This window comes from Aplidium turbinatum, chromosome 1, assembly GCF_918807975.1.
Source record: "Aplidium turbinatum chromosome 1, kaAplTurb1.1, whole genome shotgun sequence".
In the NCBI taxonomy this organism is placed as follows: Eukaryota; Metazoa; Chordata; class Ascidiacea; order Aplousobranchia; family Polyclinidae; genus Aplidium; species Aplidium turbinatum.
The window spans coordinates 45730051-45869010 of record NC_137472.1 but is presented as its reverse complement, the minus strand read 5'-3'; the positions used below and the strand labels follow the sequence as shown (position 1 = coordinate 45869010).

Genomic DNA, 138960 nt, shown 5'->3' with positions numbered 1-138960 from the left:
AGGATTATTTCATCATTTGGATTGGATTGTGCCTGTGACACTTATAAAATGGCTCCCATTTGTGGTATCTCATAGACAGCAGAATCTCAAAATTTGTCTTAAAGCAGTGAACCGACATGGTGTATATGTGAGAGGCATCCAAACGTTTTGGAACCTTGAGGAATCATCTTCAGAGTGGTTCACATGAGAAAAGAATGAGCAAAAATCATTGCTTTGTGCTGATGTGGAAAAAGAATTGGAAGAGAGAGAATTAATCGTTTTTCAGACATTGGGTTTCCATTAACTGCAAAAATGATTAGAAAGTTTGTTTTTTACTTTGTGAATAAAATGGCCTGGAACACTCTTTACAGGTTATTTGGCAGGTGAAAAATGGTTCCGTCTATTCATGCAGCGATGGCCAGAACTACGACAACGTAAAGCTCAGCATATGAATCCTGTCCGTGCACAAAAGTTGAATCGGTTCATTGTAAAGGACTACTATACCAAGCTAAGAAAAGGTATAAGAAAACATGGAACTTTTTGATCGACGTCACCGAATTTACAATTTGGATGAGAAAGGCTGCTGTTTGTGCTTGCATCATCAGCTGACTGTAATTGCACACAAGGGGCAGAAAAGAGTCCATCTTGTGGCACCCGAACATGGTCAAAATGTAACGGTTGTTGCTTGTGTCAATGCTGCTGGAGGAACAATTCCACCCATGTTTCTTTTTAAGGGTAATAACAGGCGAGAAAGCTTTGTTGACAATCTACCTCTTCAATCATGTTTTGAGATGGCAGAAAAAGGGGCAGCATTACGCATGAATTATTCATAAAGTGGCTGCAACATTTTGCCAAGTTTAAGCTGCCGTGGAAGATTCTGCTTGACTTTGATGGAGCCAAATGTCACCTGTCTTCAGACATTGTGAATGACGTAGACAAGTACGAAGTAGTTTTGTTTTGTGTTTTGTGTTTCATCTAACACAACTCACGAGTTTCAACCCCTGGTTGTGTCGGTATCTAGAGCCTTTGAGCACTACTGGGATGAAGAAGTTCTAAATTTCTAGAGACTGCGACCAGATAGGTCACTCGCTGCTTGTTCCAGACAATTGTTCACCTAATCAAACGTCATATAAAAACCGTTCAGGTCTACTGAATGTTAGCGTATTAGCCTACGTCATGGAATTTTTCCTAAACATGAGCAGAGATTGCACCATCGTTCGTAAGACTTGTGTCAAACCTGTTTAAAGCTAAAACCTCAATTGCTAAGGTAACAGGGATCAGTTGTCAGTAGATGTTACAGAAAATATATTTCGCACTTATTCAGTGCATCTTCAGTTCTGAACCTGTTTAAACCTGTTTAAACCTGTTTCAGTTTGAAACCTGTTTAAACATGAAACATTGGATCACCAGGTTTGAACACCTGTTTGAATTGCGTGACAATGTCTTTCACTATTGCGTCACAGTACTGCGTACGTGAGTTTGAGATATTGCTATCTATTCTGGTCATTCGTGAAATGGTTGCTTGAGAGTTAGTCGCACATTTAACTGTTTGCTTAGTGCTTGCTAGCTGGACAAAAATTCCGTCTTTATCTAAGTAGTTTGTTCTGTAGTGACAAGTTTTAGTGGTGTATCGCGTTGCACCCATTTTCGATAGCCGCGGGCTAATTTTACAGGAATACACTTTTTGAATAGACGTTTCGAAAGAGTGTTCTTTTTCGGTCATTACATCCAGAGGAACGGATCCGGGAATTTTATGTTACAATTTTCCCACGAAGAGATTATGGTTTACCGCTGTGACCATAAAGAATAAAGACGTGGACTTGTTAGCTGGTAGGCCAAGAAGCACTTGAAGCACATAAATAATAAAGACGAAGTTGTTGGTTGGTAGGCTACAGAAGCAAAGAAATAATAAAAGAAGATCTTGTTGGTTGGTAGTCTACAGAAGCAAAAGAAAATTAAAGACATTTCTTCTCAGTTGGTACTGAAGAACTTCAAGCTAAAAATTAAAGGCGTTTCTTTGTCGGTTCTGAAGAAAAAACTACATTGACATTCATTGGCAAGAAAGAAGATTTTAGACAATCGATCTGTGCTTGAAGATTCAAGTGAACGAATCCAAGCAAGTTTTGTGGAACTTTAGGACTTCATATACCCGTACAACTACGGTATTGTGCATTTAAATTCTTTTTGTATTTTTACGGTCTTTGGAGTTAAGTTTTTTATAACTTAATTTTGTGTGTTTGTGTAACTTAATTTTTTAATTGTTAAATTTAGCCCCAACAATTAATATGTCTACATTCGGTGGCGACAGGGACTCGACCGCCGTAGACTCGACTGAGTTTAAGCCTGATGATGTTCTTTGCGGTCGGGCAGGCCATTCTGGGGAGGGACCCAGTAACGATGAGGCGAAGTCAGTTCGAGAGGCCCGGCATCTTAGAAGGGATATTTTGACTCAAATTGGGGAACTTTCTGTGGCCCTAGGTTCTTTGAGTGATAAGCAGGAACTGTTAATTTTTAGATCTAAGTTCTCTACTTTGGAAGAGGATTTAGGGCATTTCCATGCTCTTTTGACTAAAAATTTTAACTCTGCAATCTTGGCAGAACTTCGTGATAGGGTAGATCCCGAATTTAACTCGTTAAAAAATAACTTTGAACAAAAAGAAAGTGAGTTCTCAAATATGTTGGATGCTGACATACATCCTGAGGATAGCGCCTCAAATGTAAGCACTAGGATGTCTAGGAGTTCGTCTCGGATAGTGGCACAAATTAACCTACAGCTAAGACGAGAGGAGCTCCAGATACAAGCTGAAGCCGAAGCGAGAGCTGCTGAGGCTGCCATGAGAGCTGAGGCCATACGAGCAGAGGCCATCGCGAGAGCTGAGGCCATACGAGCTGAGGCTGCCGCGAGAGCTGAGGCCGAAGCGAGAGCTGCTGAGGCCGCCGCGAGAGCTGAGGCCGTACGAACTGAGGCTGCCGCGAAAGCCGAAGCGAGAGCTGCTGCGTTCGCACTCAAAGACGCACAGTTGAGGGCTGAACAACGTAAGGAGGTAGCTTTAGCTGAATATCGATCAGAGGTTGGCTCCCGGCGTAGCTCTAAGAAGGGATCTTCTAGGCATTCCAGAAGTGAACATCAATCACAGTTTAATTTACATAACCTTTTCCAGACGCCTGTTCAATCTGTAAGTGGACCAGTGCAATCCACACGTTTTCCAGCTGTTTCAGGAGGTCTCGGGGCCGCGGCTAAGGGTCTTCCGAAGGACCTAGAGCCAAGGCCTGCGAATTATAGCCGAACTTCTCCCCCAGAGCGTACAGGTCACGGGGCCGCTATCACAAGTAATGTTTTGCCCCCTTCACAGTTTTCTGCGCCGTTAGTTTTTGATCGCCCAGCTATACGTAATTTGGGTGGTTGTGAGAGGCGTATCGCGTCTCCTGATTTTAATGTGTGTGAGGATCGTGATCGGGCTGTGCATGTGACTGAGCCCCCTCAGCCCCTTAAGGGATATAGCTTGTCTTCTCCCGCTAAATCGAGTTCTCAACAACAGGATAGCTTTTTTGAATACCAAAATAGTAGGACGTTTTTCGATAAGGCGGCCTTGATTGGTTACGATGGTAATAATATGCCATTTATCTTCTTTAAAAATCGTGTTACGGCCTTAATGGCAGCTTCGCCTTTTAAAGGAACTCGTTTGACTTTGTTACAAGCAGCTTGTGTTAGAACAGCTGCGCAAACGATTGCTAATTTGGTTTCCGACACTCCTGGCTTGTCAGAGGAAGACAGAATAGAAATGTCGTTAGCTCGCTTGTCCCAGCGTTTTGGGGTTCGTGGAGGTCTTTTCGCAGAACCAGAAATTAGAAAGTATCGCTATGGTAGCAAATTGACTTCTATCTCTTCCAGTGATTTGAAAGAGTTTAAAGATGAATTGTCGCAGTGTCTGCTTTACGCGCAAGCTTATGGTCAGCGTGACAAATTGGAAGGACGTTTTGTTTTGGATTTGGCTAAGCGATTCCCGTTTGACGCTAAGCAGCGTTATCTTGACTTTTTAGGTGATCAGTATGGTGGTACTGATGAGCCTACTTTTCAGAGTTTGTTTGATTTTGTAGTACGGGAGGAAACGCGCAAGTCGACTGATTTTAGCATTATGCTAATGGGCGATTCTGGTGAGTCGCAGCATTTTAAAAAGTTTGGCAAAGGAAAATTGCCTTCTTGTCCGGTTAGGCAGACGTCGGTAAAACCCCATCATAATGTGATTTCAGGGAGTTCGCAGTGCTCGACTGCTGTTGGCGCACCGTGCGGTGGTGTGGCCAGACGTGGTGACATGCCGGCATGTTTTTATTGTTCGTCACGTGGTCAAGTTGAATATCATTTTTTGTCTAATTGTAAAGAATTTTTGCGCTTGACACCTAAAGATCGGAGAGATGTCATTGTGAAAACTGGCAAATGCTTGAATTGTTTGCGCCAGCATATGGTTAGGGATTGCGTTCATGCAAACAACTGTCGTAAGTGTGTCCCTAACAACGATAGGAAACACTATTTTCTTCTGCATGATTTTTATGTGACGTCACGTGATTCTCTGGATTCGATTGGCAAAGATGATGCTGGTGCCAGAGTTCCTGTGCGTAATGTTAAGATTGGAAATGTTAAAGCAGCTTTTAACCGCGTTACTGCTGCTCGTGTTTTGAATCCAATAACTGGCAAATCGAAGTTGGTGTATTGTCAGCATGATCCTGGTTTGCAGTTGACGTTTGTTTCGAGTGATTTGGTGTGCGAACTTGGCGTTAAACCGTACGATAAAGCGTCGTTTAAAATGGACACTCTGGCTGGTCAGAAAGCTACCTGTGCTAACCTTGTTAAACTCAACATCCAGTCGTTAGAGACAGATGATCTGTTTTGTGATATAACTTCGGTGGTTAACCGTATTAAGACTGGGCTCTGAAGGGATTCCCTGAGTTGGGGGGGGGCATAAAATGCCCACGGTTTTTGAACGTTTATTACGCCTTTGATATGCATGCTGTCAGTTAGATATTTTACCAAGTGAAAGAAAATTTATCTGACTTTCCAACAAATTCAAACTTGTCTTCGAATCATGTGTATATCTATAGCTATAATAGATTTATTAGACAGGCATCAAATCGCCAAAGTTAGATGTAAATTATAACAAAGAAACAAGGCTTTATCTTGCTCGGCTTGAGATAATGAGGTCACGGTATTCCCACGGTAATAACACTTTGCGTTATGTCTCTCAAACTAACAACCGTAACTGCTCATCAACTGCTGAGAAACTATTTATTCTGTAATCATCCAGCCGGCAAAAGTGCGACATTATTATATCGACTCAACTTTTGACCACAGTGCTTAGACGTAAAAATTGTTTATTTGACTTCAGTTTGTTAGAAAAGATGCGAATATCGGAAACAAGTGTTGCTTGAGATGTAGGCAGATTTGGCTACAAGCAGCAAAAAATATATTCTTACACAGCTAACCATTCCACTCCTTTTGCGTTGATTTAACGTCTTTAGTCGTTGAATCGACGTAAAAATAACCGATTTGCCAGTGGAGAACAAGCACATGGAAACGATTTTATTTCTGTTTGTTTCAATCCCAGCAACGTTTTTACGTCGTTTGACGTTGGATCTGCGTGACAATGGTGTGACTTCATCATTGCTGTTGTTTTCCGACAAAGAAAAATAAATTGAATTGAATTGAATTGAACTATCAAATGCAAATGAAATCAAAATACGTTGATTCTATTCAATACCGTATTACAGCGAGCGAGTTATATCGATTGAACATCTGCGTTACATCAAAATCATTGAACAATAACCACGGTTTGTTTTGTAGTTGCATGATACAAGCTAATAGAGTCGGTTTACAACGTTCTTCTCCCCGTACTGTTACCTTGCCGCGGTGGGGAGGCTTGAGTATCTCAAGGATCCTGTGGGCTATACCAAAGGGGACTTGTAGCCCCTGGCAGGTTTAACCATGTCGGGCAGGTTAGAGGTGAGAGGCCAGACAAAAGACAGTACAACAGCCGGGCAGACGGAGCCCGTCAGTCTTGGACGGCAGTTCGTCTCGGGGAAGGCAAACCCTGATTCAAAAACCTTCGCTGTCTTGCGGCTATATCCAGTCCTGGGAAAGGCTACGGGAGACAACCCAGACAGAAAATCCGGAGTGGAGTACGTGAGGCGGTCGACTGTCAAACTCTGACATCCTTCCGGCAACTCCTGCAGCCAAACCGTCGCCGAGTGTCACGCTTTGCATTCCCTTGGACCACGCCGGAGAGGCAGAGAGGAGGGTCCTGTTGTGTTTTTGGGCAGCGCAAGACCTCCATACAGACGCCCAGGCCAGCACTCTGGAGAGGCCACTCCAGTCGCCCCCATCCCTGGGTGCGAAAAACAAACCGGAGGACAGCAGTCTACGGGTTATAAGTCAAACAATGATGCGTAGCGACCGCCCGCGTTGTGAAATCTTTTATTTGGCATCACAACACAACACTATAAATTAATTTTGATGGTTGTTCTCTCGCGCCAGTGTAAACCAGCTTATCCTTATGCATGGCTTGTGTACCGTAACCTCTGTTAGCTATATACTATATGCATTTCAGAGTGAAAAAAGAAACAAATCACGTTGTTACTCGATCTACACGCTGATACACAGCTCGTACAATTTGTCATATTTATGTTGATTCAACGTCTAGCAACGTAGAACTAATGCCAAACTTATCGAGTTTTCGAGCTGGGTATAAATTGCAACAGTTTGCCGATGTTTAGAACAATCCAATTAGCGAAATCAGGAATTGTTTATTTACCACGTTTCTGCAGAAACAGATGCAAAACAAAAACGTAGTGCGAAAATATAAAGTTACAGACTTTTCGCATTCTATACCCACGAGTTACGTCATTTTACATCGGTTCAACCATGATGATAATAAATCAAAACTGAAACAGCAGTGTGCTGTTCTAACGCTTATCTTTTGAAACAAAACAATAAGCGACGTCCACTTGTGCAGTCATTGGAGGCAGCCAAGTTTACGATAAATCAAACTCGTCTAACGTTGATTCGATATAAGAATCCTATAGTATAAGCGATCGTGTGCAAGCATTCTCTCATCGCAAACTTGTCGATTATTAAATCGATTCAACAGCTGATGATATTGAATCGATGAAAACATGGCACTTGCTGCCATCAGGCTTGTACGAGGTTAGAGATATATCATTCATAGCATTATATACCATTCCCCAATTAGTAAAGTGATGCACTTGACTTGTATTAGACAACTTATCTAGTTCGAAATTCCTTCATATACATATGCGAATTCATTTTTAAAATACATTTCATCAACATATTGTTATTTTTTTCTGTCGATATCTGCTTCATTTCGCCAATTTCACATTAGAGGGACATCTAAAGACTGAAAACTGATAGACAAAGCAACCAAACTTTGAAGTAGGTTATTCCATGGCCACCTGGAGATGCGGCCTGATTTGTCACATTTTGCAGATTTTGATTACAGCTACTGCTAGCGTTTGACTGACATTTTCTGAGATGCTTTTACTTTTTGCAGTTTCCTAATGACATAAAACTTTTTTGTTGACTTGGGGAAGCAATAGCAAATGAGAAAAAGTAAGTTGAAAAACGCACAATCAGACTGTTATTGAAAATTAACAGTCTGATTAAAATCTTCAAAATCAAATTTTCTTTGTTTTTCAACATGTGAAAATGTTAAAACCTATTGTGTCATCTGGGGAAAAGAATAAAGAAAGCGTAAAAATATAATTTTTAGAAAAATTTATTTAAACGTTCGCCCAGAGTTAGAAAAACCTGAAAATTTCTGCAAAATGTGACAAATCAGGCCGTATTTTTAGGTGGCCATGGTTATTCCAAGAAGAATATATCCGTTGCGTAAAATAAATGGTTTTGTTTCAGTCACAGACAGAAGTAATTGTATGCAATTTACACCAGACGCAAATCATCATGCAGTGTCTTCTTCACAACTAATCAAATTACACGCGCGATAAACTCATTAGGCGACTCGGCTTGGCGGCTTGGCGCCTTTGAATAAACGATCGATGATCTGTCACTCTTTTTATAAAAGAAACCAACCAAGCGCAATCTGCTCTCACTCCAGGAGCAAATCAATGAAATATTTCAAGGTACAAGCTAAAAACAGTAGAATATCTCCCAAACTGAATCAGGTATAGCCACGAAACTTTAAATACGTTTAGCCAAGTAATATTTAGGAAAAGTCAAGAAACTTCAGCTTATTAGCACGTATGCCCATTAAAATACATTCGTTTGAAATTGGGGTGGGCACATTATGCCCAACCCCAGTCTTAAAACGGTTAACCCAGCTTGGGCTGACGATGTTAAAACTTTACCGCACAAGCAGGATTTAAGTGGTTTCCGTCATTTTCATGACGTGAATATGTTTCATTTGAATGATTGTAGTACTGTAGATGTACTGATTGGCAACGACAACGCTTATTTGATGTGGGCCAAAGAGGAGCGTGTTGGTGAAAATCGTAGTGAACCGCATGCTTTGCTCACTCCTCTCGGTTGGTTGGCTTGTGGTGGTAAGTCACCCTTAGATGAAAGCGTTGCTAATGTGTGTAGAGTGCAGACGTCTTCAGAGTCGGATGTCATCTCTGGCTTTCAGCGTAAAATTGAGTCTCGTGATATGGAAATAGCAGACCTGAACAAAGTCATTCAGGATTTGACGTTGCAAAATGAAACCTGTGAATTGTCTCGCAATGACATTTTGGCTAGAGAACTTGTTGAACCGAATATTGAGTTGAAAGATGGTCGATTTGAGATACCTGTACCGTTGAAGGAAGATATTGATTTACCTAACAATTTTGTGTTGGCGTCAGATAGAGCTGCTGCTTTAAGAAAGAAGGCTTTAAAACAACCTGAACTTCGTGATTTCCTTACTGACACCATGAAAGATCTTAAATCTAATGGCTATATTGAGCGTGCTGGTGAAGCAGGAAATGTGAAGGGTTCTGAGTGGTATTTGCCATACTTTGTGACGTCACAATTAAAAAAGCGTATTGTTTATGATGGCAAGTCTGAATTTCGAGGAACTTGTGTTAATGATGTAATGTTTTCTTGTCATGATTTGTTAAACCTTCTGGCAGATGTCTTGGCTAGATTTCGGCTTGGTAGGTTTGGTTTCATGGCTGATGTGATTAAATACTTTTTTCACATTTTGGACTCTTCAATTCGTAAGCCCAATTTTATTGAACTGCTTACGTACACAGGCAGTGCCGTTCGGATCGTGAACGAACGCCCTTTGGTACCTTTGAGTGACGACCCTAGGGATTTTACTGTCATCACCACTACCTCACTTTTGACCCCATACTGTGCTGTTGGGCAACCACATGATCGTGACCAATTGAGAAGGGATTATCGGTTCAATTTGTCACTTTCTCAGCAGTTTTGGAGTAAATGGATCGATTTTTACTTGCCAGGTCTTCAGGGCCGGAAAAAATGGCTAAAAATGGCCGATAATTTGGAGCCTGGTCAACTTGTAGTGGTAGGTTCTCTCCAAGACATTGGTAAACGTGGGAAGTATCAACTTGGGAGGGTGCATGAGGTAGTCCCACAAATTAGGAAAGGGAAGCCTGTGGTTCGGAGAGCTAAAGTTGCCGTCTGCAACTATGATGAGAGTACGGGGAAAGTGAAAGTAGACTACGTGTTGAGGGATATTTCGTGCCTCGCCCCCGTAAAGAACACCTAAGTGTTAGGGTTTGAGCCTGGTTTTGTCTGCAGTGGCCGACACTTGTCTGAGCCCAGAACAGTCGGTTATTATCGCAACCATTGTATATAGCGTCATTTTAGTGTGTACCTATGGTACCAATTTCATGTATCGTCGTGTATTATTCGTATTGCTGTTCATTCTTTGCATGCCCTTTGTATTTGCGTATTAACTTAAACGTGAGTGATTCAAACAATTTGTGTATCATGTGTTTTTATTTATTGGCTCACAATAGACCGATCCATCGCCTAGCAACGTTCAGCCAATCAGAGCGCATGAGAGCAAGCTATCTTCGCTGGCCAATTATGTAGCATTGATTTTGTGCAGTTTCGGTCACGTTTATGCTGTTTTCGTGGTGGTAAATAAGAGATTTAGTTATGGCACTTGCAATTTTGACGACAAATATCCAGAGAAATGCAAAGATATCACTTTCATTTGCTTTCCTAAACTAAAAACAAGATTGGAAGACTGTTTACGTTGGATCAAAGCATAAATGGTCGGCTTCATGGCTGCTAAACGTGTCAAGAATTAATCTTCATTCATACGTTTGTTCAAAGGTAGGTGGTAACTACTAACTATACTATCTAGAATCTGAAATTGTTTGCGATCTTATCAAAACAGAAACCGTTTTAGAATGCTGCATCAATTGCCTGAACAATCTATTAGCTCTGCTAGGGGGTAGGCTACTGATAGACTGATTTTAATGTTTATTTGTGGTGGTGGTTTTGCAATGTATTAAAATACAATAAATACATGAAGTGTTAGCCTACCATTTTTAGCATTTTGTGGATGGAAAACCTTCTGACATAGTCTACATCCAGACCCAATTCCAGCTGATGGAATGAAAGTACGAACAACTCGAAAGAGCCGAAAAAGAGTTCTGCCAGATATGTCTCATGGCAATGATGCAATGAACAGTGAACAAGACGACCATGTACAAAAGAAGCAAAAAAGTATTTCAGAAGCACAAAACAATGATAGGTTATGGTTATCCATGACATCTCAATTAGTCATTTTGCAATAGGTTAGGCTAACTGGTTTATTTCTTGATTTGTATGAATTAATTACTGGTAGCTTACGGTAGGCTACTAGGCTATTGGTATTATAGGCTATGTTTCGGTTCCTTTTTTTTATCTTATGCAACCATTAAATTTAAACAACCATTGTTTACAGCTATTGCTATTCATTGCAGAATCATGCAAGCTGGTAACTGAAAATCAAGCTTTGAAAGAAGAACTTTGTGCTCTAAAAATGCAATATGAATCGCAATCTCTTCTTTTGCTACAATTGCAAGAAAGGTAATTTTTTAGTGTAAGTTCCATTTTAAATTCTCCTGTTAATGAGTTGTTGGCATATTGTACTGGTTTGTCACGTGCAATTTAAAACCCTGTTTGATTTTTTGACGCAAAATGCCACAAGTGCCATTAAATACAAAAAAAAATGTTTGAAATTGTCTTTGTAATATCAGCCACTTTTGACTCTTTGCAGGCTAAGAAATAGGTTTCATTTAAAAGATTTGGCCTATAGATTTAATTTTTCACTCCAGTGAATTGTAACAAATCAAACAAACAAGGTAGCAGTTGCAGCACAGCACACCATCCAGGCTATGTAACTTCTTCTATAAATATATGATCAACTATTCAAAACATTGATAACACCGCATGACTATGGCTCTAACAACCCAGTTAAATCGTGTCTTAGAAAGCACTATTTGCAGCAAGTTTCCCATTTTAAGTTTTTTAAGACATCACAAATAGGTATTTGCTGTCAAACCTGCAAGTACCGCAGAATAAAATTCTACTTCTAAAACATCACAGCATAAATGTGACAGAAACTGCACAAAATCAATGCTACATAATTGGCCAGCGAAGATAGCTTGCTCTCATACGCTCTGATTGGCTGAACGTTGCTAGGCGATGGATCAATCTATTGTCGTCAATTCTTTTTTAGTTATGCCATGTCAGACTGTCATAACTAGGGGCCGCTATGTTCCAGACAATTGTTCACCTAATCAAACGTCATATAAAAACCGTTTAGGTCTACTGAATGTTAGCGTATAACATCATGGAATTTTTCCTAAACATGAGCAGAGATTGCACCATCGTTCGTAAGACTTGTGTCAAACCTGTTTAAAGCTAAAACCTCAATTGCTAAGGTAACAGGGATCAGTTGTCAGTAGATGTTACAGAAAATATATTTCGCACTTATTCAGTGCATCTTCAGTTCTGAACCTGTTTAAACCTGTTTAAACCTGTTTCAGTTTGAAACCTGTTTAAACATGAAACATTGGATCACCAGGTTTGAACACCTGTTTGAATTGCGTGACAATGTCTTTCACTATTGCGTCACAGTACTGCGTACGTGAGTTTGAGATATTGCTATCTATTCTGGTCATTCGTGAAATGGTGGCTTGAGAGTTAGTCGCACATTTAACTGTTTGCTTAGTGCTTGCTAGCTGGACAAAAATTCCGTCTTTATCTAAGTAGTTTGTTCTGTAGTGACAAGTTTTAGTGGTGTATCGCGTTGCACCCATTTTCGATAGCCGCGGGCTAATTTTACAGGAATACACTTTTTGAATAGACGTTTCGAAAGAGTGTTCTTTTTCGGTCATTACATGCAGACGAACGGATCCGGGAATTTTATGTTACAATTTTCCCACGAAGAGATTATGGTTTACCGCTGTGACCACTGCTATCCCTGTGCTAAGCCTTTTTTAGGAAAAAATATGCATTTTGAAATGAATGTGCAAAAAGTACTACAAGAGCTTTTTTGAAAATTTCTTTTGTGTATTAGATTTTATAAAAGGTTAGACTAATAAAAACAGGGAAAATTTTAGAGTTTTGCGCAGTTAGCTTGTCACGTGACGTAATGGCAGCCATTTTGGGTTTTTTAATTTTTGTGAAATTTGTGAAGAAAACGTTTTTTTGTAATGAAATGTAGTTAGAAAGTCTTTTTGCTTACTAAATATGGATAAAGATACATAAAACGAACAAAATCAATTGCTGAATAACATTTAAAAAATGAAACTGGTAAAAAAAGTAATAAATTAAAAAAAAAAAATTTAGAAAAAAATATGCATTTCGTAATTAATGTGAAAAAAATAAACTCCTACAAGAGCTTTTTGAAAATTTCTTTTGTGTTTTAGATTTAAAAAAAAGTTGAACTAATAAAAAAAAGGAAAATTTTAAAATTTTGCACAGATAGATTGTCACGTGACTTCGTGGCAGCCATTTTAGATGCTTCAATTTTTAGAAAATTTGTAAAAAAAAGTTTTTTTCTAGTAAAATGTTGTTGGAATGTCTTGTTGTTTACTGAAAATGAATAAAAATACACAAAACGGACAAAAAGAACCATAGAATACCATGTAAAAAATGAAAGACACATTGAAAAATAGTTATAGTTTGTACATAGTGATTGTAGTCTTCTATCACATAATGCTTTTCAATAAATGTTTTTGCTTTCTTTCATAGTAGAAACTTCAGGCTGTTGAGTTTGGTGAAAGCATAATTTGGACATTTACTCGTAGGCTATACGTCTAATGAATCTCTGTTTTCTTCATCAGGTGCAGCCAGGCCCGGATTTAGGGAGGGAGCAGAGGGTGCAGATGCCCCAGGCCCCCTTTTGAAGGGCCCCCCGACATAGAAAAAATGTGATTTTGTGTTTTTTTTTTCGGCCTTTGAAGTTTCTGCGAAGTGCTGTGCAGTGTTGGATTTCTGCTACTGTACACGTAGAGGTGGTTTTTCGCGCCGACGGAGCTAAACATTTTTTTGCACGGGGGCCCCCGATCTAAAAGTGCCCCTGGTCCCCCATCAGCTAAATCCGGCCCTGGGTATCCTGGGCATCCAATTTTGTGTGGTAAACCCTAGTCACAGCGGTAAACCATAATCTCTTCGTGGGAAAATTGTAACATAAGATTCCCAGATCCGTTCGTCTGTATGTAATGACCGAAAAGAAGCACTCTTCAGGAAACGTCTATTCGAGAATTGTATTTCTGTAAAAATAGCCTCAAAGCTGTCGAAAATGGAGTGCAACGCGATACACCACTAAAAACTTGTCACTACAGAACAGATTACTTGGATAAAAGACGGAAATTTTCGTCCAGCTGACAAGCACTAAGCAAAACAGTTAAACATGCGACCAACCTCTTCAAGCAACAATTTTAAATGACTAGAATAATTTGCGATATCTCAAACTCACGTAAACAGTAACTGTGACGCAATAATGAAAGACATTGTCACGCAATTCAAACAGGTGTTCAAAGGTGGTGATGCAATGTTTCATGTTTAAACAGGTTTGACACAAGTCTTACGAAGGATGGTGCAATTTTGGCTCATTTTTAGGAAAAATTCCATGACGTAATACGCTAAGATTCAGTAGACCTGAACGGTTTTTATATGACGTTTGATTAGGTGAACAATTGTCTGGAACAAACCCTAAAACAATCTTTATCTGCATGCAGGCCTGGCTGGCTTGGACAGTCAGGGCAAACTTGGGCGGACCATAAATGCAGCTACTTGGGCGGACCATAAATGGAGTTCTGAATAGAAGTCAAGCGCCACCAGACTCTATTCGTTCAGCCCCGCTGACACACGCCCCATCGGCCTAACGCTACCCAGACAGGCATGGGTGCGCCTCAACCGTCTTCGTACGGGCGTCGGGCTTTTCCGCTCAACCATGCACTAACGGGGAATCGCCTCTTCCTCCTCCTGTGAGGCTGTGACTGTGGTGCCGAGGAACAGACCACAGACCAGATCATCAATGACTGTTCCATCTTCAAGCCATCTAATGGAGTGGAAAGTCTGCGTGTCATGGATGATGAAACCAAAGACTGGCTGCTCTCTAGTAGCCTTCCAGTGTAGTCCTGGAACATCGTGAATCTGGGGTGGTAAAAGGATAGACCCTCGGCCTCAGAGGCTCACACGACGACCACCCTCTTCATCATAATCGGGAGACACATCCATGGATCTATTGTCAAGATATAAACCATCAAAATCATTCAAATTACATTCCCAATCACTCCCCGAGCTGTCATAGTCAACATGCGGAAACGAAATATCTCTATCAGCAATATCAAAATTGTCCTCGCTGTCTGTGTCAGCAAAAATCTGACCTACCGCTTCCTCCATATTGAATCGACTACTTCGCACATTGCTCCGCGACATTTTAAAGTTTGACGTTTTTAAACAGCTACAAATAACTTCTAGTGCATAGAAACAAGCCAAGCTGGCGCGTGCAAGTCAATAACTAGCCTTAACAAGGTTTTAAGTTCTGCCAAGATTGCAGAGTTAACAATTTTACTCAAAAGAGCATGGAAATGCCTTAATTCCTCTTCTAAAGTAGAGAACTTCAAGCTAAAAATTAAAGGCGTTTCTTTGTTGGTTCTGAAGGAAAAGACGTGGCTTGTTAGCTGGTAGGCCAAGAAGCACTTGAAGCACATAAAAAATAAAAGACGTGTTTGTTGTCAGCTAGTGCAGAAGAACTACTTAGAAGTACAAGAAATAATAAAAGAAGATTTGTTGGTTGGTAGTCTACACTCTTACAGAAGCAAGGAAAAGTAAAGACATTTCTTCTCAGTTTGGTACTGAAGAAAAATAACTTTGACATTCATTGGCAAGAAAGAAGATTAAAGACAATCCATCTGTGCTTGTAGATTCAAGTGGAAGAATCGAAGCAAGTTTTGTGGACTTTAGGACTTCATACCCGTACAGCTAAACGGTATCGTGCATTTAAATTCTTTTTTGTATTTTTTACGGTCTTTACAGTTAAGTTTTTTATAACTTAAATTTGTGTGTTTGTGTAATTTAACTTTTTAATTGTTAAATTTAGCCCCAACATTTAATATGTCTACACTCGGTGGCGACAGGGACTCGACCGCCGTCGACTCGACTGAGTTTAAGCCTGATGATGTTCTTTGCGGTCGGGCAGGCCATTCTGGGGAGGGACCCAGTAACGATGAGGCTAAGTCAGTTCGAGAGGCCCGGCATCTTAGACGGGATATTTTGACTCAAATTGGGAAACTTTCTGTAGCCCTAGGTTCTTTGAGTGATAAGCAGGAACTGTTAATTTTTCGATGTAAGTTCTCTACTTTAGAAGAGGAATTAAGGCATTTCCATGCTCTTTTGAGTAAAATTGTTAACTCTGCAATCTTGGCAGAACTTCGTGATAGGGTAGATCCCGAATTTAACTAGTTAAAAAATAACTTCGAACAAAAAGAAAGTGAGTTCTCAGATAGGTTGGATGCTGACATACATCCTGAGGATAGCGCCTCAAATGTAAGCACTAGGATGTCTGAGAGCTCGTCACGGATAGTTACACAAATTAACCTACAGTTAAAACGAGAGGAGCTTCAGATACAAGCTGAGGCCGAAGCAAGAGCTGCTGAAGCCATCGCGAGAGCTGAGGCCATACGAGCTGAGGCTGCCGCGAGAGCTGAGGCCGACACGAGAGCTGCTGAGGCTGCTGCGAGAGCTGCTGAGGCCGCCGCGAAAGCTGAAGCTAGAGCTGCTGAGTTCGCACTCAAAGACGCTCAGTTGAGGGCCGAACAACGTAAAGAGGTAGTTTTAGCTGAATATCGTTCAGAGTTGGGCTCCCGGCGTAGCTCTAGGAAGGGCTCTTCTAGGCATTCCAGAAGTGAACATCAATCGCAGTTTAATTTACCTAACCTTTTCCAGACGCCTGTTCAATCTGTAAGTGGACCTGTACAATCCACATGTTTTCCAGCTGTTTCAGGAGGTCTCGGGGCCGCGGCCAAGGGTCTTCCGAAGGCTGTAGAGCCAAGGTCTGCAAATTACAACCGAACTCCTCCCCCAGAGCGTACAGGTCACGGGGCCGCCATTAGCAGTAATGCTTTGCCCCCTTCAAAGTTTTCTGCGCCGCTAGTTGTTGATCGCCCAGCTACACGTAATTTGGGTGGTTGTGAGAGGCGTATCGTGTCTCCTGATTTTAACGTGTGTGAGGATCGTGATCGGGCTGTGCATGTGACTGAGCCCACTCAGCCCCTTAAGGGATATAGCTTGTCTTCTCCCGCTAAATCGAGTTCTCAACAGCAGTATTGCTTTTTTGAATACCAAAATAGTAGGACGTTCTTCGATAAGGCGGCCTTGATTGGTTACGATGGTAACAATATGCCATTTATCTTCTTTAAAAATCGTGTTACGGCCTTAATGGCAGCTTCGCCTTTTAAAGGAACTCGTTTGACTTTGTTACAAGCAGCTTGTGTTAGAACTGCTGCGCAAACGATTGCTAATTTGGTTTCTGACACTCCTGGCTTGTCAGAGGAAGACAGGATAGAAATGTCGTTAGCTCGCTTGTCCCAACGTTTTGGAGTTCGTGGAGGTCTTTTCGCCGAACCAGAAATTAGAAAGTATCGTTATGGTAGCAAATTGAATTCAATCTCTTCCAGTGATTTGAAAGAGTTTAAAGATGAATTGTCGCAGTGTTTGCTTTACGCGCAAGCTTATGGTCAGCGTGATAAATTAGAAGGACGTTTTGTTTTGGATTTGGCTAAGCGACTCCCGTTTGACGCTAAGCAGCGTTGTCTTGACTTTTTAGGTGATCAGTATGGTAGCACTGAGGAACCTACTTTTCAGAGTTTGTTTGAATTTGTAGTTCGAGAAGAAACGCGTAAGTCGACTGATTTTAGCATTATGCTAATGGGCGATTCTGGTGAGTCGCAGCATTTTAAAAAGTTTGGCAAAGGAAAATTGCCTTCATGTCCGGTTAGGCAGACGTCCGTAAAACCCCATGATCAGTGGCGGCTCGTCTATAGAAACTGCAAAACTGCAGCACCCCCTGCACATTTCAGAATTTTATTTTTTTTATTAATTTCACTTTTTTTTTTCATTTTCTCTATAGATCCTATCGACTAGAAGTTTCATAATTTCTGGATTTTAAAAAGTATTTTGATTTTTCAAGTTTTATATTTGGAAGCTCTGAACTGCAAGCTCTGCAGTTGTGATTTTATAAAAGAAGAACAAACAGGAATCGTGACGTCACTTTTGGCTGAGGTTGCTTTAAAACTCGACGATCAGCGTTGCCAGATGGGGAAACAGGATACCAAATAAAAAAATTCTGGTGGAATTTAGAGGTCTGTGGTGCCAAGCTTTTTGACCTTGGAACCAGACAACTTTTTGGTGAAATCTGGTGAAATTTTCCCCACTCAAGTTTTACAAAATTTTTTAAATATTTCAGCCAAAACTTTCCTCGTACAGAAAACGTATTGCAAGAGATTTGCGCATGTGTGATGGCAGTGTATTGCAAGTTCAGAGTGACCAATTTGCGCTCTTCAATCAATCTTTTGAATTTGACAGCAGCACTGTACCAGCAATCGTGTAGATTTTGCCACTGGCAAGGTTGCAGGCAGTGGCGAGACACTGCTGTTTGGAGAGTTCTTTTTACCAAAAAACTGGCCCAAATCAATGACAAGTTTGAAGGAGGTTGTTTTTTGCCCAAAAACTAGAAGTTTATCAACATCAGTGACCTTATAAGTTATAGGCTACAGGCCACTTATTTCATTTCCTTGGACATCCTGAGCAGGATATGCAAAAGTCTTTCAATTTTTTTCATCGGGATGTTATTGCATCTTTGAGTGCATTTTAACGCTGGCAGTAAATGTTGCCTGTTTTGAAGTAAAAATAGCAACTTTTTTGGTAAAGAACTTTTGATGTTTACTGGTAAATATGACTGCTACAATCAATCATCAATCAATCATTTTATTTTTCGTCATTAACGCGTTCGGGACGAAAAAGATACTAACTACAAAAATCGATATAAACCTACCCAGTAGCGTAGCCAGGAATTTTGAAAGGGGGGGGTTTTGACCACCCAGCGGCGGGGGGTCTGGGGGGCCTCCCCCAGAAAATTTTGAAAAATTACTTTGAATTTGGTGCATTCTGAGAGCATTTTCAACAAAAATGTGGGTACGAATATTCCTGTAAAATGGTGCTGTCCGGTAGCATAGCAAAAGGATAAGATCAAGTTTTCTTCGGCATTTTTCGGAAATAAAGCTTAGTCTCTATGTTTTCTTGTTGCTAATTCCTGGCTGAGATGTTTGGTATTGGCAAAACTCGCTCTTTTAATGCAATTTTGTTTAAAATTAGGCAATTTTTTTTTAGACTGAAAGCATTATTCTCAATATCGTGACGTCATACGCGTGCCAAAGGGGGGGTTGTAACCCCCAAAACTCCCCCCTTGGCTACGCCACTGAACCTACCAGCACGTTAACGAACAGGAAAAGGTGGCAAAACCTTGAAAGTTTTAAAACATGCCTGAATGAAAAATTATGTAGTAGGCTATATATCAGTAGTTGGCACGGCCACAAAACCCAAAAAAAACAAATAGCAAAAAATAAAGCAAAAACAGAAAGAAGCACACATGTAGTAATGAATGACAGCCTAATGAAAAGTGTTGTGAATTGAATATGCCAATTTGCCATTGAACAGTTATAATCCGTGTATGCAATGTGTGACAAAACATGTGTTTTCCATTTTCAGTTCATTTTAGTCTTATGTCTCAAAAATAATTTGTATTTTTAGGTGAAATTGCTTTATTTAGAGTGTTTTAAATATCTGGTGAAATTGTATGCAATCTGGTGAAATTTTAGTTACTTTTTGGTGCCAAGCAGCTTCCAGCATCTGGCAACGCTGTCGACGATACCGAACTGCAAATTTTGCAGTTGCTGGTCAGGCTAACTATTGTTGCAAGTATACTTCATCGTTTTCAAGCACAATGTTAGGTGGCTGTGACTGATGCTGTTACATGGTTAGACTAATATGCTTTGCTTTCTGCACAAAAAGATAAAGCTTAGACTAGGTTATCTTGATTGAGCTTAGACTAGGACCTAGTCACTAGGTTATCATTATTGTTCTTACTTAATTAAATTTAAGCTAGGTTCTTTGTTTACTTGCGATAATAAGTTAAGGTCAAAGATCTAGGGGTGTAATTGTAAGAACAACGCAACTTCTTAATTGGCTAGATTTTTTTATCAGCATTTTGCTGAGCAGGGTCTGCCATATTTACATTAATTCCACATAGCGTTGTTATTTTCAGGCTGTGTGTTGATGGTTTATAAGTGCTAGTCTAGTTGTGCAGCAAGCTGTAGACTGGTAGAAGGATAGGTTATGACATGGGAGGCTGCAACGTGGTGCTGTCAATGTGAACTTTCATCCTACAAACAGTTAATAAAGTTCATGAACATTTGGAACCCTTAAAATCCTGCCTTGATGAAATACACTACAGTCTACATCAACTACTGATCATACCATTTCAGAAGCAACAGGTATTTTGCATTACCTTACCAACAAAAAATTCCTCTTTTGGTTGCAGCTTTTTTATCAAATAATGTCTCATGTTGAAGTGATTTTCAACCAAATGCAATCTCGAGATATTGATGTGTTCAAAGTACATGAATATATAAGCAATTTCAAAAGTGCAATTTCCGTGATAAGAAACTCAAAAGTACCGTACTGTGAGAATTCTTCAAAAACACTTATGGCTGAAGCGAAGGAGGTGTGTGACTGCATATGTGTTGACATAATGGCTAGATATTGCTTCACCAAACAATTAGTAACTGCAAAATTGTTCAACAAGAGAAGCTTCAATAGCTTTAAAAATAAACTGCCCATACATGAGGTGGCAGTAACTGTGGAAGCATATCCCATCATAGAAAAATAAAAGTTTGAAACTGAACTTGCAGTATTCTACAGCAGATTGGACATGCATGAATATTCCGCGTTATTTGAATTGTTGACATTTATTCAGAGATGCTCTCAGTGAAATTTCCAAACTGTTAAAAATCCTCCTAATTATTCCTATGACCACAGCAGAGCCTGAACGCTGCTTTTCGACATTAAAAAGAATCAAAACTTTTCTGAGTACCATCAATCAAGAAAGGCTCCAATCATTAAATGCTCTTGCCGTCATTTCAACAGAGAAAAAATTCTTTGTTACCCAGACATTAACGACAAAGTCATCATTTTGCTCAAAAGTAAACAAGAAGAATGGATTTTGTCTATAAATAAGCTTGGTTCCAGTTGACATGGAGCAGTTTATTTGTAAGTAACTTATGTTTTGTAGTTTATCCCACTGTTTACCTTTGTATGCACCCTAATTATAGCCTGCATAGTGCATGTGCAGCATGCACTGTAGGAACTTTGTGTCTTTTGTTTATTTGTTATTCATAGTAATAAAATAACCCATCATAAAATAATTTGTCAGACAAACCACAAGAAATCTTGTATTTCAGCGAAAGAAAAACTTTGCTGGATGATTCATGGACTTGACTGAGTCCCTCACTAAACGGAGTGTTCAACTCGTCAACGATGCAAAACACCAATTTGGGAAAAGAAATGTCTGAACAATCAATGGCCACAGTTTTGTATTTATTTATTCACAGACACACATAATCAAATCTTCAGAAGCCATCCTAAAGTTAAGTATCGTACTGATTAATTAATCTTTTTATGTTTTGGGTTAGGCCTATAATAGCCTATGCCTATCTAATTTGTTAAAACTGGTAACTATTTACAAAACAGTGCTTTTATGCATATTATATATATGATATTGCAAATAATTTTAACCAATGTATATTATATAGGCTAGATTGTCACTCTCCTGTTGGACACTTCCTTTTTACTTGTAAATTAGGAGAAAAAATCTGCTTTGAATTCATCGTATTTTTTGTCCCAACAATGGTAGTTGTAGCAAGATCCGATACCAATTGAGCAATTGTTCAAACTGGAAATTAGTGTTTTCGTGTTTAAATTTCACAACAATTTACTACCAGATTGCTTCTCCAACCGTTTTAAATGTGTCAAAGAGGTTCACTGCCTGTGTACAAGAAACCATGATAATGATTCTCTAAACATTCCATACTTCTCAAAAACGCTTGTAACTCAGCATTCAATAGAATTCACAGGTGCGAAAACATGGAACGAATTTCCTTCTTCATTTAGAAAGAGTGATACAAAGTCACTTTTTGTCCACAATCTAAAACAAAATTTAAGCAAACAAAACGGATACGCAATAGAAAGACAATGTAGAAAGACTTTCTTGCATTCTTGTGAAGATTTTAGTGGATATCCGAAATAATTTACAAAAGATTAGGCCTACCTAACAATAATGTCGACTGCTTGTGCTGTACTTTTATGTTTGTAGATATTAACAGCAAACGCAACACTCCATAATCAACACGACACGTCGCAAAAGGGGATGAGAGCTTCATCAACACCATCAGGACATCATCATCTTATCTACCAGCTGCTCATCCATTCCATCTTCACCCACCAGGACAAGAAACAATAACTTAAACTGGATCTAAAACCTTAATCACCATAGGTTACTGTGTGATGTGCAGTCTGACCATAGAAAGAGCTCAACACCTGCTCTCCTGGGCCACATCGAAATGAGCTTTTGCCTGAGGAGTGAGGATGGGTTTCTTTTATGTTCGGTTTTCTTTCTCCATCCTATTATTATTATGATTACTGCTCATTGCTCATCCACATCAATCTTGGAACTGACAAATTCAATCCACAACACTTTTCATTAGGTTGTTACTACATGTGTGCTTCTCTCTGTTTTTGTTTTATTTTTTACTGTTTGCTTTTTGGGTTTTGTGGCCGTGCTAACTACAGACACTACATGATTTTCTATTCAGGAACGTTTTAAACCTTTCAAGGTTTGGCCATCTTTTCCCGTTCGTTAACGTGCTGGTAGGTCTATATCGACTATTGTAGTTAGTAGTATCTTTTTCGTCCCGGACGTGTTAATGACAAAAAATAATATGATTGATTGATATTCATATTATGAGCAAAATGTTCCCATCTATTAGGCCTACTTCAGATTTCCTATTTTGTACCAACCTTTCAGAAAAAGCAATTTTTTTGTTTCAAAGTTCTAAAAGTCCACATTTTCAACTGCTCAAAATTTTTATTTTTTGTCCTGAAAACACCAGCAATGGCATTTTAGAGCATATAAAAGTGCAAAATTTTCTGGGGGGGCATGCCCCCAGACCCCCCTAGGAAGCTCGCGCCTTCGGCGCTCGACTGTTCGTGTCACATTATGACGTCATACTTACCATCAACATTTGCAGCACCCCCATCACCAAAGGCCACGAGCCGCCACTGCCCATGATGATGTGATGTCAGGGAGTTCGCAGTACTCGACTGTTGTTGGCGCACCGCGCGGTGGTGAGGCTAGACGTAAAGACCTGCCGGCATGTATTTGTTGTTCGTCACGTGGTCAAGTTGAATATCATTTTTTGTCTAATTGTAAAGAATTTTTGCCCTTGACACCTAAAGATCGGAGAGATGTCATTGTGAAAGCTGGCAAATGCTTGAATTGTTTGCGCCAGCATATGGTGAGGGATTGCGTTCATGCAAATAACTGTCGTAAGTGTGGGCCTAACAACGATAGGAAACACTATTTTCTTCTGCATGATTTTTATGTGACGTCACGTGATTCTCTGGATTCGGTTGGGAAAGATGATGCTCGTGCCAGAGCTCTTGTGCGTAATGTTAAGATTGGAAATGTTAAAGCAGCTTTTAACCGCGTTACTGCTGCTCGTGTTTTGAATCCAATGACTGGCAAATCGAAGTTGGTGTATTGTCAGCATGATCCTGGTTCGCAGTTGACGTTTGTTTCGAGTGATTTGGTGTGTGAACTTGGCCTTAAACCGTATGACAAAGCGTCGTTTAAATTGGATACTCTGGCTGGTCAGAAACCTACTTGTGCTAACCTTGTAAAACTCAGCATCCAGTCGTTAGAGACAGATGAACTGTTTTGTGATATAACTTCGGTGGTTAACCCAGCTTGGGCTGACGATGTTAAAACTTTACCGCATAAACAAGATTTAAATGGTTTCCGTCATTTTCATGACGTGAATATGTTTCATTTGAATGAATGTAGTACTGTAGATGTACTGATTGGCAACGACAACGCTTATTTGATGTGGGCCAAAGAGGAGCGTGTTGGTGAAAATCGTAGTGAACCGCATGCTTTACTCACTCCTCTCGGCTGGTTGGCTTGTGGTGGTAAGTCACCCTTAGATGAAAGCGTTGCTAACGTGTGCAGAGTGCAGACGTCTTCAGAGTCGGATGTCATCTCTGGCTTTCAGCGTAAAATTGAGTCTCGTGATATGGAAATAGCAGACCTGAATAAAGTCATTCAGGATTTGACCTTGCAAAATGAAACCTGTGAATTGTCTCGCAATGACATTTTGGCTAGAGAACTTGTTGAACCGAATATTGAGTTGAAAGATGGTCGATTTGAGATACCTGTTGCGTTGAAGGAAGATATTGATCTACCTAACAATTTTGTGTTGGCGTCAGATAGAGCTGCTGCTTTAAGGAAGAAGGCTTTAAAACAACCTGAACTTCGTGATTTCCTTACTGACACCATGAAAGATCTTAAATCTAATGGCTATATTGAGCGTGCTGGTGAAGCAGGAAATGTCAAGGGATTTGAATGATATTTACCATACTTTGTAACGTCACAATTAAAAAAGCGTATTGTTTACGATGGAAAGTCTGAATTTCGAGGAACTTGTGTTAATGATGTAATGTTTTCGTGTCCTGACTTGTTAAACCCTCTGGCAGATGTCTTGGCTAGATTTCGGCTTGAAAGATTTGGTTTCATGGCTGATGTGACCAAGTACTTTTTTCACATTCTGGACTCTTCAATACGCAAGCCCAATTTTATTGAACTGCTTACGTACACAGGCAGTGCCGTTCGGATCGTGAACGAACGCCCTTTGGTACCTTTGAGTGACGACCCTAGGGATTTTACTATCATCACCCCTGCCTCACTTTTGACCCCATACTTAGACCCATACTGTGCTGTTGGGCAACCACATGATCGTGACCAATTAAGAAGGGATTATCGGTTCAATTTGTCACTTTCTCAGCAGTTTTGGAGTAAATGGATCGATTTTTACTTGCCAGGTCTTCAGGGCCGGAAAAAATGGCTAAAAATGGCCGATAATTTGGAGCCTGGTCAACTTGTAGTGGTAGGTTCTCTTCAGGACATTGGTAAACGTGGGAAGTATCAACTTGGGAGGGTGCATGAGGTAGTTCCACAAATTAGGAAAGGGAAGCCTGTGGTTCGTAGAGCTAAAGTTGCCGTCTGCAACTATGATGAGAGTACGGGGAAAGTGAAAGTAGACTATGTGTTGAGGGATATTTCGTGCCTCGCCCCCGTAAAGAACACCTAAGTGTTAGGGTTGAGCCTGGTTTTGTCTGCGGTGGCCGACCCTTGTCTGAGCCCGGAACAGTCGGTTATTATCGCAACCATTGTATATAGCGTCATTTTAGTGTGTACCTATGGTACCAATTTCATGTATCGTCGTGTTTATTCTTATTGCTGTTCATTCTTTGCATGCCCTTTGTATTTGCGTATTAACTTAAACGTGAGTGATTCAAACAATTTGTGTATCATGTGTTTTTATTCATTGGCTCACAATTGTCGTCAATTCTTTTTTAGTTATGCCATGTCAGACTGTCATAACTAGGGGCCGCTATGTTCCAGACAATGGTTCACCTAATCAAACGTCATATAAAAAACCGTTCAAGTCTACTGAATATTACGTCATGGAAGTTGCTAGAAAATGTGCCAAAATTGCACCATCGTTCATAAGACTTGTGTCAAACCTGTTTGGGCCTGTTTCAGTTTGAAACCTGTTTAAACAGGAAATATTGCATTAGCCTCTTGAACACCTGTTTGAATGACTTCATAATTGTCTTTCATTATTGCGTCACAGTACTGCATATGTGAGTTTGAGATATTGCTATCTATTCTGGTCATTCGTAAAATGATTGTTTGAAAGTTGGCCGCACATTTAACTGTTGGCTTAGTGCTTGCTAGCTGGACAAAAGTTCCGTCTTTTATCCAAGTAATCTGTTCTGTAGTGACAGTTTTTAGTGGTGTATCGCGTTGCACCCCATTTCGACAGCTTTGAGGCTATTTTTACAGAAATACAATTCTCGAATAGACGTTTCCTGAAGAGTGTTTCTTATTCGGTCATTACATACAGACGAACGGATTCGGGAATCTTATGTTACAATTTTCCCACGAAGAAATTATGGTTTACCGCTGTGACCACTGACTACCCGGTATTACCGGGTACACGCATTTCACCGACATGTTGCTATACCCGGTAACACCGGGTACACGCACTGAAACGGTTAAAACGTTTAAAACGTACAACACTGCAAGGATTTTTGAACTTTTTAATCGATTTATTCAAATATTTATTGAATAAATGTTTTCAATTTGGAAAGTTCTTTAAAGGGGACCTAAAATGAAACATGAAAAAAAAATGTTGGTGATTCTTTGGTGTTTAAGTATTATCTTTTATGAAAAAAGTTTTTGATAAACCGTTTTGCTTGGTAAATATAACGAAAAGAAAATCGGCCACCGGATGGTGCTATGTGTCTTGTGACGTCATCGGGTGGCAGCCAAGACTGCCAAGTTAACAACTTCACGCATTTGCCTTGAAAACGTCGCATCGGTCATTGTACATTGAGTATTATAGAAGATCAGCACAAACAAGATGTCTGTAACCAGACAAGGATTTCTCTTTGAACCAAAAGACGGCGACTTGACAGCGAAGAGAATCATTCTGATTCGTGCTCTGACAACAGCAGTCGGATGGAAAATTTGCATTGGTGTAGGCCTATGTGTGGTAATTGTGTCATCATGCCGACAATAATTGAAACCGAATGTTGCCAGGAGAATGACTCTGTGGTATCCAAAGCCACCACAACCCGCCAATGCATAACCCAGGCCAGCAGCTTTGAAAAGATGTGCCTGGATATAGAAGTCTTGGAAAATCTGCTGGCTGCGCTGAAGAAAGTGGTCGGCGAGGATCTCCGAGATCCAATCTCAAACAGGTCAGTTTAGAACTTTAGATCGTTGTAAAATTTAGATAAAATAAACTACTAAAACTACCTCAACGATACTAAACTAACTCAGAAGCCATATCGTCAACTTTGATCTTACATATTTGTGATTCACATCGACTACGATTTCGTAAAAAGTCCATAGACAGGGTAAAAATTTGGCAATGAAAAAAATGTCTGTAAAAATTGATGTTTTCACACTATTCAGTAACCACATGTTCTTTCTCAGGTTGTACAGATATGTTGCTTATCGAAGCTTCACCTTTTGGGTTTAGGCCATGGCTTACGTAATACAGGCCTTGCCATCGCGCAGGCTGGAGTCCAAGCTGGAGGCGAAGCTTGCTTTTACACTGTTTGCAGCAAAGAGTTCTCTCAGATTTGATAAGATAATAAAGAGAAAGAAAAAAATTGCTCCTCCGCGATCTCGTAGTATTTCTCGCATGTATCGTCACAACGACTGATTCAGAAAATATTTTACGCGAAAATAGCCAACTAATTAGAAGGGGGCGTTTTTCTTATTTTGGTTATGAAATAGCAATGTAGTGTTGATTTTTTTTTAATTTGAACAAGTTTTTTATTTATTACTGTATGTGTAACTTTTAGAAGCATAATTTGTACAAACGTATATTAAAGTAGCCATTTGTTCGAGTTACTAATAACCATGCCACATGTTGAATCGGTCCTTGTGAAGATAATAATTGGGAAAACAATGAAATCTATGCTGCAAGCAAGAAGATGTGTATTTTTGACAGCAGCAAAGTATAGTCTACTAATAATACAAGTTATTAATGTTGGTAATGTTATAAGCTAATGTTGTAGCTGGTGAATAGTCACTAACTGTTGTATATGGATTTCTTACAATCATTAAGTTGCTAGATAGGTGTAGTTTCTTTATTATAGCTGAACCTTGAACAGTCAAAACAGCAAAGAGGACTTCCCTACTATAGGTGCAGCCAGGTTCTCAGCAATCAAGATTTGATAAAAAATTTAATAAACAAATTACAGAGTAGAAGTTACTCTTAATGCATGTTTGTTTTTGACAGAGAATTTTACCAAGAGAGTATCTTTGCGCAGGCTAGGTCAAGGCAAGAGATTAAAACTTTAGTTTTTTTATATGTTACTGATCAGGAATAGGTTAATAGCCTATAATGAGCTTAAAAGATAAGCCAATGCTTGAATAAAATCATATAATTAACTACTCGCATGTTATATTTAGGTAAGTTAATAACAATTAATTCATAATGGGGCGTAAATGTTGTGTGATGAATTGCAATTATTACTTGCTTCTTGTCAAAGATATGATAAATGTGTAGTCTCGCAAACTTTTGCAGTTGATTACTTGGTATGAATGTCTATTGTTCATTGCAAAAATTTATCAGTTTTTTCATGCAATTAACGAAATGACTTGTGAAGCATGACTAAATTTCTTAAATCAATTTAGCAATAGTTATTACGAAGGCTGTGGCTATATTTACACTATATAGTGTAATCTCAATAGTGTTGCCGGATAAGGAATTCAGCCCTAATTTGAGAAAAGATTAAAGCTGTTGAAAACCAAAACTTGTAGTTCGAAAAAATTTTTTAGTCCTGGGCAAAGATCAAAACCCTAATCTTATTCCTAACTCTAAACCTTACCTTAACCCTTCCTAACTTTATTCCTAACTCTGGCAACACCTGATTGTAACAATGGCATTAAGTGTGGAAAAATAGCCACTTCCTGTTAAGAAATACAGAAAGCTAACTAAATCATCAACAACAAAATGGCAAGGCTATTTGATTTAATTCTGGTCGTTAATGAGACTTCGACTACTAGTACTGCTACTACTGTATATGATAGTGATTGATGCTTTCAGAGTGCTCAATGTGTTGTGTGTTACCATCATGACTTTTAGGAATTTAATAGGCAAATAACTTATTGTAGAACATACTGTACAATACACAACAATTTGCTACAATTTACGTGTCGAAGTTATGAAACTGGAGAAGTGCATTATTGGAAAATTAAAGGAGTCTGATGAATGTCATAAAACGTCGTATACCAAACGACAAGAATTGTTACCCATTGAACAGTTGAAACGAAATGAACTAGAACTTGCAGAATGGAGAGCGGAAGTCAAAGTGAGAGATTGCATTTACAACTCAAGTGCAAAGATATGCCTTTATCATCATTAAGTATAGGCTACATATTGCACGATTTGAAAAGAGACAAACGAGTTGCTGCAATCTCTTACAACTCCATTATGGAGTTAAGCTTCCCAAAGCACGCCAATCAATAACATTAAATACTCATGGCAAGAAGTTTGATAAAAACCCACAATGCAATACACCCGGATTGAAATTATGCATCACTTGCCAAAGACAACCAAAAAAAGAGCTTGATATTCTAGCCAAGGGCACTGACACGGATGAGTGTGATGATGCATGCAAATCTTTAAGTACATCTGAAACTGACAGATCAGAATTTGCGATTACAGATAACGAAGGTGCACTTGATGCACATAATTTAAATCAAAATCTGTCATGCTGTGTGATGATGCTTTTTTTATTAAAAAATCAATAATCAGCAGTGCCCTATTTATGGCATATGCATTTCGCTCTACTACTGTAGAGCATCATTAGTGCCTTAATTGTATGACACTTCAAGTCTATTGATTGAAAACATTATGAATATAGCAATGAAACATTCATTGTCAATTGCAGAAGCTTGCAACAAAACGTATTTATCATACTTTTGTACATGAAGCAGGTAGCTTTTCTTGAGTTTAGCATGCATTGGTTGAGGGAAAAAATCTTTTTGCAGATTTGAGATATGGGGCATTGAAATGGAGTACCCCAAAACTTTTGTAAAATAAAATAAAAATAAAGTATTTTCCTTTGCTTTTTTCATAAATGTAATAACATATTTGAATTCCTTGCCCCAAAAACTATAAGAATACATATTTTTATTATTTCTGTATCATAAAAAATAAGAATTCTAAGCTATTTTTGTTTTTGTGATATGAAAACAGCGCCTTTAGTGGCAAAAATGTAATTGTCGATATCTTGAAAACCTCTTGATGGATTTTGACAGTGCAAATGCCAATCTTCATCTTTTCCCAATAGCTCTAACATATTACAAAATAAAGAAATTCTGAGAGGATGGGTTACAAAATTTCAAAATTTTGACTGTATTATAATAGAATGACCTGACCCATACATATTGTCTTTCATTGTGCTTTTGTGTTGTGCTTGTATTTGTGTTACTGACGTTAAATCAATAATGGCAGATTATGCTTGACAAGAAATATTGTTTTCTTGTGTGCATTTGTACTGTTTCATTTATATAACACCTTTTATTCCACTATGTGCTTTATTTAAACGTGTCATTCATTGTAAATCAAACATAGAATGCATATAACTTATCAATTAAATTTAAAAAAAAATTGATTATTATTTACTGATATGCTATCAATCGAGCAGGATTTAACAAAATGGGCAAACAGGCCTTGAAAAGTGTGTTTAGCAAGTTATAGACATGAGTTTTTGTTCGCCTCCAGCTTGGACTCCAGCTCGCACGATGGCAAGGCCTGTATTAAGTAAGCCATGGTTTAGGCCTATGGGAAATTGCGTCGAAAGAGGCAAAAGGTGATCTCTGCCTGTGCAGTCCTTGCAATCCGCAACAGACTTCCTGAAGAAGATGACCGGTACGAAGGATTTAAAGAAGCCATTGATGACCACATGCCAGATGACTTTTAATGAAAATGATTTCGTTGCTTATTTCATTATTAATAAAAATGGTTTGTAAATAATGTTTTGTAACACACGAGCAAGTCCATCACCATCATAGGCTACGCCTCAGTCTATATATAGTTCTGTTGTACTAAGTTCTATATTGCATCCGATGAAGACATGTCCACCCTAGTCAGGGGCGCGGGAAGTAGGGGTGCTCAAGGGGCTGCAGCAGTGCCGGTCTTTGGGGTGTGCAAACCGTGCAATCGCACAGGGCCCGCAAATTAGGGGGCCCGCAATTTACTCAGGAAATGCAGTAATTTTTGTCGTTTCCAATGGAAAAAATTCAATTCGATTCACAAGCAAGTACCGTTATCCTTGAAGTCAGTTGCGGCTTTAGGAATTAGCAACAAGAAAACATGGAGACTTAGCTTTATTTCCAAAAAATGCCAGAGAAAACATGATCTTATCCTTTTGCTATGCCACCGGACAGCACCATTTTACAGTTAATATTCATACTCAAATTTTTGTTGAACATGCGCTCAGAATGCACCAAATTCAAAGTAATTTTTCAAAATTGTCTGGGGGAGACCCCACACCGCTGGGTGTCGCCTTCGGCGATTACGCCGTCAGGCTTTGCCCACCGGCCGTCAACCCTCCCTCCCCTTTCAAAATACTTAGCTACGCTACTGAATTGGATCACTGTCATTGGGGCCCGCAAAGCACATTCCGCACAGGGCCCGAAATACCCTAAGACCGGCACTGGCTGCAGCCCCCCTAGTGTAAATTTAGCCCCCCTGGAATTTTTAATAATTGTTTCCGCCCCCCTTAGAAAATTCTGACAATTTAAAGGAGGCCTACATAACATAATTTCAGAAATTTTTTGAACAATAATTGCTACGATGAATCGAGTTCCTGTTACGTGTCGCGCTTATCATTTGCAATAAAAAGTCGTCAATCACAGGTAGCTTTACCTCTCAGTAGCGGTGCTAGCGGCGGTCCATCGTTTATTGGACATCATTCTGCAATATTTACATTTCATGCGTACTTCTGAACATTACAATAATACAAGATATTGCTTTGTCTGACCGACATGACAGAAGATACCGTAGTGCAATGAGAGGAGACGCACGTGCAAACATATTCGGCTTGGTAAAACAAGCACGCACGACGCGGCTTTATTTTGCGATTACCTGCAGCGTTGAAGTTTTTTAGCCTGCAGAAGCCGTCGCAAAACAGCTCCAAAGATCTTTGCTTCTTCAGCTTTGGAATCAATCACCATTCTCCACGAACGGATCAAAAATCTCAGAAAAAATGAATCCGTTTCCAAGCTTATGGAAGCAGTGAACGTCTTTGCGTCTGTCAATAACCTAAAGACGCCAAAGGATCCCCGAGTGAGCAAAACTCCAGCAAGATTTCGAAACACAGAGGAATCGGATGGTTTGTCGTCTGCGGGAGAAGGAGCGTGGAAACGGCAATACATCGAATCCATTGATTTGGTTCAAGCTGAGCTTGATTGAAGATTCGACCAGGCGGATCTGCTTACAGCCAGAGATGTACGTATACACCGCAAATTCTACGCCGCATACTTGCGGCGTAGACTTTTTGTTTGCGCTAACGCTTGCGGCCACATTTTTTAGGATAGTTTGCGCTTGAGGCTACGCCGTAAAGTTTTCGCGGTTTTTTAGCGCATAGCGTCAACGCATACTTTTTAATGTATTTTTTTCGCTACAACACGCCAATACCTTCCAGCGCTGCAGTTGAAAGAATGTTTTCAATGGGCAAAGACATATTGAAACCAAAACACAGCAAAATGTCAGATGAACACTTTCAGATGCTTGTGTTCTGTCGTGGAAATTCAAAATAAAACTTGTTTGTTTATACCGTGTGAATGTTTGGCACCTAGCAAACAAAATGAGTTTACGCTAGTGTATGCGCTGACGCTGACGCCGCCAACTTTTTTTACAAGTTACGTTGACGCATACGGCGTATGGTTTTTCGAACGTTTGCGTTTAGGCTGACGGCGTCAATATTTTTTGTATGCGCGTACATTACTGCTTACAGCAGCCAACAGAGAGAAGGCCCTTTTGAGCTTTGCAAACGGTGAGGAAAGATCTGATACTGAGATCAGCTTACCCAATGCCACTAGGAAAGATCACCTAAAACGGAACTTACTTTGCTCAGCGTTGTTGTAAGTGGAAAAACCGCGAACTTCGTTCAAAAGGTTGCTGAGATATTATCGCAACTAAACCCTCAAACACTAGATCTTTTCAAAGAAACGTGAAAATTCGGTGAGCTCTGCTTTTGCCTCTCGGTATCAGCTGCATCATCACAACGTTCTTTTTCTGCTCTCTAAAAATGTGGTTGAGAAGCTCAATGACACAATAACGACTTACGGTACTCATCTTGAGTTGATGCATGTCCACCAAAACATTTTGGACACTGTCGATGTCAAAGAACTCATGACACAGTTTATAGAGAAAACACCTGAGCGAAAATCAATCTTCGGAAGCGTGTGAAAGCTCATTCCTACAAACTGCGGTTTTCATAACTTATAACTTTCTAATTTGTTCGTTTTTATTTTAATTTTCTGAACAGCTGCTTTGTTGTTTGCCGTTCTTCATTTGTTACAATTTACAATGTGTGTGTTTTGGCGCTGTTTTTTTACACAGGAGGTGACCGAATGCCCACTACCAGTTTTAAATGTTCCCCCACATAAGGGGGTCTGGGGGCGAAGCCCCCCAGAAGCTGACAACACTACGGCAGCTTCAGCCCCCCCCTAGAGAAAAATAGTTCCCGCGCCACTGACCCTAGTAGCCTACTTCTAAAGCGTGATACGTGTCGTTAGATAGCATCCAACTTAGATGGCTTATCCCCCTTGGCAATAGAGACCTTAGCACTTTGTGTAACTTCAATTGCATCTACTTCTTCAGCCACATCTGAAAGCACGAAACAAATGCATCATTATTTTTATTTATTTATTTGGTTCAGACCAGAAGATAGAGGTCCATAGAAACACGCCAGCACACACATACAAATAAAATAATTGAAAATCAAACAACAAGCATTGTACGGTTATAATGTTGTAAATACATTGAACGAGCGAAACACTCAGAGGTCATTAACGCTTTGATATAGGAGAAATGTTATTGTGTCCCATGCAATTGCTATGTAGCCTAATATTCTCAAAAGTTTCAAAGCTATCAACATCAAAATAGACTTAGGCTACTGTTTTCAAGACGATGTATAGTTACGTTTATCAGCTCTTCTCAGAAGACAAAGTCCTTTAGTTTGTTCACTTTTTTCACTACAAATGTCTGCCTTCCCTTAGATTAGACCAGTGGCGTAGCTAGGGAATGTGCCGCCCGGGGCGGATTCAGATTTTACCGCCCCTTCAAGAAAAAGCATGTGAAAATGAAATGCGTTTTTTTATCAGATTATAATCAAAATCAAAAATCGTAGTCTGAAAGTGCCGCCCCCAGACGTGCTGCCCGGTGCGGTCCGCCCCCCTAGCTACGCCACTGGATTAGACCATTGCAGTTTCCAACACTTATGCCACCTTTGGTCTCTGCTTGGTGTCGACCAACATTGCAGTTGTTTTCTATCGCAGCTAAATTTGTACGTGCAACCATTCCCTCATAACTGAATGCTAGCCTCTTTGGTACATAGTTCAGGAGTAGGCTACATTGTGAACAGTTCAAGGTCATCAGTGTGAACAATTTCAGATTTTTTACTGTCCTACTGACCTGTTTCAAACTCTTGTTGTCTTCTCGCTTTGCTATTCGATCCAAACGCCCGATCGTACTCACAGATTTGTACCTAGGTCGATCGAATTTTGTGGGCACTGCATTTGACAGTGGCTTTCACATATCTTGAAAAATCAAAGACAGAAGGAACAGCTTCAGGGATAAGCAGGTGTCTGGGGTTGGTGCCCTGTAGCTCTGCCTGTAGATCACGTTGGTAATCGCTGGCCAGAAAATGATCGCTGCACACACGGCAGTGCTTGTTTACAGGTGGGTCTTTGAGTTTCATCGCAGAGATGTACGTATACGCCGCAAATTCTACGCCGTAGACTTGCGGCATAGACTTTTTGTTTGCGCTAACGCTTGCGGCCACATTTTTTTGGATAGTTGTCGCTTGAGGCTACGCCCTAAAGTTTTCACGGTTTTTTAGCGCATAGCGTCAACGCATACTTTTTAATGTATTTTTTTCGCTACAACACGCCAATACCTTCCAGCGCTGCAGTTGAAAGAATGTTTTCAATGGGCAAAGACATATTGAAACCAAAACGCAGCAAAATGTCAGATGAACGCTTTCAGATGCTTGTGTTTCTTTGTAGAAATTCAAAATAAAACTTGTTTGTTTCGAGTGGTTTATTTCGTGTGAATGTTTGGCACCGAGCAAACAAAATTAGTTTACGCTAGTGTATGCGCTGACGCTGACGCCGCCAACTTTTTTTACAAGTTACGTTGACGCATACGGCGTATGGTTTTTCGAACGTTTGCGTTTAGGCTGACGGCGTCAATATTTTTTGTATGCGCGTACATCACTGGAGATCCATTTCTTCAGCTTGTCTTCATTATTCAATTCAATTTATTTTTTTTTGTCGGAAAACAACAACAAAGATAAAGTTACCAATAGTGTACGGGAACAAAACCAACAAAAGGAAAAGGTGGCAAAACCACAGAAGTTTAAAAGTTGCATGCGATGTAAATTTAAAGGATACGTCGAAAAAAGGAATACCTCGTAAGCTTACATTTTCTCACTTTGTGAGTTGCGATTATTATCAAACCTTCGAAAACCAGGATGCGAATTCACTTTAAGTTTAAAGTATAAGTTTTTGCCACTTTTTAAATTCCCAAATTCTTGTATATTTCGTTTCGAACGCAGAACGAAATGGCTTGGACTTCGAAATGAAACGAAATTCTTCACTCAGAAATTATTTCGAAACGAAACCAAATCAAGCCAAGGAATTTCGCTTCGAAACGAAATATTTCGAAATATTTTTGTTTCCAACATCTCTAATTCGGAGTTTTATTTTTTACCAGAGTTTTGGAGTGGTGTGGATTTGCATTTTAGTAAGACAAAATTAAGTGTTGAACAAAAAACATAAATTAAGTCATGAGAAATGAAATCGAAAGAATTATGCTTATCTAGTGATAGACTAGAGCTGTTTATTGTTTGCTACCGTTTGTTAACGTTAAATCTACTCTAGTTGTTTGTTAACGTTTGTTTGTCTATGGTTAAGTCTAACGTTTGCAAATGTTAAATATTACTGGTCGGTTGTTTGAAGAAAATCAGCTCGCAATTTTATTTCAAATACTTTTGCGTCACAGCTGTTTGAACACTACTGTTAGCCTATGCCTTCTATATTTTTGTATTTTTCTCTTTTTTTGTGATTTGAATATGGACATTCTTTTCCGATGCAAATAAATAATGATAATAAAACCAAAGTTTCGAAAACTTTCAGTTCGTTTTGATACAAAATTCTCGCCTTGGTTTTGTTTCGAGAGAAAAACAGTTTCGTAATCAAGCCCAATAGATTAATTAAGGCCGAAGCGGTGTAAATCACCTGCCAATGCAACATTAGGCCTAATGAGGAATTTGCGTTCGTTTCTACCGCATATCAGCTGGAAACTGCGATAACTTTCTTTTATAACTGAACAACGATAGGTATGCAAAGCAGTAGGCCATGACTTCCGATACATGGATTCCACACTCGTGCCATTAAGATTTTGTTTCAAGCGCAGACTGGTTTTATCATTAATGGGCATCGTTTCACAGATTTTACCTGCGCCTGCGTCGTTTTAACGTTGTAGAATTTTTGATGAAATACAAAACATAGAATAAGGGCAGATTTTTCGACAGCTAATCCGACTGTGCCCTAATTTCATTGATTTTCTAATCAAACAGTGAGAGGTCGATGACCTACATTTGAGTAGGAAGATAGCAGAATTCAACGTCTGCAGACGTTGAATCAGTGTAAAATGACTGATTTTGCTGTTCGGAAGTTGTTGTAATTGAACTTCGCAAACGATGAAATGCTGTATTCGGATTTTAGAAAGTTGTTGCTACAGATTCATTTGTGATTTGTTGGTGTGGACTGTGGAGAATAACACACCAGTGAAACACCGTAATCAATGGTAGTTTGCTGGCATGTCTAAACGTTAAGTTTTGAAAAAATTGAGATATTATTTACGTACATAGGATACAGTTGGCTTATTCGCAGTATAAAACCGTAAATATAAATGCTAGCGCAAATTAAGCAATATTTTTCGACCACATCCTAAAATATAGTAGGCTTTGCAAAGAGATATCGATTTTTTTCGGCCTTGGCTTCTATGAAGCCCTAATAAATGCAGATAAGTGCATTTTCTTTGTTCGTAAAGTCAGTCGCCTTATCAACCAAGCTAAGCTATCATTATCACCATCGGGGGATAAGCACAGTTATGGTTCCGCAGACACCCAATTTTTAAGCGCTTGTTGAAGCGTTTTCCTTGTATGTTGATGACGACATGCACGACTTTGCACGTTATCATGCATCGCATTGTCTATTAAAACTTGTATAAGCATAACAGCTAGCCTACTCAACAGACTGTCAGTATTAAGCCTGAAGAGTCGCACTACCTTTACAACTTTTAGCGGTTAGCCTATAAAAGTGATCAAATGCTGAGGTGTAACTTGTTAAATATATATAACAGGTTAATAGGCTATCTGTAGCGAACAAGGTCTACGAGAACTGATACTAGTGATGGTGACATCGATATATAAACTTACTCTGGTCTATCAAATTAAAGCAAATATTAACGAATATGAATGCCCACTCATCAGTTTACAGTCGTCGTCGAGCCGTTTTAAATAGAGCACATTCTGGATACCTTACCATGAGCTTTCGTAGTTCAAGGGAAAGCTTAAAAAAAGACGAGAGCTCGGATGCAGGTTCAGTCAAAAGTATTTCCAGTACTTTGAGCTACAAGACTTGGAAGAAAATGCAAAAGAAAAAGCAGAAAGTAAAACTGGAACGAGCTCAAAGCCTGGCTGGTTACTCTGATTGCATTCGAGCTAGCACAGCACTTTTAAATCCACTTTCCTTTGCTCCATACAGGTGCCTATTAATAACTCGTAGCAATGCGATATTTTTAAAAATTATGTAGTTTTACAAGTGTTTTTTGAATAAATCTATTAGCCTAGATTAGAATTTGTTTAACCTAAATTATTATAATAATGTAGACATAGGTTAAACTCGCCTTCCCAGCACAAGTTCTCAATGGTTAATACCATCCACAGAAATTAGCCCACGCAATGTACTGAAATATTTTTCATAAAAGAATGGCACATTTTATTAGCAGACGTTTACAGTTTGAATTTTTACTTATTATGTTGGCAAATCGGTTCCATTCACAAATAGGCCACATTCATACGTTTTTCAAAAAAACGAGCAGTTTTTTTTACATGCAAAAAATCTTGTTCTTTTGATTTTGTTTGGAGTTGAAGTGTAGGCCAGAGCTTTGTGTTGTTTTGTTTAGTCCGACAATTTTGGTTTTGTTGTAAGCTCAAAGTGAAAACAAAAACGTGTCCGTCGGCTACATATCCCACCGAAAGTAAGATGTTGTCGCTGAAATGGAACGTCAAATTACTGTTGCTCAACATTGGCATCCTTCATCTGCAAACCTCGTTTGAGCTCAAACGATGGTTTGCTTATTAACACCAGATTAACACTATCTTAATATTTCAGTGGAACAAAACTTCAAAATCATTCAAATGGAACACTTCAACACGTGAGAAAAGGTAAATGAAATAATTACACTAGCCCAATAACCCGGTTAAGTTTGCAATTTGAATCTGAGCAGTTTGTGCGTACTCAGGAGGTAGGTGCGAACTTAGTGGTTATGTCTTGTAAATACACTACAGTGTGCCTAAGGGAACGTTCAAATATTACGTAACGCCTTCGAGGGGGAGGGGGGGTTTATGCAAAGCGTTACGTTAGCGTCACATCGGGGGGGAGGGGGTTCAAGCAAAACGTTACGTAACGCTTTCGAGTACGGAATGGTAGTTTTTTGTGCTGAATTCGTAGTGAAAAAGCGTTACATGGGGGAGGGGGGGATTGAAAAAAGCGTTACGTTGGCGTTACATGGGGGAGGGGGGGGGGTCAAAAATTCGGAAAAAAAGCGTTACGTAATATTTGAACGTTCCCTAATGGGGTAATTGTATTATGATTTACGTAATACAAGACCTAAATCAACAAAGCTAGATACACTGATCATTAGGGCATTTATCACCATCTTTTTGAGCTTACCCGGACGCAACTTTCCAAAAGGTACCATAAAAAATTCCCTACTTTGAAATTTGACCAATCAGAGTCGCGCTGATCAGTAGGGTAGGCACTTTAACATCTATTACTTTGAACTTTGTTTGGTAAGTACTGGGGCAATTTTTTGTCACTAAAGTTACGTTTTTTTAGTTGTACCAATTAACAAAAGGAAGATAGAAAGAAAACAAAATTTCATGGTTGTGGGGTCAATATTTAAGAAGTTATAAAGTTACCAAAAGTCACTTTTTGTGTTTTTAGGTTACTTTTCATTTGTTAGGTCACTTTATTTTGCATACTTTTTTGCTAATTCCCCTATTTATTTATCTTTTTGCTACTGGAGAGATTAATTTACATTCTATGTAATGCCAAGACTTTTAATATATTTTCTACTTACGGATTTTAGGTTTGCACGAGTCAATGCTTGTTCGTATCGCCTGTAGCCTATTCCCGAAGACTAGTAAAGTAATTGTTTAGAATTAGATGAAACAAATTGTGTTAACTGTATTTAGCCACTTCACTTGTTTTCCTTGCAACAGCTAAAGTGTTTGAGTTTGATTGACCAAAACTTCCTGCCAGAGAATGTAAAGTAGAACTCGGTTAATCCGGATTCGATTTGACCGGCGATTCCATCCGGATTAGGCGAAGATCCGGATTAACCGAATCCGGATTAACCGAGTTCTACTTGTATGTACAGTACCGGACAATTTATTATGAATTTTATTTTTTTTGGACAAATTTACAGGAAATTTCAGATGTTTTTTTGATTACTGAGAGCACTGCAATAAATGTAATGGTGGTTCAAAGCAGAGAAGCTGCCCTGCAATTCTCCAACATCGGTATTCAACACACGTAATAATGCCGGATTGTGACGTCATAATGGCGCAAGTCTACTACAATGCCAGTTCAGTTGAGCCTTGTAACGTCCATTATGACGTCATAATGTGGCGCTGTTGAATACCGATTGTGTAGAATGGAAGCTTCTTTGCTTTGGGCCACCACTACAATTATTTCCGAGCTCTCAGTTATCGAAAAAACAAAAAAATTGAGATTTGCTGTAAAATTGTCCAAAAAAAAAGTTCATAATAAATTGTCCAGTACTGGATCATTTCAATGTGTATAATTTAATTTGAGCACAAATTGAATCTAATTTAGATGCTTTTTACGTTGAATTGCTACTATTTTTTTTGCTTTCTTGTTTTGTTAAATAAAGTTATTTTTTGGTTACTTTTTTGCAAAATTAAAGTCACATTTTTGAGTTTTTTAGGTTCCAAAAAAATCGCCCTAGTAATTACAGAAGAAAAAAGCTGCAATAGCAGTGGTGGCAATCAAACCCACATCAATGATATGACTACCGTCGTCCTAACCCTCTGCGCCAAGTCAGCCAATGCCAAACTGATGATTTAATTTAGCTACGATTTGCGCGTTTCCTCCGTTCTTCCGAAGTTTTTACATGGGGATTTTTTTATGGTACCTTTTGGAAAGTTGCTACCCGGACACTATCAACATAGTTTCTCCAAACATCCCCGTTCCTCATCAAATTTGATAGTTCATGTTATTTTGTGTCAAGTAGGGTCTTCGACACTTCGTTACGAAACGGAAAACGTTGAAGAGGATCATAGTGAAGCAGAAGACAACAATGAAATGTCAACTATTTTCCAGTCTTCATTAGATCCCTATTACTCGTCTTCTGATGTAGAAGGCGCAACATCAGACGAAGATGATGCCAAACTCAATAACGACCTCATACACTTAAAGTCACTACCGACATCCGACGAACAATCCAATACTCGTGATTGGCTGATATCAGAAACGTTCGAATCTGATGAAAACAAAAATACAAGAAAACATATTGATTCTTTGAAGCATCAAATCGTTTTGGCTAAGCCTCTTGAAACAGAAAAAAATATGCGGTGAGATCTAGTATATCAGGCTACAGTAGTTTCTTTATCCGAGGCCTGCGGGCACCACTTCTTTGGATATTTAACCATTCTACCGCCAGATCTATTTGTTTCCCTTATTTCAACTATGACGCAAAATTGAAAAATAGCTACTTTTTCATTACAGAAAGGATAGTTCAAATTTACAGTCAAATCGACGTGAATTTGATGCAGGCTTGAACGACCTTACTACGTTAGTTACAATGTCACCCAGTTTAGAATCTAGTAGAGCTCCCCAAGAGTCCAAGAACGAGGTAAGCAAACTCAGGGTCTGCTACTATTCGGCTAGTTCCCCAATTCGGCTAGTTCCCTATTCGGCTACAGTCTTTTTCGACGGACGACCTGCGAACATATGCAAGCATTTAAATGGTCAACTTCAATGACAACTAAGACATGCAACGCCGAAACCCAGGTTTATTCTAAACTGCCACTTAGGTTATAACTTTATCTTTTATGTCAAACGCTATTTGGCAACAGTCTTTTTTTCGTTGACACGTTTTCGCTGAGACTTTATTTCATTAACCTCTATTGTTAATCATGAAAAATGTTCTTTTGATGTAAAACACTTATTTTGAACGAATCCAGACAACAAAATTCGTCATTTTTGACGGATTTGCAGTCTGGGAAGGCACTCAAATGACGGATTTGCAGTCTGGGAAGGCACTCAAAGGTAAACACTGGATAAAATGCAAGAATGCAAAAGAAACGATATTGTGGAATAAAATACAAAATTCTCTAAATAAACAGAAGAATCGGACATACATCTCTCTGTTATCATTTTTAATGTAAAAATTCCTTTTTGTGGTCCCTTTGTCTGGAACAAATCCAAACTGTGCTGTTGAAATTTTCGATTTTAGTTTTGGTCTCAATCTCATCATTATGATTCTGAGTAAGATCTTTGTTAGATGATTCACAAGGCTAATTGTTCCGTGGAGTGAGCATTCTGTTGCTCCGGTTTTCTTTGGTAAAGTTACGAATATGGAACGTACCATATCACTAGGGATGTTTCCGGTGTCATAAATATGATTTAAGATCTCAGTGGTTAGGTCTAAACCCCACTCATCTAAAGCTTCGATGATTTCAAATATAAAACAAACGATGCTGTGGAATAAAATACAAAATTCTCTAAATAAACAGAAGGCGTCGTTGGATTTAGAATTTTGTATTAGTTGAGGATTCTAATATATTTTAAGTTTGCATGCAGACGGCGACGCAGGATACATGTCAATTTTATCTGAGCAAACATTAACAGTTCAAAAATAAATTTAATTCGCTTTTTAGTTTTAAGATCTCAGTAGTTAGGTCTAAACCCCACTCATCTAAAGCTTCGATAATTTCAACTATAAAAGAAACGATATTGTGGAATAAAATACAACATTCTCTAAATAAACAGAAGGCGTCGTTGGATTTGGAATTTTGTAATATGGTTGAGGATTCTAATATATTCTAAGTTTGCATACAGACGTGACGAAGGACACATCTCGATTTTATGTGAGCACACATTTCAATTTAATAGTTCAAACATTTTGCGCTAAATTTCATTTTAATTTATTTTTCTTTGTCGGAATGCAAAAGAAACGATATTGTGGAATAAAATACAAATCAAAATTGTAGCCGAATAGGGAACTCGCCGAAGCGGACTAGCCAAAACGGGCCATTCCGGCAAACTCAATAGGCTACAACTGTTTATGGTTAAACACTTTTGAAATTCATGGTGAAATGGTGGATCTAGTATTCCAGTACTGACCCAATTTCAAAAACAAAACAACTTTCAATTGACCACCCTTAAAATTTTAATAGGCTACAAGCTATAGCGTTATAAACAGCCTGACAAACTAATTAAACGTTGTGACGCGTTATGAAACCGAAACAATACCGAATTTTTTGTGACAAACAATTTTCAAATTGAGCGGCAGCAAAATTCTTTTATAATCGTTGAAGCTTTTGTCCCACCAAATATGTGTTGATCAGTGGTAACTAAATAGGCTACAAATGTGGGTAGGTAATCAATTTTTTAACAGCTGAGTCAAATTAAGGCAACACTGGTGTTTGAAATCACTTAATATTTGCAGGAAAACAATGCCAAAGAGGAACACGCACCCTCAACTGTTGAAAAAGACTCAGTGGAGTTATCAAACATACAACCAAATTCCGACAGTACCGCTCTATCAAACTCTGCATCCGGAACTTTACAGCCTCCTGACTCCCAGAACTTCCGAAGTGAACTTAACGTCTATTCGAGTAATGCAGAAGTTTCGAACAATTTGAATTCCATCAAACCATCTGAAATGTGCGACGTGCATCACAATGGACCTGGCAGTAAACAGAATGATGTTCTTAAAGATTTACATGATTTCAACGTATCCGCCACAGACGATGAAAACTTAACTGAACCGAAAGTCGAAAATGTGATGAAGTGCAAGAAGAATAACATTGAGTTAGAGACTGCGGATTTTCCAACAGAGGATTTAAAATTTACATACGATGTTGCAATTGAAGAGAAAGAAGGTAAGTTGGAGAACGAAAACTGATAGAAGATTTTTGGATAAATAGTTGAATCCTTGTATGCAGCTTCTCTGCGTGCGTATAGATTAGTTGTAAAATATACTTCTTTCAACTTAAACTTTAGAAAAACTGCTTGGATGCAATTTTTTATAAATGACCAACGTAATATAGGCTATGTATAGAGCCTAGGCTAAGGCCATTTGAAACGAAAAACATATCAACGCAGAATTGTTAGTTTTAATTTTGTTTTAAACTACTTTTTAAAATTTCATTTATTATAACAAAATACTAATGTCGTTTCGTTGTGAGTTCGAAACAAAAATGAAACAAGCGTACCACGAAAATCTCGGAACAAAGAGAGCACCAACTTTTTACGTTTGAGTAATTATATAAACCAGATTTTGTTTCAGCATTAAATTCGTCTGACTTGATTTTTTTTTCAAATTAGACTTCAACGTAAATTCCGTGTTACTTCGAACCGCATTGCACGCAGGAAAACTTTGTTTCAATCGATTTCAATAGCTTAAGTTTTCATGATAGTTTCAAGAGGCTTTCAAGTGATTTCATGATATGTTGCAGATAGTACAAGAAATGAGAAATTAAAGCAATTTAAAAATTCTGGCCAAGAAAACTGCCCGATAGGCGAGGACATTGCTTCTTCATTTGAAAATACAAAAAAAGAAAACAACACAAGTGAAACATGCTTATTTAAAAACTTTTACCCTGATACAGAGAACGTAAACTCAAAATTGTTGGAAGAAACTTGCACGTTTTATACATTTAAATCATTTTCTGTAAACATTTAAGCGCGCTTGAAAATACAAGAATAAACAGTTAAGTAAAAACTGGTCACAGTACAACCGAGTAGCCTACAATCGTTACCAGTGATGAGGTATAGACATTAACTTTCGTTCGAAAAGTTTACACAAAAGACATTATTTCGGACTACATTAACATGTTGTTTAATGCAATTGCTAAAGCCTGTGACCATGTAATTGATTCTTTCTGAAAATTAACTTGGAGTTGGATCTAATTATTTTCTTCATAAAACAGATTACGTGCTTGTGGATGGCGTCGCAACCCTCGATGATTCACAAGCCTTTCACACTCAGCAACGTAAGAAATACAAGAATGAAGTTACAAACAATCTTCAGGTACTAAATGAATCACAAATTCAGTGAACGAATGTAGGCCAGACCTACAGTATAACTGTCGTTATTCTTCTTCCTAAAAACTGCAACTAAGCAACCACATAGGAAAGTGTACAACAGTTTCGTCTAAATAAACATGCATGAGAGCACAATGCAAAAAGTAATTTTAAACTTTTTCTTGTGTGAGATGTGAAAGTTGAGCTGAAAAAGTCTCGATTGCTTTGCTAGCTTAGATAAATGTATTTTCGAACTGCTGTATTTTATCCTTTAGATATTGTAAAATTTTATCATTGTTATTCTTGATACAAGAGGTAAAGGAAACTACGATTTGTTGAAAACGTTTGATGGAAATGTTGCTTGGTGTAGTTTTTTTGTGAGTTTTTATTAGATTCGGTGAATCAGGTAATGGTACTTGGCTTCATATGCTAATGGTACAATAAGACCGACTCTCTACCAAACTTTTATCATTTCTTTATAGTCTGTTAATTTAATAAACTATTGTGAAGTTAAAATTTCAGAGTTCTGCAACGGAAAAAAATCGCGAAATTACCAAATGTAATGCTGGTAGAAATCAAACCACAATTGAAAAGGAACATCCTCTTCTCAGGAATTCGCGACGAATTAGCTCAGCAGCTATCCCGACGGAAGACTCCGCTTTGTGTTGTTGCAATATTTTGTAAAAACCTTTAGCGGTGAAATAAAAAAAATTACGTTTTTACAAGCTATGTCAAGGGAAGACCACCTCCTCAACCAGATTGTCCTAAATTAACACTTCCAAACACCCCAACGTTGAAATATCGACGCCCTTTTTCAAGCCATGCTGCATCTATCTGTAACTCCAACATTTCCGAAGTTTGGAAGAGTGAATGGAAAAAAGTCGCGAGACCAATTCAATTCACAGTCCTTTCCAATACCAATACATCAGCTAGAGCAGAAATACTTCGGATTGAATGGGTGAAGCTTAATCGCTTGTGAAGTCGCGTGGGCCGTTTCAATAGTAGCCTAACATGTTCCAATGGGGCATCGCCGACTTCGGCCGCCGACCTCGCCGCCGACAAATCTTGTGCATGTGGCTCAGATTTTCAGACTGTACTCCACGTTATCTACCAATGTCTTGTATACAGACCCCAAATGGATATGTGCAACTAACAACGCTCGATAGACACATAATCCATGGACTGCTGTGTCTGGATTTAACAACGTGACCTGCGGTGGCCTCAAACGCAAGAAAAATATTGAGCTACATTTCTATGACAATACAGCAGTGATTTTAGCTAAGTGCAGTACTGAACAGTATTTGGATATGCCACGTAAGTTTAACTGGTTTGGAGCAATGGAAACCACAACATGATAAGTGGCATCATGTTATGTTACAACTGGCAAAGTCCAGTATGTTTAACGGTAGATAACGATAACACAATTAGCGTTGTCCGGATTTCGTTTACATACAGTGGTATTGGGTTACGGAAAAATGTTAAGAAAATGCAAGATTTAAAAACATCTGCAAATGTTTACTGGTTGTTTTATGGGAAAGCTACTCCATAAAACGAATGTCCTTCAGAGTTAAAACATTTGTAGGAACACAATAAGGAACGAATCGGTATCATTTCATTCTTGCATTTTCCAATCTTCAAGTCCTGAATAAAATGGATTAATATTACACTGTAAAGCAATATTGAACATAATAAGCCACAAATGGAAAAAAGGTAGGCTAACTGATATTTCCTTGATATGCCTCAGTACAAATAAGCGTTTATTCACGCCTTTGCAAACCAAAAAGACAAACTTTGCTACGGCGTTTAAAAATTCACAGTTAAGAATATTTAGACTGCTGGCCCCATACTGCAGTAAAAAGTGAATTACTAAAACATTTATTTTAAATTTTATAATCTTTTTCTGAAATTTGTATAATCGTAGGTTATGATGAGACTGATATATTATCCTACTTTGAAAGTTTTTAGTTTTATGTTAATCACAAGCGCAGTAAAGGCAAGTAGGCCTACTGGAAATATTAATAGGCTACAATACATTCCTAATCTAAACACTGCGTCCTTGCACCTGTTTCGCTTTCACGAATTTGACACATTCCAACCAAGTATTGAGAAAAGCCTCAGAACAAACCGCACATTTACTCGCTTGTGAGAGCATATCACGAATGCCAGGAAAGTACATGATCATGCGTCGTACAGGGGATGATCTGCGCAATGTAGTGTTGATACAGCTTGGTGCTACGATCACGACCCAAAGTTAAATGGCATAACCAATTAAATGGGGTACGGTATGAAAGATTACATTTTTTAGACTGTATTTATTTGTACTGAAGGTTTTTCGTGCATTTTCTCCGTAAGAGCAATTTTATGCTTTCAGTAAATATTGCGTTCAGTCTATTCTTATTTCACCTCATCCAACGATTGTTATTTCGTCATGCCGCGACGCCTTTATGGAATAAATGATTGCAACAAATTTTGTTTAATAAGCTACATATCGATGACGTTCAATCAAAAGCAGAGTTAAAATGTACAAGTGGGTATATTCTTCAAAGATATTGGAAACAACGTTTGACGAAGACACGAATTTGAGTTGTGATCAGTCGAAAATATACCAACACCACTGGCTTAAATACAATTATTACTTTAAACTGATAATTGAAAAATATAAATGGCCACATTGACCGAAAATTCAATAAAGAATGAAAGTCAGTTAGCGAACGTCTTCAAAGCAGATTGCTACAATGAAGCCTCAGGTGAATTTTAAGAACATTCGAATTTTAAAGATTTTGCGGAAAACTGTCAACAAGTTTCTAAAAAGTTGAAAGAAAAAACAAACAGGTTCAAAAATGTGTCAAGTTGAAGAAATGGCTTATTGTAGTTTACAAGCAGACTTACTTGTCTTTTACTTCTTTCATAACAAGACGTGCAGCCAATTCCTGCCAAAGATGGTCAAGTAAGCAAAATAGGGCTTCAAATCATGTTCAGACAAATCAAAAATGTTCTGTTTTGAGAGTAGATTTGCCTATATTGTTACGCTCAAGTAGCTCTTTAACAGGCACCTCGTGCGAATACGAATGACATGAGTTTGATGTAATTTTATTTAAAGCATAAAATCCTGAAATTCGTTCATCTACCGCCACGACTAGTTAGGGTAACTAAGTACCAATTCAGTGAAGCCAAATACTGCTTTAACATTAAGACGAAATTTAGTTGCCGTACTATCGTTTGTGAATCCTTCACAAAGCATGAGATTCGCTTTTTAAGATGAGGTGAAAGTCAATATCAAAATAATGAACTATCAAATTATCTCATATGCCAGCAATATCTTTAATATGTCAATACAGTCTTTTAATTAATTTTACTTGTTGAAAAAAGGCATAAAACTGTCTGTTGAAGTAAAAATAGCCACGAAACTGCCACTAAGAGTTGCAACCTTAAGACAACACACCTTAAGAGAAAGAACTTCTTCTTCTTGAACAGAGTGAACTGGCAGTTTTTCAAGGAGCGGATTTGCTTCACAATATAATTCACGCAGTGGTATGTTGTGCGTCTGAAAGAAAAACACTTGTCCACTAAAAGAGATCGTTCTTCAAAGCAGAAGAACAAACCAATCCACCAGGGGACAAGATACCAACTGTAATTAGATATCTGATGGTTTTGTAATAAAGAAGCCTAGAGACGTCAAGTAAATGCTACAAAATTCAACTAGCCTATGTTGTGAAAACAAAATTTTTCTATCAACACATATTATGCTCAATATGCATACGATGCTCAACATATTACAATGGATAATTGAATAGGCAGCTCAATATGTAAGCTAATGATCTAACTCACTTCTGTTGGAAAAATTCGAAGCTCGTTCCCAGCAACGTCTAAAACTCGAAGTCTTTGCAGCCTGCCCAAGCCCTTAAACAAAACAACTCGTTTCTTCAATTCAAAATGCATCTCAATAAATGCAACAAAAAGTTAAAATCCCTTTTTCAAGGAAATCGTGACCACAGTTTTTGCACTTTGCTAACTAACATTTTTTATTGTTATTAATTAAAACTTTGTGGCTATGTTTGATGAGTCGAAATCTCCATAATTCTTCCAATACCATTCAAGCTGAATCCACTATTAGTTTGTTTGAAAAAAAACAACAACAACAAAAACAAGACAGCACACTACTGCTATACCCAACAAACAATCTCCAGGCACAAGATGAGCAAGTTCCAATTTTTACCTCAGGAAGCTCTTTAATTTTATTTTGAGATAGATGCATTTTGACAATATTCCGAAGAAAGCCAATTTCAAGAGGAAGAGCTTGAAGTTCATTATTTGATGCTCGCAATTCAATTAAGTTTCCTAAGGAGCATAGCTCAACAGGAAGTTGAGATAACCGGTTCCCATCGATGCTCAACAATTCTAAGGATGCCAAACTGCAAAAGTAAACTACGATACAATCAGGTTTTAACAAAAAAATGCATAGTTTAATCTATAGATAGGCTACAATAGATGGCAACCCAAAACCTAAACAACATATTGTAAGTGTTTCACTAAAATGCGTCAAATATTTTTGCAGATCTTTAAAGTCCATTAGGAGAAACGCCAGCTTAACAGCTTACTTGCATATTTCTGGTGGTAGTTCTGTGATTTGATTGTTGTTTAGATTAAGTGATGATATGCATCTCATCTTAGCTGAAAAATCATAGCTTATTACATAATTATATTACATTTAAAGTTAAAGAAGGTGGTTACTCTTCCACGCTACAAGTTAGAACAGTAGCCTAGCGTACTTGTAAATGTCAGAAGTTGAGAAGGCGATTTTTCTTTTCAAAGAATGTCTGATATTACTTTAACGTTGCATTGAAATAATATTTTGTTGGCAAAATGGTTTGCAATTAATTAACATTCTTTTTAATCATCATTTGCATCACAAAAACATGATAAAGAATACTTCAATATTGGACAAATGTTTTAGAAAGACCAACCCTACACATTAAAGTAAATATGCCAAACCATGTTCATTTCATACATAGTGTTGTTGAATCCAATCTTGTAAGAAAGTTTCGAAAAATATGCAATGTCCTCAGCTGTACCATATGTTCAAGAACGGTAGGCAAATCAGTGAAACAGTTGTTTCCCAAGTTTAAATGTTGAAGCTATCCAAACAAGTACATAATTAATTCTCTAACAGATATACCCTACTTACAGTGTAAAGACAAACACATAAAATGCAATGTTGCAACTTGCAATTGGCAAGCCAAATATTCAGGCTAAAGTATTTTCTGTTTTATTTTAGCCTATTTTTAGTGGTCTTTTTATATCTCTGGTAACAATTTTAAAAATGGCAATGAAACAAGTTTTGAAGTTGAGTTTCAGGTACCTTTGTGATGTTTTGCAGAACGATTTTAAATTACTTATATAATAATTGCTTTTTAGATATCATGCTATATTTTTCAAAAACTGTTAAAAAAAACTTGTAGCAGTATAAGATAGCCTAACAAACATCAGGTGGTTTTTCTGTTATCAGGAGCCTAATGTAAAATTAGTAAAAGAGATTGTCACAGCTAAAGACAGAGATTGTCGCTTTTATGAGAAATTCAAAGTATAACATTCACAACTTCTTAGTTTACCATTAAAGCAACCATGATATTACAATGGCAAGACTATTGGCACATAAATAACTTCAGCTCATCTTTGCATTTGCTTAATTTTGCAACTTTCTAAAATTTCTCATACACTTATGAAACCACAAACAAACACATTCAACCAAAACCATGGCATTTATGATGATACAAAAATCATGAATGTTTTTGACTGTAGCCTACATACATCCAACTCAGTTGAAAGAATAGGCTAATCAAAATATTAAAAAATTTGTGCTGCTTTTCACAGTAAACACTAAACACCTGTGTTGTTATGTAATATGTATTCCTCTGTGTATATATAATGCAATGATGCAACACTTCTACTTAAATAAATTTATAGGACTATATATCTTACCTTGACTAAATGGGCAATAAACTCAGGTAAATCATCCAACCGATTGTTTTTTAACTCTAAGAGCACTAACGAATTCAAATGGCCAATAGGTTTAGGAACGGTCTTGAGACTTTTTCCAACCAACTTTAAACTCTTTGTATTTCCATGAAAAAGTCTAACAAGTTGCGAGCCTTCCATTCTTTATGGTAAACCATCAAAAATACATAAAATATCCAAAAGAGGTAAAAGATTATGTCACAGACTATAGGAAAAACAACAATAACCAAACTCCAAAAATTTTGTTAAGTTTTGTTTATTAAAAAAAATTAATGGTTAAGTTTTTTCTACGATGACAGTAAAACTGAAAAGTAATAATATTTGTATTCCAGATTTATATGGATGTCGACTGCATTGTGAAACACAAACAAATCAAAACTAGACAAGGTGTTAGTTTGACTGATGCTGCAACGTGCCACTTATTCTTAACAAAGCACTGAATGACAAGCAAACAGATAGGCAAAAATATAGGCTTTTTACTGCTTCTCAGTTACACATTCCAAGCCAATCTATTGTATCAAAAAAAATATTAAATATGATCTCATTTAACTAAAATTGTTTGATTTACTTATATCAAAGCAATTGGATTAGTGAGTAATATGCAATAACTTTTAAATAATTTATGTTTTCCAAGGAATACCCTCAGTGTCGCATCAACCATTTACATCTGCCAATGCTAGTTTGGTGGAGGCATTGCCAGTACTTCCACAGTTCAAGCTTTTTGTGAGGAAGGCCTTTTACAGTGCATGACTGAATGAATGTGCATGACTGAATGTCATACTATACTTTCTAGATACAAATTGATTAGAACCAGTTTCAATTATTTTGTTTACTTCCATGCTTTTTAGTGATGTTTCCAAGTTCAAATTCCTTAATTTGTAAAAAACTGGTTTACATACATAAGTATATCACAGTTAAGGCTGCTAGAAGTTACAACTTTGAGCAATGTCAGCAAATCTTTTAAGCTCAAATGTCTAACCTTGCAAAACAACTCGAAAAAGTGCAACATTGTTACAAAGCATAGAAATGAAGAAAATGCAATGTAGTTTTCTGTGTAACACAACATTCTAAGACAATATTGATGGCAATTGCAACAAATAAAAACTCTAATAAAATCAGCAAGGATTATAAAAACTGGACAAATGATCGTTGATTGTGTCCAACTGACTGCTTTTATTGGACAATGGACATTAGCTGTATAAAATAGAATTATTTGATTACCGGTATTCATAAGTTTTTACTTTGCACATTAAGTTGTCTTGGCTATTAACCAGGTGTCTTGTTGTCTCCAGAAGCCGGAGATGATCTGCTTATTAACTCGAAACTAAGCAATCTATTAGCCACTTTTAAGTTGCAATATTTACATCTGCAAAATGCATCTCTTTTTTGCAGCAACTGCATCTAAAAAATGGTTAATACATTGCTTAGTTTTTAGTTAATAAGCAACATTGCAGTGTTATAAACATCTGGTTTGGCGCAATGTATTCATCAAGTATTTAAGCCTACCATATTTTCATTGCCTAAAAAGAGGACACGTTTTGCTAGCAAGCAAAATGCAAGTAGAGTTTTATGTTCGAAGAATCTTTTACATCTTTTCTTTTACAGTACTATGCAGCAAAGAGTAAAAAACAGATGGAAAAAAAATCAAAAACAATTTATTTGTCAGATTTCGCCTATAAATATTTTGCAGCTTCCCTATTCATGGCTACCTAGAGATACTGCCTGTTTTGCAGATTTGCCAGAATTTTTTCTACTTTTTGTAACTGTGTGATTGAAATTTTCAGAAGTCATATTTCCAGTGATGTACGCGCATACAAAAAATATTGACGTCGTCAGCGCAAACGTTCGAAAAACTATACGCCGTATGCATCAACGTAACTTGTAAAAAAAGTTGGCGGCGTCAGCGCATACACTAGCGCAAACTAATTTTGTTTGCTAGGTGCCACACATTCACACGGTATAAACCACTCGAAACAAACAAGATTTATTTTGAATTTCCACGAAGAAACATAAGCATCTGAAAGTGTTCATCTGACATTTGCTGTGTTTTGGTTCCAATATGTCTTTGCCCATTGTAACATTCTTTCAACTGCAGCGCTGGAAGGTATTGGCGTGTTGTAGCGAAAAAAATACATTAAAAAGTATGCGTTGACGTTATGCGTTTAAAAAACCGCGAAAACTTTATGGAGTAGCCTCAAGCGCAAACTATCCAAAAAAATGTGGCCGCAAGCGTTAGCGCAAACAAAAAGTCTACGCCGCAAGTATGCAGCGTAGAATTTGCGGCGTATACATACATCTCTGCAAATTTCAACATTTGCTTTGCTCCTTTTTCCAGATGACACAATGAGTTTCTAATCACAAGCATTAGAAAAACAAAGATCTCAGTCCAAGTCAGACTGTTAGCCACTTGTTTACAGCCTGACCAAACTTTCTTTAACTTACCTACTGTTTCTTATTTTTTACCAAAGTTTTTACAAAAATATATTACCTTACCAAATGACCTCTAAAAATTTTTTTTGCTCAAATTCAAAACATCTACATGCCCGTAGGTTTTAAAAAAAAAACTGTTACAGCATAATCCCAGCTTACGTGCAGTTTTACACTGGCATAACCTACGTATTACAAAGCGATGATTATACATACTTTTAAAATCCGAGCTCGGCCATAACTGTTTTTCTATGCTGGTTTATTGCAGAATTATATAAATTGTGAAGTGGTTACGAGAAAGGGGATTTCCAATTGTAGTCCTAACAACCGCAACCTATAAAAATCTTAAAAAAAAAACAATATAAAAAATCAAGGTACATTTCATGATACCTTTTATGTGTTCGCGTGAAATAAATGATTACGTTTGAATTTTGGAAAGTATAAACCAAAAAGTTTACAAACATCAAAGAATTTTATAATTTAAAGCTTTGGAAGAAAAGCAATTTTTCTATCGGTTTACAATAACCAGATGGATGACAACAAAAGAATTTTGTTTTTGTTTTATTATCTTTATCCTGCATTGTGGGAAAGCGGACTTGAGCGCTATGCATCGGTGTACGCCTTCCGACGTACACCTGACCCACGTTGCAGCCGACGGCAATGTCTGTTTCCGGTTGTTTACTCTACTTACGACTTAAATTTGGTACTACCCATTACTCGAAATCGATCACTGGGTAGAGGCAATTATCGTAAAGTTTCTTGCCCAGAGAAACAACACCAAGTGCGGGTGGCTGGAGTCGAACATGCAGGCTCTCGACTGCGAGCCCAACGCGCTAACCACTCGGCCACTGCTGCCGAATCGAGTTAAATAACGTACGGTAGGCTACAGCGTGGCCTACGATATAACACGGCCGGATATCGTGCCGCGAAGAGAAAAAATTAGAGGGGTAACGCTTTGCGTCTGGCAACACTGTCAGTTCAATTTTCACCATTTAACCAGTTAAGTGCGTATGACGGAATATCACGTCATGGAAAATTTTCCTTACAGTGCGTATGACGTGATATCACGTCAAGGCGGGGTTTCACTACAAAGCGTTGTGCAGCTGTGACGTTTTGTTTTTTTTTCGTATGAGAAGTTGTTGCGTTATCACGTTAAAGGTTTATTCTCAATCTCTGTATCTTTAGAATTTTTGTTTTCATAGATTTAAGAGGATTAATGCAAGATTTAATGCCGCCTCCACTCCTCTCATGATTTACATTATAAATTAGTCAGTTATAGTTCAACTCATTTGTCCCTTATCGCTATAAAAACAAGTTTTAGATTTCTATGTTTTAGATATTTCACGGTTGGCTAAATACACATTGGTTGTTATTGGCAATGTTCTAGCCAAGAATTGGTATAACTGCGTGCAAATGAAGAGTTATCTAACAAATATAGCTTAGGCTACCTGGCGTAGCACAGAATGCAGATTGAGAAAGGGAAGCAAGTATAGGCCTACTTGTAAAGCTAATGATAACTTTTTGGTAACGTTTCAGAATAACCACAAGTTTAGGTACATAAATATAGCTAAATTATGGCTTCTAGGCGTAAAAGAATATGTTTGTCTGATATGACTGAAGAAGATATTGATGAGCTTCTTGCTTCAAGTTCAGATGAGGATGATAGTGAAAATGAAGAGCCCTGCTTGATCGGGGCAATAAGTTGTGACGATGACAGTGACGTTCTTGATTCAAGCTGGACTGTGCCACAGGGCAGGCCAACAGACAATCCTAGCCATTTGCCTGTGACTGATAGTGAATGAAATTATTGATGTTTCTCATTTTGTGTATTATGTTTTTGATTGTGGAATTTTGATTGCCATTATGACGTCATTGATAAGACGTCATCATATTGCAGCTATTTTCAAAGCTAATTTCAAACTGAACATTTTATTAATAGATTGTTTTGCTGTAGCTTCAACACAAAAAGTGTCAGAGTCGATTGAAATTAACCACTTAAAATTGCGAAAAATAATTCCGCACTGTGCGGTCGACCAGCGAAATTTAATTACGCACTTAACTGGTTAATTTCATTCTCTGAAGTTACTAAACTGTAGCCTAAATGTAAAGTGTTGCTGTTGCAGAACAGCTCCTATAAAACCAAAGCTTTTAAAATGGTATCTGTTGCAAGAGTAGGCACTAGGTAGCACCAGTAATCATACACCATTTTAACATCTTTGGTCTTGTTAACACCTTTGCTGTAGCAAGCAGTATCAATTTTGCTGACAAAACAGCAAATGTAATTCGGAGTGGCTATTTTTACCCACATATTGCCATGGTCACAATCAGGTTTTGCCAGAGTTAGGATTAAAGTTAGGATGGGTTAAGCTAAGGATCTTTGCCCAGGACTAAAAAAATTTCCAAAATACAAGTTTTGTTTTCAACAGCTTTGAACTTTTCTCAAATTAGGGCAGAATTCCTTATCTGGCAATGCTATTAAGCCATATCTAATCTAATTTGAATTGCTGATTGGAGCAGCTTGTTAATGCTTGAAGATAAGCAATAACAATAATATAGCGATAACTTTTTGCACAGAAAATATTACTTAGCAATAGTGCCTAACAGGTTAAGGTTTTAGTGCAGTGATGACACCACAGGGTAGACGTATATTGTGCTGCAGTACTAAGTTATGCTCTATGTTATAATCTGCAATAATGGGAGGTATTACATTATTAGTCATTAGATTGTTCAGTTTTGTGATGTGATCTAGGCCGTAGTCAGGATCGAGAGCAGCAATTAATTAGTTTGCATTTTTTCCAAAAATCCTTTTATTAACATTTAGTAATTTGATGTCGAATTTTTGAAAAATAACCTTGTACAAAGCCCAGAAGCAACCAAACTAGAGGAAATTTTGGCTGATATTCCAAAAACCACTTGGTTATAACCAGTATATATTTATCAAATGTCACAAGGTTGAACAGACATACCGGTAATCATGCACATTAAAATTTTTCTGTGGAAGTCCAGTGCCTCATTTTCGTCAATATAGCTACAGCCTTGGTTTAGATAGTTTATGTGCTTATGCTGTAATTGTACTATATTAATTATAAAATACGTTTGTAGCTTAAGCAATATTTGGAATACCGTTAATCGGGGTGACTTTTGACAGTCAGTGTGACTTTGACATTGATTATATCAAAGTCACACTGAACGTCAAAATTGAACAATGGTGTCCGAAATTCTGTATAGTTGTGTTTTTATGATAGTAAATTTGTATTTTGTGTTGTCTTTGTAGATACTGATTAAGTTTGATACTATACTGTAACAATTATGCCACGAGTCTACAAACGGAAAGCTGGGTCGAGGGGGTATCAAACTGCATATACTCAAGTAGACCTAGAAAATGCTGTGCGGCAGGTGCAGAATGGACGATTGACCATTCATGCTGCATCGAAGCAGTTCAAAATACCATATGGAACGGTTTGGAACAAGACACGTCCAACAGTGAAACATGCAGGAAAACCAGGTGGATAATCAGTGTTATTGGCTGCTGAAGAGACAGCACTCGTAAAAGTCATCAACCACCTAACTGATTGGAAATTTCTATTATCGTCTTCTGACATTCGTTACCTTGTACAAGATGTTAATCGACAAGGTAAAACCATAAAAATCTTCCGGGAAAACCTGCCTGGTTGGGACTGGCTAAAAAAATTTAAGGAACGTCAACATCTAACACAACGACTTGCTGACAATGTGAAGCCAAGCCGTGCTGAAATTAGTTCAACTATCGTGAAAGAATATTTCAAAAACATTTATGAGGAACTGAATGGGGTAGAGCCCTAAAACGTGTACAATTATGATGAAACCAATGTAACAGACAATCCAGGGGCTAAACAGTGCATTGTGAGAAGAGGACTTTGAAGAGTGGAAAGACATCACACTCCAAGCAAACCGTGAGCATGATGTTTTGCGGAAATGCAGTGGGAGCGTATATCCCTCCGATGGTCGTGTATAAATCAAGGAATCCCTATGCTGGTTGGACGGAAGGTGGCCCACCTGGTGCATTATACAATCACTCAGTTAGTGGTTGGTTTGATTCCACTACGTTTGAGAAGTGGTTCAAGTTGTTTCTGGACCATGTAAAGGAGAAGCCTGGGAAGAAAGTGCTTATTGGGGATAATTTGGCATCACATTTCAGTACACAGGTGATAGCTGATTGTGAAGAAAATGATATCAAGTTTATCAGTTTAGTACCCATTGCAACCCATCTACTTCAACCACTGGATGTTGCCGTATTTGGGCCAGTAAAGAAGATGTGGAGAATGATACTGGAGGACTGGAGAAAGGAGAGCAGAGTGAGGGGCAGCATACCAAAGACTGTGTTTCCATCGCTTTTGAAATGACTGTGTAACCAGATGGAGGAGAAAAAGGAAAACCTTGCAGCTGGATTCAAGGCTTGCGGTCTAGTACCTCAGGATGAGCAGCAGGTGCTTAAGCGTCTCCCTGATACAAACAACAATCCAACTGAGACAGTCCAAGAGGCCCTGGGAGAAGTTGTGGCAAACATGTTGAAGGAGCACCTGTCTCCACCAGCAACAACACGTCAAAAACGTGGCCCCAAAGTAGCAGCAGGGAAGGCATATACGTCTGAAGACATAGCTGCACAGAAAGAAATGTCGAAGATGCCATCTGGAACAGGATCTGGAAGTACCAGTAGTCAGAGAGGCAAGAAACGCAAGGTCATTGAAGTACCATCAAGTTCTGAAGAAGAAGATGAAAGCGAAAGTGACAATGACGGTAGCTGTGATACTTTGCCACATCGAATTTTCAAGTTTTGGCTGACCAGATTAGCAATTGAACCAAGCATATCAGCGTATGATTACAATTTTATGTTGAATGCTTTTTAACGCATCATTATGTCCATAAATTGTTCAGAAATGTAAAATATTTTGTCTGTTAATCATTGTAAAGCTGTTAGTATACGCAACTTTGTCCAGAAAAGTTACCCCTCTAATTTTTTCTCTTTGCGGCACGATATCCGGCCGTGTTATATCGTAGGCCACGGCTACAGTAATTCCAAAATTCAAAAATGGTCTTCTGAACTTTATGACAAAATAGTTGTTGGTTCATCAAAGATAACAAAAATTAGGCACAGGTTGCAGTGGAACAATTTTTTATTCTTTCCAGTGCACTATTATCTCGGCCAGTAGCGTAGCCAGGAAATTTGAAAGGGGGGGGGGGTTTGACAACCCAGCGGCGGGGGGTCTGGGGGGCCTCCCCCAGAAAAAATTGAAAAATTACTATGAATTTAGTGCATTCTGAGAGCATTTTCAACAAAAATGTGGTTACGAATATTCCTGTAAAATGGTGGTGTCTGGTGGCATAACAAAAGGATAAGATCATGTTTTCTTCAGCATTTTTCGGAAATAAAGCTAAGTCTCTATGTTTTCTTGTTGCTAATTCCTGGCTGAGATGTCTGGTATTGGCAAAACTTGCTCTTTTAATGCAATTTTGTTTAAAATTAGGCAATTTTTTTAGACTGAAAGCATCATTCTCAATATCGTGACGTCACACTCGTGCCAAAGGGGGGGAGGGGTTGTAACCCCCAAAACCCCCCCCCCCCCCTTGGCTACGCCACTGATCTCGGCACTCGGCCGACTTCAGAAAAAACCAATGATAAATCATACTTGAAAAGTCTGTAAAAGCTATCACATTTTGATCAAAAGCCTAACAAGCTGAAATGATCATAGATGTAGTGCAAAAATAGTGACATATTTGGATGCAAACAAGTGGGAGCAAGATATAATGATTGATGACAATGATACGACCAGAGCCACTATTGGATTTAGAACAAAAAGTTGTCTTCTCAATCAACCAATCAATCATTTTATTTTTCGTCATTAACGCGTCCGGGACGAAAAAGATACTAACTACAAAAATCGATATAAACCTACCAGCACGTTAACGAACGGGAAAAGGTGGCAAAACCTTGAAAGGTTTAAAACGTGCCTGAATGAAAAATTATGTAGTAGGCTATATATCAGTAGTTAGCTCGGCCACAAAACCCAAAAAACAAATAGCAAAAAATAAAACAAAAGCAGAGAGAAGCACTTGGCTTGGAGATATACATCAATTTTAAAATTCCAAAAGTATTGACGTTTGTCATGTTTTCATGTAATTGTAAAACTTTTGCTTGAAATCGATACGACGAAAGTTAACCATCTGCCCCAACTTTTTTTTAATTATTGCTATCACGATTTATTTGTATTCCATGTACAAAGGAAATCCCCTTACTAACTACCATCATTTAAGGACGAAACCTAGGATGAAGAAAAGCCATTTCAAAACACAGAAAACCTGTAGGCTACACTAAGTTACGGTAAAGTTTAAGTATTTTAGTTCAGTTTGTTTTTATTTGTGACCGTCGCAACGAAAAACAATACATGTTAAACATAGCAGAGGTTTAGAAAAAGGTAGAAGCAACAAAATGCAAATGTTATAATGTGTTTGATTCTTAAACAGGACAATCAGTTCTAATTTCTGAAGGTATTGTTGCCTCAGTTGCAATAAAAAGCCTAGAAGCACAGCAGCTACTTCAATCATTCAAAATTTCTTATAAAATTATGTATTTTCAATAGATTTGATGAAAATAAATGTATGAATCTTCCTTTTCTTTGATGCGGTAGACAACTTAGCATTAGGAAATTAGACTAAGCAATTAAAACCTCACCAACAAAAATTGTAATTTTTTTAGTCGATCTGTGCATAATGCAATTTAGTAGAACTGCATCAGATGCAGCACAAAAGAGTTTGGCCAAATACTATATTCATTACTCAGTCATTGAGTTTTCTTTGCTAATGATGTTGTATTTTGTAAGTTTCCTGCACTTTTCAAAGCAAACAGCGAACTTTTCGCTCTCCAGATCTAAATATGAAAAATTGGATTCATGAAAAATTAAGGCCTGGAAAAAAGCTGAGTTTAGGATAATTAATTAGCAAGATAGCTAATCTGATTGTGGTCACTTCAACCCCAAGATTATCAAAATTAATAAAGAACTTTCAGAGATAATTCAATTATGAACCAGCCAAGCCTGCAGTTGCTGCATGTAGACAACAAGCAATTGACAGCTTCAAATTTAGTTATTTTTTTGAACTTTGTTAGATCAGTGTCTGTTGTGTTCATCATATCATCATAATCCATCGTCGGTTTGTTCCCCAATAGTGGGGGTGGCCGATTGTTTCCGCGCAGCAATTGTCGTAATCCCTTTTCTCCATTTCACCCTGTTCCTTGCATCTTCCTCCTTCAGTCCGACTTTTTTAAACTCATCCTTCACTTGTTGTTTCCACGTTCTTCTTGGACGACCGCGTTTCCTCTTCCCATCCACCTTTAGATCTAGTGCCTTTCTAAGAAAACTTCCTTCCTCCCTCCTTATCACATGTCCATACCATCTTACTCCATTTGCCCTTGCCAGTTGGTCTATGGTCTCTCTCATCTCTAGCATATCCAACAATTCTTCAGTCCTTTTTTCCCTTCTCGTTTTCACCCCACACATTGCTCTCACCATTGACCTTTCTGTTCTTCTCAGGATTGCCAGTTCACTCTCTCTCAATACCCATGTCTCGCTACCATATAGCATTGCAGGCCGCACACAGCTCCGATATACTTTTCCTTTCATCCTTAGTGAAAATTTTCTGCCATGCAACATTTCCCCACATTCCCTGAACTTTGCCCAGCCCAATCTTGCCCTTGTTGTCACCGCTGCTTCACATCCACCACTTCCATTTATCCGATCACCCAGATAACAGAAGTCTGTCACTGTTTCGATGCCATGGAAGAACTCATTATCATGGCCTTCCACTTCATTCCTTCCTTTACTGCATTTCCCACAAACAAAACACTTCTCCAATCTTGTTGCGGCTCTCTTGACATTAGCACATCTTGCATGTACCCACTTTCCACATTCCTTGCATTGCATTGAATTTCTCATCACTCTCTTGCCACATATTCCACAGGGATCTACTTTGCTCTCAACAACTGTTCCTTCTGAAATGTTGTTATTATTGTTGATATTAATTAATCTACGGAGTTATTGCTGTATGATGAATTACTCAGTTTTTGACTTACTAAAATCAAAGGTTGGCTGGTTTTTCGAAGCCAGGCTGCTATTCAATTTTAGACCAATTGCACTAAAAATTAAATCCACTAAACTGCTTTTCTTTTGTAGCTATTCCTTCCAATGCAAAAGGTTAGAAAAAAAAGTTTTGAAAAAAATTAATTTCTTTTTTAACTTTGTGTTAGTGAAATGGGGTAGGGTAACCAGGTGCATTAATTTGTCAAAAATTATTGTTTTGGTTTGTACTTTGTAGTGATAAATTATCTGGATTAAATTTGTTAAATTTCGTCTGAAGTAAATATCATAGACCTATTATGGTTATTTGCTTCTAATTAATTATTTCCTAATTTTACTCTATGTAATTTCTTTCTCAATTTATACTGTACTGTCACAATGAGCTAGTTTCCTGCAGCCTAACTGGTCACCTGAAGAGTCAGTCAGCCATGTCTTTAATGACAGAACAATGAAATAATTTTTTGTAATAGTGATTATTTTTGTGATCCTGAAAAATGTTTTCACTTGTATTGTTTATTTGCTTGAACTCTCTTGTAAGTTCTCAATTAAACAATTGGCTGCACTAAACCTTAAATGCCCTTGCTGCAAGAGTCGATTGATTATGGCGTACGCAGGATTTTCTCAAGGTGGAAGGGGGGGCATTCGAAATGCTTTTCGAAACAAACTAAAAACAAATATAATAAAAAAACGCCGATTTTCTAATTATTACCAGAAAGTTCGCTATGCTTGCATTGACGATATTTTGTTAGTTTGCAACAGCTAGGTTACTCATTTGGATTTTGTATTTATAACTAAGTGGGATTTGGCCAGGTACTTGCATCAGGAATTCATTAGGTAGGCATGGTTAACTCATTTTTGCTGCTGACAAGTGGAGTGTAACAGTTAAAATTGGAAAAACATTCTAGCAATCTTTTTTACACATCACAACAAATCATTTCAGTTCTCCAATAGTCTGACTGGTGTATTTTTAAGCACATTTAAATATTATCTGCCCAATGTGAATGTAAAGTACTGTTATTCCAATAAACTTAATAATTTATGATCATATATGTAACACATAAGATATCACACATCCTCTTTGGATTGGACATTGCAGCTCAAGGATTTGTTCAAAAAAACACAATGCAGATTTAAACGCAAATAAGATATTTTGATACAAGTTTGGCATTTGGCTACACTGTTTGTCATATCCAGGCTTACACCCGGTGGTTGAAGATTTAGATTAAGTGGACGGGAAGGCAAGGAAGCCAATCTTCGTGTCCACCTTCAGGATAGGCTACCTTGTGACAAATCATATCTGAACATGGAAACACAACATCTAATTTAAACATGGAAACACAACATCTAGCCAGTTGAACATGGAAACACAAAATCTAACTTTTGAACTGAAACATACTTCTTCAGCCTTATAGCACTAGCATCATCAACACACTTAGGCAGTTGTGTGGAACAAACAATGTATAACTAACTAAATAGTTATTACTATCTGAAGCCTTTACAAATTGTTTCACCTAACGGATCATCAGAAGGTCTTATTCAAATAGAATCTGTCACAAATAAATATTAAATAAAATGAAATAATAATAAAAATAAAATGATTAATATAATAATAATAATAAAATGATTCAAATGGAATCTTCTATTTGAATAAGACCTATTATAATATATTATAATATACATATAATATATATTATATTATAATATATATATTATATATTATAATATAAATATATATAATATATTTGAATAAGAGTTGTGTGGAACAAACAATGTATAACTAACTATATAGTTATTACTATCTGAAGCCTTTACAAATTGTTTCACCTAACGAATCATCAGAAGGTCTTATTCAAATAGAATCTGTCACAAATAAATATTAAATAAAATAATAATAAAAATAAAATGATTAATATAATAATAATAATAAAATGATTCAAATAGAATCTTCTATTTGAATAAGACCTTCTGATGATCCGTTAGGTGAAACAATTTGTAAAGGCTTCAGATAGTAATAACTATATTTGATTTAATTTGCTCTGCTTTGTCTTTTTGCTTAGCATTGAGCACTTTTTGTAGTATTAATAGTTTTCATTGTTTTTAACTAACTATATATATATATATGCAATTACACTTAAAACAAGAAACGAAGACTTTGCAACAAGGGATTCATGATGGTAGAGTATGCTAATTCACTTTACAGGTGGTTGCCATCAAGTTAAAATCGGAAAAACCTTCTTACATCTCTTTTCGTACATCATTATGTATTGTATTATGAAATGAACAGTTACTTAGTAGAATACAGCATACCAAATGCAATTTGAAAAGTTGCAAATTAAACATATATTATAGGGTATACACATTGCGTCATTACAATCAAGTCGGAAATGTATGAGCAGTTTAAAATATAAACGTTGCCACCAGTGGACTTCAATACCATCTAAACCTGCCTTTTATGGGTTCTGCTAAAAACTTTCCCATGAGAACATACTCAAGATCATGATGCAGATACAACAAATAAGTGTTTTGCAAAAATAGGCTTTAGGCATAGCTATAGTTTGAATGCAAGCTACAAGTTTCTCTTGTCAGGTCAATGTTGCTTGATAACTCCCATTGCTTAACAACCTTAGCCAACAATTACAGACTTTTGTTGGAACTTTCTTCAGCAGGTTGAAGAGAAATTGTTCTGTGAAGTGTGAAATTGTTGTGTTGTGAATTGAAATTGCTCACTGAAGCATCAGGAGTTGTTAGTGGATTCAAAAAAAGAAATGGACATTAGGCATACAAAGCAAAAGATAAGATCAAGAAAATTGATGAAAACCTTTTACAAAGACACCGTTCTGTGCATAAAAATTTCTTGTTTTTTCTGTCTTGATACTGAAAATGATACAGCATGTTGTATGGGATGCAGGCGATAGCCCTGACGAATACACAGGAAGAGAAAATGTAAGTGACAGAAATAAAAATGTTGCGATGGTCTCTGAGGTTGATAAAACAGCACAGAGTTAAAAATGAAATCATCAGAGAACGAATGCAAGTTGGAAGATAAGCTGAGTGACATGCCCTAAATGGTTGGGTCATGTCGTAAGGAGAGACAAGGAATAAGACAATTGAAAGTTGTTGCTTACCTTAAAGGAAGGGCTAAAAGAAGATAGGGAGGTTGTGTGACAGAACATATGGAAATAGTGGAAGTGAAGGAGAAAATTGGTGCTAACACTTGAAGTGGGAACAAAGCTGAAAGCAGAACAAAATCTAGACTGATATATATTTATAATAATGCAACAAAAAGTATGTTTTAAATTTCAGCACGATGTTTAATGTGGGTTTAGTAATTTTTGTATTTGTCATTAGGCTATTGATGTGTTGTCAGACATGGTTAGTAGCCTGATTTTGTGTTTTTGAATGTCTATCCAAAATCCTATTTTGCATCATCATCAGGATACTTCCTCTTGTCGAGGGTTGGAGGCAATTAAGCGCCAATTTTTTGCATTTAAATCCAAAATTTCGACTGAGAATTTGGAATTTTTCACTCCACTCTAGCACCTAAAAGACATGGACCCGGATTTGGCACATAGTAGCAGGCACAGTTGCAGATGGTGTGATGTGTAGTTTGTTCCTTCTTGTCACAGATCGCGGATTGAGCCATCCCCTATTTGTGCATGTTGGAGCAGAATAGTCTCACGCCAGTGCGCAAGCGGTTGAGCCACACACAGGCCTTTCATGGTAAAAGCATTCCGGTTAGATGGGGTTTAGAATGCAAAGGCATTCCTTCTTTTTCTTCCAGCTGCATTGGTGTTTCTCCCAGGTAGCCACCCTGATGGGATAGCATACAAACAGCATTTCCAAAAATAATGTGCACCCAGAAACATGGTCACCGTACATCACTGCTACTAACTATTGCTTTCTTGATCTGGCATTTTTTGTTAGTACTGCATTATTGTTTCCGTTAGTTATAATACTTGCATTTATTAAAACTTAAATGGTTATATTTTACTTGCTTATAGTGGTCCACAATTTTAAAACTGTGCATGCAGTTTACAGTGAATAATTGTTCATACAATGCCTTGTTTAGAAGTTCACAATACAAGGTAGGTTCAAGATTTATTAAATTGTTTGATTGATTTATTCTTGTGTTGTTGAGTTGTCACTAATGTAACATTTGTTGGTATAATTTAAATGTTCTTCATTTGCGTAGTAAGCTATTAGCAACATCATTTCCATCTTCGCTGCCTCAATCTCGGTAACCGGCACTGTGTCAAAAACCTCTACAAATATGCAAAACTACCGGGAATAACTTATCAAGGCTTTGTCAGTCCAAGGATAAAGATTCCAAACCAACCAATCTAATTCGCGAAGTTATGTACTGTATTATACATGTTTTTTCCATCACAAAAATGACGTCAAGAAAACTTTTATTTTTGGTTTACAAGCAATAGTTTTAACATAAAGGACAAAGGTTGTTACATGCTGAAGTCAGATAGCGTACAAAATGCAGTATAATTTTTGAACGTTTTAACAAAATGTAACATCATATGTTATTCATGTTACCAATATGTAGCTTACTCTCTTTCCATTTTCCGCAGGCACAGTGGTATTGTGAAATCAGCATCAGATTTACGTGCTTATTGTGGATTAAAACTTTCCAATGGAATGAAAGTTGTACTTGTAAGTGATCCAAGCACTGACATAGCTGCAGCATCAATGGATGTTAACATCGGTATGTTTATAGCGTTGTGAATGTTTAAATCGCTCACTACTTTTTTTAAACTTTTGGCTTAAAGTAAGAAAAGTGTTCTTTGTTGATAAAATTATAAATATATATTTATGCATATACTGTACAAGTACATATTTACCAACACATATTGTAACATATATTACACAACACATATTGTACAAGTACATATTCACTTTTCAATTAGGATGTTATTTTTGAAACACACTTTTGGTTCTTACCAAGTGTGTGTTTAACGTATGCTCTTAGGTATGTACACAGGTTGAACAAAGAGTCTTTGGACCTTTTTCATTTTATGATAAAACATATTGAATGTCACTTATTATGCTGCGCGGAAACAATCGGCCACCCCCACTAGTGGGGAACAAACCGACGATGGATTATGATGATGATAATGATGACTTATTATATGCCTTTTAAAATGCTAAATTCTCTAAAATTTAGGTCCAATTGTAAGCATTAATTATAAGGTCTAAAATGAGCCAATAAGAAGCCATCATTTTGCTCCATCGTGCAGGGAAAACCAACTTTGAGATCATTAAGCTCTTAACAGTTGCCAAATCCACCGTTTACCATGTTGTGAATAGATTTAAGGAACTTGGTACATTTGAAGATCGTCCTAGGAGTGGAAGACCTCGCACTGCTCGAACAATGAAAGTGGTTAAGGCTGTCAGAGAAATGGTGAAAAGAAACCCAAGCCGATCCATCCGTCAAATGGCCAAAGACATGAATGTGAGCAACACTTCAATGAAAACCATTGTGGAAAAGGATTTTCAGTTTGATGAGCATTGTGGAAAAGAATCTTCAGCTTACAAGATGAGAAAACGGCAGTTCCTTACACCTCTCCAAAAGCAAAAGATACTTAAAACAGCACAAATTCTTCTCAGAGAACCGAAGGCAGACATGGCAGGGCAAGAGATCATTTTTTCAGACGAAAAACTCTTCACAATTGAAGCTCAGTTCATAATCAAAATGATAGAACTTATGCAAAGTCTTCAGTGTTATAAAACATTCTGTGAGAACAGTTTACCACCGTTTTCTGTCAAGGTGTGGGCTGCCATCTCCAAAACTTGGAAGTTTCCTCTGATTTTCGTGTAACAAGAGGTTAAAATCAATTCAGATCGTGACATCAACGACGGTTCCAGAGATGAAAAAACACTACAAACACCAGCCATTCACATTCCAACCAGATGATGCACCGTCCCACACCTCAAGAAAGACTCAGGACTGGTGCTCACGTCAACTTTCAAGATTCTGGAGCAAGGAAATGTGGGCTCCCTCGTCGCCTGATTTGAATCCCATGGACTTTGTGTATGGTCGTTATTGAAAGCAAAGGCCTGTTCTGTTGCTCACCCAACTGTTGATGCTCTGAAGCAATCACTACTGAGGAATGGCCCAAAATACCCGAGGATGAGCTACGTGCCTTGGTCAAAAACTTCCGACAAAAATTGAGTGAGTTATTGAAGTGAAGGGCGGCCACATTGAAAATAAAGACATTTATTCCTAGTATTGTAAGCTCTCACTGTAATACCTTTTTGATAAAATTTTATTTATTTTCTTTCAATAAATCATTTATAAGTTGGTCCAAGGACTTTCTGTTTATCCTTTATTTAACAGTGTTCCATGACTGGACAATTCAAACGTAAGTGGGCAAGTAATGGTTGCAGCACAACTGGTTCATCAGACTTACTCCGCTTTGCAAAGCATCAGTAGGCTAGAGATTGTAATTGTATTTGAACTGAATCCATGTTTGCTTATGTATGTAGGCTGTCTGAGCTCACAAAAGTTTCTGTGTTGAACAAAATTGGCATACACAATTTTTGGTGCAACAATGATAAGAATGGTTTTGTGGGTTTTCGAGGATGGGAAATCCGAAAATGAAGCCCTTTTTCCCGAATTAAATCTGTTTTTTTTTTCACTGCAGTCATCACATGTTAACTTGTGATAGCGGCAGTGATAAAACAGATTTGATACAGAAAACGGACATCATTTTCAAACTCAGCAACCCAGATTTAGTCTAAAAACAATCTATTTGTTTATGCTTTAGAAAGTTGGTTTCAAATTGATGACCTGTGTGAAGAATTGTTGTAAAAGTAACTGTAGACTCTAACAATATGTACCTCTTTTATTTAGTACTATTGTGACAAAAGCTGACATGTAAAACAAAACACAACAAATAAACGAAAGACAACCTCAAAAATGTGAATTTTGTCCATGCATTTTGTGAATCAATCTTCGTGTAATCATTAAAATCGAATTTTACATTTTTTTAGGTTCATTGTGTGAACCAGACAACTTGCCAGGATTAGCTCACTTTTGTGAACACATGTTGTTTCTTGGAACAGAAAAATATCCTGATGAAACTGAATATCGGAAAGTTAGCAATGTTTTGCATTTTCAGAAACTTTGTATGTTAAGTAGTGGGCATTTTCGAAGAGTTGACAATTTAAATTTATTCTAAACTGTTGAATGTTTATATAGAATTCGGAAACCAATGCGGAAGACGAAATCAAAGAAAGGTCACAATTTTGTTTACAAAAACAAGCCATACCCTACTGCAACATTAATTTATTACAATGCAATGTATCAAGGCTTTTTAAACACCCACTTGTTAAACATTAGCGAAATTTAATGGCAGGAAGCTCCATATTGGTTCATTGGAGTATAATTTCTGTCTAGGCTTATGTATATAGCCTCAGAAAAAGTGAAATTGATTATGTGTCTCCGGGGCCACATAAGATTAGCCTCCGGTTTGCACTCCATGCCAGTCCTACCTTTAATTTTTTGGTCCTACCGGTCCTACCTTTAATTCTAAACCAATTTAGTGGTTAAAATCTCTGTGTTTTAAAAGGCAGATGATGGCTTAAGGACCTATTGTCTGACATCCCTTATTTGTGTTCCCATCAAAATCTTTGAACGTTTTCTTCACGCCTTTGTCGACCCTCTCTTTTTGAAGGAGCAAGCTGAGTTTTGGCATGAAACGTTTGCCATGGATCAGGTTACCTTTTTTCTCAAAACATTGAGGACTGCTTTATTGCCTTCAGATATGCACACGGTCCATATAATTGTGGATCCTGTCAGCTGCAAAAGCTTCGCTTCTAACAATGGCTGCTCAATGCCCATGGCGAAACAAGTCGAGACCCCTAAAAAATGGCGTCTCACTAAAATTAGCTACGGTTTTCCTTATTTTTTAACATCTAACATCTATTTTTATTCACTGTTCATTCAACGTTTAAAAATTTGGGTGTATTTGTGTACAACGAGCACTTTGACCAAAAAACTGCAAGGTTTGTTGGTGCTTCTTGTCTACATGTTTTTCCCCTCATGTTTGTATTTGCTGACGTTGTTGTTGCAAGGCAAATAAACAATATCCCTGTCTTTCTCTACACTTACGACTTATAAGCACAGTTTCCACAACATGTGCAATTGTGCATACCTGAATGATCTGGTAATTTTTCTTTGTCGAGGAAAATACCCTGAGCCATTACACAAAAAGTAGCCTACTTAAATTGGTTTAATGTCATAATCATTACTTACCATCATTAATTAGTGTCAATACACTTGAAACCACCATCTTGTACTGCAATGCTAAACCTTTTCCAAGCTTTCATGTGCATAGCAGAGGCTACCGTCCTGCATGCAACAGCCCATGTTCTTGTCTATTATTCAGATTCAGAAGAGCAATGGCCACTTGTTTTATGCTGTTGTACTCACGATCACGACATTGATACTGTTATCGATGGTGCCCTGCGCACTTTGACCAAATGCCAGTGTGCTACATCACTGGATAATTACCCTATCTTACGGGCATACCCACTGACATTCGTCACAAAGAAGCCACTCAATCTCTTGACTAGTGAACACTGGAGCTGAACTGTCTTCTCTACTCTAAGAATAGTGCTTCTCCAAACTATCTCTTCAATTGAATGAAAGACACTCATTCCTTTCAGCCATTCAAATTCTGTTCAGCTATGCTGACAAACAAAGCACCTCCGCGACTACCTACTAGCCCACTCTCTGCGAATTCTACATTTACATTATCCTTCCACCAAACTGAGCGTTAGGTTTTCGTATATTGGATAATTCCAAAAACTGGATGCTCTTTAGTAACTTCACAGTTTACTGTGAGAAACATCTCCAGTCTAGGGTAGTAAAAGAATAGACCCTTGACGCCTGAGACACAAATTGCGAAGATAATATTTGTTGAGCATAATACCCAATGTATCCGTGATGAATGTGACATCCAGTGACACGTAAAAGCAAAGCCTTATTTTTTTTGGTATGGTGGATTTAGATTATGTTGATAGTGCAGGTTTCAAATCTATTCTGATTTTAAAATGCCCATTCCTATCTACGTCTCATAATAGAGTAACGTGATGTATTTAGTTTGGACAAGGAATTGAGTGTCAACATAGTTTTATGTTAAAACTTAATAGCTTTAAAAGTATAATTTTGGTTCTAACTGCCTCTTAAATTCTATGATCTTTTAATCAGTTCTTACAATTTAAGAGGCAGTAGATCTTTTAGTAAATTGTAGTTTTTGTTGCAAAATTTGTGGTGTGTATTGCCTAGATTTTGTTTCCTTTTTGCTCAAGCAAACTAGAATTGCAATGATAACAATAATAATTGCTGTGTGTACTAAAGTTGTGTTGCATTGTTGGATAAACTGTTGCTGTTTTCTTTGCTGCAGTTTATCAGTCAACATGCGGGATATGCCAATGCTTATACAATGGACGAGCACACTAATTATCATTTTGACATTGACCATAAGCACCTTAGAGAAATTTTGGACAGGTACAGTACAGTATGGTGTTAGATGGTTTTCTTGTATTTGACGTCAAAATATATCTGTGTGTTTGTTTTTGAGAATGTTGTTTGGTTTATGTAATTATTTGAATTGCAGATTTGCCCAGTTTTTTCACTCTCCATTGTTCGATGCTAGTTGCACTGATCGTGAAGTGAATGCTGTTCATTCGGAACATGAAAAAAATATCATGTCGGATGGATGGAGGTTAGCTCAACTGGATAGATCAACCGCTGATCCTAATCATAAATATTCAAGATTTTCAACTGGTGAATAAACACTTTGCTATAAAATAGACCAAGCTCATAGTTTAATAGAATCTAACCTAACTCATTGTCACATTTCCATCTATCTCTTACACGTAATAAGACTTTGGAAAGATTGATGACGTAGTTTATTGGGGTAATTAACGTTAAACAGTCAAGTAAATGTCGAATAGTTCTACTTTTGAGATTGTAGATTGCTTCCAGAAACACAGGAAACTTCGTCGTCGACTTCAAAATAGATATACACCACTGCATGCAACAGATACTTTACAATCGGCAATAACTTCCACTTTTACAATCTATCCAATATCGGCTAGAATTCTACAGTCGTCTTCAACATACTTTTCATCACGACTTCTCAACTTTTAATCCTAATGATATAAAACTCTCAAAATCATACTCAAATCACGCGGCTATTTATAACAGGTTTGTTTTGACCAGAAGCTTCCAGAAACTATGGTAATATTGCTTCACAATAACTCATTCATCTGGTCAACAAGTCAAAGACGTTTCCAGTATCGCACGAACGTATAATCTTGTAAAAGCAAGTTTCGCAATGAAATATTCTGTAATTAAAGGTTACTAGGGAGACTAAAGGAAAAACCTGACTTGGCGATTGTACAGGTTCTTTGTGTTTAACATGCTACCAGAAAACAATTTTCAATAAAATTTTGCCCCATGGCGTTCTGATCAGCATTCCGCGCGTGCTTTTGTCAGAGCTTTCAAAATGGGAATGGGCGTGAGCAGCGAAGCGTGCGACTGTACAGCCTACGTCACTATCTACTAGCAATCAGCTGATCGGGCAATAGTTTTTACTGCGGGCGATTTAACTGTAGGCAACGTATGTATGTACAATTGTACATCAAAACATCAGACAGTTTGCTCAAAACATCGGATCTGATGCTCAAACATCAGATGTGGTAGCGTGGTTTTTGTTATTGCTGTCGATAGTGACGTATTCTCGAGCAGTGTTTCCACTTTTTGGTTATTTTGAAAAAATTAAAAATAAATTAAACATTGGGCTTTGAACCTTGCCAGTGCCAACGAAAACAAATTTTATTCGGTAAATTTTTTTGAAATGTAGTCTTGAATGTTCAATTTACGCATTTTAATGCTTAATTGCCGTTCAAAAATTTCACTTAGTATGCCTTTAACACAATACCACCGCGCAAGAATTGCACAATTAAAATAGCACACTTGTTTAAGAACATATTATGTAACCTGCCGAGGGCTACGTATATTGCTTGTGACACTCATTTATTTGAACAGTCTAGTTAAAAAATATTGTATGACTGAAAGATTGTGCAATTGAGTTTCAAAGACAGTAAGGAATTGCTTTAACATTAAAAGAATGTAAAGTATAAAGCCGCTACTGTTATGAGACAAACTTTGCAATTCGTATTTAAAAAATAATAATAGTAACAAGGCCCGAATATATTTTTTCACTACCCCAATACAAAACAGGCTATTTAGTTGTACTAGTTGATAATTATTTTGAAGCAGTTCTGTTTTAAGTTAAATTACGGCGTTTTACTTGCAGATTTTCTTTATGCTATGCTATCAATTTACTCAGTTTCGTTTATTTGCTTTCTGTTATGTTTTGTGAAGCATGCGGCATTCCATCTTGAAACTAGATATTCTTCTTTCATTAAACACTCTTCATGTTAAAAGTTGCACACCACAAACTGTTGGTTTCAGGTAACAAAGAAACTCTTGATTTGATTCCCAAATCGAACAACATTTGTGTCAGAGATGAACTTCTGAAGTATCATGAGCGATATTACTCATCCAATGTCATGAGTCTTGTGGTACTTGGCAAAGAAACCTTGGATGAGCTTAAAACCATGGTTGTGAATTTGTTTGCTGATATTGAAAACAAGAATGTTCAGGCTCTAAAATTTAATTCGTCGCCTTACAGAGAGCAAGACTTGCAGGTGAGGTTTTGAACTTCATAATGATACATTGAAATGATTACCGGTATGTTTCTGGGCACCCGATTGTAGCATCGAATAGACAGCGACAGACACGTGTTTCGCCCATGAGGCTGGGCTCATCAGTATCGCACCGTATTCTTGCCACTTGGGTAATCGACCGCCGCTTTTTGTTTATTGGAGGTCTTTATGGCTAGCGTGGAAGCTACACCGTTATGGTTAGCGAAGCGTTACTGCTGCTCGCTGTACTAGCGAGTGATCAGCCTTGTGCTGATGGTCGGGAAGAACACCCCTTCTTCACAGATTACCGGTATATTACAGCGAATGTGATACATTACTTTTAAGGCAGGTGTTCATTGTAATTGGCCATGCGTAACCTAAAAAAAATTGACTACACTGTTCAATGCTTTTTGAGTTTTCACATTAAAAAAAGCACGCATCGAACACAAAAGTAAGAACATAGTCTCAGCGAATAAATTTACTGCTTCTGCTAGTTTTTTCTCCTAAAGTGACAGCTTCTCTTTGTCAAAACTAGCAATGTTGGAAACAAAAATTTGTTTCAAAATAGTTGATTTTATTTCAAATGCAAAATAATAAAAAAGTTTTGTTTGTAAACTTACTCCTAATATTTTGCACTCTTACGGAAAACTACGCGATGAAAGCTCATAAACAAAAACCTGACATTTTTATAAAACAGACATAACTTGTTCTAATTAATAAAACATAAAAGTGCGTTTAGACAAACCATTATGGAAAGTATGTAATGAGCTACATACCTTTGCTTGGTTAGCTCAATGGTTAATCGCCAGACTCAAGATTAAGCGGCGTGGGTTTGGCTCTCGGGGTGCACGCTTGAGCAACTCATTTCAGAACTATTCTCCATTCAGAGGTATCTAGTGGATGAAACAATTCCCCGGCAACAACAACACTTCAACAACTATCGGAAAACTTCACTCTGTTAATCCTGATGACCGGGCCTGCATCAGTGGTTCAAAGCCTTTACAAGTAGCGTAGGCTATGCAAAACTGCCAGCTTTCCCAGTCCGAGGATAAAGATCAAGTCAATCAATCATACCTTCATCTGAATACGATTTCTGACAAAATTTCAATACATTTTAATTTTCAACATGCCAGTTTTTAATAAATTGTCTCGTTTTAAATGATTACAGATAAAATGCTGTTTTGTGATGAAATCAACTCATCACGCAAGTAGGCTACAGTACTCTAGTATCTTAATTGTTTTTTTGTTGGTTTGGTTACTATTTAAAAATTTGTTTATAAAATAATGCTGAGATTTTGTTTGTTAGACGGAAACTAAAAGCCCTCGCAGCGCACAACAGTGCAATACATTAACGCTTCAACTTAGTAATTTCATGAATCAGTTAGGCCTATGACTACGCTATAGCTGAACGTTGTCATAATTGAACTTAGCTATCTAACAGCCGAAGCATAGTTTTTAACACTTTTTTTATTTGTTTTTAGAAATTTGTTGAAGTGGTTCCTATACAGGATGTACGGTGGTTAACTTTGTCCTTTCCAATTCCTGATTGCAAAGATTTCTATAAATCCTGTGTAAGTTTACTTTATGTTATGTTTGGCAAGCTGCATATGAAAACATCCATTTAATATAACATTGAAATTATTTAATCTGGTTATTCCATTATGTGTAGCCGGAAGAGTACTTGGCTCACTTAATTGGACACGAGGGTCCAGGAAGTCTCTTGTCAGAATTAAAAAACCAAGGCTGGGTCAATGGCTTGAACGCGGGAGAGGGAAGTGGTGCTAGAGGATTCGCATTTTTCTTCATTGGTGTTGACTTGACGGAAGATGGCATAGGTTGGTAAAATATCTTGGTAGAGATGTTGAAGAATTATGCAGACAAATGTAGATGCTAGTTGTTTTATTTCTGTGACATAATTGTTATTAAGATACTGATGCATTGTTCAATAAGATAAAACTTTTTCTTTTTGCTATAGATGTTTTATTGAGTTAGCATACATTACTGATTCCAACAGTGACATTAGCTTTTTAGAGAATTGGCTTTACTTTTAAAGGTAACAACCATACTTGTACTTTCTATTACAATTATCGGAAATATGTGAGATAAACGTTTGCAAAACTTTGGTTCAGAAAAAAAAAACTTAATACTGTTGAGTCTAACTCAGGCAATGATTCGAAAAAAGTTCACATGTGTCTATATATATTTTATTCAACTTTTCGTTTATTACTTTGACGTTACGTCGTAACTTTAGTTCGCACCACACTTAACCGTATCTGTCACTGCTTCCTTTTGGCGTCAAGAGTTACTGGCCGAGACCATCAGGTCTACGTCTCTCTTATTGCTAATTACTCCGTCGGCTTATATCAAATAACAACGGGAAAAAGTATGCCGTTGGTCAAAAGCCTTATCTATCACTTCAATCAATTTATTTCGCAAAATATATTCGTGATAGTGTATTTTAGGTAGAAAAGGTGATAAAGACTCGGTTTTTGACCTATTTTCGCCATTTCTTGGTCAAATTTCCCAGTTCACATTTTATTTTGAAAGTCCTCTTGCATAGAACACAGAATTTCATCAATTTTGTTTTTCCGTTTCTGTGCAAACAGTATTCCATGCACTTTTTGCACTACAAAGCAATTTGCGCAAATAATAAATTACCTTCCTAATTGATGTCTGCCAGCAAAGAATGACTCATATCGCGTCAAAGACCAACTCCCTACCCAGACAGCAAAATCGACGTTGAATCAATGCAAAAATGACGGATTTTGCTGCCTGGGTAGAGAATGGAATTTTAGCGCCGTCGTGTTATGACTGACAGACACAAAATGAAACCGCACGCTAATAGTAAACTGTCAATCAAGCTATTGAGTATCAGGAAATTTCTTGCATTTTATAACTGGCTGTGACAAAAGGTTTATTGTGAACTTCACAATTATCCGATACCAACATAATCGGGATTAAAAGTTGGGGCAAGAAAAACAAGTAAAAGTCAAGAAATCTCAGGTTTCTAGCGTCACTGCTTCTATGTGAAATTGCTGAATTAGCAGAGGGCGAGACCATAAGGTCTACGCCAGTGACAGATACGGTTAAAAGAAAGCTACTGCTTTTTTTCATCTTGCTTGCCAACTGCAGCTTGGTGAGCGGTTAAGCAACGTTTCTCTGAGCCATGATGTTCAAAGTTCAAAGCCTTTTAAGATTTTTATTTTGTGAGAGGCATGTAACTAGCCATGCTGAATTGTTTTTTTTTTTTAGCTGGAATGTGGGTTTAGTGTGGCAGAATAGTTGCTTCATGCTAAAACAAACTAACTATATCATCAAATCTGGTGATTTGAGATAGACTGATTAAACTCCAACTTAAAATGAAACAAATTGATCGATTTGAAATTTCAGGTTTTTAGTACCTTCACCACCGTCTAATGTCCATTGCAGAGCACATAAATGCCATTGTGACGTGCATGTTCCAATACATTGCGTTGCTGCGTCAGTCTGGCATTGAAGAGTGGATATTCACTGAAACTAAAGAGCTCAATGAATTGAAGTTTAAATTCAAAGGCGAGTTTTGTTAACTTAAGATGTATCAAAACTCTTCTACAACTGTTTGGTATCTGAATACTGAATGAGACATTCTTGAGTTGTTCTGGTGACGGCAGGTTTGGATACTACTAAATGTTGAAAATTATAAGTAGCTTTATTTCCGACGATTCGTCAATCGACACGACTTACTTTATCAAAAGGGCCATAACAGATAAAAACTACTATAGGCTACCTGTTTTTGCAGCAAAAGGCACACCACATAAACGTATTAACGAAATGAAGTAGGCTACTCAATTTGACAGTACTGTAGGCCTACTACTTTTTAGCATTATCCACGCTGCCCATCAAATTGAATTAGCACTTTTGTTGCGTTTTCCAACTGTGCATCCTACATATTTGTTTGTTGCGTCAATATGTTTCTGTGGTGTACCGTGTTGCCGCTGAACCGGCCACTAAGTTTACAGGAGTAGTCGAGTGAGTGATAATCACGCTCTGTGTATCGTTGTAATTTATTAAAACTTGTCTGTGTGGTTGAGAAGAAATCAACGAAAAACGTAGACTATCCGTGACATAGGTTATAACAGATTTGTCATGGCCAATCGCTGTGGTGACACATAAAACGCACTTACAATTCAAGTATTATGCTTCGATTTCTTCTCGTCATATCATTTCACTGTTGTATCATAGGCAATTTTTTTGCTATATCAACACTTAAAGTCGCTTTCCTTCACTTTAGTTTCAATCAAAGTTTATGAATAAATACGCTGACGAAGACATTTTTATAAGTGTAAAAGGCGATAGGCTTAAATGGGGGGTTTGTTCCTTTAAGATGTCAACTCTTCATATTTTGAATCTTAGATAAGGAACTTCCGGTAGATTATGTAACCAAGATATCTCAAGCTCTGCATTACTACCCGGTCGAAGACGTCTTGTCAGCCGGGTGGTTATTGACAGAATTTCGACCGGATCTCATCCAAAACGTTCTGGATCTGCTAGCCCCAACGAATGTTAGGTGTGGTGATTAACTTTTTCAGTTTTTTGTTTTGTAATACTTTTTTTATTACATTTATTTGAAGTAACACTTTGTTGCATTTTTACTCGTTGAAAACTTTGCGGTCATTTTTCCAAACTATTTTCTCGCACATTCAAAATAAGAATTGGTACGTTGTGCTATTGTCATGCCTTGTAACTGTATTGCTCCTAGACAGTATTGCATGATACTTGTTTAAACTCACCTAAAACCTATGTGGAATAATATATCAAATCGCTTTGTCTACGGTAACAGAGTTGAAAAAATGACCTAGGCCTATTGCACAAGTATTTGACGTGGTTTTCTCTTTTTTTGGTGTGAATTACTAAAAACTATAGTTGATTGAACTTTTTTTACAAATTTTTATGTACTTTGTGTAGTAGTTTACTAGTCCACACTCTTTTTCAGATCGTGTTTGTATGTACGAATGATACAAATCACACTTCCCACATATAGGATCTGAGTGCTCATGTTGTGCTTTATTCCCATAACTGTTGAGGTCGCTACTTTTGCTCTTTAGGATCACAGTGGCTTCCAAATCGTTCGATGAAACGGCCACTGAGACTGAGACGTGGTACGGCACCAAGTACCGCATAGAATCCATTCCTCCCCAGCAAATTGAAGCGTGGCAGAATGCATCACTCAATCCAAAGTTTTCTCTTCCAACCAAAAATGACTTCATTCCAACTGACTTTACGATTGCTCCACTATCAGAAAATCACAGTGGCATTCCTACTTTAATAAAGGTAGGAAGTCGTAAATAGCACACAAAAGGAATAATAGCCGTTAGTTGGTTGAAACACGATTACTATAAGAAACTGAGCAAACAAAGTTTTTTCGTAAAAAGAAAAACAATTATGATTTACGAAGGACTTTTTTGCCGTGTGCAGTAGACTACTTCGAACAGGCCAAATCACAAAATGCATTCTAATGTTATAAACGAAGGGCATTTTAAAAGTTTCATTTGAGAATTGTGGTACTGGGAACACTGGTTTTGTGCTTGGATATTTTTGTGCTTTTCTATAAGTAAAGTGATCTCGTAATGATAAGATTTAAACCTAGTAACGACTTTTTCTTGCATCATCTTTATTTCAGAGCACCGATACTTCGCGCGTTTGGTTCAAGCAAGATGACAAATTCAAACTTCCCAAGACATGTTTGATGTTCGAGCTCTTCAACCCGGCGGCTTATGCCAATCCCAACAACGCAAACATGATTTACATGTTTGCAGGTAGCCTAATAATTTTTTTTTACTTGATTGGCATGCTAACAAACATGAACTGGAATAAAATGATTAAATTCGAATTTTCTAATCTTTTAAAACAAGATACTCAGATAGGTAGTCAAGTTCAGCACTCGGCAGTTTACTGAACTTGAATACAATATAATAAAAAATAAAAAACGTATGATATTGATGATTGATTTCAGACATTATGTATGTTTTGTGGGGCGGTGTGGGCTTGTATTTGCAAGTTTAGACCTCGCAAGTATGTAGGAAGGAAGAAAATGTTTGAACTAGACTTTGTTTGGGCGGGTCTCCGATCTGTATAACTTCGTGCAAGCGTCGCAATTCTTTAAAAAGTGAGGATTAGTTTTATGATTGGTGGTAATGATGTGGAAGGTGAAACAAAAAAGCCAGTTATGCACCGAACATATAAAATTCAGACTTCATGCCTTCTCAGACATTAAAATCCTAAAAGTGACGGATTTTACTGTCTGGTTTGTGCTCCCGGCTGTCGTCGAACCAACAACCTTTTGCTAGTCGTTCTCGCCACTCCGGTAACATTGCAATGAGGGAGTTTTGTATACGAGATAGACAGACCCTCTGTTCTAATGATTGCTTGTTTCAAATTGATCAGTTGTTTCTTCCGCTTAGATAGCAGGGTCTGTCAGATCAACTGCTGAAGGGTTTGATTGGTTTTATTGAAGGATTTGTTACTATGCCGCTTTGATGGGTCGTTTGATGGATTTCAGTTCACTAGATCAGTCACTGGTTATATATCTGCCATTTTGTGTCGAAATATTATGCTGTATCTTTGTATATCACGAAATACGTATCAACACTTCACTATTTACTGTACAAAAAGTGTACATACGATAATCTAAATACTTTTTTCTTCAGCACTGTTCATAGATGCTTTGACCGAATACACATACAATGCTAATCTTGCTGGTTTGAACTACAGTTTTGGCAACAGCGATTATGGTTTTGAGGTTGGTAATTTACGTTTTGTTTATTTACAATATTAGCTTTTAAAAGCTAGCCTGGGTTTTGTATTGAATCAACAAGATTTTGTGGAAATTTTATTTTACCGCTCAGCTGTAGGCCTATAGTATGTTTGAGTACAACAAGGTGACTACCAGGATTAACAACATGACTAAGCACACACGCAAGGTAATCAATTGAACGTCGTAAGTTTAAATCATTCCATTTAGTTCTACAAATTACTCTTTTTATAGGTACAGTATTCAGAATCTTTATCTGTTCAAACAATCTTCACTAATAGGACTAGAAACCAATTAAACAATCCAAACATTAAGATTTGTCTTTTTTATGAGTAGTTAGAATCTTTTCTTTCTTAAACAATCTACGTTGGAGCGAATACAAAACACCAGAAACTAATCCATAATTTTCGCTTAAAGTGCAATCTGTGTTCTACTCGGGTTCTACTAAATAAAACTTTTTAGAGTGACTTTAGACATTTTTCATTTGAGGGGTGAATTATTTAAACAACTGTTATTGATAAACAGTACCAATACAGTGAGTTTTTAAATACACACTGCTATATGTTTGAATCATTTATTAAGAGCTTACAAACTATCAATAAAAAGTTTATCCAATACGTTTTATTTATAGAAAATACAGTAGGTCTATATGCAATATGCATATATGTAAATGAACCACACACATTATAATATCCAAAAATCAAAAAGTGCGAAAATCCCGTTTTGTAACTTGTCATTTGTATATTGTCATTTTTGTTTATTCTTTTAAGATCAAAATCAAAGGGTACCACAATAAGCAAATTGTCTTGCTTGAGAAAATCTTTACCAAAATGGCTACTTTTCAAATTGATCCAAAGCGGTGTGAAATCATCAAAGAGCTGGTAAGTTGTCGGCTTGCAAACAAAAAGTGAACATAGTAATACTGTGGCCATTGATTGTCCGTGGAACAGCACAGAAGGTTTCAGCTAATTAAAATTTCCATGTTTAACAAGATTTTTCACTTTTTGTTAAAACGCATGACTCAGTTTAACATTTAACCACACTACTTGTTCAGTAGACAAAGGCTTGTTTAAATACAGAATTGGACTGTTCACCAGGTATTATAGATTAAATTCTTCTGTTCTTCCTGTGACTGTAGACTAGACTATCACAAGATGTTGAAATGATAACTAGCTTCTTGTTTCCGACGTTTTACCAATCAGCACGACTGACTTTGTCAAGTGAACTAAAACAAGCTAAACTACCTCTTTAGCGGCAAATGGTCCTACAACACCGAAGCACAGATTTTCCTTTAATATGCTTCTGTGTTGTGCCATTTGATGCTAAACAGGTAATTTTGCCTGTTTTAGTCTACTTGATAAAGTCATTCATGTTGATTGATAAACGTCGGAAATAAGAAGCTAGATATCATTTCAACATCTTGTGATAGTCTCGTTAGTGACTAGTCTACAGTCAACGGAAGAACGCAAAGAAATTAGTTTATAAAGATTTGTCTGCCTTGTTCGCAGTACTTGAGAGCCTTGAAGAACTTTGAAGCAGATCAATCCTACATACTCGCAACTTATTACACGTACGTCTTGAAATCGGAAGTTGCTTGGCAAAACTCGGACTTGCTGGCTGCTTTGCCAAGCCTGACTTGTGTTGGACTACAAGAATTCGCTAAGAAATTTATGTCTCGTCTCCATATACAGATGTTCGCTCATGGGAATCTTGATCAATCAGGTGTCTTTGTTTTGTTATACTAAAGTCTTGTTTTGTTGTTCAGGAACTGGAGAGTGTCAGTGAAATGAAATAACGTTTTGATTGGTGACATACGTAAACAGTAGACACTGATATAATCTCTTGTGCGATCTTTTTTGTAATACCTGTATCTAGATTGTGAAATAAGGTGAAGAGTGGAAACGATTACCGGGTTAAAAACAGAGAAAAATTTATTTCACGTCACATACACACTTTCAACGTTCAGAAACCATTTTCAAATTCCTATATGCCATTATGAAAACCTTAATGATACTTTAAGTTACAATTACGGAATGAGCGTTCTGGTTCCGATTATATTATTGAACTTGTTTACACGAACATGGATTAGATTAGGTTGTAACTACATCTCATACATTTCTTGTGTTAATCATACTTGACAACATGGGAAGTTATTTTTCTCTGAAACTTTTATAATTCAGATGCATTGAAGCTGTCTGACGTAGTTGAAGCCATATTGAAGAAGGAAGCTCACACGGTTCCATTGCTGCATTCGGAGCTGTCTCGCTACAGAGATTTGCGAATTCCTGAAGGTTAGATGGCTAATGTTTTCTCACGGTGGCGCAGTAGCCTTCTTAATTCGATAACTCTTCGTCCTTTTCTGTGTTTCCTTGAAATGGCTAATGAGTTTTGCAATCTAGGGTCAAATTACAAGTTTTAATACCACAACAAAGTACGGAACGTCAACGCAGTCGATTTGTTCTTACAAGTTGGCTTACAGAACACCAACGACAACATTCTCTTGCAATTACTGAAACAAATCATGAACGAACCTTGCTTCAATATCCTGCGAACCAAGTGAGGATTTTAAGATATAAGTAACTGCATTGTGCTATTTCATATTACAGGAAAAAGAAAACACAGCCAATGTTCTTGGTATCTGCCTATGTTTGTATCTCGAGGAGTGACTGTATTTCTTATTTTCAATTTTGTTTTTGCGATTGCATTGAAGTTACCGATAGATCTAATTTGAACTTTGAGCCCACCATGTGCAATAACTATCGTATAAAAAAACACCTATCAGAAATTTTAATACTGTTGTTTGACTACAAATTCTCAAGTGTCAAAGATAAAAGAATTATACAAAGTTGACATACTTAGTTGTTACTCTACAATGGAATATGTTGTTCTGTCTACGTCTTTTTGAATGAAATTATAGACCATTAAAGCTTCTTCACAGAGAAAACCTTGGCTACATTGTCTCAACACGGGTTGTGACAAATAACGGGGTGCATGGTCTAGGTGTATTTGTACAATCCGAGCGATCACCCGTTCATCTGGAGCAAAGAATTGAAGCTTTTCTCCATCACGTTGAGGTAGCTGCAATCTTAGAACAAGAGCAATACCTTGCTTACCTTCTAAAAAAATTACGTTTTTTTTTTTATTTACAGGAGAGTTTCAAAATAGTAAGCCAAAACTCCAGGTCAGAGTTTCTCATGGAGTCAGAGTTTCTCATGTTGTGTCCGATTATCAGTATCTTTTATTGTTTTCAATGAGTTGATTTTGTTTGCATTGCAACGCATTTTTCTTCTATATTGCACAAATTAGTAATTTATGCTTTGTTTGACCGACCTTTTGAATTTAAAATTGCCAGAAACTACTTGACAACTTAGACGACTCTGAGTTCAACCGACACAAGAATGCTTTGAGTGCTCTCATCTTGGAGAAGCCAAAGAAGTTAGCGACCGAAGCCCTGGAGCATTGGATGGAAATCTTATCTCAACAGCTTATGTTCAAAAGACGTGAGTTATTATTTGGAATTCATTTTTGAACATTGTTAAATTTGCTTTATTTAAGGAAATCAACTTACAAAAGGAAAGACCTTAAATCATCTACTGATAGATCACTCCTTAAAATCTACGTAGCTTACTTTGCCACGTGGTGATCAGGCACTCAGATTGTTATTGTCTTGTTATGAAAAAGCACCAGCATTGCAGTACTTTAACTAGATAGGTTCTTCATACGACTCACACAGGCCGAGTATTGTTCTACGTTTCTGCAAAGTCTGAAGAATCACAAAGAATATGAATTTAAATTTCTACACTTTTCTTCTGTTCAGCTGAAATTGAATCTGAGCACCTCAAGTCTATAACGAAGGAAAATGTTGTCACCTTTTATAAGGAATACATTCATGTCAGTGCACCCAAGCGTTCCAAGCTTGTGGTTCATGTGATTTCAAAAGATTTAAGAGATGGTAAGCTACGTTAACATATTCCAAAACTTTTCGATTGAAGTGTTTTGGCATGCTGTGGTTACAAAACAGAAGAACGAAGACATTTTATATTTTTTTAGCCTACCTTATTTTGCTGAATTTGTACAAAACCGTTTTCTTTTGTGTAAGCTATAACAATTTAAGCGGATCCAATGTGTTGTCTGCGCATTTGATTCAGTATCTGCTCTTTCAGACAAACCGTCGCCTTCTTCACAGCAGCAAGGAAATGATGATTATTTGGAATGTCCAGACCTTCCTCAGGTGACTTTGCAGTGGTTTCCCACTGCCATTGTTTATGATATGTGAACGCGAAGCTGTCAAAGTTATCATGCAATGTGTGAGCACCCCTCCCCCCCCGAAATTTATTGGTGGGCCCCTATTTTTAGTGACAGCGCCTAAAATATTTTGCTATGGTGTTTCTCAAAAAATCATGGGCCTGTTTAAAAATGAAGCGTGGAAGCATGAGGTTTGGGTAAATAAGTTTCACTTCCAAAATTTCTGTAAAGGAATAAACTCTCTTACGCTTTCTAGGAATTAATATAGTTAAATGCTAACAATGCAGGAATTTACATTAAAGTCTGCCACCATCAACTGTTTTGCTTTTATGCCGTGCTTTACACATGGGTTGTAAGTTCAGATCGAAACATTCGACTTGACTCCACCATCTTTTAGAAGCCAATGCAGTCTTTGATTCCAAAACAATGCAAAGGGGCTATAAAAAGTTTTGAAAAAAATATAAAAAATCTGTTTCTGCAAGGAAGATTTACTGTTTTTGTTGATTTGAAATAATCTTGATGATCGACAATGCTAACGTCTATGATGTCTTGTGAGCTATTAAAAGTCGTACTCAGTATTTTTTTCTTAAATAGCCAAAAGCGCTTGACAATTGGACATACTAAACATAATTGAGCCATTATCGGCGGTGCGAGAGCAGTTAACACGGATCTTGAGTAATATGCCGAATCTTTTGTAGTTTTTTTTTTTTTGCTACGTTAGCATCTGACCCAGGGATATCTAGAGAAGGGGATATGAAGGCTCGAAGCGATTGCCTTATTCTCATGACACTACCAGGGCGGTAGTTTGTAGTGCTTTAACATGTGTTTTTTTTTTTAAATCATAGAAAGTTTTGTAGTGAAGATGGTACAATGAGCTACAGAAAACAGTTAGCAAATGTTACGTAGAGCATATTTAAAGAATGCTTGTTTACAAAGACAGTTGAAAAGTTACCAGTAAGCTGTTTTTTTTAACAAAGCCTGATGCGGTAGGCTAGATGTAAAGCAAGTATATGGGTAGTTGAATTAATAAGTAACCATGAGTATGCTGTGATTATCCAGGCCTGATGTTAATAGCGCAATGCAAGTTATCATAACAAGGTTAATTAAACTAGTATCGGTGCCAATTGTCATTTTACGATTAACACAGATTACTTACGATAAACAAAAGCTCTTCTATTGTCAGACGTAATAAAACCCTTCGTATCCCCTTCTTTAGACATCCCTGATCTGACCATTGAGTGTGATTGTGGGAATCTATCTTCGGAGTGAGAAAGCTTCTTTGAGAGCTTAGGCTAACCCTGGCCGTTTCGCGTATTTGTTTGTGAAGGCTTAGAACCACGGACGCAGGCCCAGTCACTAATTTTGATAGAGTGAAGTTCTCGCTTGTTGTTGAAATATGGTGTTTCAATTATTCCATGTTTTTTTTCTTCGTTTTCAGTGTACTGTGATAGAAGATATTCGACAGTTCAAAGACAGTTTGGAATTGTACCCACGACTCGCTCCTTGTCCTGAAGAATCAGAAGTACAAGCCGCGCTCTGACTGACAGCGCAATTCTCTTCGTTTTTTCTAAAGCATTCGAAAGAAATCTGCATATTTAGTGCGTTATGTAATAGTGCCACGTGTGAATTTTTTAATCAAATTTTAATTTCCTTTACTCTTATTGAGCAACACCGGTGCTACAGCCCGCCAACATATGCAACAGATTGCTGTATATTTCATCGCGCTATGCAATTGTTTCACGCTACATCCACTTTTAATCATGCACTTCAAAATTTTAACGCACTGTAGCATGTAGGTCTAGTTAATTAGGTCCAGTAGCCTATATACGAGATCTGCCACAGCGAACGTCGTTTGCTCAATCAGACATTTAATCAAGTGTATCCTAACCTGTCAATTTTTCGTTTTTTTTATTCATTGGAGTTTACATGAATTGTAGAGCTTCGATAGAGAGTTTGTCTTGTTGAACCATATGCCTATAGTTTTACATGAATTATCGTTTACAAAATCTTTGCACTTCTTCTGGCCTCATTCCCACTTCAAGTGGGGTCGCCGGTGCAGTTCTCCACATCACACTGTCAGCAGTATATTTCTCCTTCACACACTGTCATTGTCTTGGCTGTCACGCAATCTTTAATGTCGCTATTGGTTCTTGAAGCTGGTAATTCAGTGATGTTTTGACGCTGCCTGAGCGTATTATGAAATGTGCTATGTAAAATTGCGTGATGGTTCTAACATGGTAAAATGAAGCGTTTCAAAATGTTATTAATTGAATTGGTTACAAGCGCAGTTGACTCTTCATTGAAGCTATGCCATCATGTACCAATAAAAATTTGATATCGATTTGTGGCCGGAGGTGCTAAACTGGCAGAGGTGGGCAGTAGTGCGCTACTTTTTTGGTAATAGTAGCGGCGCTACTTTTAAGCTGGAGTAGCGGCGCTGTTTTTTCCAAAGTAGCGGTAGCGGGAGAGGCGCTACTTTTTTCAGTCGCACTCCCGCTACCCGCTACTTTTTAATTTAAATTGAAAAAAATGCTTGGTTTTTTTGTAATACTGGCGCGGTCAAGCAGCTATATAGCCTAATCGGCTTTGTTGCAAAGTTTCGGTCTTTTCTAGCTGACGTCAACTTCTTCGGCGAATATCTCCGTGTGATGAAGCCTATCTGCCGGCTTTAGACATTCTTCAGGGCGAGTCCAAGGCATATTACGGAGTCTTGCTTCCAACCATCACAATTTGCGAGAAGTTGACCGAGATCAGTGAGGAGTTGAAAGTGAAAGTCCTTGAAGGGGTGAAGAAACGATTCAACAAGTGCTTCAACAACATGAAATGCGTTATGGCATCATGTCTTCATCCCTCCTTCAAGACGTCGTGACTACAATTTCTGCACTACGTTTCCACGGATGATGCTGACGCACTGCGAGAAAAAGTCAAGACAGATGTAATTCGACTGTTGCGGGAGACATCAAGCCAGGTTGATACCGAGAAGAGCGACACCAACACCAGTCATGACTCTGAGGATGTATTTTTTGGAGTGTTTGCGCCATCCCGTGGAACGTCGGTGCAAAAAGAAGTAGCAATTGTGGACGCCTTTTTTTCGGACAAGAGCAAGTCCTTGAGCTTTTCGAATACCGAGTTAAAACATATCTGTTCATTAAATACAACACACCCATTCCTTCCAGTGCTGCTGTGGAGAGACTTTTCTCTGTTGGAAAAGATGTGCTTTAAGCGAAAGCGGGCAGGACTTAGTGACTCTCATTTTGAAATGCTCGTGTTTTTGAAAAATGCGTAACAATAAATTTCCTTTAAAATGTGTTTTCTATAACGACGTTAAAATGACAGCGTGAACGAATGATAACATTCGTTTTCAAGGTTGTTTTTGCGTCACTAGGGACTTGAGTGTTTCCTAGTGTCATTTTAGACAAAAGTAGCGGTAGCGCGCGCTACTTTGGCCCGAGTAGCGCGCTACTTTTGTAAATTGGTAGCGGTAGCGCGCGCTACTTTAAAAGTAGCGGGTGCCCACCTCTGTAAACTGGTCCCAATTCAAAATTCCTTTGAAGCGTAAATAAAAAAACTGTTTTCAACTGCAAGATTAAGCAGTGGTTGAAGTATTTCACATATCATGCTGCATTTTTTTAACGCAATTTATGCCATTGTATGAATTTTGAGTAGTAAGTGTTTTGGAGAAACTTGTACAACCAATGTTGTGAAAGAAATGCATTTACGCAATCGTACGAGACCTGATGTTTTGATGATTATGAGTGCAGTGGTTGGTTGGTTTTGAATCTTAATCCTCGGACTGACAAAGCCTTGATAGGTTATTCCTGGTAGTTTTGCATACTTGTGGAGGCTTTTGACGCAGGGCAGGTTACCGAGATTGACAGAGTGAAGTTTCCGATCGTTGAAATGTTCCATCCATTAGGTGCCGCAGAATGCGTTGCTCAAGCGCACACCCCGAGAGTCGAACCAGCGCCGCTTGATGTGGAAGCTTCTTTGTTCACAGAGTCACGCGCTAACCAACTGAGCTATCGGGGCGGACAGTGATTCGTCACACTGTATAGTTAAAGCTATATTGAGCAGTAAATACTGAACTAAGAACACACACAACAAGCCAGGTAAAGCAATGTTTAATGGCAGAGTCGAGGTAAATCTACAACAAATTTAACCGTTGTGTTTCAAAGACGAAAGCAGTTATCATGTTCTAGTAAAAACTTGAAAATAAGCTTTTGCTACCGGCAAAGTCTTACTACTAGGAGCAACAGGTTTAAACATTCATTTGCAAGTTGCAGCCACCGGTAACCAACATCTTCCAACACAGGATTTGTGTTATTCAAAGCAACATTAACCCCGATCTATAAAAACACAATTGCTTGACTAACAAGCAAACTTTAAGAAAAGTAAGGAAATAGAAACGATCACAACATAGTATGATGTTGCCATCGACGGTATAGTGAGTGTGTATAAGCTTACATGATAAACTATAGGATGTGCAATGCAAACCAGTCACATTAATAGCTGGGACGAAAAGGTGCAACAAAAAAGAAGATTTATAGGCCTACGGTATATTGCTACCAAGATTAATATTAGTTCAAAACCGATACAAAACTGAGTAATTTCAAAGAAATGGTCAACTGAAGAACGGTGATCAGTAGGGCAAGTTTTTATTGCATTGAAATCGTGAGAAATTTGCACATAGTTTTAACAAAAGTTGCATTTATGCACAAGTATTTTAAAATTATTAGAGTATGAGATACGGTACTCGAAAGGTTCTGTTGTATAACCCAACAACCTAAGACTTTCTTTTCTGTACGCTATCGATCATGCATACATTTTTATGTTCTTCAAATTTGAAACCTACATCACAGCATTTCGCTGTCAGCTCCTGCAAAGCTGTCAAATTTAAACGACAGTGATTTACTCAAGCGATCTATTTGCATAGGCTATAATGCCAAATATTTCTTTGTTATGCAAATTAAAGAAAATAGAACCATACTAGAAACAGTTTTATAGCATGTTTTTTAAACCACACCTTTACATTTTGCGCAATACTTGATAAAAGTTGCAGTAAGAAGTTACATGTAAAATAGAAATAAGTTACAAAAAGTTGCAATATAAAATTCCTACAAACAGCGTAGCGTAAAGAAGAAGTTCTTTTATTTTGCATCTCCTTCTTTACGCTACGCTGTTTGTAGGAATTTTATATTGCAACTTTTTGTAACTAAAACATCATACTAGATAAATTCTGAGTATTTAGGAAGCTGTAAAAAAGTTGGAAAAACTTGCCCTACTGATCAGTATTAGATGTAAAATATACAACTTTAACTATGCAATATGGATTACAAAAATAATAACAAGCAAATTATGTACCACTATATTGCACTGAAATTTTTCTCTACTGACAGTCACAAAAAAATATGATTTTTTAAAAACTATTCACAGGGCACCAATTAACAGTCCACGATATTGAAGTGCAGACAAACAGGCGCTACCGCACTGTGGCGCCGGGCGTTTTAGGTTTAACGCCGAAAACGTTTTAGGTTTTTTAGGCGTTTTAGTTAGAAAGGCGTTTTAGGTTTAACGCGGTTTTAGGTTTAACGCCGCAAAAAGTCTATAACATTGGTATTGGGTGCATACTGCATGGTAGTAGCGACAAAACGATATATTTTATCAATAATTTGCATGTAACGAGGTAGCATCGTCCAATATCCCCGTGAAAGCGCCCACCAGGCATGCAGCTCCGTGACTGCGACTAAATGCCGTGCTCCGTCCTTTTCACGAAAATACACTGGACAATTAAATCGTGAATCCTTATTGGAGATGAAAATATATTAGCATCAGCACGCATGGTAATCTGCAGCAGCTGTTCTCAACCGGGCGTCCGCGAAGCGATTTCAGGGGGTCCGTGAAAGTTTCCGAATTTGCAGCATGATTGATAAATTACAAACTTTAAAACTTAGTTGTGCTTTATTTGTGTATCACAGTGATTCTCACACTGTAGGCTACGTCGCAACGCCCTGGCGAGTCGTTTGAAAGTTCAAAGGACTTCGCACAAAGGTTCGGTTTCCTAACTTTAAAAAATCATACAAATGAGTTAAATCTTTAAGGTCATGTTGCCTGTGTTCAACTTAATTCCTTTTTTTTGAGACAGTAGATTGTTGATCAACTTAGAAATGCAAACGTTAGTCAGCAGTCTATCGTCACTCACAGTTTTGCAATGATAAAGATTATAACGAATTAATGTTGATTACAAATGAAAAAGGGGAGAAATTCTTGGTATCGGTCGTAAAATTCTATTAATTTTAGATAAATTTTATAGAAAAACATTAAATTAGCATATAGATTACCGATTTTTTATCCTGTGTGCCAACATATAGCTCAACAGTGCGTCGCGAGTTTAGAAAATTCTTCTGTGTCGCTTCGAAACTTAAGAAACATTTTATTCCATCAGGAAACGTGATATATATATCAAAATTTCAGATAAAATTTTTTAAGGGTCCTCGTCCACTTCTAAGGTACCAAAAAGGGACCGTCAAGACAAAAAGGCTGAGAACTACTGATCTAGAGGAAAACAAAGACACGATTTCACAACAACAATATCACCACATTAACATTACCCCAACAGTTAAAATCGCACTCGATACATATGAACAACCAGGAATCAACAAATCTAATTCATCCTTTATAAGTTGCATAAATGTTTTCGGTTTCATGAACTTTCACCTTGTACAATGAGCAGTTTTCATTTTCAAAATAGGGCATCAATAGGTTCCATAAATATACAGCTATGTTTTCAACGGTGGAAGGCCGAGTCTTAAAGTATTCTATATCTTTGTCAACGCATTTGTGGTCCATCGTCTCCATTATTGTTTTCTATAAACAAAATTAAGAGAATGTCAGGCAGGATTCATGAGATGCAAAGCAACTTTACATCACAGGGTGGAAAATGCCAGAACACTGAACATGAGCTATTTGAGTGCATAGTTTGTAATTGTCACAATCAATATGCGTAGCTTGGATGGCAGGCTGCATTCATGATTCTTGTCCCAGAATAGGTGAACTACTTTATTGTGTAATTCTGTTGTGGTGTTTCGTCGATTGCTGTCCTCCTATTCCTATAGTAACCTTTAATTACGCAATCTTTTATTGCGAAGTTTGCTTCTAGAAGATTTTGTGTTTGTGCAATTCTCAAAACGTTTTTTTGACTTGTTGACCAGAAGAATGAGTTCTTGTGATGTAATATTACCCTAGTCTCTGGAAGTTTCTGGTCAAGCAAATAGCCGCATAATTTGAATATGATTATAAGAGTTGTGTATTATGGGGAGTAGAAGTTGTAACGAAAAGTATGTTGAAGACGATTGTAGAGTTCTAGGCAATATTGAATAGATTGTGAAAGCCCCGTAGTAGTTATTGTCAGTTGTAAAGTATCTGTTGCAAGCAGTAGTGTATAACTGTATATGTATAATGTGTATATCTATTTTGAAGTTGACGACGAAGTTTCCTGTATTTCTGGAAGCAATCTACAATCTCAAAAGTAGAACTATTCGACCTATAATTGACTGTTTAACATTTGATATCTCAATGAACTACGCCATCAATTTTTCCCAAGTCTCGTTATGTGTAAGAGATAGAAACAATTGTGACAGTAACAAAAACAGACATGTCGTGAGTAAAATTTTCTGTCTTTGTCAATAAAATGAAAACTTTCCGCTTAATGTATTTTTATAAAAAATTTCTGTAATAATTTATGACATTCAACACAAAATCAATTCTTTTAAAACAAAACAATTTACTTGCCTGCATATATTCTTTCAGTCTGGCTGCATCCATTACCATCCCTGTAACACTGTTTTTGTACCCACAGACTGTCACTTTCACTCTACATCAAAAAGATATTGAAATTGTAATGTTGATGAACAGTTGAACACATTTTCAAACTACTCACACAGGCTAATGTGAGTAGTTGAAAATAGTTAATGACTAACATATCAGATCCTTTAATTTGAATATTCACTAAAATCAGTACCGGTACTAGTTCAATCCATGCTACATCATGCTATATGTGTTAAAAAGGATCTGTCAAAGCTGGCCTAACAAGGTTGTTAATCTCACAAAATATTAACCTCCAGATTTATAGAAAATCTCGTTTAGTAAAGTTTTTGAAGCTTTGTGAGTGTCAAACTTAATCAAGTTATGCATTGCTTACATGTAGTAACAGTTTCAGTGTGGAAACTAAATAAGGTTTGTTGTTGCTAACTATACTCACATGGCCCGTTTGTCAAAGATTAAAAAAATGTTTGCCTGTGGTCCAAATTGCTTACCCACCCCTGCTCTAACTAATACATACCAGACTTCTCAAGTATAATATCGGGGTAATTGATTACTCACACATAGTTGTGCCCATGACCATTGACACCATTACACTTTCCATAAAGCTGTCTGTTTTCGTCATCTGAAAGCTCCATACAGTGGAGGCGGTGTGAAGCACATAAGGCAACTCGTCTGAAAATAAAGATGCAGTGAGAAGACTTAACATTCAAGGTTATAAAAAATGGAATATCAAACAATAAGCAAGGAGTAAAGCATCAGATCTACATTATAGATTTTAAAGCACTAGCTTACACACAGCTCACGGTCGAGAACAATGGCGTATTGTATACTATCCAACCCTCAGGAAGGAACTTAATGATGATGAGCTTACCAAATGTTGTAACAGACAGCATTCTTCTTAACTTATACCGGTAATTCCTGGCTACTTTCTATTCTTCATAAAACTGAATTCACAGCTTTTACTTTTGTCAAATCAAAGTTGTAGATTCGGTTAACACATTATATCTGAGTAATCCTACTTGGTTGTTTTGAGTAATCTGAGTAATCCTACCTAGTAGACATAAGACATTTTATGATGCACGAAAATATGTATGCATAAACAAAGTGGCCCTTTTCACAGCCATAGTTGTGACCGCAAAGCATTGATTTGTGGCAGGTGTTGCCAGGGTTGAGGTTTTATTCTATCCAGGACGTCAAAGTTTCCCAAATCATAAGTATAGCTTGAGTTATAATCATAAGTTATATCCGAAAAGTCGGATATCTGGGTAAAAATAAAGACATGTCGAGCTCAAAAATGTTTAAATTCTTGAATTATCCTTGAAAAAAAGCACACTGATATATTCTTCAAGGAAATCATTCCACACATCTCAGTAATGATGCTGAGGTGATACATTATAATACTTTGCAGATGTAACATATTGTGCTTTTCCATTCATTATCAGGTAGACCCACCTGACACTTAAGAGTACTGAGTTTCTTTCTATTAGCATATGCAAAACTTCCTACTCATAATGGCCATAGAATGCAGTACCGTAGGGAAAAACCCAACATGTTCTGCTCTGGCATGATTACCAATGCTTGCTAAAAAACGTTGAGCCAAACACCTAATAGCACATTACATAAAATTTAGAACTGTTTTCTTGGTTGTTATGTCCTTAAATGCTCTTTCTGAGAGTATAAATGATGATATTTTATTGAATAAGTTTTTCTGGAATATGGTTGTGCTGACCCAATAGAACCCTCAAGTGGTACACAATAAAAAAAATATGATTGGTATTTGGTAATCAGAAATCACTGGTGTAAACATACCAAAAGTACGGTAGTATTGTTCAAGGCTTCAAAATCTTACCCGTCTACACATACAAAACCATTACTTAATCAAAGTACCAGCAGGCCTATTGCCTAGCGGAATGGCCCGTTTCGGCTAGTCCGATTGGGCTGATCCGATTCGGCTAGTCCGATTTGGCTATTTACTCTTTTCGGCTACAGCCCGATTCGGCTAGTCTGATTTGGCTGATCCGATTCGGCTAGTTCCCTATTGGGCTACAGCCTTTAGCGGTTAGTTCCTTATTCGGCATTTTTTTGAAAATCCAACGATAATCCTTCTGTAATCCAACAAAATCCAACATCGTTTCTTTTGCATTCCGACAAATTTAGCGAAAAATGTTTGAATTATTAAATTTCTTTTATAGTTGAAATTATCGAAGCTTTAGATGAGTGGGGTTTTGACCTAACCCTTGAGATCATAAAACTAAAAAGCGAATTAAATTTATTTTTGAACTATTAATGTTTGCTCAGATGAAATTGACATGTATCATGCGTCGCCGTCTGCATGCAAACTTAGAATATATTAGAATCCTCAACTATTACAAAATTCTAAATCCAACGACGCCTTCTGTTTATTTACAGTAGAGAATTTTGTATTTTGATCTCGAAGCTTTAGATGAGTGGGGTTTAGACCTAACCACTGAGATCATAAATCATATTTATGACACCGGCATAGGCGCCGACTTTTAATTTTGCACGGGGTGGCGGATAGCACAATATGGCAACCTAAAAACTTTCAAACTGCATGTTTTTGTTTTTTTACTAAGCGTGTTTCGTAGATGCAATTGTCTTTTCACACCTGATTTGTAGCTCGATTATTTACAAAACAACTTTACAACAAACCACAGGAAGTATGTCGTGAATTTTATTGTTACGTTGTCGCTCCGACATTTAACATTTGGCAAAAGTATTTTTGCGAACGGCAGCTCTGTCAATCCAACTGTTAATCAACTGGTCAAGTTGTAACCGTTAAGCTTCAGCTTGATAAACATTTAAAATTAGGATGTGGTTCTATCGCTGTTGCGTCATGGTAGATCACAAGTAGGTTTTTATGCGCCTGAGTGCATTACTAAACGATCACTCCGCCTCGCAGGTGGTGGAAGGCAACGATAAGTATATTTTCACAATGCAGACCACGTTTGGAAGCATTAATGAGATTGTTTCATTGCTTGCAAATAGATCAAACAGTTGCGACAGTTGAACGCTTTTTCGGTAGCATCTTTAAGCTGAATAAAACTGGAATGTCGGGGAAAACTTTTACTGGACGACTTTTTGTAATTTTTTCTATGATGTAACAAGCAACTCCTATGTAAGACCAATAAAATCCCGCCTCACAACTTGTCACGCATTGACACGCAATATTACATTATTACTGCATGAAGTAGATAACAAAGTAGAAATTAAAGCAAGAAGTAGATGACAGTACACTCCAATTGAAATCGGAAAATAATTCAAAATGCAAAATCTTGACTAATTGAAAAAGGTTGCTTTCATTATTGGAAATTGGCAGGGGGTGTAGCTTTCCTCGAATAGAATCATATAAACGTGTAAATTTGCAGAACATTAAAACTGCTACTTTACTAGGTGCACTTTTTAAATAAAAACTCAAAAAGTTTCGAAAATTGCATTTTTTTTAATAAAATTTGAAAATAGATATTCATTTAGGAGGTGGAGCTATAAATCATCGAGATAATTTTATTTCCAAGTATTTTATAGCTGTCATAATTTATAGCGATATTATGAGCAGTTTAAAATTTTTCAAAAAAGATTTTTGAGGGAGGCAATGGAAAGATCGTATTTTATTGATTAATAAATCCCATTGTAAACCTAACAAATGTAACAATGACTTATGACAAGTAACAAATAAAACGATCGCAACAACAACAAGGAAAAAACTCGTAGCCACATGTTGCGTAATCTTCACGTAGCTTGCTTGATGTTACGCGAGTATCATGCTTGTGACAAAAACAATCATTTTCTTCGCAATACTGTATTGGTTCACCCCTTGCTTTACGTTGACTTGAAGCGAAAACCAATGATCAAAAAAAGATTTAAACGTCCGTTCAAATTACATTTATTTGCAGTAAGTAATGTAACCTAAACGGGGTGGCTGCCATCATGCCATAGAGGTTATGGGGTGGCGTGGTTGGCCACCCCGTAAGTCGGCGCCAGTGGATGCATTAGACATTTGCATTTTTGTAATGATTTTCAAGCGAAACAGAAGTGTTTTGTTAGTTGTTCGAGTGTGTTATTGTTCAAAATACATTTAAAAACTTACATACGAGTTATTAATTAGAGATTAGCATAAATTTGATGCTTTAAAACAAAGTCATATATTATCATATATTTCAAAAAATAAAGTCATATTTTTCAATTTTTTAGGTAAAAAAAATGGCCCTAGTAATAAGTAATAGCACGTCACTATCAAAGCAGTTGTAATTATTAGATTAGGCCAGTCCGTGGTGCATTCCCAGGTCCAACGTCAATGCAGGTGAACAATGGTTGCGATTATTACAATTCAAGTACTTGACATTTCTTGGCACATTTTCTCAAACGATCAAAATATAGTCATCATAACACACATTATTACCTGATTTGTTGCCACACAAGTGTGGATGCGAGCCTTGCATTTCTCATCACGTCGGGAACAACGCCAGTATTTCTTAAGCCCGTCTGGACTATATTGAGCTAGTTGAAACATGTAGCCATCATGTAGAAAAACCTCACCTTTGCGCTGCGTACTAATCGATTCCTCTGCCATGATCAAGTAACATCAACTGAGAGTCTAACGAAGGAACTAACCAAAGGAATTTCAGGTCATGTAACGCCGAAACCCAGGTTTACTCTGAACTGCCACTTAGGTTTTAACTTCATCTTTTATGGCAAACGCTATTTGGCAACTGTCTTTTTTTCGTTGACACGTTTTCGCTGAGACTTCATCTCATTAACCCCTATTGGTAATCATGAAAACTGTTATTTTCATGTAAAACACATATTTTGAACGAACCCAGACATCAAAACTCGTCATTTTTACATTGATTCAACGTCTGCAGACGTTGAATGAATGTAAAAATGACGTATTTTGCCGTCTGGGAAAGCACTCAAAGGTAAACACTGGATAAAATGCAAGAATGCAAAAGATACCATATTGTTGAATTAAAATACGAAATCCTCTAAATAAACAGAATAACCGGACATACATTTCTCTGTTATCATTTTTAATGTAAAAATTCCTTTTGTGGTCCCTTTGTCTGAAACAAATAAAAACTGTGCTGTTGAAATTTCCGATTGTAGTTTTGGTCTCAATCTCATCAACATGATTCGGAGTAAGCTGTTTGTTACGTAATTCACAAGGCTAATTGTTCTGTGGAGTGACCATTCTGTTGCTCCGGTTTTTTTTGGTAAAGTTATGAATATAGAACGTACCATATCACTAGGGATGTAACCGGTGTCATAAATATGATTTATGATACTCCACTCATCTAAAGCTTCGAGATCAACTATTGTGGAATAAAATACAAAATTCTCTACTGCAAATAAACAGAAGGCGTCGTTGGATTTAGAATTTTGTAATAGTTGAGGATTCTAATATATTCTAAGTTTGCATGCAGACGGCGATGCATGATACACGTCAATGTTATCTGAGCAAACATTGATAGTTCAAAAATAAATTTAATTCGTTTTTTAGTTTTAAGATCTCAATGGTTAGGTCTAAACCCCACTCATCTAAAGCTTCGATGATTTCAACTATAAAAGAAGCGATATTACAACATTCTCTAAATAAACAGGAGACGTCGTTGTCCATTTTATGTGAGCAAACAGTTAAATTTAATAGTTCAAACATTTTTCGCTAAATTTCATTTTAATTTGTTTTTCTTTGTCGGAATGCAAAAGAAACGATGTTGGATTACAGAAGGATTATCGTTGGATTTTCAAAAAAATTGCCAAATAGGGAACTAACCGCTAAAGACTGTAGCCCAATAGGGAACTAGCCGAATCGGATCAGCCAAATCGGACTAGCCGAATCGGGCTGTAGCCGAATCGGACTAGCCGAATCGGATCAGCCCAATCGGACTAGCCGAATAGTAGCAGACCCATTGCCTAGTATATCTTCATCTTACTCACCTTGTAAGATAAACTTGTTCTTGATTGGCCATAACAATTTACAGAAATGAGCCAAAGTATATATATATGCCGGCAAGTGTGCGATTAGCCTATTATAGTCACAAAATGATGTGAATAGTGATTAAATCAAATGTTTTTACTTTGTTGCATATAACACAGAGTAGTGTTTTCAGTTACACAAATACAAATAAAAAATTCTCCAACTTTACGTTCAAAATTCCTTAAATTGTATAACACTTCCCAAATCTACAAAAGCAAAAAAGTACCAAGTGTAGTGTAAAACTAAGTGTAACTTAAGTGTAGTGTAGTAAAACTAAGTGTATGTAGAGTAGAACTAAGTGTAAAAGAACCAGCCATATCGATTAAAACTGTCCAATCACACATAAAACAATAATATTGCAGTGCATGTTTTGATTAGCCTAATAAATGTACAGTAATAAACCTGTGGCAATTATACCTCTTCATTGTTTTGTAAAAGAAAATCAACGACACTAGATTCATAGAACCATAGATCATAAAAGCAAGCAATGAATTATACAACTACACTACAGACTATGTGGGATTGTGGGTATTTGACATAATTGTGTCCACTTCACAAATTTGTAACTATTTTGCAATTGAACATAATTTGATAACAGTTTATTTACCAATAATGTTACCACAACTTGTGTAAGTTTTATTATTTTATGCTAACTATGTGACTTGTTTCTTAGTTTTAAAACTACATTTTTAGAAAAACTCTTGTTTTAAAAAACAAAAAATAGCATCCTGACTTTCAAGCGACAAAAAATGAATATGTCAATAAAAAGTGCTTTTATCAGGGTGTATGTGTTGTTGCTGTCATCGTATTATTTAGCGCGTGTTTTTTACGAATTGTTTTATTAGGCAAATTGCACAGAATTAGTTCGCCAAATTGACAGTGGTTTTTGGACGCATTTTGGTTGGGATAACAGCAATCACAAAATGCACTATTGTAAGTTTAATACACACAACAATACCACCAAATTATTACACGCTTAAGAGTAGAGCTCGACTGATATATCGATCATCCGATATTTAACGACCAATATCAGGGGTAGCCGATATATTGTATCGGCTATTTTTCGCCGATAAACATCGGCCAGCAAAAGCACACTCAAAACCAGTCATATGCCTTTTGATTATTTAGAAAAAACACATTTTTGCATGCAGCATGTAGATTCGTATCACAGAACACTCCCTACTTCTGTCAAAGATGGCAAAACCTTGAAAGGTTTTAAAACGTGTCCCTAAATAGTAAATCATGTAGTAGGCTATATTATATATCAGTAGTTAGCATGACCACAAAACCCAAACAGCAAAAGAATAAAACAAAAACAAAGAGAAGCACACATGTAGTAATAAATCAAAGCCTAATGACAAGTGCTGTGGATTGAATTTGCCAGTTCCAGTATTGATGTGGATGAGCAGTCATCATAATAATAATGGCATAGAGAAAAAAAAACTGGGCATAAAAGAAACGCATTCTCAGGCAAAAGCCCATTTCGATGTGGCCCAGGAGAGCAAGGTGTTGAGCTCTTTCTATGGTCAGACTTCACATCACACAGTGATTGTTGAATTGATTGTGAAGTAAGCAGATGCATCTAATAGTCAAAACAAAAATAGGCTACATTGGTGGTGCACTGCAGAGTGCAGTGCTTGCCAATGAAGTAACCACCTTGATTGTTTTTCACGTCACGCTTCATTGCACAGAGCTGTAGAGAAGGTCTATTGCACATTTCGAAAATTATAACATATTTCAAACAAAATATTATATGTGCAAATGAATCAACAAAGACACTAGAACTGTGAACGTGGCAGGCAAAGCAACACCGCACAAAATACCAGTCAGCCACTTATGAAATGAAGCGATCGATCAAGCAATATCTTTGGGGCAGGGGTCGGCAACTTACGGCCCGCGAGCTGGCTCGGCAAGGAAAATCATCCGGCCTGCAGCCATTTTACAAATTATAGTATTATATCGCTTGCCCAGTGATAAATTATTTTATAATCGAACACTTAATTTTTTATTAATGTGATTGTAACATAAGTTATGCCTCATTTTTACCGCTTCTTTGGTGACTTTAATACTGTTCAGTGTTCATGATGGGAATTGTCACAACACCTGACAAACCTTTGAACTTTCTATTTGACTCAATCGTCCGCTGGCTCAGTCGAGATGATATGCTAAAAAGAGTGTACACGTTGAAAAAATAGCAACATGCCTTGAAAATAAGACCATCATTGTTGCAGAATTTCTTGAACAAGAATGGGTTCTAATTTGGCATTTCTGGTCGATTTACCATCGCATTTGAACAACTTGATTGTGCAGCTTCAGGGAAAGCTCCAATTCATACACAGGATGTGGGTGCATATAGGCCTTGCCTACGCGCATTCGAAATAAAACTACGGCTCTGGGAAAGTCAAATGGAATATGCAAATTATGCTCAATTTGCTAAACTGCAAAAGAACAAACCTACGAGCAATACGTTATTGGTTTCTACGAAACAACACTTAAAAATCAATTTTCATCCCGCTTGGTGACATTCGTTCTCTCAAAAACGACATCAAATCATTCAGTCCTATACATCATTTGATGTAGCCTACAGTAGGGCTACCATATGTCCTCTTTTTGAAGAAAAATAAGTTGTCCTCTGTGGACATGCAAAAATGCTCCGATGTCCTCTTTCTTTACATTTTCAGTCTTCTTGCTCATATTTTCAACAGGATTTCATTGTTATGTGACTTTTTTGCAATTTCCAACCATTTCTGTACCAATGCAATATTCTGATTTATAGATCTTCAAAAAAACATTGGCATACTATTTCATCTGCTGTTGTAAACAATCTTAGACATTCATTGACACATACTAAGTATATACATTGCTTTGCCATTGTCTTAAAAGCCAAATAATGGTCAGCGATGAGTGCGAGTGAAACTGCAAATCCACTTGTGAGGAAATTTTATCATTTGAGGAGAACTGTTCAACTATATAATTTATGAAAATGAAAAATTGGACAAATTAAAAAATAATCAGAAAATTAAAAAATGGAGTAAATCACAAGAAAATGAAACATTAAAAAACGCAAAAACTTGCAAAAGAGTTTGATATATTTACATTTTAAGGTTCTCACACTTTTACAATAAATTATTATTTTACCCAGATCTATTTCTTATTGATTCAGCACTTATAAACGTTGCTGATTACCAACCTAATTTGTTAAGTGAAGCGAATCGAAAAATAATCCAAGTGGTTAATGCATGACATACAGCCTATTTCAAAATAAATCGTGGCATGGGTACTTACAACTTATGTGAGTGCAAATGTAGAATGACTTTAATCTATGACGCAGTCACAATGGTAGACTACAAGGAAAGAAACAGACTTTTATAATAGGTGAGTCTGTCCTTAGCATCTCATTAACAGCCAGTGGCGTACGCAGAATTTTCTCAAGGGGGGGGGGGGGGGGCATTGAGAGTAGCATAGCTAGGAATTTTGAAAGGGGGGTTTTGACGGCCGGCGGGCGAAGCCCGACGGTGTTTCTGCTTAAGACGACACCCAGCGGCGTGGGGTCTGGGGGGCCTCCCCCAGAAAATTTTGAAAAATTGCTTTGAATTTGGGGCATTCTGAGAGCATTTTCAACAAAAATGTGGGTATGAATATTCCTGTAAAATGGTGCTGTTAGGTGGCATAGCAAAAGGATAAGATCATGTTTTCTTCGGCATTTTTCAGAAATAAAGCTAAGTCTCTATGTTTTCTTGTTAATTCCTGGCTGAGATGTTTGAATGTTTGGTATTGGCAAAACTCGCTCTTTTAATGCAGTTTTGTTTAAAATTAGGCAAGTTTTTTTTAGACTGAAGCCATCATTTCCAAGCAAAAAGAGACTGAAAGCATCTTTCTCAATATTGTGACGTCACACGCGTGCCAAAGTGGGGTTGTAACCCCCAAGGCCTAACCCCCCACTCCCCTTGGCTATGCTACTGGCCATTGATATCCCAGACGTCTTCATGATATCCCAGTATGGTTTTTAGTTTAGACTTTATCCATTTCTCTCTCACTAATCACTATAATATGCTTACAGAACACTATGCTACATTGGCATACCTGGGGTGGGGTAGGTGGATTGGGCCATGTATTTCGTATTGGCCTAGTCTATAAAACAACATTGTTACAGTAATTGCTTTGACAGAGCAATGCAAAACATATTAAATGCCTTAATCTACGTCGTTAACTACTAAAACATTTTTAAGGGGGGGGGGGGGCCATGGCCCCCCCTGCGTACGCCACTGTTAACAGCTGTACACAACTTCGGGTGCAACCTAGTTTGTACCCTGAAAAGATCAAGAGAAAAAATTAAAAAAAGCCGAAGTCGCTGATCGCAGTTTAATCAGTGGCTCTGGTTTAATAGCACAAAGCCGAACTCGCTGCTCGGAGCAGGGTTGCCAGATTTTGAAAAAAAAAGTAGCCAAAAAAGTAGCAAATTTGCTCTCAAAGTAGCCCAATTTATAGCAGGGGGCGCGGAAACTATGTTTTCCAACTTCTGGGGGGCGAAGCCCCCTAGACCCCCCGTGAAGCGTTCTAACACTGACACAGCCCCAATCATTTGGATGTCTCTGTTAGGCATGCTTCATGACAGAACTGCTTAGTCTCAGTTTTGTCTTGTGCATGAGTCCCACTCGGCATAAAATCATAAAATTTATCATTTTTTGAAAAAACCATAAAATAGTCATAAAATTTTACCTCAGTCATAAAAAATCATAAAAATTGCAGCTCATTTGATTGTTCGTCTGACACATTTGATGGTTGAACACATTTGATTGAAAACGTTTGCAATTTTTAGTTATTTTTCCTGTGTGTCATGATAAACGCCATGTTGTTGCTTGGTTTCATTTGCTTATGGTATATTAGTTAATAATCAAAATTGCTTGAAATCCTTCCCTTAAGTCGCTGGTATCTTGTCAGTAGTGTGAATTGCTTCCAAACTTTTTTAGCGAATGTAACTTCAGTTAAGCAATATAATGTGGCCGGTGCAAAAGCATAAAAACAGCATAAAATAAGCAAAAAGATCATAAAAAATGCATAAAAAAAGCCAATTATTCTCATAAAATCATAACAAAAATTAAGATTTGTGGAGTCTGGAGTGGGACACCTGCATGTGTTGGGTTTTTTTTTTTCATTGAAGGACAAGGTGTACAATCATCATTACACAAATTCAACAAACATACATTTTCATCAAGCCATTCATTCTTATTCCAATTATTACTACATTGATTAGTAAACTATGTAAAAACTACATGCCAGTCAGTGGAAGAACCTGAAAAAAAATGTTAATTAATAACATACAAGCCGTCAAATGCTCTTGAATGTACAGCTAAAAAACACACATATGAAAAATCAGCTTAACAAACCCAGTGAAATTGCACAAATTACTCTGCTAAATAGCAACAGAGTTACCGGTACAGTAAGGCACGTTCACATCAGGCTCTATCGGGTACAGATTAGATTCTCACTACTTTTTCAGCACACTACTTTTCAAGCACTTCTGCGTTCTGAGTTCTACCAGAGATATAAATACAGAGATAGGCAAAGTGGCCAATTCGTAAATCGATGTTGAAAAATGATGACGTCACCGTCACGGTGCGTGGATATGGATCAACAGCGATAAGGGAAAGGCTACGAGGCATTCAGGACAGTATTTCCGATTTCGGAGTTCACTTAGTTCACGTTTTGAAAACGAAGGTTATAAAAAAGCATACGATATATTTTAGGCTGTAGGAAAATGGAAGTTTTATCTATGTTCCAATACGTCTTGGCTCACACGTTTTGTTCAAACAAATGGCATGTTGTTTGACAAAAGAAAAGGCATTCGATAATTCCAATCATGCCATTAACTGATAATCTCAATCCTTTAAAGGTTTGGTACTGCTATTTTGCATTCATCAAATGCTGGCATTTGCACAACAATCTAACCTCTTAGTGTAATTTATTATGTTAAGAATCGATTTCGCTATAGTAATAGCATCTTCAGCTAGCACATGTAAAAAAGAAAATTTGAAAAATACGTAAAATGAACAAATAAAGCAAACTCCGATGTTATCAACACGCATAAAATTATATTTTAAATAGATGGTTACATAATATTTAAAATCAAAACCTGCAAGCCTAAATCTTAACTGGTGTTCTCCCACGATTTCCAACAATATATTGGTACAAAAATCAAGAAATACATTATCCTTATCATCCATCTAGTAAATTACAACAGTTTAAGAAGGCGAATACAAAGAAAAACGCAATTTAGTTTCAGTCCATTGCCGTAAGTTTACATTGATAAAACGTCAATAAAGAATAAGTTTGAATGGGCAAGGACTAAGATTGAACACGCTCTTGGGTTTTTTGACCTATGTAGGCTACAATACAGTTTTGAGTGACTAGTGGCGTTCGTCGTTCATGAGGTGTCAACATAGAAAAGTGGTCCATATCGGATATTTTTTTAAATATGGTCCATGGGCCAAAAAGGTTGAGAATCACTGCTCTACATCAGGGCCGGATTTAGCTGATGGGGGGCCCGGGGCACTTTTAAATCGGGGGGCCCCCGTGCAAAAACATTTTTGACGTCTTTGGAATGAATAGCATTTGGAAGAGCAAGGATATAAAATTAGAAACAAAAAAGAAGCCGATCAAAACTATAATATTCCCAATTGCAACTTACGGATGCGAAACATGGACAATGAACAAAACAGACAGAAGAAAGATTGACGCATTTGAATTGTGGTGTTGGAGAAGGTTACTGCGTGTTCCTTGGACAGCCAAAATAACAAACGAGAAAATTCTTGAACAAATTAAACCGGACATATCCCTAGAAGCTAGAATCGTCAGGCAGAAGCTTTCATATTTTGGCCACATAATGAGAAGCAAATCAATGGAAAAAGACATCATGCTTGGTTTGGTGAGCGGAGGAAGAGGAAGGGGGCGCCCGGAAACAAGATGGCTTGACACGATTGTAAATGACAGTGGCATGGGAGTGCATGAATTGAAGGAGGCTGCGTGGGATCGATAGATGTGGAGAAAGATGACGTATAGAGTGACCGAGAGTCGTAAACGACTGAACGGATGATGATGATGATGGGCAAGGTTTGGTCAGATATGAATTTATTTTTTCTAATTGCCTTGGAAACTTGAGTGTCTGCATTTATCTGTTCATGCCAATTATTAAGATACGGCAAAAATACTCCTTGCAATCGTTCAAGTCTGGCATCAGTAGTTGAATAATATGGTTTTTTCGGTTTCCGGTTTGAATACTAAATTAGATCGTAGGCTAGCCTACTTTCATTTCATTAAACGTTATATAAAGGTATTTCTCAAAATCTTTGTATGAATGACTTTGATTTTTTAATGCATCCAGAATATGATTGTTGAATGTCCCGGTTTGGTTTTGATGCACATGACGATAATCAAATAAAGTACGTTTTGATGGCAAGCGCAAAACTCCACGAAGTTGATCCGAGTTGATCATATGCAGAGGAAATTTTTAACTGCAGGCTGAGAGCAAATCGGATAATCTCAGGATGATATTTTGTTTTACAATTCTTTTGATTAACTTCAAGTTGACTTTCAAAAAATATTTTTTGAAAATTAGTCAACATTGTAATACATTGTATGCTTTGTAATATACGGCTCGGGTTCCAAATAGCGACTGTCAGAACAGCGACTGTCAATAGAGCGACCACACGACAGCGATTCATTTAAAACAGCGACTGTCAATAGAGCGACTACACGACAGCGATTCATCAAAAACAGCGACTGCCACAACAGCGACCTCACTTCTTTTATTAAATCCAAGCTTATCACTTAATTTTTTTTCCTCTGCAGAAAAGAATAGGCTAATATTTGGCATATGGATAATACATATCGGAAAGACTTATTTTTGACCATTTTAGAAGGGAAATGACTGAGTTCCATCAACGGTTGGCGTTGTTGAAAACAAATATTGTTTGATGAAAATTAAGTCCTGGTTTGGATAGCCTAACTTAGCTATGAACACAGTTTGCCTAAGCATTCTAATTTTGTTTGGTGATCCAGTTTCACCCGACTTGTAGCCTATCCAAACTTAAGCCCAATGACACTCACCAAATGAAGACTTTTCACATGTTTTATTTAAAATATCAAAACACGTTTATGCTCACAATTTCGTTTTGATAATGTTAGCCTATTCATGAAGTTTGACTCTGTCGAAGCTGGTATACAAGTCTCCGCCTTAGTCAAAACTAACACATTGAAATTGACCAAAAATGTGAAATAAAACTTTGTAAAAAGCAATTAGTACAACATATAAAATACAGACACAGGAGCTAGTATTCAAGTCTATGCACCAGTCAAAATGCCATGACGTCATAGATTGGAATTGACCAACAAATAGAGGGTGAAGTAGGTACATATAGCGCCTTCACTACTTTACCTTTGCTTTGCTATTTTCTAACCCTACAAGTTAAGGTTTAAGATGACAAAATAGCAAATGAAAGTTACAGCAGCAAAGGCATAAAACAGCTTTTGCCTGGATGGTATTCACACACTTCACCCTATATTTGGTCGATTCTGACTCATGACGTTTTTGACCAAGAAGCTGAGCATCTGTACTTCCAATACCTTAGCCTACTAATTCTAACTGTAAACTTAGATGGGGCATTTTTATGGCACTTAAAGTGTTAAGTCGCTATCATAACAGTCGCTGTTTTAATGCAGTCGGCATTTATACAATCGCTGTTTGGAATGTCGCTCACTTCATTACGTCGCTATTATGAAGTCGCCATTATGACAGTCGCTGTTTTGACAGTCGCTATCCGGCCTGGATGCCGTAATATACAATGCAATTAGTGCCAATGACCGGCTTTGTTGTAATACCGGGACACATCTTTGCTGGAAGTGCTTCTAGTTCTGTGATTTGGGCACCAAGCTTGTAACAGAACATTGTGTCCTGACTGTCCTCAGACACTTTAAAATGAAAGTTAGACACACTAAATTTGTATTGTAATGTTGAGATATTTACAATAAGAACAAGGTCATTCTTTTGAATTGAAATATAATCTGCATGTTCTTGAAATTGCTACCCAATTCGTTTTATCCTGTTAAAAGATTTCTTGACATCTCCAATGTTTTCATGTATTGATGGTGTAATACTGTAATTCGGTCTCGGACCAATGTTAGACGCATAGTGGATAGCCTACAGCAGCTTATCACCGGTTCTCTGTGGCAAGTTTAAGCATGGGACGGCACCAAACTTCAAAGATTTACTGCTACTTTTGGAATTTATTATTATGTCCTCTGCATTAAAGTGTTTCTCACAAATTCCAGCATTTCCTTTGTGAAAAACTTGTTTAATATTATCTCTTGGATCACGTTCATCTCTGTACTTAAGTATGACATTCTTCAAAACTTCATTATGCCACACTTTGTACTTCCCTTTCGCATAAACATTGACAGTTTAAATATAGAAAAACCTTTTTATTTCTATCCGTGTGACACTGAGGGATTGGGCGATTCGAAGCTGGCATTTATAATCTAATAAATAACTGCAAATAAATAGTATAATGATAACATTCCTGAAATTATAAAACAAATATGAATGATTATAACAACAAAATTCATAACTGTAAAATACACCACAATTCATAACCTAATCTTGTAAATGGCAAAAGAACTACCATGCCCAGGCCATGACTAAGTATTTAGCCAGGTAGTTTAAAAACTGAAACTCTTGCTAAACCTGCATGTTGCTTCCTACATATACTCGCAAAATAATCAATAAATCCAAAAGGGCTACCGTAATCTGCTAGGTTTATTGCCGACTGGTCAATAATACATACGGTAACTTAGCTTGATAGCAATTAAGTTATCTACCATATTTAATTTTCCAATAGACGAATATTAATGCAAGCTCTACAAAACTGAATTGGAACCATCAAATTCCATGGAACTTCCTAACTTAACCTGTAAACCTCTGGGTAAACTGCTTGAAATTATCACGTTTTGCAGTTTGCGGGCATCGAGAGCTGCCGCTTGATCCCTATCCAGTCAACCGTGACCGCTTTTCAACATCGCCGCCTGTTTAAAGCGTACGCGGATTCTATTGCCTATCTCTTGTATTTATATCTCTGGTTCTACAGTAAGAGTAAACTGTAAAGACACAGAACGGAGATAACGTAACGCTAGAATAGACTAGAAACTCACTCAACCATGTCCCTTGCTACGTCTTGGAAACATGAGAATGCGCTGTAAAATTTGTAAACTACAAATAAACTGTCAGTAGACTGCAAGCGAAACTTACTTTAGTAAGAAATTTCCAATATAAAAAAATCGCAATCTTGTTATATTGTCGCCAATCTAAATTTAAAAGTAGCCCAAAAAGTCGCAAGTCGCCAAGCTCAATTTTTTGTCGCAAATCACATATGGAAAGTAGCCCAATTTGCGATAAGTAGCCCAATCTGGCAACACAGGCTCGGAGTTTCCGCAAACAAACTAGAGGGTTAGGGTAGGGACGGTACATTACGGCCTACGGGACGCGCAACTCCGTTGTTCCTTCAACATTAGAAGGGTCAATTGCCAACTTGAAATTTTTTTTTTACCGCTTTACTGCAGGCTTGCTTTCAACTAAAAACCTTAAATTACTTTAAAACCAACTTCACTCTTCTTATATAACCCATAAAAAGTAAAATATTTGTAAATTAGAAAAAAACGTAACCCTTCTAGTGTTGCGGATAAGCCAAAAGCGGATGAAGTTTCGCATCCCTATGATCTACATTCTACAACCTTTAGTTAAGGTTAGCGGAAACTGCGATCAGCGAGGAGAGAGAAACCTTTTATTTTTTCTGCTGCAAAAAATAGGGTTAGAGCATAGATTACTCTATGGTTAGGGTAAAGGTTAGCGGAAACTGCGATCAGCGAGGGTTAGGGCATAGATTATTCTATGGTTAGAGTTAGCGGAAAGTGCGGAAAAATGTTTGCAGAAACTGCGATCAGCCAGGGTTACCGGTAGCGAAAACTGCGATCAGCGACTTCGTGCTATCTTTCTCTCGATCTTTTCAGGGGGAAAAATTTAAAATGTTTGCGGAAACTGCGATCAGCGACTTTCGCTTTTTTTATTTTTTTTCTCTCGATCTTTTCAGGGTACGAACTAGGTTGCATCCTACAACTTCAATTATATTTCGTGCAAGTAATTTTATTTTTTCTGAAAAAAGTTAAGGCATGGCTACCTGCAGATAGGCCTACTGCCTCATTTTTATGACATTATCACATCACATTTTGTCACACAAATCGGCTTTCAAGAAACAAACAAACTTGTCTGTTTTGTTGCTGTAACTTTTGCTGCATACGTCTATAATTACCAAAAGGATGTAAAATTCTTTTTATACGTATACTTCTACTTGTATTTTACCCGCTGGCGAAACATGTTCTCCTTTTAGGCGATGAAAATATGGTAGGCCCAGCCTACAGGTGGACACAGTGCAAGAAAAGTAGGCCATCAGATGTAGTCTGAGCTACGCAGTGCAGTAACGAGCTAAAATTAAAATTTCACGCCGAGAGTGTAGGCCTATCACTGCTTCATTTCTATAAAATATCTTGAGTGGAAACAATACTCCAACTTGATTAATCATGCCAAAAAAGGGACTCATTACTTGGGCACTTGGCAGCACTTACGCGTGTGAACATCTATTTTCGTCAATGAAACTCACCAAGAACAAGTTGAGATTTGAGAACAAAACTCGCTGACGACTAGGCTACTTGCAAGATGTCATGCTTCTTTCCTCATCCAACTTACCGCTTGAACTTCAAAAACTTTCAAACTAAAATAACTGCAAATCTCACTGATGTTGTAGCCTAATCAATAAATGTAGCCTACGTTGAATTTTGTGCTTTTGCTAACAATGACTCTGATTAAATTCTATAAATTCGGAAGTTGTAACAACATTATAAAATATATATATATTTGTTAATGGAAAATTTGTGGGCTACGGCCCGGTAAGACCTTGTAAATTTTGGTTTTGGTCTGCGGTTAGAAAAAGGTTGCCAACCCCTGCTTTAGGGGCTGCCATAAAAAACGTCTGCAGGGGGCTTGTAGCCTACATTGCGGAATTTTCTAAGATACAATGCGGAGATTTTGCCGACACGGAGGGCCAAATCGTTGCAAATTTAGGAGGACGTCCTTTATGGACAGCCCTTTACGATTATTGTCAAAGTAAAAGGATGTTTATCAATGCAAAACGAAAAACAATCTTTTTGATGGTTTTCTGGAAGATATTGAAGTAGGCTAATAGCCAAATTAGAAGAAATCCGGTTGTTAAAATCACATGGGCCTGATCCAAATCCGGCAGGATTTATATTTATCTCTGGTTAGGACACTGTCTGTAGTTCAGACAGTCATTGTTGCCATCAGTGTAAATTCGTTTTAGAATTCCAACAGAAATCCAAGTGCGATGTGAAAAATTAAGATGACTCGTCGCTCACAAAGAACAGGCCTAAGTAAATACACGGGGTCTTTTTCTGAGAATAGGCGACAGAGCCAAAATTTGATAAAATAGAAAGCACGAACACTCTTGACATTGACAAAGTAGGCCACGTGACTTAACATAAAGCTTGCCTAAAGATAACAGGGCCTCATGTTTTCTTTGAATGGAATTTAACTATAGGCAATCAAACAGTAATAGCCTACGCGGGCTAACCTAGATGAGGCTGGTGAGTATAGCAAGCTTCGCATAGCCTAAGATACGTGGGAGTTGGAAAAAGGGAGAGCTTGTCTGATAGACAGAGTTTATTTTCCAGGTCAGCAGATGTTGAATCAATGTAAAAAAAAATTGGTGATTAGATTATGAAACAAATAACAGGATGTCATTGTGTCCTATACCAAAATGAAGGTAATTTATCAGCTGGCCAGCTACAATGTGCGAAATAGCACCATGCCATTGAACAAAAAAATCCCAAAAGTTTAAAACGTACAAGCAGCATAACAGAACACAACAAAAAGTGGCGCGCTATGTCTGGCATGGAAGAGAGCGCGAGTCAATACCTAACAATGTTCATGTCTTGCAAAAACACTGCAGAAAGTGGAAAACCCGCACGTGAAGTGGCACTGTTGCATAACGCACTAAATATGCAGATTTCTTTCGAATAGGAAGAACGAAGAGACTTGCGCTGTCAGTCAGAGCGCGGCTTGTACTTCTGGTTCTTCAGGACGAGGAGCGAGTCGTGGGTACAATTCCAAACTGTCTTTGAACTGTCGAATATCTTCTATCACGGTAGACTAAATACAAAAAACTGTTGTAGAATTCGTAAGTATAAAATTCGACAAAGGGACAGTTAAACATTGAACCATTTAAACTTCACTGTTCAGACCATGAAAAAATTTAAGAGAATCCGCATGAATTTGTGTGGACGACACTTTCACGGGCGGAGATGTTGAATCGTACCAAGGCACAGTTACTTTGGTTGGTGTTGTGAGACAAAGCCTTTGATTAAAACTTGAGCGTTACATCACTGCATGATTGAAGCAAGGTGCCTCCCAGGCCACATCAAGTCGTCGGTGGTCAAAGTGGCAAGCAATTAAGCTACATCAGGCATATTGTCCAAGTTTAAAGAAGAGATGATAAGTAACTGCAGTGGGAATGCAAAATCACCTGAGGAAGGTCTGGACATTTCAAATAATCATTTTCCTGTTGCTGTAGCAAAGGTGCAGGTTGATCTGAAAATAAAATTAACAATGAAGACAACAAAAACATACGCACTAGTCTCCCTTGATTTGTGACCGCACAAGGATAAAGCCAATCAGTTGGAGATGGAATGAAAGAGAAATCGAGCTATCCAAAACCTGGCAACCACAGCACAGCATAACCATAGCATGCCCAAACTCGTCCTCAGAATTAAAATGTAACTCTTGGTTAATGACATCGGAATATGTTAATGTTGCTTACCATCTCTTAAATCTTTTGAAATCACATGTACCACAAGCTTGGAACGCTTGGGTGCACTGACATGGATGTATTCCTTATAAAAGGTGACGACATTTTCCTTCGATATCGACTTGAGGTGTTCAGATTCAATTTCAGCTAAACAGGAAGGAAGTGTAGAAATCTCAATTCATATTCTCTTCAGTCATTATTCAAACGATGTAGTCAAATTAAAGGTAAAGACGAATCAAAAAAATTAACATAAATGTAAACAGACATCTAATTCTAAAACCATTTATACAGCACTGCGTAGCATCCGTCTTTGGCATATGCAAATCTATTTTAGTGCTTTCTTCAATATGATAAAAATTGTTTAACGTCTCATTACAATACAACAGCGTACATGGTGCGTGGATTTAAAGGAGTAATTTGCCACAAGATAACACAAGCCTCAGCATGAGTAGTCACATCTGTGAGTTGGGTGTCTGTGTCTTGGAAACATGATTAATCCACCTGTAAATTCATCCGCACGCCTGTAATGACAACGCAAACTGATGTTTAAAGTTGGATACCAAGAAGTAACTCACGTCTTCTGAATACAAGCTGTTGAGATAAAATCTCCACCCAATGCTTCAGGGCTTCGGTCGCTAACTTCTTTGGCTTCTCCAAGATTCGAGCACTCAAAGCATTCTTTTGTCGGTTGAACTCATGGCCGTCTAAGCTGTCAAGTAGTTTCTGCAGAATTCAAGATTCAAACAGGTCGGACAAATGAAGCAGAAATAGTAAAGTTGTGCAAAAAAAGCGTTGCAGTACCAGCCTACTTGATTGATAACCTCAACCTGTGCTCACACCAAACATTATACATTATCATCATCGGCGATGCCTGAATATTTGAATAAGGCGACGGTTACTGTTATTCTCCACAAGGATCGATCGTCCATTGTTCTTAACTTCTTATGAGATTTAAAATCCTTATTAGAATATTATATGGCACAAAGCAAAAGACTGGTTCAGAAATAAAAGCAACTCATGATAAAGCAAAATACATGTATGTGAAAATAGTAATCACGTGCAAGACTTTAGTGTCACAAGAATATGTGTACTTCCACGGTTCCACCTGACGATCTAAATTAAGTAGTACCAAACCGAAGCAAAGCAGCAAATACATTTTTCCAATATAAGTTCTAAGGATATTCTCTCGTTCTAAGGATGCAGCTACCTCAACGTGATGGAGAAAAGCTTCAATTCTCTGTTCCAGATGAACGGCTGATCGTTCGGATTGTACAACCACACGAAGACCATGCACCCCGTTACTTCTCACAATCCCGGTTGAGACAACGTAGCCGAGGTTTTCCCTGAAAAGTTCACTTTGTGATATCTGACAAACGAGCAACGATGGGATGTTGCACAAAGTTGTTAAAATTTCCGCTAAGAAACTTGGGGCGGTCAAAAGATAACTCGCAAGATATCCTCAACAGTTCTTGGACTTTAGCAGAAAATCTCGCAGGGTTAGCCGACTGTGATAAATAGCTAGGATAAAAGACACACGGTTTAAAACAAAAATGAGTTGCAAATTCCTCTAATTTCGTACTTGGTTCTCAGAACATTGAAACAAGGTTCGTTGATGATTTGTTCCAGTAACTGCAAGAGAATGTTGTCGTTGGTATTCTGTAAGCCAACTTGTAAGAACAAATCCACTGCGTTGACGTTCCGTACTTTGTTGTGGTATTGAAACTTGTAACTTGACCCTTCAAAAAATTTTAACACTTACGTTTTACCAGTAGCGCTATACAGGCTAGAAAGCGTAAATTAGACGACCACAACAATGAAAAAACTCACCACTTTCCAAAATCACAATATGAGAAGCATGACCAAGAAGTGGCTACTTGGTCACATGAAAATAAAAGGCCTATTGAGTATTGACTACACCCAATTGTAGTAACAATAAAATCAAAAGTTCTAAAACTGTTCGGCCATACTAAAAGATCAACATACGGAGTCAGCAATATCTGCATGGAAGGTAAAGTCAAGAGAAAACGATGCATACCACTAAGGTGATGGCATGAAAACATCCAGCCATGGACTAAATTCAATTTGGCCACAGTGGCCGAGATAGTTCAAAACCGTGGCTTGTGGAAAAAGATAACCCGTGTTAATGCGCAATGTGCTTCAAGCGAAGATGGCAACTGAAAACGACCTTAGATTGTAAATTCATTAACGAATTGACGAAAACAAACCGAAGAGATAAACTATACCGAAGTAAGTACTGTGATACCGCGAAAAAATATTAAGGCTTATAAATAACCTCGCTTCTCTTAAATTAAAAGCGATGTTCTATAGTATACTGTTCTCCTTTCGTTTCCGGTGTAATTTTCACTGTACTCTTTTAAGCGCCGAGAATCAAATCACATTTCACTATATTTATTGTTCAACGAACGCCCTCACCTTCAGGGAGTCGCAAGTCTCTGTAGCGAGACAGCTCTGAATGCAGCAATGGAACCGTGCGAGCTTCCTTCTTCAATATGGCTTCAACCACGTCAGACAGCTTTAATGCATCTGAATTATAAAAGTTTTAGAGAAAAATAACTAAATAACTTCCCATGTTGTCAAGTATGATTGACCCAAGAAGTGCATGAGATGTAGTAGATAACTTGGTATTACATCGCTGCAATCGGAATGAGAACGCTGAAAAAGGTAATTTGCAGTTTGGAAATATGAAGATCTTAGTTTTTCTAAATTGCTCTCATGATTCTTAAGCCTGTATTCGAATATGAGTAGGCAACACGAAACTATGTGGATGTTGAATGAAAAAGTATTGTTGTAAGTCCAGAGACAGAGTTAAGAGAGCAAGAAACATATTTGAATGGGACGAAGGTCAAAGCAATGGTGGCAGGTGAAACCAGCAGAGACACCGAAAAGATAAGAAAATGGTGATGTGTGGTATAAAGGAAGGTTGTTAGTTAGAGTGACGTCACTCAACGTGCAATGTGTGACTGATGGGTGCTCATTACGCAAGCGTTGTGCAGGTGTGAGTAGATGAAACTATTTCGTATACGTGCTAAAAAGAAGGTAGTTGAAATGATGAGTATATGTGTGATGAAAACATTGTACGGACTGGGTCAAAAGTAAGTTGTATTTTAAATAATGGTAGTGACAGAGGAAAATTAAAGTAAGTTGGATAAGTGCTGTGAATAAAGATACCGTATGTGTAGCATTGGGTTGGAAAGAAAAGACGCAAAAAATAGTGATTGGTGGAAAAAATGAGCAATACCGGATGACCCCTGCTTTAATGGGGAAAACAGCCATAAAACGAATGGAAGATAATTTGTCATGTAAAGCTGGAGACTTCTTTAGATTGTTCTATTGTGTGTATTTTACAAATGTAGTATTACGAGCAAGGCCACTGAAAAGAATATAAGTATGATTAGCTTTTTATAAGTTTCACCGAGCCACAGTGGTTTTCGGTCAAAAACATTGTGTTCATCAATGAAGTTTAAGTTGCTTACTTCATCAATTTTGTATAAACATACGAAGAACATAAAAAGATGACCTACCTGGTCGGTCAAGATTTCCATGAGCGAACATCTGTATATGGAGACGAGACATAAATTTTTTAACGAATTCTTGTAGTCCAACACAAGTCAGGCTTGGTAAAGCATCCAGCAAGTCTGACTTTTGCCAAGCAACTTCCGATTTCAAGACGTGCGTGTAATAAGTTGCGAGTATGTAGGATTGATCAGCTTCAAAGTTCTTCAACGCTCTCAAGTACTGCGAACAAGGCAGACAATTTTTTGGAAAGTGAACAAGTATTGTGGTAAAATGCCAACGCGAATGGTAATTTGGAATAAAAACATTGGTAAACCAGTAGACCCATGTTTTCAACATGCTTGAAGTAAGCACATAAGACGAGGTGCACTCAGTGACATTTTTATCAATGGCATGAGCCAGTTTTAAAGTATTGCGGTATTCTCTGCTTGACCAGGAAATGAAATGGCTAAGCAAAAGCATTGGCGAGGTCAAAAAACAGTCAGCTGACAAGCTGAAACAAAAATTGAAAATTTCTGTCATCTACATTATCGTATTAATAATAAAATTTTACATGATAGAATTAGAAACATATGATTGGATGCATGCGAAATACAATGCAAATTGCTTCTTTTCCTGGCACCGTAGATGTTTTCGAGAAAACGTAGGATATGAAAGCAAACCGCAAATAAAGTTCGCACTTTGTTGTTTGTTAAAACCTTCTATGCTGTTCGTTGACACGTACAATATATGGCCACAGCAAAGCTATCTATATTTTTTATGTGCAGTCCAATAACTCACCAGCTCTTTGATGATTTCAAACCGTTTTGGATCAATTTGAAAAGTAGCCATTTTGGTGAAGATTTTCTCAAGTAAGACAATTTGCTTGCTGTGGTACCCTTTGATTTCAACCTAAAAATAAGGGTCCGAAAATTACATGAGCAAACAACAATGTCCAAGCCACTTTATTAAGCAGAGAGCAAACTGCACAAAAAACGAAAGCTACAAATGTAATAGTAGTAGTATTGACTATCAACAAATGTTTGAATTGTATTTGATAACTAGCTATAAATAAAGAAAAATTCTTTTGTTTGGCATGATGAAACTTTCTCTCGAAATGAAAACATAGTAAAATTAATTCTGTAAGCTTAATCATGTTCTGTGTCTCTTTGCAATATTAAGATATAAAACAGAAATTGCAAGTGATCGTTAAAAGATTGAAGCTTTAAAAATACACAAGGAAAATAGTAGTAGCAACTAGCATATGAAGTATTGTATATGATCATTACACTGGTCTACACGAATTTTCAGGTAAAAACTTTGAAAAGTGATTTAGAGTAATTTTGGGGTACTGAATCCGAATCTAACCTCAGATTTAATCTATCGCGTCAGGTTTTTGACGTTGCGTGTATTACACTTACACAACGTTCTATATCCAGAAATCTAGGCCATTGGGTGCATAAATAGGTAAAATACACCTACTACAATCTTGAAACGAATTTGTTTTCGACGCAACATTATTACCAAAGCAGTAATAACAAGCTAAATGCATAACTAACCAGTGACCACACTCTGTCAATGTTTTGCATGAAATCACTAAGATTGAAGCAGGCCTCTTGCAATACTTGTCCAGTAACCACATTTAAGCTATTTTGGCCCGTCTGACACTAATCTTTCGCTATAGCAGTGTTTAACTGTTTATGTTGGTGGTAAACGCAACGCCAAATCTTCCACTTTTGGCGAAAATGAAGTACTTTTGTTGTCACATCTCAAAACCTGACGTGATAGTCAAAATCTGAGTTCAGATTCGGACTCAGCATCCCAAAATTACCCAAAATCGGTTTTCAAAGTTCAAACCGCAGAAAAAAATGTTTTATGTTATGGGCGGATATAACTGACATGAGAATGAAGTTATTCGATTTGACAGTTTGGTTTGTGACAGTTCAATTTTCAGACAGCTAGTATATGTCGAAAGTGCTGAAAACTAAGAAGTTGACATCTCCTTGGGATAGATCGAAGGTGAATGGTGTTACCAACCTGAATTCCATAAACGCTGTTCTTGAGACTGTACTTCAAGCCAGCAAGATCAGCGTTGTATGTATATTCGTTCAAAGCATCTTTGAACAGTTCTGGAGAATATCAAGATCACTGCGTTTATAAATAGTCCTGATACGAACCGGTGGCAGATGAAAGGAATAGCACAATACTAAAATATTACCAAGAATATTCATACAAACCATAGTTTTGAGTTTTTAAAAAAAATCAATATTAGAAATCATTAAATTTTAAACAGCCAGTCCGAGATCCTCGTTCGAAAGTCAGTTTCATTACGTCAAGATAGACACTTTAACGTAGGACAGTCAGCTGCCCCATTGCGCAGCGGTTAGAAAAGGTAGGACAACTTTCCTCATAAACAGATCTGGTTGCAGTCTTTAAGCTCATTCTTGCACTCAGTTCAGTTACAGAAGAAAAAAAGAGTAATGCCACGGAGTAGGAATCGAATCCACGTCAATGAAATGACTGCACCCCTTGCCCTAGCCCACCAGGCCATGCTGCTCACGGAGATACGTTCACTGAATTTACTCTGTATCAAAAATCTTTCCAGAAAAACGTTCACAATATCAGGTGCTGAGTCACATGACCGCGATTAGTTGATTTACAGGGAAAACTGCCCTATGGTAAAGTGTCCACATTACCTCAAGGCAATGAATACATCAATTCAAATACAGTAATCAGAAACTATATGCAAAATATCCAATTCAACTCGAATAACACGCTAGTGGGGAATTAATGTTGCCCAGTTCATGCATACGGAAAATAAGCGTTCTCCAGTGGCCATGCGTTAACAAAGGAATCCGATTGGTTTACCTCCAAACATGTAAATCATGTTTGCGTTGTTGGGATTGGCATAAGCCGCCGGGTTGAAGAGCTCGAACATCAAACATGTCTTGGGAAGTTTGAATTTGTCATCTTGCTTGAACCAAACGCGCGAAGTATCGGTGCTCTGAGATAAGACAAAAATAAGACAATAAAAAACATACATGCATAAAAATCTCATTGTAAGTTTACAAAAGCCACCAAGTTTTCTACAAACACAGGCGTTTGTTTAACAAAGTTGTTCTCCAGATTTTTCTGCACGTCAGTGCTTCACTCATCCGTATTATTTATTGATGTCCTTTCTACCTTTATTAAAGTAGGAATGCCACTGCGCTTTTCTGATAGTGGAGCAATCGTAAAGTCAGTTGGAATGAATTCATTTTTGGTTGGAAGAGAAAACTTTGGATTGAGTGATGCATTCTGCCACGCTTCAATTTGCTGGGGAGGAATGGATTCCATGCGGTGCTTGGTGCCGTACCACGTCTCAGTCTCAGTGGCCGTTTCATCGAACGATTTGGCAATCACTTTGATCCTAAACAAACGTATACTGTATATCGATTTTAACACTTTTGGCATTTAAGGAATCAGGGCAATATTATTACATCCTAATGTACAAGGTCTGGTTGTTATTATGACACTGTAAGAAAATGTAATAAAAATGCGTGTATTACCACAGGAATTAATACAGTTAACGAAGACCAACAGCCTTCGAATATGACGTCAGTAAATGTACAAATCAATGAGTTACGTCGGCAAGAAAGTGCCGACGTAACATTTTAGCGCTTCTTGATTGCAGAAAACATCAGAGAGCAATTGCTTAATTCTGGGTGAAAACCGTGTATGCCACAGCAGCTTGTGCGAGGTGAAATGGAAAGTTCTCTTCTCAGCAACAAACCAGACAGCAAAGCAACCCTTTAGAATTTAGATTGATTCAGACACAGATGTTGAATCAATGTAAAAAACAATTAATTTGATGTTTGGGAAGATGAGTAAAGAGTAAAGACACACGCATTGTTAGGGAATTAAACCGAAAACTGATTTAAAGGGCGGGGAAACCCAAATTAACTTTTTGCGAGTTTTTTGTTTCAGCGTGATGTCATTGTGTACAACATGCGTTTTAGCAAAAAGAAAAATCGAAATTTTGTTGCCCTTGTCTCGCTAAGGCCGCTTTTGTTTGATACCCGTTTGCGAGGTCTCGCGCGCATCAAGCTGTGATGCTGTTCGCTGTGACGTCACAAGGTACATATAGTTGTGGCCAAAAGTTTAAGACCAGACTTGATTTATGACCATTTTTGCATTACTTCAAAATACTGCATCATATATTGTTTCAGTTGCATCATCTTTAGGCATCATCTTATATCTGATGCAGTATTTTGAAGTAATGCAAAAATCGTCATAAATCAAGTCTGGTCTTAAACTTTTGGTCACAACTATATGTACCTTGTGACGTCACAGCGAACAGCATCACAGCTTGATGCGCAACGAGACCTCGCAAACGGGTATCAAACAAAAGCGGCCTTAGCGAGACGAGGGTAACAAAATTTGAATTTCTTTATTGCTAAAACGCATGTTGTACACAATGACATCACGCTGAAACAAAAAACTCGCAAAGTTAATTTGGGTTTCCCCGCCCTTTAAGAAATATTTGACTGAAAAACTGTATCAGATGTTCGATGGTCCTGTTTCCAGATACAAAAATCAAGGCTCTGTCGTCCTAAACAGTTAGCCTATTAGTTAGTAGAAAATATCACACAATTTGAAAATGTACAAGGTCTTGTTAAAAATCCAATATTTAACATTGCTGTGAATTTTGTTGTATATGTCGCTTACAATCTTACGTGCATTTTTACTTTCTTTCGTGGTGTTTTTGTTCTGTTAATATTTTTTGTTTCTGTGATCAATAGCATGCAGTAACGATATCTGTTACCGTTATTATTAGCGAGTCAACTTTACATCATTGTTTCACGCTACCGGAAAGGTTTGCGGTCGACCACAGCAATAATAGAATCTTACACAATGAAAACGACTGATAGACGCAAAAGTAACCGCTTAAATCGTCTCTATTTGCTTGCTGAGCAGTGGATGGCATTTACCAAAATATAGATACTAGATAGCATATATGGCGAGCTTTGTATATTGCAACACGAGTGTATGAAGGATAGAATCTACAAGAAAACGAAGTCATTAAATTTCAATACACGATTTGAAACATGACATAAAAAAGTCTTCCATATTTGTACTGCAGCAGTTAAAGACGCCATATAACAATCCGTCATTTTACGTAGGCAAGGATTTTGCATCAGTAAAATAATGCTAATTGTAAAGGCTGAGTCAATGAGACGAAAAATTGAATACATACTTCAAAGTGCAACAAAGAATGGCGGAAATGTATCATACTTGTTCAATACACAAACTTTTTCTCTTTACAAATAAACAGTTAAACAACACCAAGAGCGATCCGAGCAACACAGTGACAAAACGTTCATCCCATCATTTCACATTTCAGAATGCGGGAAAAAATTGTTAGAGAAAATGACCGTAAAATTTTTCAACGTGCACAAATGCATGAAGTACTGTATGTATTCGAAATGTTAGAAAAATAAGCAGCTGCAAAAACTTGTTTATTTTGTGTGTCTCGCAGTCGTGCCATACCTAACATTCGTTGGAGTAAGCCGGTCCAGAACGTTTTTGATGAGATCCGGTCGGAATTCTGTCAATAACGTTCCGGCTGACAAGACGTCTTCCACCGGGTAGTAATGCAGAGCTTGAGATATCTTGGTTACACAAGATGTCGGTCGTTCTTTGTCTAAACGCGAACACAAAGTTAAACATACTCGTGAGTCGTAATCACAACGCAAAGTAGCAGAAACAAGTCTGATCACATTTTGAACAGTATCACAGCTGTGAGTTTGCAACAGTCTCGTGTGTTTGTAAATAATATTCCAAAACTCATCAGTTTGGCAGAGCACAAAGAAAATACCATCTAGCGTTGAATCAACGTAAAAAATTAATTTGCCAGCTGGAAACCGAGCTTAGTACTCTGCGTTAGTCAATTTTATTTTGACAAAAACAATTTTGAAAAACCCAAACCAACCTTTAAACCTAAAACTCAATTCATTGAGCTCTTTAGTTTCAGTGAATATCCACTCTTCAATGCCAGACTGACGCAGCAACGCAATGTATTGGAACATACACGTCACAATGTCATTTATGTGCTCTGCAACAAATAATAAAAATTTGTTGTGCGGAAGTTCTAACGATACGGTTGAAAGAATGCAAATGCTAGTTGTACCAGGGAAGGCTCAATTTATACCAAAAATGCACCATATTAATCGCCGGAGTCGATGGTGATACTGAAGTACGAAATGTGCAGGCTGTGCTGTATTATAAACTTAAAACCTGAAAATTTAAATGGAAGACGGAAGTCAGATATTACCAGGTTTCTGAGAAAAACTTAAACATAAATACACTGGAGAAGTGGTCTTCAAACTTTTCTAGACGGCACACCAAATAATTTCGGTATTTATCACATTGGCTTTCTTCGCTTAATATAATACAGTATATTGAACTAATGGTTTTTAGTAACTTTCAACGTTAAAAAAACATATACATATGATAGAAGTTACTCGAGTTAGTTTTATTTTAATCAATGTCTAGTCTACGCCAGTGAAATCATTTTTACTACAATGCCAAAGTTGTATTTGGTTTAGTCCACAAACAATCTTGATTCGAGGCTTGACATCAGACAAGCATGCTTCTTACATGCTCTTAGTTACTGTCCAACAGCTGAGGTTTTGACCCATTTTGTTGTTGATCAGCGTCACTGCAGAAATGTCGATTTGCAAGTTGCGGCAAATAGCCACAGAATGGGAATCTGCATCCCGTCTATTACTACTGTCCAAATATTTATCCATAAGCTACTCGATAACTCTCTATTTTCATAAATCAAAAATTCAAAACGAGACTGGAACGGCCGACGACCAACATATCGCATTTTCTCAAGAATTATCATTTTAGCGACCAAGCAAAAGTGCATGTGTTGGACAGATCATGTGCTGCAACATGCAAACGGCGGCCCAAATAGGAGCACCTATGGCGGTAGGCTTCACCCTATAGCAGTACCACTACTACTGTTGGAAACTATTTTTTCAGGAAACTTTGTCGAAGCATGACATTTAGGCGGAATGGCCCGTTTCGGTGAGTTTCCTATTCGGTGAGAGCCCTATTCGGTATTTTTTTTTTTAAATTATCGGGTACCGTAGCCTAATTATCATTGCCGTTTTAGGGTTAGGGGCTAAGGGTAGGGGTTGAGGGTTACGGGTTAGGGTCTTATTTCAACGTTTAGCGACGTTAAAACGATGTAAAAGCGGCAATGATAATTCGGCTACGGTACCCAATAATTTTCAAAAAAATCACCGAATAGGAAACTCTCCAAAAAAGGCTCTCACCGAATCGGACTCACCGAATAGTAGCAGATCCACATTTAGGTGCAGACACGATTGCACCAGACGATTTAGGCGCTATTCCAAGTAAAGTGTATTGTATAACGTGCTTAGGAATCACAACAGCATCGTAGTGTCACTCCCCCCAAGCGACTGATAAGCGACTTTACTCGAAATATCGCGCTGCAATGAGACCATCTACCTGGCAATCCTGGCATACGTGCATGAAACTACTCGCGTCTACAATTATCTGTTTACAAAATTTTTTAACAAATCTACCAAGATATTTTACCAACCTATGCCATCTTCAGTCAAGTCAACTTGAATGATGAAAAATGCGAATCCTCTGGCGCCTTGCTGTTCTCCCGCACACAGAGCATTGACCCAGCCCAGGTTTTTTAATTCTGACAAGAGACTTCCTGGGCCCTCGTGTCCAATTAAATGAGCCAAGTACCCTTCCGGCTAAATAAAACAAAACAATAACATCACTGAATAACATTTCAATATTATGTAAAACGGATATTTTCATGTGTAGCTTACCAAATATAACATCACGTCAACTTACATTGGATTTATAATATTCCCTGCCATCAGGAATCGGAAATGACAAAAGTAAGTTTCGCACGTCCTTTATAGGAACCACTTCAATATATTTCTGAAAAACAAATGTAGTCACTGAAAACAAAACATCAAGCACAGCCATAATAAACTTCGCTTTAAAAACTTACTCAATTAAACTACATCAATTTTAGGGCTTTATTAAAAGTTTTGTTTTTTATATCAAAGAATAATTTTTTTATCAACTCTACAACACACTTCAAAAAGGCACTTAAAAACTAGAAATAGAAATACCTTAAAAACAAGATTTTACACTTTAAACGAAATGCTTCCTTATTAGTTTGGTCAGATGTGTTTATACTTTTTGCAAAATTTTGCTTAATTGTGACCCGGTGACTGTGAAAAGAACAGGCGAAGAATGGGGCAGACAAGACTTAACGATGAAGAATAAAGATGCGATGGATAGAATTGAGATAGAGAAAGGAGTGAAGACAACCACTGCAAAAAGAAGTCGGCCATGTACACTAGTGAGAAATAAGAATAAAACCGAATTTAGATAATAATGAATTGTGAAAAGTTACTACATAGACAACAGGTAAGAATAAAATCCAACCTGTAGGTCTTGCTCTCTGTAAGGCGATGAATCAAATATTAGAGGCTGAACATTCTTGTTTTTAATATCAGCAAACAAATTCACAACCATGGTTTTAAGCTCATCCAAGGTTTCTTTGCCAAGTACCACAAGACTCATGACATTGGATGAGTAATAACGCTCATGATACTTTAGAAGTTCATCTCTGACACAAATGTTGTTCGATTTGGGAATCAAATCAAGAGTTTCTTTGTTACCTGAAAACAACAGTTTCACTGTTTGTGGTGTACATTGTACAACTTTTAACATTCAGAGTGTTTCTTGACTTTGTGAACAGGGTCTGCTACTATTCAGTGAGTCCGATTCGGTGAGAGCCTTTTTCGAAGAGTTCCCTATTCGGTGATTTTTGGAATTTTTTTTTGAAAATTATCGGGTACCGTAGCCTAATTAACCGAATAGGGAACTCTTCAAAAAAGGCTCTCACCTAATAGGGAACTCACCAAATCGGACTCACCGAAACGGGCCATTCCGTTGTGAACAAGTACTGTACCTTCAAACATTAATGCTGTATTGCTTTAAAAAAAAAGAAATCATCAAAATATAAAGTAAGAACAAAATTAATGCACACTGCACAGACTGACACTTTGGTCAATTACAATACTTCTTTCACAAAGGCCGCATTACAATGAACACATATTTTAAGTTACAGTTACCTTAGCTCATAAAGTCTGTAGTTTGTCACTCACATTAACAAAAACTCATTCAAATCTTGTGCTTTGTCTACTTTATTTTATAGCAAAGTGTTTATTCACCAGTTGAAAATCTTGAATATTTATGATTGGGGTCAGCGGTTGATTTATCTAGTTGATTTAATCTCCATCCATCCGACATGATATTTTTTTCATGCTCCGAATGAACAGCATTCACTTCACGATCAGTGCAACTCGCATCGAACAATGGAGAGTGGAAAAATTGGGCAAATCTGCAATTCAAGTAAGTAGTTGCATAACAATATTTAATAAATTAAAAAAGTTCTGAATTTCTGCAAAAAAGAGGTAAAAAATTTGTGATACTAAAACACATGTGAAAACTTTTAAGCAATGCTATACCTGTCTAAAATTTCTTCAAGATGCTTATGGTCAATGTCAAAGTAAAAATTTGTGTGCTCACTGCTTGTAAAAGCATTGCAAGAACCTGCATGCTGGCTGATAAACTGCAACAAAGCAAATATACAGTCAAGAATTTTATCAACAATTCTACAGACTTTGATTAATTAATCATTTATCATTATAAGTCTAAACTTAATTTTATTAATACACTTTATTTATATATAATATACACTCCATATTATACAGTATAATAAATTAATAGTATATATCAAAAGGCATTTTTATCATTGATACAAATGATCTTGTTTATCAGAGAATGATGGATGACAAAATCCTCATAGCACCGAGAAGTGAGAACAACTTGTGTGGTCTCACAAGTTTAAACCACAGGTTTTATGAGTAAAACTTTGTGTTATATATAGATATGAAATAAAGTCATGCGTCACTAGTCTCAATCTTCCGCCAGTCCAATGCACTATTCAGAACTTCAAACAATCATATACCGAAATATGATAAAGGTTATTTGTGGGTTCAAATTAAGATACATTCTTTCAATGTTCTCAAAAACGTAAATTCCTCCAATGCACTATGTACATATCGATTCAACACTAAATGAATTGATTTTTAAAAGATATACATATAGGGATTCTTTATCATAAGTACAACACTGCTTACTTTCATGTATTCCCCTTCGTCAGGATATTTTTCTGTTCCAAGAAACAACATGTGTTCACAAAAGTGAGCCAATCCTGGCAGGTTGTCTGGATCCCACATCGAACCTAATTGATGCATGGTAGAAGTGGGAATTCTTACTTCTTAGGGTACTGTAATTTTTATTCATCAAAGACAATAACATTTTTATTTCCATGTTTATATACAATATATATTTTAAACAGTTTTTACCTTGCATTTTACGAAAAAAAAAAAGTTAAACTCTGGATAGACAGCGCAATTTTAGATTAGATTTTCTTCTCCTACTCATTGCACATGAATTTTACAAAATACAGTTTTATAAGCTGTTTACAATAAAAACAACCACACGTTAAATTCATTACTACATTTTAATATTTACATAGGTACCGTACTACATTACGTTTTATGTACGATAATTAAAAAATGTGAACAAGTGACAAGTTAGAAAATGCTATAAATATGCCACAAACATACCGATATTGACATCCATAGCAGCAGCAGCTTTGTCAGTGTTTGGATCACTGACTAGTACAACTTTCATTCCATTTGAAAGTTTCAATCCACGATAGAGACGTAAATCTGATGCTGACTTTGTAATGTCATTATGCATACTAAAAATGAAAGAATATGAGCACTTGTTTGGCAACACAGATGAGATGCAAACAACATAGTCTAATACTCATAAAAATGCTAAATATTCGGTCTACACAGCACAATGCTTCATATCAGTTGAAAATGCACTGGTATTATATGGCTGCGTAATCATTTATAAATTGAGGTAATCACTTTCATTGTTACGTTTCTATATGTTTCACAATAAAAACAAAAATCAAAACTTTATTATATTTCATTTAGAGATGTACCGATATATCGGTATAGTTGATATTGGCCATTTTTTTAGTATCGGTATCGGCAAAATTTGGCTGATACTGTGGCCGATACTAAACATGTAAAAAAGGCGTTTTCTGCGGATATAATTTCCATCTTTTGTTGTAATAAACTCACCAATCTTAAACAATGTCATGGCAGAATAAGTAGGCTCAAAATCAAAGCAATGGGACTATGAATCCTCACTAAACTAATCAATAAATGGTATTTTTGCGCCTAAGATGACAACCTCATTGTGAAGAAAGGAGCGTTCTTCCCATCTATCAGCACAAGGCTGAGCACTCACTAGTACAGCGAGCTGTTGCGATTCGCTAACCATAACGGTGTAGCTTCCACGCTAGCCATTTAGACCATCCAATCAACGATATGTTTCTCGGCAGCCGTTTTGTAGCAAGAATTGAAATGGCTAGTGTGGAAGCTACACCGTTGTAGTTAGCGAATCGCAACCGCTTGCTGTACTAGTGAGTGCTCATGCTCAACCTTGTGCTGATAGCCGGGAAAAACGCTCCTTTCTTCACAATGAGGTTATCATCTTAGGCGCAACAAGATCATTTTGATTAGTTTAGTGAGGATTCGTAGTCCCATTTCTTTGATTTTGAGCCTACTTATTCTGCCATGACATTGTTTAAGCTTGATGAGTTTATTACAACAAAAGGTGGAAATTAAATCACAAACTGATAGAACCAGCTTACTAAAAACAACCAAGTTACATGAGTTTTTAAACATCTAGCAACGTAAAAATGATGTAAAATTATACATTTTTTCTACCTGGGTAGTCTTGGCCTATCAAAAGCTTTTCAACCAAATGACAAGCGCCCTTAGGTTGCACAATGCACATCACTTGTCGAATAGTTGTTGTATGACTACACAAATGACTTGGTTTACATTTTACATATTATCCATTATGATAGCCTATTTGAAGAGTTTGCGCAAACACTTCATTAATTTTTCAGAAACCCCAATTATGATGTTTACAATGCTTCTTCCCTTATACCCCAGTCCTCAATTACGGTGGCCTTTCATTACTGAAACCTACTATTATGACACAGCAATGCGGTTGAGATTGGATTCTTGAATCTTTATTTATGCCAATTGAAATCTTTTTAATAGTTTTATGCAAATAAGGTAAAACTTAGCATTTGATATAATTCCTTGCAAATACCAAAATTGCTTCTTTTTGTAACACCAAAGTATCGGCCAAAATATCGGTATCAGTATCGGCCTAAACGAGTGATATCAGGATCAGTATCGGCCAAAATATTGGTATCGGTACATCTCTAATTTCATTCTAAGCAATAAATACTATTAATACTGCAAAAAGTGCTCAATGCCAAGCAAAAAAGTCAGATTTATTAATAGAAAATAAATAAAATTTCATCAAAAAGGTATTACAATGAAAGCTTACAGTAGGCTACTAGGAATAAATTTCTTTATTTTCAATAGGGCCGCCTTTCACTTGAATAATTCTCTCAATTCTTTGTTGAAAGTTTTCGACCGAAGCACGTAGCTCATCCAACATTCATCTCTTGGCCATTTGACGGATGGATATGTTTGGGTTTCTCTTCACTCTTTTTTGAACAACCTTAACGACCTTCTTTGTTGGAGCAGTGCAAGGACTCCCATTCCAAGGATGATCTTTAGATGTACCCAGTTCCTTAAATCGGTGGCAATGGTTTTGCCATTTTCTTATCATACATACTGGTTTTAAGCTTGTGGTGCATGGGCAACATTACATTGCCCATTGACCTGGGTTTTTTTTTTCAGTCATTTATCGATTTTTTAGCAAAATGTCCTAAAAAAATATAGTCAATTCGGTCAAAATGTCCTAAAAAATATGTAGTCAATTGACTATATATGACCAAAAATGACTAAAAATGACCGACATAAATCAAATTGACCGAATTTTTTCAAGTCATTTTGGACAAATGACCAAAAAGTCTCAGCAACAAAAAAAACCCAGCCATTGACAACATTTGTGAGAGCATATGATGTCAAGTTAAGTGCTGTATGATGACCATAACCTTAGAGGCTATCGTATGTTTACTTTAATTCATATGATAACTACAGTAGAACTCGGTTAATCCGGATTCGGTTAATCCGGATCTTCGCCTAATCCGGATGAAACTGGAAGTACAAATGATTTGTAATCTTTTTCTTAAGAAACAGCTTCGGATTATCCGGATTATTTAATCCGGATCTTCGCCTATTCCGGACAAAAGTTGCGCTTTTTCTATCGCTTTATCCGGATTTTCCAGACAGTTTTGCCATTTTATGCTAAAACGTAACGTGGCTTATTGCGAGAAATTTCTTATCTATTGTTCCGTTAATGTGACGCAATAAATTATTGCGGATTTCTTCTTTTCATGAACAGTAATCCCTCCTAATGCAAAATTCCTGCGCAAATGCCCAAAATCGTACTGTAACTTGAAAAGATGTCGGTGGAATTTTCGGCGGTATGTCGGTGATGTTTTTCCAATAGAAGACTTTCTTTGATTTTTTGTAAGTTTTCCAAAGAAACTCGTCTTCCGTAACTGTTTTCAAAAGTTTTGAGTGACTACAGATTATTCCGACACGCATGTCTGAAGATATAACTTTTGCCAGTGTGTTCTTGCGTTAGACGCAAAGTCTACAAATACAATCGTTTTACATGCATAGGCTAGGGTCAAGCGGGGTCAAATGGGACGCGGGGGCAAACGGGCCATTCTGTTACTCTGTTTACTTATCACATTTTTTCCTACTTATTCTTTTCTAAAACCGGAAGTTAATAGCTCATTTTAAAGCTGCTTTCCTATAGATTTGCATCATGTAAATCAAACACAGATCTACATTTGGAAAATATACTTTAGATGATGCAAAAAGTGGCCAAAAAATGTGAAAATATTAAAATTTGAAAATTTACCAAAAAAACTTTGGTATACCACAAAAACTAATTAAGCTGGAATGAAAATTTACTGAACAGCATACACCCCAGAATGCTGAATTAGTATGTTGAAAATATTAATAGTCCCACTTTTTTACTTTTTGTAATTTTTCTGTTTAAATAAAATGGGGTCAAATGGGCCACATTGGCTTTTTAACAAGTTATAGCTCAACTTTTTTAATTCTATTTAATTTATATGGTATTTTTTAGGTAAACAGGCCTATTATTACTATTAGACTTAGCTGTTGGTTGCATGATTAGCTCTAGACATGCCTTTTCTTCTTGAGCAAAAAGAAAATAGAAAGCATAAAACTGAAAGTGGTAAAGGCTTTGAAAAGTCCAAGATTTGAGAACCCTTCTAAACGTGCCATTGTGGACGTGATGACTGTCAATAGGAAAGAACTGCAGGACTTCATCACAGCAAACAACACACGATTTTTAAAAATTATTGAACTGCATTTTGACTTTTTGAGTCAAGACCCAACTCTTTAGGAACCCAATGACACCTACATTGCTACAAAATCGACTCTACTTGGCATGAGAGTTGTGAATGACATAACTGAATGTGGTGTGGCGAATACAAATTTGAGCATGATGTGCGAATACAATTTTCTGCACACCAATGACAAAGAGCAAAAGCAGTTCCTCCTCATGACAGTCTAAACCTTCAGACAGCTGTATCCAGATAGGAATAAGTCTACACTGATGCAATAACTATAACTAATAACATTCTGGACATCTGTCAACACTGAATTAATTAATTTTGAGTAATTTTGTCATTATATTCCTATCATGTAATCCCGTGTTGCTATTAGTGTATTCCGTGAAGCTTTCAAAGTAGGTAGCAACCTTAAAAATGTTTTCAGTTGCCCCAAAAATTTGACAGGATTATTTTTTCAGGTATTGACACGATGCGAGAGGGTGTCAGGCTTGAATTTCAAACTTTTAACTTTTCCCCAATTTATGAATCACCCTATTGTATAGTATCCTATTTCAATTGTCAACTATAGACCCTGCTGTTTGACTTGGCCCTTTTTACTCTGTTTATGACTGCCCGTTTAAAATTGAACATTTGTAAAATGTTTCCTTATTCATATCGTTCAATTTTAGTCGCAAAAAAGAGCAGTGCAAATTATGTGTTCTACCTTTATCTGAAAAAGGCGTAGAAGGCCTTTATTGCTAAAATTGTTGAGCATCACTTGAACAAAATACATGCCACCCAACAGGTATGTGATAAAATAGCAAAATTAAAGTTCTTTCCTTACCATTTAGACGTTTAGAAGTTGTGGCCCATTTGACCCCACAGCTGATGGGGTCAAACGGGCCACACCTACCCCAGCTTAGCACATTTTTTTATGTTTTTGCAAGTTTTCAATTTTTTTGAAAAATGTCTTATTTCATTGCTGAAAGGTGTAATGCTCTGTGGTAAATATTTTTTTTTTAAATTTCATCATAGGTTTTATGTGGCATTCAAAAAACTGAAAAAGTGTCCCGTTTGACCCCGCATGACCCTACTGCATTTCAAAAGAATTCTATCGCTAATATGGTGATCGCGCGTCTCGGAATTGACAGATGACCACACTAATGCGTTCAATTTCGGTGATTTTTACCGATACCCTTCTATCTAGGTAACGTCAGGCTTGATAAAAACCGTCATCGGTTAATCCGGATCTTCGCCTAATCCGGATGGAATCGCCGGTCAAATCATATCCGGATTAACCGAGTTCTACTGTATAACCAACTGCTTTTTGACTCTACATGCAGGCCTATAAGCTCCTTTATTATTCCGGCGACCAAGTGTGGCCTACCAGAGCTTCTTCCCGGAAGCCAAAATAAAAATCTGTGAAAATTTGTCTTTTTAAAAACCTATTAATATGATTATTGTGCTTTTGTGTACATTTGGAAAAGAACAATGCAAACAAGGCCCTGAAATATATTTGCAGTTATAATTGAATCAAAGGTTTCTCCACTTTTCTTCAATAAGTAGTTACGGTATGCAGATAGCATTAAAGTTATATTTTACACCTTTTCAAGTATTACCGATTTATTATTTTATATGTTTTTAGTTCTTCTTATAATCGTACTAAGGTGAGACAGGCTGGTAAGGTTTTTTGTAAATTACCGTACGATAGTACGGTACCGGTAACTAATTATAATTTAATTCACTCTGCTTGGCATTGAGTACTTTTTAATAGCATTTACTGTTTTATTGATTGCTTGTGAGAGTCTTTATTCTTGGACAGAGAAAGCTTAATCTCGGAGGATTTGACCCACTGACTCAGGCCTGGTCACCGGGTTTGACAGAGTGAAGTTTTTGAGTGTTAAAGTGTTATTGCCTGTAAATTGTTTCATCCACTCAGAGTCACTGAATGGAGAGCAGTGCTTGAAATAAGTTGCTCAACTGCGCCACACACTCCATGAATCGAACCAACACAACTTGATCTTAGGGTTTTTTGTAAAGTTTAGTGCCTAATCAACTGAACAATCAAAGGCAACAATTCACAAGGTACTGATTAATACAAACAGTTCGGTTTATTCATCACAAATAACAGAAATAATTTAGACAACAAGAATGGCAGTGAAACTTGAAAGATCAAAAGATCACCAAAGTCAGCTGCCACCCAAACATTTAACAAAACACACACCAAGAATTACCTGAGAACATTAATTAAAAGATATTATACCGTAGATAATGAATAAAATCAGTAGGCCTACTTCACATAATATGCAAGCCTCCAGACTTTCATAAGAATAAAATACAACTCACCTGCTTATAGCAAGCTTACTTGAAGGTTGATCCATATTAACACGTTTTGTTCGACAAGCAATTAAAGGTGCCAAAGAAGACTCATATATTGCATATATGCAAACTTTCAATCAATCAATTCAGTTAACTTATTCAGACATTCACTTATGTATTTTGATTTGAAAGGGTCAGACAGTGAACCGATGTTGCCAAATCCTATAAAATAAATTTTCTAACAACAGCAACGAAAATTCCTCAAAAGCCTTTGTAGCTCTTCCGAATTTTTCTTTGCGGCATTATTGGTGTTCCCTTGATGTCGTGAAAACCTGGAGACGTTTAGTCCCTGTAGTTTCTTACTGTTTGACACCAAATAGCCTATCTGCTTAGCTTATTACAACCAAGCCCGCAACCAGGGGGGGCATTTGCCCCCCCCCAAAATTTTTTGAAAAAATTGTAAGCGTTCTATGCAGTATGAAATGTACTGTGAATAGACGTACGTCGTACACGTACAGCCATACTGTAGAGTGTAGACTGTAGACTATCGAAACCGAAAGTAGGCTACGCTGGTTGGAAGCCATGCTAACGATTTTGTTCGATAAACTAGGCTGGCATCCTCATTATCTGTTTCGTTAGCGTTAGTTTTATCCAAACATTTACAAACTCTTGATAATTTTGGCTACACTTCCAGTCACAACTGCTTCTGCAGAAAGAACATTTAGCTGTCTACGACGCTTGAAAAGTTACCTTAGAAGCATTGTGGGGCAGGACAGGCTTTCTGGACTAGCTCTCATGCAAATCCATCGTACTCAAATTCCAAGCGCGGAATTGGTGTTAAACAAACTTGCCAAATCAAGTAGAAAGTTAGACATTATGCTCTAAATTAAAATGTCATTTTGCATTTGCAAAGTCAACTTTTTTGGGCCTACAAACATAAAAACTTGTTGAGCCAACAAAATGTTTCAGGATTGTAATTTGTAATTACCGTGTTAAGTTTATTCATATGTATCTGTTTGTTTATGTTGATGTAAATATATGTTATTGATTAATTTATGACTCCAGTCGTGCCAATGCAGTTCGTAGCCTACAGATGTTGTATTTTATTTGTAATCGACTGAACACATTACTGTATTATCGTAATTTTCTTTCTTGGGTAGTCATTGTTGGGTAGTCATTGTTGGGTACTGTAGTCATTGTTGGGTAGGCTACCGTAGTCATTTTTCGTTGTTGTTCTTTGATGTTTGCAGTTTGTGTATTATTTCGTTGTTTTGGATATGGACAGCTTTGTCTGATGCAAATAAATATTATTGTAACGTCCGCTTTGTCTATTTTCTTGCAACGTTACAGTCAGGGCCAGATTTAGCTGATGGGGGGCCCGGGGTACTTTTAAATCGGGGAGCCCCGTGCAAAACAATTTTTCGCGCCTACGGCGCGAAAAATCATCTCTACGTCTACAGTAGCATCAGTCCAGGACTACACAACATTTTGCAGAAACTTTAAAGGCCAAAGCAAAAAAAAAAATTACATTTTTTTTCCACATAGGGGAGCCCTTCAAAAGTCGGGGGCCCGGGGCAACTGCCCCCCCTAAATCCGGGCCTGGTTACAGTGACGTATTTGTTTATTGTTGTTGATCTTTGCTCTATTTGAACTGTCTGGATTGCTAACAACAACACGACACATGAGATTTAATTGAGTTTTACGTGTTCTTATTGTGCGTTTTTAGACAATCTTTTAAACACAGGTACGGTAACTTTGAGATTTCTTAAATTGTGACCGTCTAGAGAAAAGCAATTTTTAGAATAAAACATTAATTAGACAATAATAAAGACAATAATTAGGAAGGTAATTTGTTATTTGCGCAAATCGCTTTGTAATGCAAAAAGTGCATGGAATACTGTGTGCACAAAAACGGAAAAAAAATTGATGAAGTTCTGTGTTCAACGCAAGAAGACTTTCAAAATAACATGTGAACTGAGAAATTTGACCAAGAAATGGCGAAAATAGGTCAAAAACCGAGTCTTTATCACTTTTTCTACCTAAAATACACAATCACGAATATATTTTGCGAAATGAATTGATTGAAGTGATAGATAAGGCTTTTGACCAATGGCATAGCCTACTTTTTCCTGTTGTTATTTGATATAAGCCGACGGAGTAATTAGCAATAAGAGAGACGTAGACCTGATGGTCTCGGCCAGTACCTAACTCTTGCCGCCAAAAGAAAGCAGTAACAGATACGTTAATGTAAAATTTTTAAATGCATTTTTTTATTTCTCTTAAATATAGCTTAGGTTATAATTATTTCTGAAGAGGACATGTGGTGTCGAAAACGATTGGATTTAGTAGTTTTTTCACGTTTTTTTTGTGTGTTTAATGTTAAATCCGTTAATGTTACTGAGTGTTATATGTATCTGGTTGTTACAGACGGTTGTTCGCCTGGTCAAACGTCATGTAGAAACCGTTCGGGTCTACTGAATATTACGTCATGGAAATTCCTAAAACATGAGCCAAAATTGCACCATCGTCCGTAAGACTCGTGTCAGACCGGTTTAAACCCGTTTCAGTTTGAGACCTGTTTGGACATGAAATATTGCGTCACGAACTGCTCTCTTGCCTTTGAGTTATCACAAATTTTTCTGATTCATTCTCGAAGTTGTTTGTTGGATGTCGGTCGCACATTTAACTGGTTTATTTGGTGCTTGCTAGCTGGACAAATTCTCCGTCTTTTATCCAAGTAATCTGTATCGTAGTGACAGTTTTAGAGGTGTAGGCATTGCACCAGTCATTTCGATAGCCGCGGGCTAATGTTACTGGAATACACTTTGAATAGACGTTTCGAAGGTGTGTTTATTTTTCGGTCATTACGTACAGACAAACGGATCCGGGAACTTTATGTTACAATTTTCCCACGAAGAATTATGGTTTACCGTTGTGACCATAAAAAACAAAAGACGAGTTCTTGTCAGTTGGTAGGTCAAGAAGAAATTAAAGCAAGAAAAATAAAAAAAAACGATTTTGTTAGCTGGTAGGCCAAGAAGCACTTGAAGGCATAAAAATAAACGACGTGTTTGTTGTCAGCTAGTGCAGAAGAACTACTTAGAAGTACAAGAAATAATAAAAGAAGATTTGTTGGTTGGTAGTCTACACTCTTACAGAAGCAAAGAAAAGTAAAGACAATTCTTCTCAGTTTGGTACAGAAGAAAAATAACTTTGACATTCATTGGCAAGAAAGAAGATTAAAAGACAATCCATCTGTGCTTGTAGATTCAAGTGGAAGAATCCAAGCAAGTTTTGTGGACTTTAGGACTTCATACCCGTACAGCTACGGTATCGTGCATTTAAATTCTTTTTTGTATTTTTACAGTCTTGGCAGTTAAGTTTTTTATAACTACTGTAGCCTAATAATTTTGTGTGTTTGTGTAACTTCATTTTTTTAATTGTTAATTTAGCCCCAACATTTAATATGTCTACACTCGGTGGCGACAAGGACTCGACCGCCGTAGACTCGACTGAGTTTAAGCCTGATGATGTTCTTTGCGGTCGGGCAGGCCATTCTGGGGAGGGACCCATTAACGATGAGGCTAAGTCAGTTCGAGAGGCCCGGCATCTTAGACGGGATATTTTGACTCAAATTGGGGAACTTTCTGTAGCCCTAGGTTCTTTGAGTGATAAGCAGGAACTGTTAATTTTTCGATCTAACTTATCTACTTTAGAAGAGGAATTACGGCATTTCCATGCTCTTTTGACTACAATCTTTAACTCTGCAATCTTGGCAGAACTTCGTGATAGGGTAGATCCCGAATTTAACTCGTTAAAAAATAACTTTGAACAAAAAGAAAGTGAGTTCTCAGATATGTTGGATGCTGACATACATCCTGAGGATAGCGCCTCAAATGTAAGCACTGGGATGTCTAGGACTTCGTCTCGGATAGTGGCACAAATTAACCTGCAGCTAAGACGAGAGGAGCTCCAGATACAAGCTGAGGCCATTCGAGCTGAGGCTGCCGCGAGAGCTGAGGCCGAAGCGAGAGCTGCTGAGGCTGCTGCGAGAGCTGAGGCCATTCGAGCTGAGGCTGCCGCGAGAGCTGAAGCCGAAGCGAGAGCTGCTGAGGCTGCCGCGAGAGCTGAGGCCATACGAACTGAGGCTGCCGCGAGAGCTGAGGCCATTCGAGCTGAGGCAGTCGCGAGAGCTGCTGAGTTCGCACTCAAAGACGCTCAGTTGAGGGCTGAACAACGTAAAGAGGTAGTTTTAGCTGAATATCGATCAGAGGTGGGCTCTCGGCGTAGCTCTAAGAAGGGCTCTTCTAGGCATTCCAGAAATGAACATCAATCGAAGTTTAATTTACATAACCTTTTCCAAACGCCCGTTCAACCTGTGAGTGGACCAGGGCAATCCACACGTTTTCCAGCTGTTTCAGGAGGTCTCGGGGCCGCGGCTAAGGGTCTTCCGAATGCTGTAGAGCCAAGGTCTGCGAATTACAACCGAACTCCTCCCCCAGAGCGTACAGGTCACGGGGCCGCCATTAGTAGTAATGCTTTGCCCCCTTCACAGTTTTCTGCGCCGCTAGGTTTTGATCGCCCAGCTACACGTAATTTGGGTGGTTGTGAGAGGCGTATCGCGTCTCCTGATTTTAACGTGTGTAAGGATCGTGATCGGGCTGTGCACGTGACTGAGCCCACTCAGCCCCTTAAGGGATATAGCTTGTCTTCTCCCGCTAAATCGAGTTCTCAACAGCAGGATTGCTTTTTTGAATACCAAAATAGTAGGACGTTTTTGGATAAGGCGGCCTTGATTGGTTACGATGGTAATAATATGCCATTTATCTTCTTTAAAAATCGTGTTACGGCCTTAATGGCAGCTTCGCCCTTTAAGGGGACTTGTTTGACTTTGTTACAAGCAGCTTGTGTTAGAACAGCTGCGCAAACGATTGCTAATTTGGTTTCTGACACCCCTGGCTTGTCAGAGGAAGACAGGATAGAAATGTCGTTAGCTCGCTTGTCCCAGCGTTTTGGGGTTCGTGGAGGTCTTTTCGCAGAACCAGAAATTAGAAAGTATCGCTATGGTAGCAAATTGACTTCGACCTCTTCCAGTGATCTGAAAGAGTTTAAAGATGAATTGTCGCAGTGTTTGCTTTACGCGCAAGCTTATAGTCAGCGTGATAAATTAGAAGGACGTTTTGTTTTGGATTTGGCTAAGCGACTCCCGTTTGACGCTAAGCAGCGTTATCTTGACTTTTTAGGTGATCAGTATGGTGGCACTGATGAGCCTACTTTTCAGAGTTTGTTTGAATTTGTAGTACGGGAGGAAACGCGTAAGTCGACTGATTTTAGCATTATGCTAATGGGCGATTCTGGTGAGTCGCAGCAATTTAAAAAGTTTGGCAAAGGAAAATTGCCTTCATGTCCGGTTAGGCAGACGTCCGTAAAACCCCACGATGATGTGATGTCAGGGAGTTCGCAGTACTCGACTGTTGTTGGCGCACCGCGCGGTGGTGAAGCCAGACGTAAAAACCTACCGGCATGCATTTGTTGTTCGTCACGTGGTCAAGTTGAATATCATTTTTTGTCTAATTGTAAAGAATTTTTGCGCTTGACACCTAAAGATCGGAGAGATGTCATTGTGAAAGCTGGCAAATGCTTGAATTGTTTGCGCCAGCATATGGTTAGGGATTGCGTTCATGCAAATAACTGTCGTAAGTGTGGGCTTAACAACGATAGGAAACACTATTTTCTTCTGCATGATTTTTATGTGACGTCACGTGATTCTCTGGATTCGGTTGGGAAAGATGATGCTCGTGCCAGAGTTCCTGTGCGTAATGTTAAGATTGGAAATGTTAAAGCAGCCTTTAACCGCGTTACTGCTGCTCGTGTTTTGAATCCAATGACTGGCAAATCGAAGTTGGTGTATTGTCAGCATGATCCTGGTTCGCAGTTGACGTTTGTTTCGAGTGATTTGGTGTGTGAACTTGATCTTAAACCGTACGATAAAGCGTCGTTTAAAATGGATACCCTGGCTGGTCAGAAAGCTACTTGTGCTGACCTTGTCAAACTCAACATCCAGTCGTTAGAGACAGATGAACTGTTTTGTGATATAACCTCGGTGGTTAACCCAGCTTGGGCTGATGATGTTAAAACTTTACCGCATAAACAAGATTTAAATGGTTTCCGTCATTTTCATGACGTGAATATGTTTCATTTGAATGATTGTAGTACTGTAGATGTACTGATTGGCAATGACAACGCTTATTTGATGTGTGCAAAAAAAGAGCGTGTTGGTGAAAATCGTAGTGAACCACATGCTTTCCTCACTCCTCTCGGCTGGTTGGCTTGTGGTGGTAAGTCACCCTTAGATGAAAGCGTTGCTAAAGTGTGCAGAGTGCAGACGTCTTCAGAGTCGGATGTCATCTCTGGCTTTCAGCGTAAAATTGAGTCTCGTGATATGGAAATAGCAGACCTGAATAAAGTCATTCAGGATTTGACGTTGCAAAATGAAACCTGTGAATTGTCTCGCAATGATAATTTAGCTAGAGAACTTGTTGAACCGAATATTGAGTTGAAAGATGGTCGATTTGAGATACCTGTTCCGTTGAAGGAAGATATTGATCTACCTAACAATTTTGTGTTGGCGTCAGATAGAGTTGCTGCTTTAAGGAAGAAGGCTTTTAAACAACCTGAACTTCGTGATTTCCTTACTGACACCATGAAAGATCTTAAATCAAATGGCTATATTGAGCGTACTGGTGAAGCAGGAAATGTCAAGGGATTTGAATGGTATTTACCATACTTTGTTACGTCACAATTAAAAAAGCGCATTGTTTACGATGGCAAGTCTGAATTTCGAGGAACTTGTGTTAATGATGTAATGTTTTCGGGTCCTGACTTGTTAAACCCTCTGGTAGATGTCTTGGCTAGATTTCGGCTTGGTAGATTTGGTCTCATGGCTGATGTGACTAAATGCTTCTTTCAAATAAAGTTACCTGAGTCGCAAAGGGATTTGCTTCGTATATTGTGGTTTGAAGATGATGACCTTGAAAATGGTAGGATGGTACCATTTCGTTTTTGTGTACACCCTTGGGGAATAAAGAGTAGCCCGTATATCGCTTGCTTGGCTATAAAGAAAATGATCGAGCAGAATCCCAGCAGTGCTGGTGAATTGACTCTCTGCAATATTGCAAATAATATGTACATGGATGATTTTATATTTTCGGCTGATAGCTTAGAGGAAGCTCAGCAAATCACTCATGAATCAATTGCTTTGTTTGATAGCCGTGGGTTTAAACTTGGTAAGTGGAGTGCTAACAAGGAGGCTATGATTGTCTTGTCAAATTTGGATAATGAGAT

General features: G+C 37.5%; 4 protein-coding genes, 1 long non-coding RNA gene and 2 pseudogenes across 6 annotated transcripts; 4 read left to right on the top strand and 3 right to left on the bottom strand.

Moving 5' to 3' along the window:
- The first annotated feature begins 19782 nt into the window (after window positions 1–19782).
- LOC145772236 (uncharacterized) lies at window positions 19783–22527 on the top strand. The gene is made up of 2 exons (XR_014289282.1): window positions 19783–20782; window positions 20974–22527. It is a non-coding gene; the product is annotated as an uncharacterized LOC145772236 (long non-coding RNA).
- A 14880-nt stretch (window positions 22528–37407) lies between these two features.
- Window positions 37408–45010, top strand: LOC145781031 (uncharacterized). Its single transcript, XM_082592742.1, has 7 exons — window positions 37408–37436; window positions 38067–38119; window positions 40707–40833; window positions 42652–43087; window positions 43664–43777; window positions 44138–44238; window positions 44754–45010. Exons 3-7 carry the CDS (start codon window positions 40783–40785, stop codon window positions 44913–44915), a joined length of 864 nt encoding a protein of 287 aa, XP_082448868.1. The 5' UTR covers window positions 37408–37436; window positions 38067–38119; window positions 40707–40782; the 3' UTR covers window positions 44916–45010.
- Window positions 43124–50545, bottom strand: LOC145781021 (leucine-rich repeat-containing protein 69-like). The gene is made up of 9 exons (XM_082592731.1): window positions 50211–50545; window positions 49240–49366; window positions 48830–48902; window positions 48448–48643; window positions 48060–48131; window positions 47674–47775; window positions 47121–47161; window positions 46294–46432; window positions 43124–45872 (listed from the first exon to the last, which is right to left on the bottom strand). The coding sequence occupies exons 1-9, from the start codon at window positions 50385–50387 to the stop codon at window positions 45759–45761; spliced, it is 1041 nt and encodes a 346-aa protein (XP_082448857.1). The 5' UTR covers window positions 50388–50545; the 3' UTR covers window positions 43124–45758.
- Window positions 50546–56614: 6069 nt separating this feature from the next.
- LOC145766352 (uncharacterized) lies at window positions 56615–57559 on the top strand (annotated as a pseudogene).
- A 7267-nt stretch (window positions 57560–64826) lies between these two features.
- LOC145780987 (insulin-degrading enzyme-like) lies at window positions 64827–87232 on the top strand (annotated as a pseudogene). The gene is made up of 22 exons (XR_014290691.1): window positions 64827–64866; window positions 65362–65495; window positions 67784–67887; window positions 70201–70304; window positions 70414–70583; window positions 72279–72514; window positions 73993–74082; window positions 74181–74346; window positions 75941–76063; window positions 76904–77057; window positions 77596–77821; window positions 78171–78306; window positions 79198–79289; window positions 80072–80182; window positions 80810–81023; window positions 81482–81592; window positions 81701–81857; window positions 82240–82375; window positions 82654–82801; window positions 83119–83253; window positions 83465–83532; window positions 84985–87232. The product of XR_014290691.1 is annotated as an insulin-degrading enzyme-like (transcript).
- A 419-nt stretch (window positions 87233–87651) lies between these two features.
- LOC145772843 (6-pyruvoyl tetrahydrobiopterin synthase-like) lies at window positions 87652–97390 on the bottom strand. Its single transcript, XM_082584727.1, has 5 exons — window positions 97320–97390; window positions 91926–92039; window positions 91335–91416; window positions 90261–90410; window positions 87652–87892 (listed from the first exon to the last, which is right to left on the bottom strand). The coding sequence occupies exons 1-5, from the start codon at window positions 97349–97351 to the stop codon at window positions 87770–87772; spliced, it is 501 nt and encodes a 166-aa protein (XP_082440853.1). The 5' UTR covers window positions 97352–97390; the 3' UTR covers window positions 87652–87769.
- Window positions 97391–109369: 11979 nt separating this feature from the next.
- LOC145770303 (insulin-degrading enzyme-like) lies at window positions 109370–131782 on the bottom strand. Its single transcript, XM_082581906.1, has 22 exons — window positions 131644–131782; window positions 125543–125679; window positions 125051–125154; window positions 124376–124479; window positions 124079–124248; window positions 123288–123523; window positions 122682–122771; window positions 122413–122578; window positions 120769–120891; window positions 120327–120480; window positions 117981–118206; window positions 117666–117801; window positions 116835–116926; window positions 115599–115709; window positions 114827–115040; window positions 113718–113828; window positions 112864–113020; window positions 112492–112627; window positions 111860–112007; window positions 111297–111431; window positions 111003–111067; window positions 109370–110629 (listed from the first exon to the last, which is right to left on the bottom strand). Exons 1-22 carry the CDS (start codon window positions 131676–131678, stop codon window positions 110528–110530), a joined length of 2952 nt encoding a protein of 983 aa, XP_082438032.1. The 5' UTR covers window positions 131679–131782; the 3' UTR covers window positions 109370–110527.
- Window positions 131783–138960: the final 7178 nt, after the last annotated feature.

What these genes read in the sequence shown, in the direction of transcription:
- LOC145770303 (XM_082581906.1), bottom strand. Translation starts at nt 131,678, where the DNA reads ATGGATCAACCTTCAAGTAAGCTTGCTATAAGCAG. An exon ending in ATATTCAAGATTTTCAACTG is followed by an intron (nt 123,524 to 124,078) that starts GTGAATAAACAC and finishes TGTTGTTTTCAG; the next exon opens with GTAACAAAGAAACTCTTGAT. An exon ending in AGACTTGCGACTCCCTGAAG is followed by an intron (nt 113,021 to 113,717) that starts GTGAGGGCGTTC and finishes AATTTTTTGAAG; the next exon opens with GGTCAAGTTACAAGTTTCAA.
- LOC145781031 (XM_082592742.1), top strand. Translation starts at nt 40,783, where the DNA reads ATGTCACCCAGTTTAGAATCTAGTAGAGCTCCCCAAGAGTCCAAGAAC. An exon ending in CCCAAGAGTCCAAGAACGAG is followed by an intron (nt 40,834 to 42,651) that starts GTAAGCAAACTC and finishes TAATATTTGCAG; the next exon opens with GAAAACAATGCCAAAGAGGA. An exon ending in AAGTTACAAACAATCTTCAG is followed by an intron (nt 44,239 to 44,753) that starts GTACTAAATGAA and finishes TTAAAATTTCAG; the next exon opens with AGTTCTGCAACGGAAAAAAA.
- LOC145772843 (XM_082584727.1), bottom strand. Translation starts at nt 97,351, where the DNA reads ATGGCCAATCAAGAACAAGTTTATCTTACAAG. An exon ending in GACTGAAAGAATATATGCAG is followed by an intron (nt 90,411 to 91,334) that starts GCAAGTAAATTG and finishes TTTTGTTTATAG; the next exon opens with AAAACAATAATGGAGACGAT. An exon ending in AAAACTGCTCATTGTACAAG is followed by an intron (nt 87,893 to 90,260) that starts GTGAAAGTTCAT and finishes GTGTTTTTATAG; the next exon opens with ATCGGGGTTAATGTTGCTTT.
- LOC145781021 (XM_082592731.1), bottom strand. Translation starts at nt 50,387, where the DNA reads ATGGAAGGCTCGCAACTTGTTAGACTTTTTCATGGAAATACAAAGAGT. An exon ending in ATTGGATTCAACAACACTAT is followed by an intron (nt 48,903 to 49,239) that starts GTATGAAATGAA and finishes ATGATTTTTCAG; the next exon opens with CTAAGATGAGATGCATATCA. An exon ending in AAGAAGTTCTTTCTCTTAAG is followed by an intron (nt 47,162 to 47,673) that starts GTGTGTTGTCTT and finishes CATCTTTGGCAG; the next exon opens with GAATTGGCTGCACGTCTTGT.